The following is a 144179-nucleotide window of genomic DNA, read 5'->3' as shown; positions in this document are numbered from 1 at the left end:
AAGCTAATATTGTCCTTTTTTAATAGTGATAAGTATATGATTAATTTGTTAATAGTAAAACTAATATATCTGGGTACTTGGTTTATGTATATAATATATTTTTAATATTCTGTCGATATTGTAAGCTGCACGATATATCATAATAATATATGAAAGTCGATTTTGTCCAATACTGTTTCTTAATTAATTTTTGTATTAATTTTAAAGTTTTGAAACAGAACATTTTCCGCGAGTAATTGTATTATATTTTATCTGGAATTGTTGTATATTTCTAGTACATATAGCTTGACAACATGTTGTGTGGGCGAGTTTAAATTACAAGTAGATATAAATACGCAAAATCAAACTTGTTTAATTGATTGTTTTTGATAAATTATGACTATAAATCAATTGTCATTAGTCACGGATAGAGCTGATGATAAGTAAAACAACTGTAGTACCTATCTAGTGATTTGCATTATGTCTGATTACAATCACAATTTTTTAACAAAATTATTATTTCATTATAAATTATTTTTTTCAATTTATTTATGTTATTACTATTACTATTACCTAACGGTTTGACAGCATTTATAAACAATTTATACTTTTAAAATGTTCATATTATATATTAAATAAGATACATTTTACAATGTACATTAAAATAAAATTATAAACAATTTCATAAGCATTATATATACATATTGTAGTCAAAGATGTTTTTAAGTTTCTATGAAATTATAGGATGGGAAATTGCAGATAACTTAAGAACTTTGTATTCATCTAGACGATGTAATGTTTTAATAAAGAAAAATTAGGTCATTTGTTCAAATGATAATAATTACCAACTCGTTAAAATTACATGACTTTTTTTTATAATTCACCCAAACGAAACTCTATTTCTCTGTCCAAGATAATATAACAGTTTTCGTACTGTTGTATTATGACGTGGATTTGCTGCATTATCTTACCTACCTAATGATAGTATTATGAGAGTAATATGTAAAATTGATATTCATTTGCATTGATAAATATTATAATATTATGCAGTTTTGTTATTTTTAATAGTGATAGATAGATAATACATATTTATACGTGAAAAAAACTTGCATTATGTCAAAAAACTTTTATCCATATTGAATAAAAAGATGTGTTTTCGTTAAGTGTGTACAATGACGATCCGTTTCGGGAAATGGACAGCAATGATCATCCCATATTGAGCAAAAAATGTATTATTCGCGTTATAGATAATAACTTTCAGTCGCGTCGTATTTGATAGGGTGTGCATTTGCTTTCCAAATATATTTGCTCTTAATATTGTCCATATTTGTTATTTAAAATAAATAATGTGTTTGATGCCAACATTTCAAGTATCTATAATAGTACTGTATAGGAACTTTATTAATTATATTTACTATGTACAATAAATTAACTTATGAATAATTATCATTTGCATAATATTCATTTAAGATTAAAAAAATATTAAAAATAATTTTTAATTATTTATAATACTACATAACTATTCGTTTTTATTAACTGTATTAACAATAGAACGATGAATTGTTAAAACGTCGAAATGTTTTATGATAGTTGATAAATCTAGGTACCTAGGTACCAAGATATACTCTAGCCTCTAGGTATAATACCTATAACTATTTTGCGATCGCCTCTCATCTAATTACGGATAACTAACGCCTATTGGTAGATAAATCGTTTCATGTTCCAATCAAAATTTTGAAACGACGCCCCTTCAGTTGGCACATCGTAATATTATAGTGGATGCGATGATATCAAATTCTCGGACTTGCACCTCTGAATGTCACCCGCTCTAGATTTTTTTTTTATATATATATACAGGCCCAGATTAATCGTAGGCATTAAGCCCAGTGCTTTTAGTGCCTATGCGATAATAACTTTCTGGCATATATCGTATATATGTTGCATTAGCGTGACCAAGAGGAGGGGGGGGGGGGTGTTTTTGGTGTTGAAACGTATTAATGAAAAAAAAAATATATATACTACATATTATATAATAATATGATTCTGCAGATTTCCACAAAATATGATGTCATATTATTAATACGAACACTGATGACAATATGCAGTGGAAAGTGTGTAAGGCCTTCCACATGTTATGTTTAAATATATAAAAATTATCCCAAGAAAAAATTCCGTCCACGCTCCTGATGTTATGTGATAGAAAATCGAATACTTTATTATTATAATATCGCATAAGTTACTTGCACGATAAACATGGCGAACATATATAATAATAATAATAATAATAATAATAATATATATTTTAATCATCTGCGGCGTTTCTGTCACGCAAACGAGCGAAAAAAAAACCTACGATTTTAGTGGCTCATTGGGAGGAGGAGGGGGGGAATAAACAGTCGTATTGAATGGTCTCGGGGCTAACAGACAGTGGCGAAAAACGTTTTATGACGAATGCGAAGACATTGTTACATTATGTACGCGAGCGATATTCGCGGTCGATGACCGTTTCGTCTTCGTCGTCGTCTCCTTCGCGCGATCTGTGTAACATTATTATCATGTTATATATATATACCTCGTACGCGTATTATATGCGGTATACGCTACATTATATATTTTATCATTTTGTTCGACCCCCTCGGTCTCCTCAGACTTTTTTTTTCTCCAAAAATGTATCATCATTAAATTTTATAGAATATTATGTCCGCATTCATCTTCGTCTCGTAACCATAGATAATATATTATATAATATATTAGCATCGCCCTTTTTTTTTGTCCTTACGTTTTTAGTTTTTTCGTATTTTTTACCGCCTTCTCCGCTGCGGCACGCGCAATAATTATATTAATATATATATATATATATATACACGCGTGACACACAATTATAGAGATATACGAAATCGGTTTTAAACAATAGCCTACAGTGCCGTATAATGCACATACATGATTCGCCAAGCACGATCATCCCCATTTTATTCTCGAATTTTTTATTTATTCTAATTCTGATTTTTGAAACTTGGTATACCTACTACTCAGAGGCACCGTATTTTAAATCCTTAAATATTTTTGCTATTACTATAGAGTACCCAGCCGCCGCCTTACACATTTTATTTTATTCAAATATAAAAACTTTATAACTCAAAGGGTTAAGCAGTCGATGATTTATTTTCAAATGTTGATGGAGGTATCATAATTCCAACGAGTATTTTCCGAGTTATGTAATAAGGATAATTATTACAGTACATATTTCAATAGGACCACAAAATATGGGCTAGGTGATTCTAAAATTATTGCAGTATTACTATACGAGATATAGTAAATATTCAATTCAGACATTTGAGGAATTGAAATGAGGTTTTAATATAATTTGAATTGTACCTATTATCAAACATTGATACCCACAAAAATACCGGAAAGGAGGCCGATAAATACAAATATTTGGACATAGTTAAAATACGATTATATAAGCAAGTATACATATCCCTGGCTTTTAGATCTAACTCATGAAATAAATACGTTGAGTCACTGTTATGGAATTCAATGTTCCAACCACCTAATATAATGTATTGGTATTTATTACCTAGTTTAAACAGTTTTATAGCTTATTTTGGAAAAAAAGGGCACATATTTCCTCAATTTCACATATTATATATAAACATATTTAGTTTTTCTATAAAAAAATTATTTTATGGGTGCACTATGTATACTATACCCAGTGTTTGGATTAGATAAGTATTTTTTTATCTAGATAAAGATAAAGATAACTTAACTCATATTTATCTAGATAAAAAAGATACAATTTTTTTTTAGATGTGTTTTAAATTTAGGTATATTTTAGTTGGGCACTAGGAACATAATAATAATAATGATATAAATAAAAATAATTACATTATTTATAAACCATAAACTTGGTTTGAAATTGTTATAAATATTTAAAATGCGTTTGTACAATTTCGTGATTTTTATCAATAAAAAATGTATCTAGATGAATTTATTTAGATTAGTAAAAAAATTATCTAAGATGAACGTTTAGATACCTTATAACTATTTATCTGGATAAGATAAAATATGAACAAATAATTATCTAGATAAGTCCGAACACTGACTATACCCAATTATTTAACTTGGGTATTTATTTTTTTTTTAAATTTTATAAAATGTTTCCACTACATGACTAAACTTTTTGATAACATTATAAATTATAATATAGGCATTTAGGTGCTTAAATAGCTGAAAATGTTATTTGAAAAGGTATATAAACATTTAAAAATAAATCATCTTACAGTTAAAGTTAGTAATAATGCTAATTTGAACATAATAAATCTATTTCACCACAGAACTCTCCATGTAAATAGAATTAAAAAACCCAATTATTCGAAAATATGGTCTTACATTGTTTTGTAATAAAATTCCAAAAAAAGATTATAGTAATTGAGTGGTGACATTCATCATCTATTCCATGAAAAAAATCGGTTTATAAATGTATAAATCATCCAAAACGTACTCATTTACACAGTATCACTATAGGAGATAATATTTAACAAAAACAAAACTGTTCTTCCTGGAAAATCAAATTTATGGCAATAGTACGTTTTGGAATGTCACCCCTCAATTTAAGAATACAATTGAATTGATTATACTAAATATGGGCACCCTAGAGTAAATCAATACAGGAATAGGTATGCAGCCTGCAGTGCCGGAATGCGAACGGTGCACTTCCGGAATGCAAACTATGCATTGCACATACACAGATGGCATATATGGCTCAGTTATATATAGTATTTGTGGCAATTTCACCGAAAATGGATACCGTTTACTAGGTATTTTATATTATAAACAAAATAAATGTTTTGTTGTTCGTGCTTGTCTATAACACCTGAAGTTTGATGCGTTAACATGTTTAATTTGTTTTGCTTACCAATGTTACAGAATGAAATATATAAGTTTTAGGGTATATTTTTGCATAATATTTAGAGATTTTTTTTAATTTACTATTGTTGATAGATACAGTTAAGTCTTTTCAACTTTTTTATTATGTATGTAGGTATAGGTATTTATTAATTTTTAACATTTTTTCTTTTGAAATATTATTTTATGTGGAATACCTCGATAATTTGGGATATTTGAAACGCTAATTTTTTTCCAATTAAAAATTTCCATCGATACTATGCAGAGTTTGACAGAATTGCGCGTAAATACAAACAAAATACTCGATCCAAAGAATATATAATTTCTTATCACTTTTTCTGTTTTTCACCTTGATTCATAATTCTGTTATAATAATGACGTATTCCACTAAATTTCCTTTGCCATCATTGTCCAATGAGAATTTAAAATCTATGATTTTAATTAGAATATTTTTCACAGTCGTTTGGATTGATTTGAACTTGTTTCTACTGATGAAACACCGCCACTATTTAAACGTGTCTTGGCGACACGAACGTATTTTCTTAAACATTTAAATAAAGTATTTTTTGATGTTCATTAAATTGTTGATTTTTCGTTATTCTTATTTTTCCGTGCTCGACTGCAGCAGGGTTGCTGGGGGGGGGGGGGGACCACTGAGCCGAAAAGGACCAGTCCTTGAACGGCTTGAACTGTAGAAATGTAAAAAATATCCGTGTATTATTATTAAATGTATTGAAATATGCATTTTTATATTATTATCATACATTACAATAACATGTAATGGTACAGCAGCGTGATGAATAAAATGTATTATTAGGACTATAAACAATTCGATGGACAATGTTGTTGGACACAGCCAGTGGTGTAGTGGGGCGTATACGCGGGTATACGGCGTATAACGACTTCTCCAGTTTTTGGTTGATGCGTATACTTATAATATAATTTGTGATACGCAGGTATACGGGTATACACTGTATAGCTATAAATCAATAATATAAATAGTATTAACGAATAATCAATAATACCAAACATGTTTCCTTGTTATCATGTTCATTAGGAACTGTTATTATTTTTTACATTTTACACATCTATTTTTAACTTCATTGCATGGATTTCTATTTATTATATATATATATTATACGTCTAAAATTATAAGTTTATCTATAACGATAACCGACGCTGAGATTCACGGTCACATGCATTATTGAAAATAATTTTTTCAAAAAATATTATTTTATGTACCTACACTGTGTCACACAATAATTACATAAATATAACAATTGATCTACAAAAAATGATGTTTTCATTTATTTTTAATCATTCAAAGTTGTGATACCTAATTTATATACTACCGAGTATACATTTAAGACTATAAATATTAATAAATATTTAGGTTTTTTGACTTAAAAAGAAGTGGGGATAGGGGGTTAAGAAATTAACATAGGTAATCATAAACAATTTAAATGTATAATCATATATTTTAGGAGTATGATTGTAAACTATAGAGACTCAATTGCGGTAAGGTAGTAGTAAAGTGTATGTAATTATAAATATATCATTAGTAATAGCGTAGTATATATAGTGGTTGGGGGGGAGGGGAGAAGCCCCCACGTTTACATATCAAGCACATTAAAACGTATACTCAGTAAAAAAATTACGACTACATCACTGGACACAGCTATTAAGCAACAATTGATTTGAATTATACACACTGTAGATCGTAATTATAATAATACATTTGTTTTTTTAATATGAAAATAACTAAGTGCTTACCTTATAGAATGGTATTTTTTTTTTGCTAAGGAGTCACAATTTTTTTTTCTTTTTGCACCGGGGCCACCAGAGTTCAAGATCCTGCGCTGGCCCGCAACGCGCAGCCCGTGGGTGTTATAATTGCATTGTGACCATTATAATATTATTATTATATTATTATTATGTTTCGCATCGAGTGCGTTAATCTCATGATAGGTACGATTTGTCGCCGTAACCGCGCCGACATTAATGGTTTTAATCACGAGAATGGTAACGCGTGTGTGCGTAGTTTAAATGACTTGTCCGTTGCCGGGTAGTACACATTATAATTCGAGTGCAGTTACACAACATAGTATAATAATACAATTTAATATGATACGTGGGTATTAATAATCGTCCCAAAATTCCAGAACGGTCGTCCTCGCGTGGTTCAAAATAATTATCGACGGACTTTTGGTGATTAACATAACGGTGTGCGGAGGCGTGTATGAGATCATCGTCGACGAGCGTGAATTCGTAGAAACCATAAGGACAATTTCATTCTGGGCGATTCACTTATCGTCGTTTTCTCGGTAGATTTATGTGATTTTGAAAACATTTTCAAGTCATTACCGCAATACACGATTTTTTACTGTAATGATAGACTTTACAGTTATTTAAAATCTGTTTATGCAACATCACACCATACTTAATTTCATAATCCTAAGCAATATTTTTTCCTGAGAATTAGGTACCTTCCAATATATTATATAGTTCTTAGGATTATAAAGTAAAATAATATAATATAATATGTTAAAAAAACGTTTTATAATAAATATACCTTTAAAAAAGTAAAAATCTAAAAATTATACCAATAAAAAAAAACCTATAGTAAGAATATACATATTTCTAAATGTTCTGTTATAACCACTTCAAATTATGAAAAAATACATTTCACAAAATAATAAATTAAAACACTTTTAAAATTAGGCCCACTGACAGTTTAAAAAAGTCAATATTCTGTACAATTTGTACTAAATGTAAACGCATTGTATATTATTATAATATTTTAAGTATATTACCTATGTAGGGTTCTGAAAGGTTGAAAATTTCATTCTTCTTGAAATATTTCAATTAAATTATAAAAATATTTTTTTTTTCATTAAGGTGCATTCAGAGCAACGTTTGTGTCGCATTGTGTCGTTCAAATCGCATTGTGATTGGACTTTACCTTTTCGTGCCATGTAATAACCGAGTTTTAACCAAGTATAGTAAGAATTGACTACAGCTCAACTTTTAAACCAATATTGTTACCAGCTGTAATCATATAGCTACCACACCCTCGCAGGATATGACACACGATATTTTCTCAAGATAAGTGCACAAATAGTAAAGAGCAAATTTGTCCAGCAGAGTACAATAATATAACAACTGACAATATTAAGACCTACCTAAACTATATTATGGCATCAGGTGCAGATGCGTCTGTATCGTGTTCGTACGAATTTACCTATAGAAACTGTAAAAATGGTCATAGGTATTATAGGTTAGGTTAGGTTAGGTTATATATTAACATACTATATATATGTATGTATACAGTGAAACCACTAAATACCAATAAACCGTACACTCTCGATCCTTGAAATGTTGTCCTTTGTTCGGAGGGGTCCACTGTTTAGAGGTGTACGTTAGCGGAGGTTTCACTGTACAAATATCTAAAGAAACGACAAAAAAACATTTTCTCGGAATTCACCCTTTGATCCTTCATAATTTATAAATGATAATATTATAATCGTTATAATATACCGGCAGACAGACTGCAGACAGACAACTCGGGCGTCCAAAAACGGAACACAATAACTTACTACACCTCTTCTCAAAATGGACTTTTTTTTACATACACATATCCCTTGTTAAATTGCTGATTTTTTTTATTCCAACCTCTTTGCAATATCACCATTAGTTTATGATTTAGTAACTACCATATTATTTGTACGACAAGGTTTTTTCAAAACCAAAATCCAAAACACAGTATCTACATTATTACATGCAAAATTCCTATACCTCGTTATCAACAATTATAAGCAAAAATCATCTGTTTAGTAAACTCGCTCTCCTGCTAAATATTAAAAGTGGCAGTTACTGTGTTCCGTTTTTGGACAGCCGAACTATTCATACGCACTTTAGATCGGAGCTTTACATCGCCATCACAACCCTATACGTGGTATAGGAATATATATACACATATTTCAATACATCATACGTTACGATATTATAATACAATGCCTACACGTATTGCCACTAACAAAATATAATATATACATATATATATATACATACATATTGTATCAAAATAATATCGTTTAGGTAATATGTATATGCCTCGATTGTTCATGCATCCGTGTGTATATTATAATAGATATATATATATTTCGGACGAAGGGAGCCGCGTACACATTACGATCGAGTAACTTAAATAAGAGTTATTAAAACCACGCGGTATCCAGCATAGTATTATTATTACTATTATAATTATTATTGATTGGTCGTGCATATACATTTAGGTATGTGAGCTCTCGCGGTAACGGTTACGGGTGGTACAATATTTATGATAATATGCCGAATGTCGGGAGATAGATAATACTAATAATATAATCATATTATTATTACTCGTACGCGGAACGTCGATATTACATACGATTTAAGATATTGTTATACAGGTTATACATCTAACGCTTAAGCGGAAATTAATGTATTATTTGTATATTTTCGTGGTATATAATACATCTTTTTTTTTATTTCGATACACATTAGTCATATTCTATAATTGTATACACTGAGAGCTCTAGTTGCGATACTTCCTATGCCGAACAGCTGAATTTTGGCGATAAACCGCGCGCCTCACTCTGGACTTTGCAGGAGACCAATAATTTCTTTTCGGTGTTGGGCAAACCAGCTGTACCTATATCTTAAATCCTGATATTAATGATATTATACTATCATGCCGAACAGCTGAATTTTGGCGATAAACCGCGCGCCTCACTCTGGACTTTGCAGGAGACCAATAATTTCTTTTCGGTGTTGGGCAAACCAGCTGTACCTATATCTTAAATCCTGATATTAATGATATTATACTATCACTACAGCACAATCGTCGTACATCGATGGCATATTATTATATCATGGATATTATTAATGAACACTCGTCGTCGTATCAATTACGGACGAATTATTATTGCCATTATATTATTTTTTGGTACCTGTGTATTAGTATCGGACGACAGCAACTGTGGCAGCAGTTGTAGGTAACAAGCAGGGACACGGATGTGATTAATTATTATCAACACCGTACTTTAGGTTATCTTTATCAACCATACGATGTATTATTGTAACGCATATACGCATGAATTTACGTAATTAATGTTTTGATAATTGTTTTGAAAAATGTTCGTGGAAAAACGGCCAAGTACGCATTAGAAATATATTATATAAAAATAATATACCGCACCTTTGCGGGATTATAATTAATGTAAACTGTTATTACCGTTGTATTACTGTTCTATGTTGGATAATATACGAGTGACGAGTTTTTATGTATTATACAGGTAGATCATACTAGTGAGCATTTTTTGTGAAAATTAAATATCGTTTAGAATATTACATAGGGTAGAAAATTCAGTTTTTCAAAATTGGACTATTTTTTCTTTGGCCATTACTTAACTTCTGACTAAATTTCCAAGGTCTAGTACTTCTTGTCGTCATAAGATATAGCAAAATAAATCAGTTTTAAAGAAATTTATACTTAATTAAATAATTAACAATACTTATTTAATTTTTAAATAATTTTATATTAAATTAAAAATAAAAATATTTGTAAATTTAATACAATTTAGTTAGACGGCAGAGAAAAAAATATATAACTAGAAAATCTACTAAATTTGTTTGAAAAAGCTCGAACTAAAACCCTAATATTAATATGTACCTATGTTATAAAAAGTTGCTCACCTTTTGGCTTTTACGTGTGTAGACGCACGGAAAATAAAACTATAGTCACACGGTACTCTTACACACACACACACACACACACACACACACACTCTGGGTTGTTTCCACCCGAATCACTAACAAATTATCCTAGGTACTTGTGGTCTCCGGAAAAAGTGTTTCTCTGCCTGCTGGAAGAGGGCAAAACTGGTGCTGCTCCACAAGGGCCCAGGGAAATCCATGGGTGCCCCATCTAGTTACCGGCCGATATGCCTCTTGGACACTCCAGGCAAGTTGCTGGTCCAAAGACTGGAGAGTCGTTTCTACGCTCAAGCAACGAGGAGAGCCCAGCTTGGCAAACCAGCTTGGCTCCAGGAATGGTATGTCGCGTTCGTCAGTAAGTATATGTAATAGGAAAAAGCAACAGGCGATTGTACGGCGAGGTACCACAGACCGAACTCGGTGGTTCATACAATCATACGTGAGCGTACGGTAAAATACAGATAGGGGCCGGTCGAGTACCGGCTGCTGGTTGGACGCTGCTTAAACTGGTGCCGCATGCCATGGACTGATGGTTGGTAAGAAGAAGATACGTGGTGGGAATGACCACGTTAGAATTCAGATGTCGTTTGCCAAAGTCCATGCGATCTGTTTATTTTAATCCGAAAGTTGCCTTACCAGCAAGGGACTTGTGTAAGATAAATGTAAAAACCAGAAAACTCCATGTAAGCTCAACTTCAATATATTTTAGAAATGCTCAGTAATAAGTGATAACTGATAACAAATCAAATGCAACTATCAGGTATCACATAAAACATTTAAAACACAATGAGTAATATTATTTAATGTCAAATCCAAAAAATAAAACGTTTTTTATTGCTCTTGAACAATTTCAAAAATTTGAATTATCTGCTTGTTGCATCAATCTCTTAATTTATGCTACGAAAGCCCATATATTTTATTTTATCATGCGTGTAGATATTATTATCTATTTTAATTATTATTGTAAGCCAAATTTATAAAGTAGATAATTTAGTTTTAAATACATCGCACTGACTGTGTCGTAGAAATTGGGAAAACAACTTAGAGAATGTTTTTTTTTTTAAAGTGTTACGTGATACATAAACAACAATTGTTTGTCAACATTTCAGATGAGCAATCTTAAAATCAATTTAAAAAAATTCAAATGTAGTTTTTTACGATTTCCGTTACTAAAAACCGTTTAAGTACCTGCAATAAATAAAATAGGTAACTATACAATTCATTGTTTTGCAAAGAAATAGATACATTTTATAGTTGAAAAATCCTTTGCTGCAGTATAATATGTATATTTCTTTTCTGAGAAGACCTCAATCATTGTGGCAGATGTACCTTCAACGAGTGGACACACTCGAATTTCCTCCATTGTTTTTAAATTATTTTTATTTGAAATATTGCTCCCTGATTTCCAAAATATCATTAACCCGAATTGCTTCCCACATTAAGCATTTGGTTATATATATTAACTATACATAATAATATGTACTCTATCTACTTATATATTATATGTAAACAAGTTAGCAAAGGTGGGCATTAACTATAGTTAAAAATTAATTGAGATGTGTAGGTATTATAGTTTATGTATTTAATTATCATGTAAAGTAAAATAAGTATATAATACACTGTACATTACGATAAAAGTTCAATACAATTGCTTATTATCATTGGCGCAAATAAGGGGGGGAGGGCTTTAGGGTACTTAGTCCCCACAAATGTCGGTCAAGTCCCTCCAATTCAAAATCTAGTAATTAGTACTAATTTTTATACTCTGTGGTACTAAGCAATATGGCCTATGGGGAGGGGGGCTTGTGTCCCTCTAAAAAATTTAGTCAATTTGCGCCTATGTTTATTATATCATTTAGGAAATTAGAAAGAGCGCAGTCCTTTTTTATGTGATCCACACACTAATTACAAGTTAATATTTTTTCACATTAACTTTCAACTTATTGAGTTAAATTTCTGTTTTGTTAACTGTTAACATCTAACTTATTGATCTTGCGTTCTCTTAACTTCACTCCCCCCCTTCCCCCCATCAAAATTAGCAAGTTAGAATAGGTCACTCCGTGAGCGTACTAAATTTCCGGTTTCTAAGTGTATTTTAATATTATACAATGCAATAAACTACAATTCCATACACAATTTGACAACCTTTTTATTTTTGTACCTATTTTTTTGTATTGTCTAGTATGAATCTATATTATTACTCATATTTAGATATTATTTTTAGAACTAGCCAGTACCTATATGAATTTACTTTGAATTATTAGTATAGTTATGATTAGAACCGTTATGATCAACTGTAGTAAAAATATTTTAGTTTTTTTTTTTTTAGTAGCATCAGCTACTATGGTCATTAGCATTTTGTAGGGTGATTAAAGTTTTTTGAGGAACAAGTGTATTGTAAGTCGCAATCGGATTACCATTGATCACTATTGTTATTTTTATTTATACCATCGCACACTTTTATTTCACTGTAATCATAACAATTATACGGTTTGGTCCATTTCGTCTTACAGTGAAATAAAAGTGTGTAATGGTAAAAATAAAAATTACAACGAAATGGATCAAATCGTGCAATTGTAATGATACTTGCGGGATAAACAGAGATAAAATGTTATTTGTTTAAAAAAAAAAAACAGCGCCACGATCGACCAACTTGCTACCCCCCACTGAATATAGGTATTATATTAAAATATAAAATCGTATTATTAATTAATTTATTTATATCGTATGATACACAACAAATTATAATTTTTTTTTCACCGTTCACTTTGTTTTATATCCAGCGCGACGGTAGTGGCGCGAAGCTAAGCAAAATAAAAAAAGCAAAGAGCCACTAACGTATAGAACCATTGAAAAATTGTGCTTATCCATCGGCCCGCTCTACAGGGCAAACAGTTTAACATATAAGTTAATATAAGGTACCTAACAATCGATCAGAAATATTGTGTTGATGGGAACACGGGGAAACTCGCAAGCAGGCTCAAAAGTTACAACCATAGTATAATGATAGTTCATAATAATAATATTGTCTACAATCATTGAAATATGTAGTGCATTATTAATAATCAAGTAATTAAAAGTCGCCAAGCTAAGTTCAATTATTTAGCAGACTATTTTAACATAAAATAATATGAAATCTATAATAGTTCAAAGACTTAGCTATAAAACGATATCATAACTTTTAGAGCCGTATTTTTTTTTATACTTAGCGGTTTTCTTACACGGAGTAAATTTGTTGGGATATTATATGTATATAGTTCCTACGCTGTGCGCACATGCGGTAAATAAAAAACACACATACACAGAGGTATGTTTAGTTCGTTATTTTTATTTATCATTATGATATACGTACAATACTACCTATACACAGCCGTCGTCGTTGTCGTCCGAACCGCTGTACGTGTATGACGTATAATAATAATATTATTTTTGTACGTAGTGTGCCTAAATTAATGTCTGTCCGTGACCGTGCGACCGTTATGCAACGCGTATTACAGTACACACTCAGTACACATATGTATAATAATAATAATAATAAAACACAACTCGATAACATGTTATATGAACAGGATACGTGCGTGTTTATTTGTCAGACGCCTCTCGCGCGCGCGTCTTCTATCGCACGATCATCGTCCACTACATATAAATATATAATAATAATATAATGACAACATACCGTAAGTATAATATTTAGTGTGTGTGTGTGTGTGTGTGTGCAAGAGAGAGAGCTGCGATTACAATGTGTTGTATTAAGCGTTTAATACAAGTAGAAGTTGAAAGGATGGAGTAATAAGAAATGTTAGTATGTAAAAACTAGGTTAAGACAACAATAATGTAATATAATAACAATTAAGTATAATCGATATTTTTCGATAGTTATTCGATTTTAAGTTTAAGATATAAGGAACATGTCAGAACAGAAAAGGTGATCGTGTGAATCGATTACCACTGGGCATCCGAGTATAATAAAATGCTTATATTACTATTCGTTTGTTTATTTGTGTACGTCCGTTTGTGTGATCGACATATACGACAAATGATAATATAATAATAATATAATACACGGTTGACGTTGTATACTTACAACTTACTCAATAATCGCATTCTCCGCCGTCCGAGTGTCTAACTTAAGAGGCCGCGTAAATATACTAATAAAATACCTAAAATATATTATATACTTATTATACCTACAAAGAAAGTAATAATAAATAAAAATAACAACGATGATAATGTAGGGTATGGGTAGTCTAAAAAAACCCACGTAAATGAGTCTATGCTAGTGTCATATTATTATTATAACACCCAATATTGTACTATAATAATATAATACTTAGTTAATATACTGTTTTACTGTTTGGTACTTGGGTAAGTGTGCAATAATACCGGTATCTGGGTTCATATCCTATATCGTATTATCATAGCGCGTTGGGCAACCATACTATCTTAAATCGTGTAGTAGTAATGAAAATAAAGTGAATGTCGAACGTAATATTATAAACGATTTATTTTTGATTTCCCTCTGATTCCAATGTGACCACTGACCATCCCCCTTCACAACAGTGTAAAATATTTAATTAATACATACATATTATATATTGGCTGATCCCGTGCACTTCGCTGTCCGTTAAATGTACCAACTCTATGATTCAAACGTAGTTCAATTCGTCATTTAATATTCGGTGTATAGTGTTCAAAACTTAAACATTTTCATCGATCATCTTGAATCTCGAAATACTTATGCAAGCACTGAGTTAAGCACCACTTTATAAAATGTGAATTTTCGAAGATGCTTTCATAGTGCACACTTACATGGTGGTACGAAGGCACCATGACAATTGCAAGCCTCAAACCATCATTATTTAGTCTCTACGTTGATCAGTCAGTCAGTCGGGACACGTTCGATAATATTATAAGTATTATAGCCATCCCGACCGGCGTTGCCAGTGAAACACGCTTGTGATGATGCGAGCAATATATTTTCGGATAGGCAAACCACCTGCAGTGGATTACAGACCCCTCGAGTGGAATACGTTATCAATCTATCTTACTATCTACATATATAATATATATATTTAATTCTACAATAATATACACAATCTATACCAATTTTGCACAATAAGCATATAGGTTAAGGGCTATACTATATTATTGATTATAATATCAAAGTTTCAATTTAACAACCCATTTATATAAATTAAAAATAAAACTGGCCCTAAAACTGTACTTTGTGGAACGCCAAAAATGTTCTTCTTTACTAAAACTGTTATCTATTCCGTCCACTTTAGTTCAAAAGAAAATTTCGATTTGAACAAATCCAGTGATACTCCTCGAATACCACAATAATCAAGATTTTTATTATTATATTTTGATCGATGGAATCAAACGACTTTTTAATATCAATAAAAATTTTTAATACTTTATTTTTAATTTTAATATTTTCATATTATATATAATATGTAGTTAAATTAAAAAAAGTATGATTAGTTGAACGTCCTTTTCTAAAACCATATTGGTTATGATTTAAAAAGTGACTATTATCTAAGAATTCCATTAATCTGTTTTAATACACTTTTCAAACACCTAGTTTACTTAATGCTAATGTCAAAGCAATAGGTCTATAGTTTCAACAAATTAGTGCATCATGATTTTTATGTTAGGGAATTATATAATTGCTTTTTTAAAGACTTCTGGAAATACTCCAAGTGATAACCATTTTTTAAAGGTAATTGATAAAGAAAGTGTAATAACGATTCAGAATCAATTAAATGGACAAATTTTATGCAAATAGGTATCTAGGAATTAACACTTACGCAGCCGTTACAGTCGGTATGTCGTCGACCATTTGTGAGTTTTGAAAATAAAAAAAATCATGAAATTCTTTGTAGGCTGTTGTTTTTAATATTAAGGTAACCTAATCAGGGAAGGGAAGGTAATGCCTATTTTTTAATGAACTAGTGGTCATAAAACGATAACCAAATTTAACATCTGTAAATACAGAGTGAAGGACATATAATTATTTCTAATATCTGCCCTTATGTCCCTCCGGTAGATCGCGGACACCATGCTGTTTACACGTAAGTGTAAGATTTAACTCTACATTATAAAAGTTATACCAGGTTTGTCATATTCTACCTATGATGGATTTATATAATCAATTACTACAAAATCCTAACCTAACCATACTAAAATCAGATTAATAAAAAAAACCAAATTTAACCATTTTTAAATTAACCTATCTTCTTCCCAGGGATCTAATCTACACACAAACATTCGATTATATATACAATTGTATATATGAACAAAAAATAATAATACAAATCAACAGACATGCCCAATTAACCAATAGAAACCAATATATTATAATACTCTATTATTATTTGAATCTGCAACAATAGACTACATTTTTTATTATTTAGTTTATTTTTTTCTGGACAGATGACGTTACTGTTGTATTTTTGACATCCAAATTTCCTACTTTTCCGGTGGATTTTCCTAAAATTTTCTTTCATTGAAACCTTCTCCGTGATATACTCTTTCGTTTAAAAAGAAAAATCATGAAGATCTGATAAGTAGTTCCAGAGTTACCCTGTACAAAGATTTTCATTTCACATTTATATAGTTAGAATATATACCTATATATATATTGACAAAAAATAATAATACAAATCAACAAACATGCCTATCGTAACCAATATCAAGCAATATACAATACACTATTATTATTTTAATCTGCAACTAAATTATTTATTATTTAGTTTATTTTTTTTCTGGACAGATGGCGCCACTATTGTTGTTTTTTCATCCTTATTTCCTACTTTTCCGGTTAAGTTTCCTAAAATGTTATTACATAAGAACCTTTTCCTGACAATTACGAAAACAACTAAAAAAATAATTAGCAAAATCGGTTCAGCCGTTCACGCGTGATGCGATGACCAAGGAATAGACGTTATTGTTGTTTTTGGCCATGCCGCCAGGTGTGCACTTAAGAGGTCATAACTCCGGGACCACTTATATCACAGCGTGCAAACTTCACAGAAACAATCTACATATCAATCTTAATATGCCCTGACATTTTTATCTAAATCGGTTTGGTGAATCTTGAGTTATAAAATTTATTCAAAATGTACACTTATTTTTATATATATAGATTAGGATAATCTAAATCCATAATAATGAAATTTTGATTTAAACAAATTTAAAAATAAAAATATTGTATTTTATATTAAATAGTTAATCTTTGATAATATTTAATATAGTGTGTAATGCATTATGTACCTATTTTTATTACCCTTTATAATTTTTCTTATTTCAAAAATGCTGTTATCTTGTTATAATATGTATAACCTCTGTATTTGAACTTACTTACTCTATATATGCAATCTACGCTTCTTAGAAAGGTATCAAATATCTTATTATTTGTACATATGAAATAAATATATTGTGACATAGTTTTATTATTATTATATCTTCATTTGTTTCATACATATTTGTATGTAGTTTAAATTATTATAATTACTTCAGGGTTTACACTATTAAAGTCGTCAAATTATTACTTAAGCATCACTTATATATACGTTTCTTATTATTTGCGCATAAAGTGACCTTAGTTAGAATCTTGAAGATAATTAAGATAATGAAGTGGACTGTATAAATTATAAAAAGTAAAGGAAGAACTTCAAAATATGCTGAAAAGAAAATAACATCACTTACATCAATTGTAAAAACCAATTTAAACAATAATACACATCATAGGACAAAAAATAATAATTATCAACGAAACCAGTGGATTACAACAGGTATCATCTGCGCCATAAAAAAACGGATAAGTTACGTGTTTTAACTAGAAAGCAACCTTTTAACACTCTCCTAACTAATAAATATAAAGCATATAGAAATAAACTATCTAATATTATAATTATACAGAAACAGAATTTCTATGGTACCAAAATCAAAAATGTTTGCAACAACCCTAAACAAATGTGGTCAACAATAAAGGAAATAACAATGCGAACACAGCCTAACCAAAAAAAATCTAATTTCAATATTGATAACAATAACTATGAATCTGATTATGACCCACTTTTAATAGTCAATACATTTAATAGATTTTTTACTTCAATGGGTAACCAAAATAATACTACAAAAAATCATTTTTTCCAATCAAATTCATCGACAGACAAACATGACTCTAATCAATCCTTGTATTTAAGAAAAATAAATACATTAGAAGTAAATAATATTATCTCAAATATGAAAGGTGACTCGGCCCCCGGTAATAATGGAATAACAATTAACGTAGTTAAACAGATTAAATAATCAATATCAAAGATCTTAGCACATATTTTAATACGATACTATGGGAAGGTATCATACCAGATTCTTTTAAAAGTGCCATAGTAACTCCAATTTATAAAAACGGTGATAAAAAATGAATAAATAATTACAGACCAATTAGCTTACTAAATAATTTTTCAAAAATTTTTGAGCGGGCCATAAAAACAAGACTTTTAGATTACTTAGAAAAAAATAATATCTTACCTAAATCTCAATATGGATTAAGGAAAAACCTAGGAACAGAAGATGCCTTAGCACGGCTTTCCATGGAAATATATAGTAACCTAAACAATAATAAAAATACATTAGGAATTTTCCTAGACCTCAGTAAAGCTTTTGACAGCATTTCTCATAAATCGTTGATTCTCATACTTCAATCTATAGCCCATAGGTATAGTTAATAAACCACTAAAATTATTAGAATCTTATTTAGACAATAGAAAACAACAAGTAAGAATTAATAACACACTCAGTAATGAAATTACAATCACAACGGGAGTTCCTCAAGGGACAGCATTATCACCTATTCTTTATATTATATATGTCTCCTTACTAGGTCATTTGAATATTCACGGTATACTATTTTCTTATGCAGACGATACAGCCATTCTTATATCAGGAGACAATTGGGACGAAGTTCATCTAAAAGCAGAAACAGACCTGCACTTGATAAATGCATGGTTTCTTAAACATAATTTAATAATAAATTACACTAAATCAAACTACATTAATTTCACTCTAGACAAGAGAACTTAACCCAATTCAAATACAATTAAAATCCATGATATAGATTGCAAATCTAATTACTGTTCGTGTAATCGTGTAATGTTATAAATAAAACGGAAATTATTAAATATTTAGGTATTACATTTGATCAACACCTAAAATAGGATACACACATACATAACACAATAATGAAACTACGGAAAATGCACTATCTGTTCATTAACGCAAGAAAATGCCTGTATAACCAGGCTCTGCGTTTAACATACTTTGCCATGATACAATCTATTATACAATACGGAATAACCGCCTGGGGTGGCTTAGGTATTATAGGAAGCAATAAAATATTCAGAGCTCAAAAAAGCATAATTAAAATAATTTTAAGTAAACGAAAAACATATCCCACTAAAGATCTATTTACTGAAACTAAAGTTTTTACGACGCAACAATTACTCTACAGAAATTCCCTATATTACACGTCATACAAATTTAATTTAATAAAATTTAAACCTAGATACTGTAACACACGTCAAAATAACAACTTAGAAATAACTACTGTTCGTATATTGAAATCTAGTCGATGTTTTTCGCAAGTGGGTCTGAAATTATTAAACAATATTCCGCTGCAAATTATTAGTAGCACGTCTTACAAAATATATAAGCAATCTATTAAATTATGGTTGTTAATTAATAATACTAGTGACCTATACCCTATGTAATAAATATACCAGTGTACCTATATAATGTAGTCTGTTTATTTATCTATTCTATTTTTGATGTACTTTTTTATATTATATTTATTGCAATTTATGCTTTAATTACTATAGCTCTAATTAAAAATTAGTTCTACATGTATGTCTATTTATGTTTTTGAATTATAGTCAGATATGACGCAATTTTTTACGAAATATCTAAAATACTACAAAATTTATAAATGTCATCAACTTAGCTCTTAATAGTACTCCATCTTAACCGATAAGAGGTTATCCTCAGTAGTGAGATGGGCCATCTAACCATGTTATACATATAATCATTGATTACTTATTTAAACTGTAATAAATAAAATTAAAGTTATCAGTTTGAGAACATTTGGATTTTTTTTTGTTTTTTTTCATTTAATTATTAAAACTTATTGGTAAATACTATAGAAAAAATAAAAACACTATGACACAGATAAAGTTGTTCCTTACGCGTTGTAGAATTTTGGTAATTCTACTATAAAAACCAAGGGAGTGGTTCTATCCCACGCAGAACAGTTCTTTATTATGTTGTATATTTGTAAGACGGAGACAACGCATACGGATATCACGACCTCTTAAGTTGTGCCTCTGATGGACGTACCAGGAGTAGGCCCGAAGGCCTAGTTCGGACGCATTTTTGGCAGAATTATTTCCATTTGGGCACCCGTAGGTTTCTGCCATGCCCGGTTGGGGTATGGCAGCCTCACCGTCTAGACCAGTAGTTCTCAACCGGGGTGACATGTCACCTTAGGGTGTCGTGGACCTAGCTTAGGGGTGACGCAGAATTTTAACAAGAAAAGAAAAAATTTAAAAATAAATTTTTCGATAATAGTAAAAATATAATAATAATAATAAAATTTCGAAAACAATCATATTATTTCTTACACCTATACCACCACCATTTCACATTAAATTTAAATAAATCATTATTTTTTTTTTAACTTTAATTTTTTTCTGTACTGTAATTTTTTTTTTTTTAATAAAAGAATAATTTTAATATATACAGCTAAGATTGTTTATTATTTTGATTTTAGGTTTTTTTTTTTTTTACATTACACAGTTAGGGTGACGCGATGTTTGATTCTAGTGGCTAAAGGTGACATGAATCAAAAAAGGTTGAGAACTACTGGTCTAGACAGTTGCCTGCCCAGAGAGCGATGCCGCCCGTGACCAGGATTCGAACCGGCGACGGTGCGCGTTACAACCGACGCCGTAGTTCGCTCGGGCACTCCATCCCCCTTTTTGACTAATGGCTAATGAGTAATAAGTAATAATAATATATTATAATAGAAATCGGTATCGACTGGTTGTTGTCGTCGAAAATAGTACACAATTTTACTAGAAACATAAATAATAATATTACAATTATATCTACAACATAAAAACATATCTAGATAAACTTCAGTATATGACTGATATTTTAATCCAAGATATTTTCATCTAACATTTAGATTTATATCTAGATAAGACAATAGGTAATTAATATTTGTATCTTTACTCTGTCCAAAGATAATAAACGCGTCGGTCCTGTACCGCGCATCCCCTCGCGTACCCAGCCTAGTATTTCAATCTCGATCGTCCGAGGACGATGAAATGGACAATTATTACTATAGTAATATTATGTTATAATTCGTAATTTTTTTATTGAGAGCTTTTTTCAGTGGGTAAATATACCCAGTGTATTTTCCGCGATTTGTACGATCGCAACTACGCTGCAACTTAATTATACCTACATAACATGCCAACGTCAATGCCACGCACTAGTGAACCACGATGTAGTCTATAACATAATAATATAAACAGCCGTTATTATAAATTATAATAATTTATAACAATTACTAATGAGCTATACTCACTGCAGGTATACAACTTGCGGTATGTGTTTATTATTGTATAATATATAGGCGATCGCCATATTATTATGTCAACACATCATCAAATACACAATTGTAATATTATTAACATGTGCAATCCTTAAATGCGACTTTATGGAGATCAAGGCTAACTGTTTATTTGTCCATCTCAAACTAGCACGTCCGGTACATTATTGCACCTACACGTAATGAATGAGCGAGCAAAGAACAAATGCAAATCCACTCACAGCAACATCACGTCAGGTTTTCTCGGTCGGCTTCTCGATGTCGTAAGAATTATTATTATTCCAAACTCGCAAAATCGTGTTATCTGGCCCCGAACTATTGTTTAACGTTTTATATACTTAGGTAATATTACTATCATTGGAGGTGTTATTAATAAGTCGGGTTTCTATACGACCGAGCACCGTGTCCCGTTACACGACTTTACAAATTAAATACGATCTTCTGGTGCATAATAATATAATATTAACCATTAGTACCTTACCATTTATAATAACCACACAGTGTAAAGCTTCATACAACCCAATGGTTATCAATCTTTGGTATCATTGCAGGTATGCTCATTACACGGATTACTAAAAATTTAAACCAGGTTATATATGGTATCAAACAAATGTTTCGGCCAATTATTAGTAGGGCCACATTTATACACTGGGAATGTTGTACTACGCGGTTTATCCGGGTTTTCCCTAATATACTCTGCGGGAATAACGATACCGCCTTGTAGAATCAACCAAATTCCATAATTTTTTTTTTTAATTGCTAGAAGGAAATATTTTACAGCCCACATCGATCTCTGTTTTTCAATATTTTATTCTCAAACTTTATAATATGTCTAAGAAAATGCAAGATAAAAAGCATTTTTTTACAAATTTTTTAATACAATTATTTAAAATAAAATAAAATAAAATACAAAATCAGTGATCGATGCAAGCTGTAGGAGTCTTCTTCTTTCAGATAAAAAAAATAGTCATCAAAATCTGACGATTCTACAAAGCTTGAGAGTTATTCCCTTAAAGTCATTTTTTTCGATATAATACGCCCTATCAACCTCCCCTAAATAGATATCGGGTAGTAGATTAGTGGAAAAGTCTTATAATTGAGGTGGCGACTAAAATATAAAATTTAATTTTTAAATTTTATAGAATTGTGGAAAATTTGAAAAACTGGCACCGGGGCCCTTAAATAATATTATTTAGGTAAAGGGTAAAAAATATATTGAATTTATGGCCAGCACAAAAATATCCAATATTAGCTGCCTAGGCTCCACAAAATAATAAATATATAAAATGTTATGACATTATTCTATTATGACAAATGTATAATACAATTTTACAGCCACTCAGTCAATGTAACTTCTACCATTAATTTTTATATTCCAAGAACAAGCTTTACTCTAAATTTTTTTTAATTCATTATTATGAATATGTGCTTTAAATACAAAGGATATATGTTATATACATTTAGGCAGAAGGTTCTTGCTAATTAATAGTAATAATTGTCAAATATCTAAATTAACATTAATAATGTTCAAAATCACAATTTATTATTGAGCAACTACTTAATGAAAATGAACATATTACATATAAAAAATATAATTAATAGGTACGATAACGAATATTATAGTTTTTAAATACATGTCATAGATCAAATTTCTAAGATCTTGCCTTATGTTTTAGCTGGTGTGTTGCGAGTTGCGCGGTTGTGTTGAATGACTTGTTGCACTGGTATGGTTTTTCTCCAGTGTGCATCCGCTGGTGATTCGTTAAACTGTCAAGTTTTAAAGTTTCAGCACCGTAGTTCTTTTATTGTCTGTAGTGTTTGTGCATGTCTTAAGGTTATGTTCATTTGATTTAAATTATAACACAATACAATTTTTTTCACAAAGTACAGTCTACTAATACCGTATGAAGCAAAAGCACATTTTTATACAAAAAAATCAGTTCGTTTTTTCAACATGAAATTGCTCAAAAACAGCGACCAGTGTGAAGGGAAATCAAATATTTTTAACTGGACTATATTTTTAAATTGGATTGTATACAAAACGCGTATATCTAATAGTTAAAATAGAAAATTTTAAACAACGCCATCACGGTGTCAAGGACATTCAAAAATCAATTGATAGTTATTATTGAGAAACAACAAAATGAAAAATTGATCATGTGATATTACTAACTTACGATAACGTAATTTAACATATGTGAATCCAGCCCAAACTTAGAAATCCCTTATTTTTATCAATTAGCTCTTATGCCTCAGCCGATGTAATTTTATTGGGCAACTTTGAATGAATGACTTGTTGCATAAGTCACACGATTACCTATGGTTTCTCTCCTCAATGAACAAATCATTGATGCATTATATTTCATAAGTTATGTGCCTATATATTTTGATGAGCATTCATACGTTATGGGGCTCTGTAGGATTGTCTTAACAAACACAAGGACTCCACCTCTCAGAACAAAAAAGTTTGAGGACTGCTGCACTAGGAGATGGCAAACATTTGAAACACATAGCATTCAAAAATTAGCCATTGGGGGGTTTACTAGTATCACTTCCAACATGATTGCTTATTTTTTCTAATATCCACTAATACAAAAAAAAATAAAAATTAGCTCACACATTCCATTTATTTGCATCAGATTCAATTAAATGAACAAATTTTATATAAATAGGTATTGGGTATCAAGGAAATAACTCGTACGCACCCTTCAAAGTAGTCGGTATGTCGTCGACCATTTGTAGGTTTTGAAAATAAAAAAATCACGAAATTCTTTAAGGCTGTTGTTTTTAATATTAAAGTGACCTAACCAGCGAAGGGAAAGTAATGCTTATTTTTTAATGAACTAGTGATCATGATACAATAACAAAATTTAACATCTGTAAATACAGAGCGAAGGACATATTATTATTTCTAATATCTGGCTCTCATGTCTCTCATGCAGTCATGAATGCGTTCGTAGGTGATTCGTTAGTTAGATAGTTTAACCGAACGACATGTTGCAAACATCACACAGACACGGTTTCTCTCCAGTGTGTATCCGCCGATGCATCGCCAAACTCCCACTATCGCTGAATGACTTTTCGCATATATCACATGGAAAAGGTTTCTCTCCAGTGTGCGCCCGCCGGTGTTTCGTCAGATTGGCACTTTGACTAAACGATTTCTCACATACATCGCATGCGTAAGGTTTCTCCCCAGTATGAATTCGACGGTGCTGAATTAAATTGCTACTAACACTAAACGACTCGTCACATACGTCGCAAGCGTAAGGTTTCTCTCCAGTGTGTGTCCGATGGTGTGACGTCAGATTTGTACTTTGACTAAACGATTTCTCACATACATAGCATGCGTACGGTTTCTCTCCAGTGTGCGCCCGCCGGCGTTTCGTCAGATTGGCACTTTGACTAAACGATTTCTCACATACATCGCATGTGTAAGGTTTCTCCCCAGTATGAATTCGACGGTGCTGAATTAAATTGCTACTGACACTAAACGACTCGTCACATATGTCGCAAGCGTAAGGTTTCTCTCCAGTGTGCGTCCGTCGATGCTTCGTTAAACCTCCATTCTCGCTGAATGACTTTTCGCATATGTCACATGGAAACGGTTTCTCTCCAGTGTGCGTCCGCCGGTGTAACATCAGATGTGCACTTTGACTAAACGACTTTTCACATATGTCGCAAGGGTAAGGTTTCTCTCCGGTGTGCGTCCGCCGATGCATCGCCAAACTCCCACTATCGCTGAATGACTTTTCGCATATATCACATGGAAAAGGTTTCTCTCCAGTGTGCGCCCGCCGATGTTTCGTCAGATTGGCACTTTGACTAAACGATTTCTCACATACATCGCATGCGTAAGGTTTCTCCCCAGTATGAATTCGACGGTGCTGAATTAAATTGCTACTAACACTAAACGACTCGTCACATACGTCGCAAGCATAAGGTTTCTCTCCAGTGTGCGTCCGTTGATGCTTCGTCAAACCTCCATTATCGCTGAATGACTTTTCGCATATGTCACACGGAAACGGTTTCTCTCCAGTGTGTGTCCGATGGTGTGACGTCAGATTTGTACTTTGACTAAACGATTTCTCACATACATAGCATGCGTACGGTTTCTCTCCAGTGTGCGCCCGCCGGTGTTTCGTCAGATTGGCACTTTGACTAAACGATTTCTCACATACATCGCATGCGTAAGGTTTCTCCCCAGTATGAATTCGACGGTGCTGAATTAAATTGCTACTGACACTAAACGACTCGTCACATATGTCGCAAGCGTAAGGTTTCTCTCCAGTGTGCGTCCGTCGATGCTTCGTCAAACCTCCATTCTCGCTGAATGACTTTTTGCATATGTCGCAAGGGTAAGGTTTCTCTCCAGTGTGTGTCCGTCGATGCTTCGTCAAACCTCCATTATTGCTGAATGACTTTTCGCATATGTCACATGGAAACGGTTTCTCTCCAGTGTGCGTCCGCCGGTGTAACATCAGATGTGCACTTTGACTAAACGACTTTTCACATATGTCGCAAGGGTAAGGTTTCTCTCCGGTGTGCGTCCGCCGATGCATCGCCAAACTCCCACTATCGCTGAATGACTTTTCGCATATATCACATGGAAAAGGTTTCTCTCCAGTGTGCGCCCGCCGATGTTTCGTCAGATTGGCACTTTGACTAAACGATTTCTCACATACATCGCATGCGTACGGTTTCTCTCCAGTATGAATTCGACGGTGCTGAATTAAACTGCTACTAAAACTAAACGACTGGTCGCATATGTCACAAGAGTAAGGTTTCCCCTTAGTGTGCGTCCGTCGATGCTTCGTCAAATTTTCATTATTGCTGAATGACTTGTCGCACACGTCACATGAGTAATTTTTTTTTCCCACGTGCGTCCTACAGCTACATGTGAGATTTTCCATTTAAATACTTTATTATCAATTATTATCATTAATTGGAAATGTCACTGTTATTTCCGTTGCTCCGATTAAATATTATTATAGTCTGGCATTATTGATTTATGCATATCTACAACTAATTATTTGTTGTTGCCAACGTGGTTATATATATATTTATCTACTATGGTTGTTGCTAGACTCTTCTGTTATTAAGGTCAATTTGAATGTATATTGTTATATCCGGGTTTTCAGGCCAGTATTTAGTGATCTACCATTTAAAGGTGTTTTACTATCAAGATTGAATAAGAAAGTGGAGAAATGAATGATATTGTATGACTGTGATCGGAATTTCAGTGTAACTCTAAATTTTAAATAATATAATATTATGTTTAATAGAAGTTTATCATAATTTACAATTATAATTTATTGGTAAAATGCTTTTATTCTGGTATTTTTCTTAAATATTGATGATAACATTTTATTTGAGTTAGCAGTTTTTCCAAAAAAACTTGGAAAAAGGTGGTACTTTTAGTGACCACCGCCAAAATAATAGGCCTTTTTGAATACAAAGTTATCAAATCCAAACTTATACTAACTAACTTCAATAACAAATTATATTAGTACCATAAGAAGGAAACAAATATTTGAATCCTCCAACTTACAGGTAACTAGAATATTGTATACCATTTAAAAATTGATAAATGATATAAAAACAAAATAACATTAGGTATATAAAGTCCAGATAATTCTGAAAAACAAATATAAAACCTTTTTTATATACCTAAATAATAATAAAAACACAATATAAAATTATATAAGCAATTAAGATAACTTATAGTGAAATAAATGGATACCCTTTTGCAATAGATAAATAATAAAAAAACAATTTAATATCATATAAATAATCCAGATAATGCAGGAAAAACAAATTTAAACCCTTTTTATATAAATAAGAAAATATTTTTATAAAATTGTATAAGCAACGTAGATAACTCTAAATAAAATACACGTTTACCCTTTTGAAATAAATTGATAATAATAAAAATTATTGATAATTTAATTATATGATAATCTTTAAGCAAGTTTTGTCTGTCTTGATACACAAAGGAACTTTACAAGTAGAACAAATCCATTTTGTTCTTTGTGGTTTTTTTTAGTGGAACACATTCACACCGTTTACTACTATACTGAATTGGTTGATGTTTAGATTCAGTAAGTCTCAAATGTTTTGAGACATGTGGCTTGTGGTTGCTGATTTCAGTATTTGATTTAGATCTTCTTTTCACTATGGATGGGGATTGCACATCAACTAATTTTATAGATAATAAACCTTGGTAAACCTCTCTACGAAAATCTTTATTAGTTATTTGTTACCGTCTGTATCCAATATTATTTGTAAATTAATTGATAATACACCAATCAACAAAATGAAAAAAAAACAGTCTCATGTACCACTTATGGCTCTTTCTGTCACACTGGTAATCTTTTTTTAGATGGTCATAATTGTCAACAAAGTTCACATTTGAATTATAATCCTTCAATGCTAAGGAACATTGAACTTTAGAAGTACTCCCATCTTAGTCTTTCCTGTTGACAAATATTTTGTCATCTGGTGAGTGAAGAGAAGATAATAATATAATATATGAACTGCTTTTCGATCTTTCCATTTATAAAAAGCCATCCCCTTATTGCTTGTTGTCCAATCATAATCGCCTCTTTGCAGCTGGTTGTCTCTTGTAAGTGTTGGAAGACATTTTCGATTAGATCTAACAGTTCCACATGCATATATTTTTTTAGTCAATGTGACAGATATTATGTGTTTACAGTTGCAGTGAAATATTACTTATTATTACAGTAACTAAAATTGTGTTGTTTATTTAATCTTTTGTCGACCTACATTATAATCCTTTTTCAAAATGTATGCAAAATGATCTATGTTATGCATTATCTATGGTAAGACGGAGGCAACAAATGCGGGTATAACGTCATTATGGTTCAATGTCACATACCTAGTACTTTTCTGCATTGAACGTCTGACCTCATACTGTTTTAATATTATATATTTTTATATCTACTTTAAAAGTTTAGATCAATGTTGTTTCACGTCGTTTTCATTTAATTTTTAGATTTTTAGATTCTGAGTGGAGCGAGGGATCTAGTCGTTTTACAATTGTGTTTATTTTTATTTTTATTTAATTTTTTATTTTTATCCTATATACAAAAGTTCTACCTGAAGGAGTGCTTCGATTTCAACATATAGTATCTAACGTTTTAGCAAATTGGATCAAGATGGTACTTTAAAAATGTCATTTTTCGATTTTCTCTATAGTTATTTAATGCCACGGGAAAAACCACCCACAAATTACCAAAAAACCGCTAAAAATGGGTTTTAATTTCTAACGCTTTGTTTATCACCATAGAAACAATAAAAATAAAAATAACAATTTTAGTTATTTTGTTGTAATTATAATAATAATAATTCAACTTACAGGATATAATAAAATATAATAACAATATAAAATATCCAAACTGACAAACCGTCTCCACTCAAAATCGCTGTTCATATACAATGATATAATATTATCGAATTCAAATTTAATACAATCCGTTATACAGTGACCCACTTGTAACCAACTGTACAGCAGAGCGACATCCACTTATCTGCTTTTTTCGATATATTAAATGTAAATTTCTTTTTTTTATCTTCACTTTGATAATATTTGGCATACCAAAACCAAATGATATCTTCGACGTAACACTATTTATCATTGGTCCACCGTCTTTATTTATGTTTATTTTAATATTATCTTGCAATATTATTACATAGTTTCATAATATAAGTAATTAATTATTTAATTTTAATTAGGTACATAGCTGGTCCATTTGAGAGGTCAAAATTGATAGTTCCAGGTAGTTTTTAAAAGCGTGGAGAAAAACAAAAAAAATTAAGAGAAAACAAGAGTTCTTACGCAATAGTATATTATGTGGCAAGGGCGGGAAGTGAGCTACTTCAGTCACGGGTGACGTGTGCGGGACGAGCCTCAGGCATTTAGCCCCAACACTGAAATTGCCTTCCCGCACGAGCCACAGATACTAATTTTTGTCACGCCTCTGCGTTCACCGATCAAGGCATAGGTATTGCAAGGATATATGCAAAAACCAAACTATTCTATGAAAACAATATGTCATGAAAGAAATGAATTGGTTTTATTTATTTTATGCGTCATGCAAGGAGATTATAATATGAATATAAGATGTAACCTAAAGTTTATGTTTTGTAAGGACCGTGGTATAGATTTTTTAGTGTCTGGTTATGCAGAGGATATGCGTGATATGTGCGCTCAGTAATTTTGGGGATTTCCATTTTACCACCCGGCACTTTTGGGGATTTCTACTTTACCACCAGATGGAAGGAAAAAAAGTCGCTTTCCAACGCTAAACTAAACTTTCGGTGCAGGTGTGACAAAAAGTCAGTTAATAAATACATGAAACCTAATTGCAAAATTTTCGAAATATTCTAACGGAATCAAAATATAAATTTATTTGACGACCGACAGCATTGGGTCATAGATAAAGAACACTCGATCGGGTAAGAAACACACGGTCGGTCGCCGACGTCGAATTAATTCAATAGAATAAAATAATTAAGGGGGAGGGGAAAGCACGTATTACGCGTTGTTGTAAACCACGCTAATAATATGACGAAAGAAAAAGGGAATATAACTATTTATATTAATATACCTACCGCATAATCATAATATGCGTGAGTAGAATAAACAGCATTAACTCTGAAACGTGGGCATGAATAACTATTAAAACGAGTCAAAATACTTTTGAAAATTTTATAATGTTTAAAAAATGATAAAATATAAATTTAGTAAAAATGTTATGCATTTAAATTAGTTTGTTTTTAAATTAAAACATAATAAAAAAAAGTTGGATGAGAATTCGTTAATTTACGTGTAAATATCCAATGTCTAACTTCAAACGCTCATAAAAATTGAATTTGACTTTTCAGTAAACTTTTTTTTTTAATAATAGAAATACTTTTGGGGAATTTTGTATTACATTTTCAAATCCTAGATATGAATAGACATTTTTTATGAATTTCTAACTCAAAATAATTTAGAAATGTGATTTTGTTGAATTATTTCAAAATTCTTACTTAAAACGCAGGGCTTAAAACCGATTGAAAAAATTTTGGTTTCAGTTTCGATTTTGTATACAGGTTTTTAATTTTTTCGATTTTCGTTTCATTTCTTCAATACCGGTACTAGGAAATTTAGATTTTGGTTCCGATTTTGTATACTGGTTTCCAGTTTTTTCAGGCTCGGTTTTGGATTTTGTTTTCGGTTTCAGTTTTTAAACGGTTTATACCAGTTTCTAAAACCTAACCGGACTATTTACGTTCATTCTTAGTTTATTTATTTATTTGAATCACCGGATCGCGCATTCAAATCGCCTTTTGTGTAAAGTAAACTGTTCAAAATGTTCAAGATACGAAGATTTTCAAAAAAATTGTCTTTAATAAGTTAGGTTAGTTGTCTTTCGTACTTATAACATATTTTTAGTGCCTATATTATACTTTTTGGTTATTTTTATACAGTACCAGTTTTTTCCATTTTCAGTGATTAAGCGTGAGAAACAAGAATCGATTGTTACAGTGATGAATGATCGTAATAGTTCATGACAATCGATTATTATTGTTTAGGTGCAATGGTTATCAATCGTTATTACTTATTATCTATGCTTGGGACGATCGATATCGAACTTATTACTTATAAGTTTTTACTCCCAGTCTTGAAAAACGTATAATATAGAAGCACCTACAATACCACATAACTTTGAAGTGCTTTATTTCGGAAATAGATTCCTAAAATACATATTTTAACATAAAAGTATATATAGAAGAAAGTTTTATTAATTTTTTATTATATATTATATAGACAATAGACATATAGTCACTATTTAATAATATAGTGTCGATAGTAATTTAACCAATAAATAATATATAAGTGTGACAAAAATAAAAACTTAAATTTTTTAAGCAAAACATAATTCCACAATTTTGAAAATAGTTATTACGTGTCGAAATACCTAATGAGTTTTCTTCGATATCGGAATCGCCCTTATATATTATTGTATTGAAGAAATCGTCATTGGTCTAAGAGTCAACGTGGTGCAGTGAGCCGCACATCTGTAGTCTGAGTACAACTTTTCAAAAACTGTTTCCTAGAAAAATCGATAGTTATAATATTTTGCAGTACAATGTATATAAGTACATGTATATATCATTGTTGTAAGTACATGAACCGTGAGCTATACGCTTAACAGTATATAGGTATTTAACCTATAATCTATCTATAGGCTATAAGTTATGTTTGAAACTTTCGATGAGAGGAAACTTTACATTAACTAAACAGCGCTTTACCTATAGGTATTACAAGTGATGACTGATAACTAATAATAATTTATGTACCATAGTATTATGCAAGCTTGTTGAGCTTGCATTTGTAAATACGAAAATAAAATTTAAACGAAATCATCTAGGTATTGTGTTTTTCGCGATCATTGTCCAACGAGTAACGACAAAATCTAATGATAAGGTTTTCAATTTAAACAAAATTCATAAAAACTATAAATGTGTTTACATATAGTTTTAACGAATATTTAAAGAATAAAATATTTTTCCAATTTATTCAACAAAAACTATAATCATATTTTTGTGTATTGTATTCAAAAGTAATGTCAAACCATCACACAAATTGCAGCTACACAGTTGTATATTGTAATGAACCTGTTAGTACAACTATATATTTTGAACGTTTAATCGGTGCCCGTGCCCGGACGATTAGTCTTTGCAATTAATTTTCACTAAGTCCAATTATTACAGCTTATTATAGTCTACACAAATAGGTGTTCTACACGGCAGTATCTGCTAGGTACTTAATGTATTTATCTACATTTTTATCTACGCCAAAATTAAAACTAACAATTTATTAAGTCTATAAAAGCTAAATTAAATTGTTATTAACTAAACTATTAAATAACTATTTAATACCTAACAACATTATTTGCTATGCAATTAAAATATTATACTTAAGTAAGAACATGCATATTATAATTGAATGTGCAGGTTTGTTTAATCAGCTTGCTGCATAATTATATAATTTATAATATTTGAATTTGTTGTGCATCTCTTATTACATTGTTGTCAATCAACCGTCTTATAACAACGCATTTCCGTTATAATTTAGACAGATTGTTACTTTTTGTAGATGATGATAATTATGTAGGTATTATACTCTACAGTCGTCCTGTACCAGAATTTGATTACCTTCGAAATTAAGATTGAAGCCACATAACTTTTTTTTAATTTATTTAATAACAAAATCTACATTCTGTTTTTTTTTTTTAACACACTAGATCAATGGTTTTCAAACTTTTATTAAACATGGCACACTGACCTTTTTTTTTGCACTAAATAATAAGATGAACAAAATGTTTTTGATCTATAATTAGGGCGATGATCATTTCGGAACAAAATTTGTTAATTAAATCTGTTCTTCGGTATTTTAGGAGGTCTTTGGAGGTGGCGGTGGGGATTTTCAGGAATAGTGAGTGATAATAATTGAGAGACTAGAGGTAAAGGTTGGTGTTGGAGTTTGGAGTTAAACCAATTGTAATGAATTTCAGATAGTTGCTCCACTGATTCTATTTTTAAGTCTTTGTGTAGGGATTCATTGGTTACGTGAGTACCTGGGGGCCTAGGCTTTTAGACGAAGAGTGACGGACTAAAAGGCTTTGGATGGTATGGGTTTGAAAAGGTTCAGAGTATCCCTAAATTTGCATATCGTAAGGCCAAATGGGTCTCTGTAGAGATTTGTAAAGTGTGGATTTTGTGTGAATTTATAGTTTGGATATAAAGGAAGGAACTATTAGGAATATTTCGTTTGGACTTTAGGTACCAGATACCTTCCTCGAAGTTAAAATTGACGGCACACAACTTCGATTCAAATATTTTGATGTGTGTACATTTGATCAACAATTTAAATGATTTGGTAAATATCACAAACAATACCAACAGACCACTACAAAAAACTTATTTTATCAACTGCAGTTTATTGTGGATTTTCGGAGGCGGCATCGTATCGTTAAAAAAAACGTCACATTGTATACCTCGGGATAAACGTAATACCCAGTCACTAGTAACTATATGACGTAAGTACGGTCGTGAGAGTTGCGGTCGATGTCGTATGACGCGATATAAAACGATGATGAGACATTGAATCGCGTGCGTGGATCTACAGATATACTCAATAATAATAATAATAATAATAATAATGTAATTTAACGAAACCAATGAACCCAAAAGTATATTATATATCATGATGTATATAATGCCTCTTCCCATTGTGACACATTAGGCGCGGAATTGGCAAAAACAATTGTCTATCGCCTACCGAATTTGGCGATTTAGCCAATGGCCAGTCAACCTTGAAATTGCCTTCACGATTTTCAAAACCGTATTTTATAGACGTAGAGCCGGTCCCGGGTCACATGTACACGTAGTCTGTATATTCTGCAGATCGCACTGTACGCGATTTGATACGGAAGAAATACCTGCGGAGAGCGTATTCTGAAAAATATCTTCGGGTTATAGGTAAATACCCCCGAGACTCGTCGCACGTATATAATATTATATACCTAGATATAGTCAGCCTATGCAGTATGATATATAATATTATTATATTATTAGATATAGTTGTGTGTTACAAGTGCACACTCGTCACCGGTTTTCCCCCTCCGCCGCCCCCCGGACATCATGGATCGCAATATAATAGTATTGTGCAGTGAACCTAATATAATTATTTAATTCGTTTGCGGATTATGCGTAATAAATGAGTTTGGGACATTTTTAGATTCGACAGTCTGCCGGATTGACCAAACAGACGATTATATTAATAGCCATGACATAATCCCGAGGGGTGAAAAGCCTTAAGCCTTGAGTTGAGGATAAAACGCTACTATACGTGTGCCCCTATATTATGTTAGTACGACACGTAGTAGGTGTGGGTACCTATATATACAAGGCTGTAGTCAATTTGCACGAAAATTGACCCAAAACATATAAGTACAACGTAATGTGTAATTTGCACCGACATTTTGGAATTGCGTTTATTATACATTTTGCACTATCTCAGATAATAAATAAAATATAAATTGTAATTTGCACCAAAGTTCATACCAATTATTCTGTCGTTAGTACGAAATACGAATACTATACACGTTTCAATACCTAGTAAAGTATAATAAAATTATGAAAAAATATAAATATACGAGAAGCTAATATCACAGAATATTCCATTTTAAATACAATTCTGAGTGGTTATTTCATGCCATTCTACGGTACCTATATATTTACTTTAAAGCACCTAATAACAATAACATAATATTATGAAAAACATGTATAATAATATAATTATTATTATTATTATTAATAGTATAATAAATGCAGTATTTTTGCCAAACATTAATAAATGTAATACTGTGTGATAACGCGATTGCGACGGATGTCGAAGGATCTCGAACTTTGTAATCATTACCAGATAAGACGAAAAGTATAGTAAGAGATTCCGAATAATAATAATTGTCGTTTGAGTCTATTGTAGTCTCGATTTCAACGCGAGCGTGCCGATGAAATAATCGATTAAATAAATACTTATTTTGGTGGAAATTATACAAACTCACATAATATATACACTATACAGTGCTCTAATTGGAGAAATAACTTATGGGGGTGAGGGGGGGGGGGGCTCTTAAAGCCAATGAAAGCTTAAAGCTAGACTATTTTAGGTACCAAAAAAAAAATGTGTATATTCCTTGAAATTATTGAACTCGACCTTCATCCATAGTAATATTGTGGTTACCGTCACCTACAACCCCGACCATCGATGATCAAAGAAATAATTACAATAATATACCTTATACAAGTATATGCTTGCAGTAGTTATCGCCTGCCAAATAAATATTTTTGGTTAATATAGCCATTTACTAATTCACAATAAAACATTTTAATTTATTCAAATATATTATATATTTAATTACAATTAAATTATACTCCAAAGCTAATATTACACTACATAATAATATTGCATGATCCATCAAAATTAAGTTGAATATCTTATTTAGTAGAGCTTTTCTAAATATAGGTTTAAACAAGTTAGGAAAGCTCACCCTGCGAGCGTGCTGAATTACCGGTTTCTAAACGTATTTTAATACAACGCAATACACTTTAATTCCATAAACAATTTGTTTACAGTAACTACAACAATAAATAAATGAAAATCAACAATATTTAACAATAATCGTAACTATGAACTGTAGGTAACTAACAGGCTAACACAACGGGGATATAAATTATAAGGTGTTCTAAACATAAATGTTTAGATACCTAAAAAGTATTTTGTAAAAAATAACGTATAGCTCTACTGTCTCAACTCTCAATGTTCTAATAAAAATTATAAGTAACAGTGCCCTGAATATATATATATAAAAAAAAGTAGAGGAGCTCCTAAATGTAAGAATTTATTATGTAAGCTTGGTAGTATACTAGTATGTATATATAGGTTGATTCTTATAAAAGTTAACAGTACAAAATAATCAATTTTTTTGAAAAACAACGTTTTTAAAGTTATATTTTTTATTATTATACATAGTTATAATATTTTACACAAAGTACAGATTTTTAATTTCATGAACTAGAATGTTTAAATAGTAGGTATAGGTAGGTACCGATGTATACACATCGAATATCTCCCGAGAATACTTAGTTTTTTATAAGAATTTCAAGATTAGTTAAACCACTATTGTGTGGGGTAAATCAGCTATATAAAACTATATATTATATTTAACTAGGTACTATAATAGTTCAACATTTGATTTTTTTACGTATAGGCGTCGTCGGAAAATGTTGGGAGTATAAAATAAAAACTAAAATAAAATAATAGGTAACAATAATAATAACTTTTTCAAAAATAATGTTTTAGAATACATCAAATAATTTTTTTTAAAAATGTGATTAGTACTTATAAAACGTTTACACTTTTTTGAGATAATGAATGTTTACTGTTAAAAAAAAACGCCTAAGATACGTTCCATTTATATGTATCTATTATACATATACAGTATTAAATATTTGTACATTAAGTCCCTACAATATAATTATATGTTGTGCAAATTATTATGACAAAGGCACTAAAATATGTATTCGATAATAGTTTACAAAATTAGCGTGGAAAATAGTACCTATGCGAGTATTTAATTTGAAGAAAAAAAAAATTTTCGGCACAATTAATTTCAAAATTGGTTGAGACGAATCGCAGATGTACACATTGTCTGTTAGAACTAATAGCGTGTCAAAATAGTATAATATACAGTACACACCTAATAAGAATAAACGATTTCTGTATTTTGATCATATAAAATTAATTTTCAACACACAATAGTTATGCCGTGTAATATATTATTATAGGTATATATAAAAGGAAAATAGTGATACAAAATATTTTTTATTGTGATAGCTACGGCAGGCATCATTAAGAATAATCTATAAAGGTAAATGTGTTGATGTGAATGACAAATTCCATAGATCTTGGAATAGAATACCGTTATATTATGCCATTATTATATTGTACCTACATTTTCGTTTACTCAGCTGCAATCGGTGAAGACAAAAATACCTATGGAATGGAAAACAATATATATTATACTTTTTTTTTTTTTTAATTTACCTTTATTCGATAATAATATGCATTACTGTATATTACTGAATGCAATCAATTAATTGGATAAAATAATCATATACAGACTCGAGTGGTCGCCGTATAGGCACGGTAAAGTAATATTAATACATATTACAAAATAAATATAAAATGTATAGTAAATATATGAAATAATATTATATTATACCATGAATTTATAAAATGCGCTATTACTTTAAAATAATTATAGTTGATCTGTTAACGTATAGAATTTGAGTACATTTGAGTACATTTGAGTTTCTTAGCTTTGTTCAGTTAATTTAAAATATAATAGGTGCCTATACGTGTTAAGTTAAAGTCGTGCGTGTTCATACGAATTTATAACTGTGGTTAAAATTTAAACACTGCGTAGATAATTATATTAACAAATAAATAAATATTGCTTCATTCAATAACTAAGTAGGATTCATTTTAACAAAATTGTTTGTTATTTAAAAACATTTTAAGTGACACAATCACTAATTAGTAGCCCGGGTGGTTGTTAAAAAAAATTAATTAACTTTGTGCATGTGTAAAATACAACGTGGTTAAAATCAGCGTTTTGTTAAACCACTGTAGACAGACCGACGTAGCAATTTTTCTTTTAAATTCGAACGTTTTTCATCGATTGTTTACTAACAAAATACATCCTAGAGCTGCGGTGTGTTTTTTTTTACATTATGGCATTACAAGTAGAGGTATGTAAGTTTGGAAATCAATGGAATATCCATCACATCTATTCATCACAATATTAAATATAAATATACATTTATGTGGACAATATTAATAATAACATCGCATCGACCGGGAAATATCATGATAATAATTTCCCTAAAAATTGAGACTACATTGATGTCAATGACCAGTTGAGTTGGACAATGAATTTAATAAGTACATTATCATTTCATATTATTATAAATCAAACGGCGGAAACATTTTTATATTTTTATATAGTATATTAATATACATCGAACTCGTATATATAAGTATTATCATTTATTAAACCTAAATTATCTAATCCATTAAAATATTATAAAAGCATTGATGATTGATTTTCGATCAGTTTTCTGTTTGAACACTATACTTTCTGTGGTAATAATATGAATTCCTTTCTCAATAAGTAACTCGTATCTATGGGTGTATAAAGGTATCTCGTGCCCAGTGGTAAAGTTATGGGGGAAGGACGATGGGGATAGATCCCCCCCCCCAAAAAAAAAACTTTTAAATTCTGAATAATGGAGCAATGAATGCGTTGTTATAATGATTTGTTTTTTTCACCAGGCTTTCCGTTATACCCTACACACATATATATATGTATTATAATATATAGTAGATAAGTCAACTACCAGCCGTATAATATACATACATACAAATGCACAGTTACTGTGGTATTGGTAACCTGCAGCTAACATGCACCTACACACGAAAAATAAAATACAATATAAGTACTAAAGTACCTATAATTATATTTATTATCGTCGACGATGAACGTTCAAACGTGCATTATTATGCAGAAACATACTATGATAAACGTATAATCTATTCAAGTTGACGTGCAATGCAAGACGGTCGACGGCCGCGATGGCCGATTCCGAAAAATCGCACACAGATAAATACCGACAAAATAACCATCATATTATACAGGAGTATGTAGTAGGTACCTATAATAATAATAATAATATAGTACATTACAATGTATCATGACCATTAAAATATTATTATGTACGTATAAATAGTATAATACAGAAAATAGTGACCTCACAGGACGCAACGAAAAAAAAAAAAAAAACCATTTAATATATTTTATGGCCACGATGATGGAAGGTTGTGTCGTATAATACTCGTGCAACTCTCGCCTCACGCGCCATTAAAAAATAAAATTATTCGAAAAATACAAAAAAAAATACTGAAAATACAAAATATTTAAACGAATTATATTTTTTAACCTGTAAGCGTATTATCTGAAAATCATATACATATACATAATACATATTTATAAAGCGAGAGAGAGAACTATTCATGTTTTATCGGTCGAGTCTTATTGTGAATTGTCATTCACATCTAAAATATTGTCACGATATATTGATACATGCATACAGCAGGGGTATCAACCGAGAATATGCCACACCCATTTTTAAAAAAAATAATAAATGTATTAAAATTCTGATTCTTGTAATTTTGAAATATACTTAATATTTTGCATCCTGTGGCGATATTAACTACTTTTTTTCAAATGAGAATCACCCTTAGTTTTGGAAAAATTATGAAGCTAATTACTTTTTTTTTAAATACTATAATGTAAGTATCTAAATTGAAATTAGCATTTAACTTTGTCTACTTATAGTGTACTTTGTAAAAATGAAGTCCAGTAAGAGAATTTTAGCAGATAAGGGGCTATGATGATTTTTGAAAATTATCAAGTAATTAATGCTTATGTTATCTATTAACATTTAAGAATTTGTAAAAATTGTATGGATCTCATAAGTACTATTGTAGATACTTAGTTAAAATATTAAATATATTTTATACTTTTCAAAATGACTTTTAAGCACTTTTATTAGATTGTTTACTATCTTTAGTATACCGGCCACCAGTATTCCTACACATTTTAATAACTTAAAACTACTCCTTCGAATTTTGAGCCAGATTTTACATAATATACATTTATAACAATTCAAAAAATTCATCTGCTTAACAATTTAAAGTACTTAAAATTAGTAAAAATGGTTGGGTCATATTATATTTAAAAAAAAAGAAGTTTGTACCACCACGGGACATTCCTTAAATGGTATAAAAAATCTAAGTAATTGAGAATATGGTGCTAATTAGATATATTTAAAAATTCATTGAGTACGCATATTATTAAATTAAGAAATGTTGTGAGTGTGATTTGGAAATCACCCTGTATAGTATACTCCTATACTGTCCTACGATATTAGGTAGTATATTTTTACGCCACCACTACTACAGGTGTAGTTATTAGGTAGGTATATTAACCGTAATGTGTCGCCCACTATGAACATTTTTGGGATTTGATATTATACATTAGCTGAAGTTGGAACGCTTTCTAGAAAAATTAAGTATCATAAAGTTAAACGATTCTTACAATTGTAAGTAACCACAGTTGCGAGGGCATAGTGTAGATTAAGTTTAAATGGACACTTATATACCTACTATGGCCCGTAGCGATGAAAATAAAATTATGAGCAAATAGCGATGCGCCCACTGCAAAAGGGGTCAGATTTTCGATTTGACATTGTGGATAGGGGGGGGGAGGGGTAGCCGAGTAGACATTAATAAACATTTTTCTTTACACATGTTAAAAACACCACTCACCGTAAAACTACTGCGCAACTGTCAATGACTCTATATTCTATGGCATACTATATTATAATAGGTATCTCGAAAAATGTTCCCAGAGATAAAGCACAGTACAACACTTACTTATGAATTATTATTTATTATAATACATAATAGTGCGTAATTTATATCATAAATTACAATAGGTCATTATATCGTTAATTAATTTTTACTGAAAAACTGTAAGCTTAAAATATGTAATTTTGTTTAAGTAGATGTGTTTTTTTCTATTATTATTATTGCATTGTAGAATAAATTAAAGTTAGATAAACATTTTTTTTTTTTAAGTTACCTTTTATTATACTTATTTTAGACCTATAGTGCAGGAAATTCAATGTTTCATATATTTTATGTATTTTAATAAGAACCTCATACTACCAATTATTAATAGTATAGGTATGTATTATTTTAATTATAAAAATTGAATCTATTTTTAATTATTTTTAATACTATTTGGTTTTCTTAATATATTTGTTTATATTATAATATAACATGTATAATATAAGTACCTACATAGTAGTAATATGTAAGATGTTTTGCAAAATATTTTGCCTTTTTAAAATTTTATCTTACTGAATAATTTTTCATGTTGATACGATTTCGAGTGAAGTGATGAATGCATTGATTTTACAAAGATGTATGTTTTTTATATTTTTGGCTGTCATCACCTTTTCGTCTGGAAGGAGAGTGAATTTAGTTGGTACTTTGAAGAGGAGGGGTGAGTGGTCAAAATAATATATTTCCATTAGTTTAAGTGTCAGGAAAAACAAACGAAACAACTTGGGAAACACTGACATTTTGCCGGTAACCCAGTTTTTGAATAAAATAGATTTTTTTTTAGTGTAAAAATAAACGTTGGTAGGTATAAGTTTATTCTATCCATTTTTTCACACTGTTAAATTTTCAAAATATTTTGGTTCTTTTTGAGCATTTATAGGCATAAGAAAGTTTAGATATTTATCGGTTATTTTAAACTATTATCGATAAAAAAACTTGAACATTTGATACAAGGTACCTTGTTATTAGTGGAAATTAAAAAAAAATCGAACGTAAATCCAAAATAATTTATGTGAGTGTCTGAACCTACTGTAGCACACGTGTATGTATAACATAATATCTAGTAAAATAAATTATTTTAATATCTATAAAATATACTTAGTAATATAGGCTGACAGACCATGTCTTCGCTCAGAATCGTTATTCGTATACAATGTAATAAGTATGATTGAGTTAAAATTTTACACGTCTATTACAGTGACTTCTCTAGGCCCCTTATGTACAGCAGAGCGTTACCCACTTGCCCACTCTTTATCAATTTAAAATGTCAAGAACTGTTTTTACCAAAAACAACTGTAAATAATTAAAATAAAATAGCTGTATTATGTACATTGTTGGAGGTACACATACGACTCGACACGTGTCCGTTCATAAGTAATAATTATTGTCACTGGAGCATAACCAACTTAGGGTATATCTGCAACGACTTAAATAAATAAATTGTTACGTGTGCACGTGTAATTAAATAATCTTCGAATAACTGTGGCCATTTAAGAATTATGTATTATTAAATGTTATAACATTTCAAATAACGGCAGAAATTAACCATCACGACAATCATAAGAGGATTCAGAACACTTATACAATGTAGGATTATTATATCATTAGCTTTGTGTTTTATAATAACTGCACCTGTCAAAATGCATAGTAGAGAAACTGAACAACTCACAGAAATTGTATTTTTTTTCGTCCAGACAGCAAACTCAAACAACGCATGAAATAGGTGTTGTTCAACTCATACACGACTACCTATAATATACAATACGAGTCATTTCAAAAACTTTATTGTTTCCAATAAAACCCAATGGACGCGGGCGGAGAACCCTATGTCCATGAAGTTGACCCACCCACTTTCTATGATAAGACCCAAACCAATACCAAAAGTTAGCAAATAGTTAGCAAATAATAGCAAATTTACTATAGAAGTTAGCAAATCATTATTGAGGCAGTTATAAGCATTATTTATTTGGGTGGGCCAAGTTCAGGTAACCCACCCACTTTGTCCGATCGTCTCCAAACAAACACCGGTAGTTAGCAAACAGTTAGCAAATAATAGCAAATCAATTTTTGAAGTTAGCAAATCAAAATTCTATTTTTGGCAGATTTTAGAAAAAAAAATTCCAGCCCACCCACTTTGTCCGATCGTCTCCAAACAAACGCCGGTAGTTAGCAAACAGTTAGCAAATAATAGCAAATCAATTTTTGAAATTAGCAAATCAAAATTCTATTTTTGGCAGATTTTAGAAAAAAAAATTCCAGCCCACCCACTTTGTCCGATCGTCTCCAAACAAACGCCGTTAGTTAGCAAACAGTTAGCAAATAATAGCAAATCAATTTTTGAAGTTAGCAAATCAAAATTCTATTTTTGGCCGATTTTAGAAAAAAAAATTCCAGCCCACCCACTTTGTCCGATCGTCTCCAAACAAACGCCGGTAGTTAGCAAACAGTTAGCAAATAATAGCAAATCAATTTTTGAAGTTAGCAAATCAAAATTCTATTTTTGGCCGATTTTAGAAAAAAAAATTCCAGCCCACCCACTTTGTCCGATCGTCTCCAAACAAACGCCGGTAGTTAGCAAACAGTTAGCAAATAATAGCAAATCAATTTTTGAAGTTAGCAAATCAAAATTCTATTTTTGGCCGATTTTAGAAAAAAAAATTCCAGCCCACCCACTTTGTCCGATCGTCTCCAAACAAACGCCGGTAGTTAGCAAACAGTTAGCAAATAATAGCAAATCAATTTTTGAAGTTAGCAAATCAAAATTTTATTTTTGGCCGATTTTATAATAGTTAGCGAAATAATAGCAAATTATTAATTATTATTTTTGCATTACTCTTTTATATTATTTTTAGATTATGAATTACGATAGTATCCATAATAAAACTCATATACTCATATACGATATTAGTTATTACTTATTAGGTGTAATTGTTAGTGTTTTATAAAATAGATACGTGTATGAGTATGAGTATGAGTAAACGTGTTGTGTTATTTTACCACCTCAATCCAAACTAGTGGTGAAGTGCTGAAGTCCCCAACAAATATTATTTGTGTTCCATAGTCCTGTTTAATATTAATATCTTAGTCCGTTAATAGATTAACATTTGTCGTGTTCATCTTATTAGCAGTAACCACGATATGTGATGATACCAGAAGACATTAATCGTGTGAAAAAAACACAGACTACAGAGTGTGATGCATACACGATGATTGAACACTGGTTGATCATGATCCGGTCGTAGTGTTAGTTTGGATTGAGGTGGTAAAATAACACAACACGTTTATTTGCTTTATGTCACTAATTAGTATATAATATTATTACAGCCAAATAATACACAGGCATGAAGTTCGTGAAAGTGATGTAGGTATTAACTATACTATTTATAACATGGTCAAATCCCATATAATGTAGATATGAAAATATTTTTGTAACCCCCCACCCATAAAAAAGGCTTATGTACGCTACTCAAGCAGATTGAGAATATTTTAGAAGTTGTCATATCACCAAGGATACGAAAAATCATACTCATACACGTATATATTTTATAAGACACTAAAAATTACACCTAATAAGTAATAACTAATATCGTATATGAGTATATGAGTTTTATTATGGATATTATCGTAATTCATAATCTAAAAATAATATAAAAGAGTAATGCAAAAATAATAATTAATAATTTGCTATTATTTGCTAACTGTTTGCTAACTAACGGCGTTTGTTTGGAGACGATCGGACAAAGTGGGTGGGCTGGAATTTTTTTTTCTAAAATCTGCCAAAAATAGAATTTTGATTTGCTAACTTCAAAAATTGATTTGCTATTATTTGCTAACTGTTTGCTAACTACCGGCGTTTGTTTGGAGACGATCGGACAAAGTGGGTGGGCTGGAATTTTTTTTTCTAAAATCGGCCAAAAATAGAATTTTGATTTTCTAACTTCAAAAATTGATTTGCTATTATTTGCTAACTGTTTGCTAACTACCGGCGTTTGTTTGGAGACGATCGGACAAAGTGGGTGGGCTGGAATTTTTTTTTCTAAAATCGGCCAAAAATAGAATTTTGATTTGCTAACTTCAAAAATTGATTTGCTATTATTTGCTAACTGTTTGCTAACTACCGGCGTTTGTTTGGAGACGATCGGACAAAGTGGGTGGGCTGGAATTTTTTTTTCTAAAATCGGCCAAAGTGGGTGGGCTGGAATTTTTTTTTCTAAAATCGGCCAAAAATAGAATTTTGATTTGCTAACTTCAAAAATTGATTTGCTATTATTTGCTAACTGTTTGCTAACTACCGGCGTTTGTTTGGAGACGATCGGACAAAGTGGGTGGGCTGGAATTTTTTTTTCTAAAATCTGCCAAAAATAGAATTTTGATTTGCTAAATTCAAAAATTGATTTGCTATTATTTGCTAACTGTTTGCTAACTACCGGCGTTTGTTTGGAGACGATCGGACAAAGTGGGTGGGCTGGAATTTTTTTTTCTAAAATCGGCCAAAAATAGAATTTTGATTTGCTAACTTCAAAAATTGATTTGCTATTATTTGCTAACTGTTTGCTAACTACCGGCGTTTGTTTGGAGACGATCGGACAAAGTGGGTGGGCTGGAATTTTTTTTTCTAAAATCGGCCAAAGTGGGTGGGCTGGAATTTTTTTTTCTAAAATCGGCCAAAAATAGAATTTTGATTTGCTAACTTCAAAAATTGATTTGCTATTATTTGCTAACTGTTTGCTAACTACCGGCGTTTGTTTGGAGACGATCGGACAAAGTGGGTGGGCTGGAATTTTTTTTTCTAAAATCGGCCAAAAATAGAATTTTGATTTGCTAACTTCAAAAATTGATTTGCTATTATTTGCTAACTGTTTGCTAACTACCGGCGTTTGTTTGGAGACGATCGGACAAAGTGGGTGGGCTGGAATTTTTTTTTCTAAAATCGGCCAAAGTGGGTGGGCTGGAATTTTTTTTTCTAAAATCGGCCAAAAATAGAATTTTGATTTGCTAACTTCAAAAATTGATTTGCTATTATTTGCTAACTGTTTGCTAACTACCGGCGTTTGTTTGGAGACGATCGGACAAAGTGGGTGGGCTGGAATTTTTTTTTCTAAAATCGGCCAAAAATAGAATTTTGATTTGCTAACTTCAAAAATTGATTTGCTATTATTTGCTAACTGTTTGCTAACTACCGGCGTTTGTTTGGAGACGATCGGACAAAGTGGGTGGGCTGGAATTTTTTTTTCTAAAATCGGCCAAAGTGGGTGGGCTGGAATTTTTTTTTCTAAAATCGGCCAAAAATAGAATTTTGATTTGCTAACTTCAAAAATTGATTTGCTATTATTTGCTAACTGTTTGCTAACTACCGGCGTTTGTTTGGAGACGATCGGACAAAGTGGGTGGGCTGGAATTTTTTTTTCTAAAATCGGCCAAAAATAGAATTTTGATTTGCTAACTTCAAAAATTGATTTGCTATTATTTGCTAACTGTTTGCTAACTACCGGCGTTTGTTTGGAGACGATCGGACAAAGTGGGTGGGCTGGAATTTTTTTTTCTAAAATCGGCCAAAAATAGAATTTTGATTTGCTAACTTCAAAAATTGATTTGCTATTATTTGCTAACTGTTTGCTAACTACCGGCGTTTGTTTGGAGACGATCGGACAAAGTGGGTGGGCTGGAATTTTTTTTTCTAAAATCGGCCAAAGTGGGTGGGCTGGAATTTTTTTTTCTAAAATCGGCCAAAAATAGAATTTTGATTTGCTAACTTCAAAAATTGATTTGCTATTATTTGCTAACTGTTTGCTAACTACCGGCGTTTGTTTGGAGACGATCGGACAAAGTGGGTGGGCTGGAATTTTTTTTTCTAAAATCGGCCAAAAATAGAATTTTGATTTTCTAACTTCAAAAATTGATTTGCTATTATTTGCTAACTGTTTGCTAACTACCGGCGTTTGTTTGGAGACGATCGGACAAAGTGGGTGGGCTGGAATTTTTTTTTCTAAAATCGGCCAAAAATAGAATTTTGATTTGCTAACTTCAAAAATTGATTTGCTATTATTTGCTAACTGTTTGCTAACTACCGGCGTTTGTTTGGAGACGATCGGACAAAGTGGGTGGGCTGGAATTTTTTTTTCTAAAATCGGCCAAAAATAGAATTTTGATTTGCTAACTTCAAAAATTGATTTGCTATTATTTGCTAACTGTTTGCTAACTAACGGCGTTTGTTTGGAGACGATCGGACAAAGTGGGTGGGCTGGAATTTTTTTTTCTAAAATCTGCCAAAAATAGAATTTTGATTTGCTAACTTCAAAAATTGATTTGCTATTATTTGCTAACTGTTTGCTAACTACCGGCGTTTGTTTGGAGACGATCGGACAAAGTGGGTGGGTTACCTGAACTTGGCCCACCCAAATAAATAATGCTTATAACTGCCTCAATAATGATTTGCTAACTTCTATAGTAAATTTGCTATTATTTGCTAACTATTTGCTAACTTTTGGTATTGGTTTGGGTCTTATCATAGAAAGTGGGTGGGTCAAATTCATGGACATGAGAACCCTCCGTGTATAATAATATAATATGCAGCTGCAAGAAGCGCTTCGCTATCGAACCATTGACGGTGTATTGGGGTGGTTGCCTAAACATAGTACGCGTCGAGTAGACTTCTACCGTAAAATATGTATTATTATGATAATAGTTAAACTTGGCTCGTCAAAACGGCAAAGTTATTCGGCGTTCGACTTGCGGAGGTATTTCCGTGTCGTTATACGCCGAGAAGTTATCTGCCTATACCTACGGGTATTTTCCTCGCGATCGGCTTTAATAATATTTATTTTTATTATTATTGGCTTGCATTCCACCGGGCGCGACACTATAATATACAACGATGCAATCGCCGAGGTGTCAAAGGTAAACGAAGGTATTTTATTTTATTTTATTTTTTAATTCGTCGCGGCCCGCTGCGATGTGCAGCGAGAATCCACGAATAGTATAATAATAATGGAATACGTTGTTATCGCACAAAAGCGAATACTATTTCGTTTTGCCCGCATAGGAATGCCACTCATCTGCAGTACAGTTCAGTGAAATATATTATTAGGTATTATAATATATACAATATTATATTGCGAAGAGGAAATACATGCAGCCAACACCGCTGCAGAACGATTCGGCAAATAGTTATTTTGCAATGGCGTCGAACGTTCGGCGGAACACGCGGCCAGCGATGCAAGTGACTGTATTTTTTTTAGTTTTTAATTTTTATATTTGTGTTTCCAGATGTACATGAAATGCAGCCGGTTTCGATACGATATCAATGAACTTGATAACAGACAATAATCGTAATAATAGCGTCAGTAAAGAAACGAAGTAAAACATTGTTTACAGTGAGAAAAGACGCACATTATATTCGTTTTGGAGATGAGTGACATAATAAAATATACATATAGGTAGGTAACGATTTACGATATTAATGTTATTGTATGTGGCCATATAGGCGTATAAAAATACATTGTTATATCTTTTGTTTTTTTTTCCAAGCGCTTCGATAAACGCCTACATTTTAGCAGTATTGTGTAAATATGAGGTGGTCCACATACATCACGCAAAATAGTTATTTCCTCGGTAAATTTAAGTGTTTTTGTGAACATTAAACATTTTTACAACGTAACATTTTGTAAATCGTGAATTTTTTCATCGTTACCTATCAATGTACAGCATGCCCTTTTCATGATCTATATATTTTTGAATAATATACAATTGTTTTCATATAAAATGCAATACTAATTTTTACTATTTTTGGTATTGATCAATTATACATTATAACTACGACACTAGATTCTTGATAATTTGACTCATCAAAAATTAAAATTAACTATGATGACTGCTAAAAACAATTTATAAAATTATATCATATATTAATGATTTTAGAATATACATAAGATGTTAAGCTCAAATCAAATACTATTTTTCATTAAAAATTAAAAAACTAATGATTTGTTTTTTGTATTCATTAAGTTAAGTTTGAACTTTGAACTCGTATATTGTCAACAATTTTGATGTACACTCGTTGAAGTAATTTTTAATCTAGAGTTTGTAGGAATCTATGTGGCTACGTGTGTTGTATATTTCTAAAAACTTAAACATGATTATTATTTATTTTATTTTTATTTATTCTTCAAGAAGATAATGGGCCCCACTGAACTGAATTATACTTATAGAAATAGAATTAACAGAATTTATCGAGGGCCACATAAAAATCAAAAATTGTACGAGCTAGAGCATACATAATATAATAGTATATACATTTACAATTTTTAGTCTCGGCCCTCGGGTTTAATAAGTCCAGATGTTTAACGGTCGTTAAGGCACACCGTGTGTAAAGAGATATTCTGGCATTTAAATTCAATGTCATGTATTTTCCTCTTACTTAAAAAAAATGTAGATACTGTAGTAATGTTTAATGTTGAATTGAACCAAAATATGCAAGTAGGTAAGAACCTCACATTTAAAAAAAAAAAATGTCACTCCATAGCGACCAACGTTCTATTTTAACACCATCATATTATCTAAATTGGCCACACTCGTAATTAAAACTAATTAAATGTCATGATCTACTTGAACGGTTTCCACGAAAAAATGAAATAAAATCAAAGGTATATATAGTTTCATCAACAGGTGGTTTTTTTTCATCAAGTAATACACTGCCATATTTATAGTTACTCAGTTATCACATAGATACCTATACTCTTACTGTGCCCTATATAGGACAGGTACATTTACAGAAAGATACATTCAAGTGTATATACACTAATATATATGAAAACTTTTAACTTTTTTTTTGAAATATTACATTGTCTGGCAAATGTTGGAAGTGAGATGGCTTAGTCAATGTGACGTTTGAAGCACGAGCCGCTGTTAATGACAGCTATTTTCCCAAGACTGAAATTTCCCGCACGAGGCACATTCACGTTACTATTTGTTGTCACACCTCTGCCTCCTTCGAAAATGCCCTTATCATCTATAATGAACGGTTCTTGCTGTTCTCGGTATCTAGATTCGTCATGTAGAACAGCACGGGAGTGACCCACTTATAAATAGCTAATATTTGACTTAAACGATTCGTTCGTTATGTATATTAATTTGATTTGGACAGTACATTTTCAAATGCTGTGTAGCGGGCATTCCCAATTTTTCGCAGTCGGTCGGAAAAAATAACATTTACTATCAGCTGTACGGAAAAATGTCATCTTAGAACGCTTTAGCCGGAAATTAAGCTTTCGGTTCAGGCGTGACAAAACTATTTATTTACATAAGTGATATGTTGATGTCATTGCGAAACAACATTCTTTAAATACATTATTAATTATCATTATCGATTTTTAAGTTTTTACTTTTTGATCGACGGTATAATATAAGATAATATATACATTTTTAATTTCATATTCCGTCCGTAAAAGATGTAATTAAACACGTTGTTTTGCGATGACTGCACTCCGCAAAATGGATCAACTTGTATATAATATTACACGACGTGTCGACACACTCGCCGCCGGCTGCCACACCGAAGTCTTGCACGAACTGTATCGCTCGGTTTTCAATTTTTTTTTTTTTATTTTTTTTCAGTATTCACCAGCAGTCCCGCGTTGTAACAATATAACATTATATATAGTATTATATTATTATTGTGACTGCGCCGCGGACAGCCAGCGAATACGGTGAAAATGAACCGAAAGATAGAGAATTGCATTGTCGGGGAGACGTGTAGTATAACAGTATATCGTATAATAGTGTGCTATTGGCCGCAACGTTCCCGTCGTATATAATAACAATATAATATACCCATAGGAATACCGTGTTTTCAATTGAGCGTTCGAAATTAGATTACGGCTCGAAAAATGCCTCTTACACTCAAATATTATCAACACTGCACGCCACGACGACTCCCCTCCGCGAATATTACGTATTATTAATAATAATAACGACCACCGATGGATGCCTCTATAGCTGCGCATGCGAACGACGGGTAGGAGATGCACGATCGGGATGCTGCACATCGCATAGGATATTATGCCACAAACGCGATGATTTAATAATTACATTTTTTCCGAGTCGACCATAATATTATAATTATTATAGACGACGAGGCGGTGTGGCACGCTCGCGATACAAATCGACGGCGTTGAAAACTTGAAAACCACAATTTTTTTGTTTACTTAAACGTTTTTGGCCACACAATATATTTTGCGATCCAATATATTAGCGCAAAACGCACTATTCAGACTACAGTAATTTGTGTATTGTTGCGTGTTATCGAGTTATCGTAGTATAGGTAATCTTACGAACGACTATAACATAGTATTAATATTATCCATTCATAGAACTATATTTATTTTTGCCAATTATTTCAATTATAATAGTATATATAAGTACCTACATAGCATAATATTATATAGTATAATGTAGAGTATCTATTAGCCTATTACCATCATGATTTATCATTTATGGACCAGGCGCACTGCAGCTATACAGGAAATGGTAGAAATAAATTTAATTTTGACCATAATATTACATTGAGGCTTTATTTCTATGAATTATTATTGAATGGTATATTAGTTTGAATTTTGAGTATATTTGGATTTTAAATGACGATGGTGCCGTAGATTGGTGAAATAAATAATAATAATAATAATAATAATAATAATAATATTTTTTTCACAAAAAAAAAAAAAAAATAATGTGTGGTGTTTGTTGTATGCTTATAACATCTCGAAATATTAATATCAAACAAGTTCAAATATTATTAAGTTCAGATTTTTTTTTTAAGTAGAAACACTTATGAATTATGAGAAAACTTGTACTTAATTTTTAAATCTTAAATATACAAAGAAAACTGTTATTGAATTTCCTCAAAATTCTAACTTTTAAAGATCACAAAAAAAAAGTCATTAAGTTTTCTCAATATTTTTAAGCTGATATTATATTATGAACTATTTAAGAGGAACCTCGCATTAAAATTTCAAACTTTTGACAGATTATAAAATCTTTTATTCTTTTATTTACTTTTTTATTTTAGTTGGTTTTTTTATTGAACTGTCAAAAGTACCAACTATATACTTACAATTTTCTATCAGAAACCCCCCTCAAAGTTGAAAATCGGAGCATCGCTTCAACTAATTTGCGTGTATAAAATAGGTAGGTACACACACAAAATTATCGCATTATATTATAAAATCGATACATTAATTGATTTATCTGAACGTAGATACAATATTTTCCATGTATAAGTACAACGGAGATTACACAATATATGTGAATACAACGTGAAGATGATTCGCTGATGTTAGAAGTATATATCCAACACGAATAGTATTAAAATTTAAAGTGTACTTAAAACTCATCGAAAATAAACTTCCGTTTTTTGGGTATTATTTATTTTTTACATACCTAATAAGTTATAATTGTTCACTCAGTTTCTTCCTGGATTATAGTAGAAGCGCACACAAATAGATATATTTTAATATAATGAAATTTATCCAGAAGTACCTATACGAAATTTCCAATATTTATTTATATACCTATTTACATTTTAAAGGTATTATGTAAGAGCAGACGGGGACGTCGGACGTGAAAAAATTTAATAAAGTCGTATATGAGCTATTATAGGCTGTATAATATTATAGTACCCATCGGCCATCTGCAGCAGTGTTCAAAAATAGTTTAATGAGGTTTCAAAGTTTGACGGAAACCATATTAACGATGGAAACGGCTTTGCGTACAACGTCGCGGAAACTAATAAATTACGAAACAATATAAAAGTATGTTGTAAATTTGTAATACACCTTTGGTAGGAACTTTGGCAGAAGATGACCGCGAAATGTGAAACGAGATAAAACGTTTATACATTATTGTTATTAAGTATTTTATGTTCGTTTAACATCAGCTCGGCAAGGAGAACGCGTACACTGGGCGTATATTTTAGTGTATTTTGTGATCTAGGAAACGTATATAACGACTAAGTCAATTTATGATGGTTTTATATAGTTGAAACGTTTTTTAACTACATTTTTACGGGATAAAATATATTATATGTTCATCATTTCTCTAAATAACTCTATAGCTAAAATCGTTATTATTCGTTTAAATATTATCAAAACATTAATTTTAAATAACTAAAAAAAAAAATGTGCATATTTTTTTTTTACATTTATATAGGAATCTGTAGGAATAACTACTCATTAATAACACTGTATTTAATTTATCACAAAGCCTTAAGCTTTATACATAAGCCATAACAAATTTTATGAATTTTAACAACAAAATAATTTAGGTAGATACATATTTTGTGGTTTTCATGAATTTTGTCGACAATATATTTTTAAAATTGAAGAATCACTTGTAAAGTTATGACTTATGAGTTATGACAGACAAAAAATAAACAAAAACACACATTGTATCACACTAAAATCAATAGATAATAACGGATATTAAAACAAAGATACCTTTTTATTTATTATAAGCGGTTTAAAACAAAATAAACATTAAATATTATCATAATTATTTTCTCTTGTATCAATGTAACGTGAATACATTTTGTTTCTTAATCAAGACTGATGTAGCTTTTAACTTAGTTTTTTTTCAGGTGATATCATTTTTTTGTATAATCTCGTAATATTACCAACAACGGCGCTTACATGCGACCACTCTCAAAGTGTCTTCGAATTGGCGTTTAATATAATAATTTATTGGTTTTGATTTGAAATCGAAACGAAATTGCCTATACCAAACCCCTTAAAAAGCGGTTGTCCGCGTCATACTGCTGATTGCGGGGCATCCGAGTCAAGTGGCGATTTCTTTTTTTCTCGCACTCGGTGGTCGTGTAGTCGTTTATAATCCCATCACGGACACCACACGTACGTCGATGATGAATGATTTATGACCGAGGCGGCGCTTTACCTATACAACAACTACAACATCATATATCACAATCGTGTTTGATAATATGATTACGAGCTGTAGTAGCAAACGGCCGACGACGTCGTATTGTCTGGTATTAGAGTGTGGATTGTGTTATTTTTATATTTTTCAAACGAGCGCCAGAACCACGCGTGCTCTCGCTCCAGCTCCCAAAAACGAAATTACATATTTTATTTGTCTAAGCCTGCAGTGATTAAAATCTATCGAAGATTAAAGATGTTCGTCATAATTAATACTAATAGGAAACACCTATATTACGAATGGGTTGAACAAATAAAAGATATTATGTAACTCGACAATATTAATTGTGTTGCCACGGTTTCCAGGACGACGGACATTGTCTCGCATAATATGGAACGCATCGGTGGCATATTTGAGGAACTGTTTTGAGGGGGCGGTTACGTTGGGCCAAGTTAAAATTTGGTATCCAGGCGTGTGTCTTTTGAATCAGTAGTTGTTAAAAGAATCTAGAATTACCATAATATAGTGTAATAAGTGTATTCTATAATAGTTGAGAATAGTTCATCGTGGCCGTGATTTTAGAATATTATGATATTTAAAACTTAAATATTAAACCCTGTGACACACCACACACAAATAAATTGCGCGTCATCGAAAATCTTCTCTCAAATTCCGTGGGGTTATAGTGTTATAGTGGTTATACACGCATGCAACATTATATTATTATTATTATTATACTGTTTCGCTTTCGTCACTGTAATATATTATATTATATTGTTATTACTAATCAAGTTGTGTTACCGACGATTTGGTTAAAAAAGCATTTCGAGGCGCACTGCAGATGATGATGACGTCCATGATTTTAGATCCGAGATAATATTATATTATCGTATCCCAGAACACTGATATAATTATAAAAAACAATTATTTTCTGTACATACCGACGCAGGTTAACCTAACATTTGAGAAGTAGGCCGGAGGTTCGTTTTATTACCAACGATATCGTCTATTGTTCGCGCGTATGTATTACCCGAGTGTAATGCGGTGTGCATATATTGGGTAAATGAATTAATGGCGGGTAACGAAGACCATGGTGAATAATATTCCTATAACATACTTGCAGAGTACAATATATTTTTATTATATTATATTATAATCTGTAATTCCCCATTTTGTAATAATAATCCAACTATAACAACGAGACGAGAATTTGATGTCGTATACTGTGTTGTTAACTCAATTAGTCCGCAAACCTAACTTCACTGTAAAAATTACAATGTAGTTTTGGTGTCAACGCTTTAGTGTAATAATAATAATAATTATTATTACTATGGGCAAGCAAACTTACGCAATTCGTGGGTCTAGAATGAAAAGGTTCTAAACCGTTTTTATGAAATTGTCCAGGAGTGCAATTTTAAGGTTTGAGTTCAAATATTTTACTCCTTGAACAAAATTTTTTAAAAATTTAAGTTCTAAAGCATGCAGAAACTTGTATAGTTTAATTCACAACATTATAATAATAATTTGGTGTATTGGTTGATATAAAAATTATAAAATGTTTAGTATGAAAAGGTTCTATAATATTAGAATATTTAGAACCTTTTCATCCTAAAATAAAAAAAAATATATTCAATTAGAACTTTTTCATTCTTATTTATTATTTTTATTATTGTTAGCTGAAACCTTTTCAGAATAATGCTTTCTCATTGCTACCAATCTTCGATCACGAAACAATGTAATAATTATGAAACATCGAAATCCATATCTCGATCGTAAAATTCTGTTGAATATGAATAAATGTAATAATTATTAGGCTTATTATTGGTAGTGATTAATTTAATTAAAACTTTTTCATACTAACGTATTGTTAATAATTTGGTTCCATTAACCGAGCGTTTTCAATTTGATTAAATTGTGTTTATAATTAAATTTTTGGCGATTTAGAACCTTTTACTTTTAAAAAAAATGTCAATAATAATCGTATAATCATAAATGTTAGGTTAAAAGATGCACCTCTGCATTCTAAAACCATTTAAGTTAAAAAGTGACTTTTGAAAAAAATGCGATTTAGAACCTTTTTATTCTAGACCCACGAATTATTAAAATAGAGTAAATGCTTTACCTATATACAGCCACCTTGCTACATAATATGGAAATCTATGCGATGAATTAATATATAATATTTAATTTCATCAAAAAATATTCATGAAAATATTATATTCATAATATCATATCATTATGTGTACCAAAGCATATTATTATAATCAAAAAGGATTTTCTTTTATAATATCGCTGCTTAACATTAATATTAGCATACTAGATATTATCATCATGCGTCTTGTCGAACGATTTGAGTTTTAGAATATAGTAGATTGAAGAATATAGATGGGTACTTGAAATGCTCTATACATTTGCCAAATAAATCAATTATCTATACATTTTTAATACACCTATATATATATTGAATACGTGGTTGGATAATTTATTTTGCAAATCCAATTAAATGACATACCATTGTTTACTGTCGTTTGTGTTATCCGCCCTTATCCTCAAAAGCTATCGTATTACGTATAATTGATAGAGTATATTTTGTATAGTAGTGCCTATGACCTATTATACGCGTTTGGGTTTCACCGATGTTACAACAACGTGCGTTCATTCAATTGTATCAAACTTTTGAATGTTTACCCATTATTGAAGGTTTGAAATCGATAACCTATCACATATGATGTCATGATCATTATTTAGTGATGTCATTCGTGTCTTTAGCGAAATAAATAGAGCATCGACTGATTTGAACACAGTATACTTGTGCGTCATGATAATAATATGAACAGGTAGGTATCAGTAATTATCAGCAAATTAGAAATCAGTATAGATAATTACTATAATTTATGTTTAATTAGATTTGAAAAAAAATATTGACTTCATAAGGTTTATTGGTATAATAAATAGAAAATTAAAATCTTATTAAATAACAAATCATGTAAACAGAGCAAAAAAAATTACAGACTACATAAAATTAAATTTAGATAGGTAACAAAAGAATAATTTTATCATACATAATATGTTATCTTAAGCTTTAATGTTTGTTGTCATAAAATATTTTTACAAGTTTAATACAATAATTTTATTAGCTCAAACGTATACCCAGCCTATACTTTATAATAAATTCATAAAACAGAAAGTTTTATTTTCCAAGGTATCTATCATATACATTTTAAAACTCCACCAATTAACATAATATAAATTATGCAATATTAATGAGATTTTAGCGAAACAAGAAAGTTGTTGGTTTTATAATGGAGTAGATATTTTAACTTTAGAAAAAACATCTATAGGTTCAAAATTTCATAAAGTTTTGTCTATCGAATATCGTACACGGTCACAAGGACTGTTGTTTCTAAAAATAAATAACAAAATTGGTTCTATAAGAAACACAAACACTGACTGTCGTAATTGTATAGTATTATAATTTATAACAAATACAAATTACAATAATAATTGAATTTGTTATCATCACCGTGTTTTAATATAATAATAATAAATAAATAAATAAATGTATAAACAATGTGAAAATAGGATTAGACTTCTAAGCATATAAAATAAATAATAATTAATGATAGTAGTTAATTTCACAGGTATTGAACAAACTGCAGGTAAATAATTCTTGTATAGTATAAAATATTTTTTTACTTGTTTTTTTTTTCATTGAGAATAAAGGATTCAACAGCCAGGTAATTAGCTTGCCTTTTACTTGTTCTGTTGACCCTTTTTCACCTTATTTCCTGTTGGTCAAATGTCGTTCATAATGCATTAACGCTCTTTTAAGCACCTGTGTTTGTCAGAACTCGGAGATAGTCAATTAAAGACAATCTAAGTAGGATTCTCTCACGACCTAGTTGAAATAATATTTGTTTTATTTTAACTGCCATAATCCAATCAAGATTAGATAGAAATATTAATGAGTCCGTGGTCTGAACATAACGAAATATTATTTTTCCAAACTAAAGAAAGTACTTGCCAACTTTGAACGCTGTAGTTCGCGCGTGATCGCATCCGTAAATAATTAGGATTAAGAAGGTAAGTAGGTATTAGGAGAACCATTTTAAGACATATTTATGACACAGGAAATCACAAAAGAAATAAGTAAATTTAATATTATAATATCACCTTACTTAAGCAATTATTATCTGTTTATATGTACCAGGTACCTACTATAATAGGAATGACACCTAAGTCTCGGTTTTTCCATTGCATAAAATTATTTCCCGTGCGCATATGGACATCACCGGTTTCCTCCAAAGGTGACCTTTCCGTTTTCCACGAAATCCCTTTTCCGCCATTATAAATTTTAGGTTTTTTTCATTTAGGGAATTTGCGTTGAAATATTATTATATATTTTTATTTGTTAATCTTGCAGTTGATTTTTTTCGGTATTTTAGGTGTTTGAGTTCTTTTATAACCTTCGATTCTATCGTAGGCGTTGGTGTAAGTTTCTGATAGCATAACATTAGATCTTTTTCATTTTATATATTGTAAGTATGTGAAAGAAGTTTGCTTTGAATTGTTATTTATTATTGATTTTCGCTATTTTCTTTTGTAGTATAAATTCAAAATTGTATAGTTTGGTGATATTGTGGATCGCTATGTAGAATTCATGATTTTTAATTTGTATTAGGAGTGTGTACTTTACGTAATATTTTGTCAGTTGGCACTTTATTGTTATGGTTATAATTAATGTGGTGCAGGGGTATGAAAGTAGGGAGTGTTGCAGTCATGGATTGTTTGACTAATGAGGTTTGCGTGCTTGTTATCGAAATTGATTGCGATCAGATGGACTCGTCGTTGGGCATTCCGTGTGTAGAGAGACATTATATAAGCTACTTACAAAATTTTCGTTTTCAATAAAGGGATCTGTAGTTGGTCGAGACATATTATTGTGGGTAGGCAATTAAAAGAGTAAAAACATTTTTTCGTTCAAACGGTATAAAATACCAAAAAAAAGTACGTGGGAAATCTCCGAAAATCTAAGAATTATATCACGTGCACGTGATCGGAATCGAATGAAGTAAAAACTTAAAATGTTATATTATACACAGCAGTAAGTGATATCAAAGCTAATTCACTTTATATAATAACGACATAAATTTAAGAGCAAACACGAGAAACATCATAAATCATCTAATTCAGTTGGCCATAGGTACTAATATTAGGATTACATAGGTACCTATATAAGACATATTAGTAGGTTTAACACATAAATATAAATTATCTAATCAATACAGACCAGTAACTAGATATCACTTACTATAATTAAATTTTAGACGCCGTTTGCACCATTAGTGATACATATCATATTATTATTTTATATAAATACAATTTAATCTCTCTATGGTAAATAAAAATGTTTTAAAATATTATTCAGTGTTCTACATAATATTTTATGGTATATAGTTTCTTATTATTTTTATTTTAATACCCAACCAAAAAAATTAATTAAAATATTACAATCATGGGTAGGTATTGAAAATGTATATAAAAAAATGCATTTTGTGTAAAAAATGTTTTGGGTTTGGTAAGATCTAGGGGTAAGGAAATGGATAATCGAGGGGTTAAACTTCCCTCTCATTAATATATATTATTAAATATGTTTTATATATTATATGCAAACCAACCCACAATATTAAGCGTGTAATATTATGATTATTTCGTGTGGAGGTATTTTCGTTAAAACGAGTTTTGTTATAGAGGTTTTACTGTGGAGTGTATACACAAACATGTTTGATTTCGATGAGTAGAGAGTGCCCGAGGGGTTGTAAAGGGGCATATCCCACAACCACCTGTTTTTTTGCTTGTCAATTGTATGTGGGCCTTCAGTTCCCTGAAACAATTTTTCGTTATCATCACTATAACTGTGAGAAAACATATTTTGCTCGACCCGCTAATATTGTCCGTCGTGACGACTTTCTCAGGATACGTAATAGACAACCAAAGAAAACCAATTACAGACATTCGCGCAAAAGCCTCGACCGCGGAGTTGATCAACGAATGTGTGCAGCGTGAACTCGCGTGGCAATATCTGGGGTAGTGACTAGGGGGGGAGGGTGTACTGAGAGCTGAAATTTGGCAGAAAATGTACGACCCGTATACGTGCGTATTACAGTAAATGATGATATGCTAATAATATATTAAAATATTATGTGTATCACGTGTATAGTTGCGCTGTCGCCGCGCCGGGGCGATTGAACTCCGAGGTCGTCGTCGTCGTCTTCGTCGCACGTCCTGCGCGTCCGCTATACCAGCACATACACGCAATGCAGAAATATAAAAATATAGGTATATAATATATAATAATATTACGTTATATGCCTAGGCCGCGACGAAATTATTATTACGTTTTTTTTTTTTACATCGTCTAGTCGCCACCGCCGCCGTTCTTCTGTAGCTCCGATGGCAGTGCGCGGTGTGCGGCGCTCGTGTGCGTGGTGAGCTTGATGGTGAAGGGCGGGGGGGTCGGGTTCGGCGATGCGTTGAAACGACGCGCGCGAAAACTCCGGCACACTATAATGGGAAAAATAGACGAAAAGAAAGAGAGGTGTATTATAACTGCAACGAGTGAGACAAAAAAAAAAAAAAAAAGCAAAAACAGCGACCGCCGCCGCCGCCGTCCCCACTAAAAATCTTTCGCCTCGGAAAACTCGACTCGGCCCCCGCGTTTATTGGCCGAAATCCGCGGGCGAAAAAAAACAGGTGGGAAAAACCGTACCGGTCCTCCTCGTCGCCACCGCCACCGCCGAATAATTTGCGCCAGCCACCACCAGAAACGCGTCTCGTAAGACGCCCGCCGACGAAGACGACGATCGCACGCCACAAGACGTCCAGTCCACCGGCGCCATCGAAACCTCACCGACGTCTCTGTCCGTCCAGAAGAGAGTCGTTGTCGCACCACCCGAGTCCCGAGCGAGCTAACGTCCGCAGCAGTCGACACGGTTTCGGTCAGACGCGAAAAACCTAACCATATCCGATCTTGCTGATCAGCCGCACCGCGTATTCCGTACCCTCGACCACAATCGCCGAACAGGGATAGCCCTCTGCAACGTCTCCGCGTGTACTCCGTGCCACGAAGAATAATATTATATTATACACTTGCGAATCGGAGGCTGACCCGCAAACGGAACTCGTCATCGCAACCAGGTCGTCCTTCTGCGTAGGGTCGTCGACGATCCTGCAGTAGCAGCAGCAGCAGCAGCAGCAGCATCTCCGGTCGTAACCACAAAAACGCGGCCCGACAGCCATACGATGATATTTTCGAAGTGAGTACACCTCTGCGATAATATTGTTTTATACATCCATCATCCACCTATACGTCGTCCCGCTCTATATTTTATATTCTTCGACGTCTCGCCTAGAAAATTTGACGAAAAAAAAATTTTGCGATTTTATCACGATGATAAAAATATTATGCAGATTTCAATGTTACCGTCGCTATAAATCGCGAAATTTTTTTAGTATCTATATTAACATTATTATAATATGTGTCATTATTGCCTATATATAATATCTGCGTTTTTCTCGTCCCACGCGCTCCCGATTCCCGGACCTGGTAAAATATACGATATAGTCTTGCGATAAATCGGAGAGGGTTTTTTCATCTTTCGTTCTCTTGTCTTACAATAATATACATAATAAAATACATATATATATATATATTTATTATTTGCTTCATTGTTCACGCCCGAAATTGTGTACGGTCGATCTGTATAATAAGACTCCGTGAGTAATTACTCCGGAACGGATGCACCACTTATCTAACCGACCGGGTGGCGAGGAGGGGAAGTCGTACTGCAGACTCGACTACGTACCTATATATAATAATATTATATATAGGTAAGTACATCGGTTAATGTCTGCAGTTGGTATGTACATTTAGCACTTCAAAACGACCCCTCTCCCGTCCCATTGTTAGAGTCGGACCGATTGATCGTTTATTGTAATATATAAATAGTATATATAACATATTGCATAAATAATAATAATATTGTCGTCATCGTTAACACATATTATATTATTATTGTGTATAATACACCGTTTCGGTTTGGGTGACATTGACCGGATCTCGCCAAAACGGGACCCGCCGCCGCCGCCGCCGATTCCGAATGACGGCGACGCGGAAAATCGCGAAATTATAATATAATAATAATAATATCATAGTACGATGTTAAAATATTTTTCATTAAATTATTTCGTACGACTTTTATCGTTTCGAGCGTATATATGAGATATACTTCCAGTATCGAACGGAAATAACGGTCCAGCCCGTTCGTATACATGGAAATATATTATATACATAATAATATACTTGTATATACGCATAAAAAATGACACGATAACAATGTGATTTGTACGTAAACCGTACGTGTATTATAATCGTATGAATGTGATGTAGGTGTGTGATGTAAATATGTATAATGTTAGATTGGTGCACACATATAAACTGTAAGTCCACTTTTTTCCGAGCTATGAGAGTCTTTGAGTGGACGTGTCACTGGCGTTTTTATAGTGGTTATTAAATTACATACAATTTCGATTAAATTCTTCAAAGAAATGTAAATTTAAACTTTAATCAACTAAGATTTAGTGATTACAAAACTTTATAAGAAATCCATGTTCTTATTTAATATTTACGTAGTTGTGGTGTTGAAAAAACTCGACTATTACTGAATCTATAGAACAAGTTTAAAGTTAAAACATGAAATATAACTAATAATTACATTTTTTAAGGCATCTTTCGGGCTGCGTTTAGAATATTTTGGGATATTTTATTTCAATCAAATTTAAATTTTTTGTTTAAATAATATTTAAAAACAACACAAAGAGAGATGTCTTTCAAAATTTATTATTTTCACGGTATTTATAGTAGGTATGTTTTGTTGCTCTAAAATCAGTGACAGCCGACCTTCTTCAACGTGTTTATGTGCCCAACATTTTCGGTGAAACGTCTTCTTAAGTCCATTAGATAAAGTTTAAAAATTCAATATTATGCATATTGTACTGCACGTAGATTTACATATTTTAATTATAATTATAATAATTGATATAATAAAAAAGCTTTGTTTACGTTGTAATAACAATGAAACTTCACTTGAAATCCTCCTAACTTTATACTTGTGACTTATACAATATGTGTGTGCTAAGCCATCAATACAATTATACTATATTGATTTATTATACGCGGGTATGGTACACATTTCTGACACCCATTTGGCCGACAGACTTTTGGCAGATACTCAATAAGTTGAAATGGCTGACAAATTAAAAAGCAAAATAACATTAAAATATCCATGCGTACAAAAAAAGTGATTTTATATTGTGATAAGAATATAGAATTATAATATAATTTTAAAAATTAAATCATATTAGATACATTTTTAAAAATAAAAAACAATAGGCACATTATACTCAGAAACATTTTGCACAGTACATAGTTTTTAAAAATTTAAAAATAATAGTAAATACCTAATGTAATGCGATAGACAAGTTAAAATAAAAACCAATGATGTAAATTATAATATGCAATAGGTACCTCGTAATATGTTATTAAAGTGCAATTTATATAACGGGGGACCTATATAATATGGTATGCCCACTTGACAACCCAGCGGGTCAGTTACAGTCAAGTCACATAAAATAAATTTCCTAGCGGATAATATGTTATCGAATTGTTCATTTATACTAACTCTATTGCCGGCTTATTTTCGTCTCGTCGCGAATACCCTTTCGGCCATTCGACTGTCGGCCTATTAGTATGTCCGTCGGCCGGTTGGATTCCGCCAAATGTCTCTATGCATCCCACATGTACACATTAATAAATAATTATACCTATCCCGTAGTGATATACGACGCATACTCTGTTTGACGCACATCGAGTGCATCGGGATAAAAAGGCGACGGACGGACGTTACGTAAACACTTTGCCCGGGTGAGTTGAACGCGCGTAGTGTATATAATAATATTATTAAACATAAAAGAGATGCACCGATGACCGTTGGCCGGAGAAAGCCGGACTATACTCTCGTAAACAATATAATATCGTTATATGTGCGGACGAAATTATTTCCCGTTGCAGTGCCGATGCCGTAATCTCCATATAATATAATAATATATATTGCACACGCGCACCTGACGTGTAAACAATATAATTTTATAAATATATATCATTAGATAACACATGAGCTCATTATCGTTGGCGTTGTGTATAAATTATATTATATTATATTGTTTCGCAATCGGAACCGTTTCGTATGTACCTATAGTGTTGTACGCCATCATCGATAGTATTATTATATTATAGTCCGTATAATATACTATTATAATGATGATGGTCAAACGACGAAGCCGACACGATCTCCGTAGAAATTATTTTTCTCGTCCGACCCCGTACCTACGCCATATTTGGTGTTTTCCGACGTCCGTCGATAGAATATCAATTATATAGGTAATCAAATTGTCATGGGACATGTTTTGATTTTTCATATTCGCGTTGTACCGAAATATCCCAATAACGCCAATCATTCTACCGTATTAATATTTTTTACGCATTCGTAAATAGGTAGTAATATTATAATAATATATTATATTGAAAATGTATTATTTTTTTTTTAAAAAAAATTTTACTGTATAATAATATAACGTCTACTAGACACGGATTTTTATCATAGAAACGGCACCTATGTTATATATACTCCAAATATCCGGTCGACTCTGTCGGTAAAAAAAAAAAAAAATATGTAAAAATATTCCGTACAACCGCCGACTACGTTACCAGCAAAATCGTGAACTATATCAAATATTACACGTCGTGTATACTTACCCAAACGTAGGTACAATCCGTAACGGTATTTTCCATAAAAAAAAAAACACGCGTTCGTACAATATGAAAAAAAAGCAACGGCTTAGATAAATAATTGACTAGATATGGTGTTGTGGATGACAAAGCGTTCACATGTGTCATTTTTTGAAGTGCCCACTGTGAAGGTCTATTGATTTTTTTCTTAATTTTCGTCGGTCGCGAAATATATATATTATAATAATTAGACACTATATAAAGCAGACACCTGTAACCAGTCACCCAAATAAAAATGGGTCGCCATACAGGCTCATGATGTGCAGGCTTAATTAATAATAATATTATTACAAACACGATTTGCGTGAAAGTGCTAAAGACTGCGACGGAAAAAAAAGACGTCTACGCCGCAGGATGATAAGTGAATTATTTGACGCGTTTTCCAATTAAAATCGTTCCGCAAATATCCGAGTTTTTTCCTGCGTCTAAATCGCGACCATAAAATATTTTAAATCACATCATAATAATATTATATTGTGCTGTAAGATTAATGCACAATATTATGGCAATATTATTATCATAGGTTAGGTAGGTTAGGTACTAATAAAAACCAATCAACTATCGGTCATTTTTCATAATATGATATTATTAGCGGGACGACGTGTATACTTGTAGGTCGACGTGCGAATTCGGCGAAGAGCTGCACTGCAGCGGTGTTACACTGTTTAGCCAAATTTCGCGAGGATAAGGGATGTCACCATAATAAGATGTAAAATACATTATCTTTTAACTTAATATATATGTATGGTCGGACATCGGAGGGGTCGTCCACATTTGCATTGCATTCATACGGTGTGGCTCCACATCGAAACACACGATATAAGTAGTATAACAATATTATATTGTTGTAGACGATTGGTATAGGTGGTAGGTGATACATAATATTGTGGCAAGACCACGGTATAAGATATTATACGGGACTCTACGGGCCGACGCGCGTACCTATTATACGCATTATAATGTACCACATTACAGGTATAAAACTGACGTATTACATGTGCATACGTACGTAATACACACGCACTCACATACCGCGAAATAAGTGCATTCACCCTAGTCGGGCCGAGACGTGCGGCAGTCCATCGAGTTCGTTTAATGTCAAGTCGTTTCCGCTTCACAAATCATCTGATTGTCCATTTAGAAGACGTGTATATATAATATATTTATTGCAACCGACACAACGCTCGATCACGGTCTTGCTTTGGATTTTTTTCCCAACGATGTGTATATATATTTGGCGATTTTTTTACGAACCGTCCATCCAGAAATCGAAAAACCATTGCGACGAAAATTGAGTAGGATTCGAACGTGATTCTTTTGATTGGGTTTTTTTTTTTGTCGTTAATACTGTACGTTTCCGGTGCGCGACGACCGGCCATATGACCGATACCACAACGTCGTCGTGCACAGGTTACCTCCACCCTTCCGTCCAACGATTCTGATTCTGTCCATTATCGAATTCTTTTTTTTCGCTAGTTTTTGCTCGAAACAATAAGCCATCGGCGATCGAATAACCACTGTTTTTTTTTTAATCTTTTTGTTACATTTTTATTGTTTTATGTTAGACACCATGCAAACGATAGTCAATTATTGTCGTCGTGGGTGCGCACCTGCCACCGGTGTCGAATACGTGCGGCGTCCACGGTACGCGCCATCGTAATAATAGCACAATGGCATCGCGACATTGTCTTTTTGCGCGTTAAGACGACTATTTTTTTCTGTAAAAAATCGGAAACGATCTTATTGAATCCTATATAATATTATTATATCGTATTGCGTATTATAATATAATAATATTACAATCCGATCGTCACACACGCGCGCGCCCGAAGGGTGCAGAGACCCCCGAGCGTTTCGTGAATGGTTTGACGTTCGCATTGTTTCAGATGCGCGTTGGTCATCGTCGATAGGTAATAGGTGTATGATATATATTACGCTGGTGCATGCCGACGACGATAATTGACGTGATAATTGAAAACCATTTAAACGCTACGAGTTGTAGGTACCTAGATAATACAATAAATTACAAATATATACACGATGATTCGATATCATAATATATTATAACTGCAATATTATGATAAAGATACTTATAATATAGTATAATATTATGTATCTATATGTATATATTTTTTATTTTTTTACGCCGTATTTACTAGCGTTGAAGTCTCTAAGAGTAAATAGTTTTTTTTTTTTTAAAATCATGTTTCCTAATAAATTTACTTAACTTCGGAAAATATCTGCTACTATAGGTACTAAACTTAAACGGTTTTCCGCGGTACTGGTGGAAATAGTTGTCAAATAACCGTTAACTCTCATCCACCGGTGTCATAATATCAAAGTAGAAAAAACACAAAAAAATAGCAACAAAAGCTGCTGAAATAACAGCTATACCTAATAGTAAAAATCAATAAAAAAAATACCACTTGTTACAACTAATAAGTAAAAATATCAGTTTGAAATCGTACCAATATAATATGACACACCTAAACGTCCGGAACAACTACCAACGAAGCAAATGCTTTACGTCCCAAAGTTGTAAGACATAATTTTATATCATACCATAATTGTTTAATATTATATTATGAAGCCAAATATTATATTTATCGCACAATATATTATAATATTATATTGTACGTCGCGCGTGTGCTTTCGACGAGTGCAGCTGTTCTCGCATCATCACACACACACACACGTGTAGGAAGTTATTATATTATTATTATTATCATATACATATATACATCGTTGTATATTACTGTTGTTATATTATTCGTATCGCGTAACGGTGTTTGTGCGCAGAATATTTTTTCATTATTGTTATCATTGCGTATTATATTCATTTGTATACGTCCGAATCTTTTTATTTCCCTGCGCGGCCGCGCGTACCTGTATCGTCGTCGTGGAATCGGTTGGAAAACTGACTATACACGCGTGATGTGTATACAACAATGACAACGGTGATAATAATAAGAACATACAGCTATTATGTTCCGGTCGAATCGCATAACAAATAAACGCGGTCCTGACGAATTTTGTCATTTCCCTCGTGCATTTCGTATCATATTAGGCGCACGCTCGTGTGTGTGTGTGCACAGATATTGTGTGGGTACATCATTGTCGTGTACCTACATGAATGTTATTATATTATATCGCTGGCTGTTACGCAGACGTCACGTTTTTCGTACCTACCATGTATTCTTCAATTATCAGTGCGATAGCAATTCGTATTGTGCCCGGCGCGGAATTTTTGTTGCTCTAAACGGTACATGTACCCATGTCCTACACCGACGACGACGTCGATAACGATGATAATAATAATAATAATAATTTGTGGATACACAAGTTCTATTGCAGCCACCTGTTCCGTCACACTATGGCATATACGTGAGAGACCGCTCGAGTACACATACGTATTATTACCATTCCTACAATTATTGCATAGTATAATAAAGCGATATCACTGTACACAATATATTATATTATACGTTAGTTGTATAGGTTCTATAATATTATATCATTTGATGTTTTGACACTTGAAAGAGGTTATAGGCTTCTTATGAGTGAAACAATTTGTGATCCAGATGCATACTCGGTCTGTTGGCGAACGGGAATTAATATTATATAGATTAATATGTAACGTTATTTCGCAGATAAACTTAAATAAAGGACAGGGCTTGAGGATGGAAAGAGCACGGGGAAACTCCGCAGAGGGAATTTAATAGCCTATGGCAGCCTAGGAAGAGAGATAATACGAGTCGAGAACTATTTAAATTAGAAAATCGGAAAGATATTGGACATACATAATACTATATTATATAGGTACCTGCTGTAAATACGAGCCTGATTTTTCAGTGGTCACGTGGCTCGCTCAGAGCCACAATATAATATGTTTTATAAGTATAATATTGTTGGTTATTTTTTTACTGTTTTTGCAACGCAGTCTTCGTTCGAGGACCGCGACGAGGTGTTACAATATTTCATATTATTTAGAAGTCGTCGTCATAATGACGAGCACGTTGTAGGTACTCGGAAATTCTCAAACGTCCGATCCTGCTCGATTTTCTGGACATCGGTTGGTGTGAACAACAGTTGTAATGTTATTATTATAATAAAACGTCGTCGTGACAACACGATGACCTGTTGCATTCGCGATATAAATCGGGACGGACATATTGTTATATAAAATACGGTACAACGCGATATCATCTTATCGTAAGAAATCTTTGGTCGTGTATAGTATAGTTATGGCCTGCGTAGGTACATCGAATAATATAGTAATCATATCATCATCATTGTTGCTGTTATCTGCAGCAGCACCGGCGACAGTCAGACACTCAGACGCAACGCGCCCAAGTTGTATTGCTCGCGCCGTTTCGGACGGACAAAAAACCGCGGAAAAAAAAAATAGGAAAATCATCTCGCGGATTTCGTCCGGCCCCGTCACGTTCACACGGCGTTACGGCCGTTTCGGATTAGACCTGTTCCGTTCGTATTATAGTACTACATGTCATTCCACCATTATATTATTATATACTCGAACGGATATCCCGGAGAGTTAATAATAATGCATGATATAATATGACACACATAATAATGAAGAATATAGAACGGTGTACGCGCACTATAATAATATAAACGCGCGATCATCGTTCGGTATCTATATTATATTCCGGTATACTTCACTTTTTTTTTTTCATGACTTTGTCGAAACGACTTACCTCATTATGCCGACAGCCAAAAGTCGTATGTCTATTATATGTGTACCGCGCACTTTTGTACTTCGCGAATTCCGCCTGCAGTACGCGCACTTGTAATAAACGACGCCTTCGTGTTTACGTCCAGGTGCATACATTTTTTTCGAAAAACATACATCTGATGTCCCAATGTATTGTTTAGGACTTATTGTTTTTTTCCACATAAAAGACACGACCGTTGTTAAAATATTGTGACGTGATCGTTGTAGTTATAATGTTATGTAGCAGTTATCTGCAATCCATGTGTACAGGTAGGTTTAAAAATGCATTTACATTGGCCAATATTCAACGTTTTCTTTTTTTTTTTTTATAATATAATATTCTTATCGTCGCAGTATAATATCCGTCCCCTATAAAATTATAATAATATGTTCATCCAAACGGCCGTCGTCTCGCATTCATCAGAATATCCGATTCGTCGATCGGTCATAAATCTACACGTCAATGCCTACCTACTTAATATAATAATATTTAAAAAAACAATGCTAACAATGCTGCGATGGACCTCCATAAGTTAATATGCAACCGTTATTATTGTATCAGCGGTTTCCCACTGCAGGTACCCTGCAGCACATATCGCTCGGTATCACGTGTCATAATACTATTGTGTGGTGCGCGGGGAGACATGAAAATGTGAGACGGTTTGGCTGCAAAAATAAAAAATAAAAATTACATTATAATATTTTCGATTTGATTTGCGCGGCGAAGACGATAACGTAGAATAATAATAATAATAATAATATAATAATATTATCATAGACACGTGTTATTATTTTATCACATTGTATTGATGCACCGCCATCCGTGACGCCGCGGATTTCCTAAGACTGTGTAATAATTGTAATTATTATACGCTGCATAACAGTAAAACGATTTACACCCCGTCGGTCGTGTGCCCGTGCACATTATAACTATGTACATAATAATAATAATATGTAGATCAAACGAATATCGTGTTTGCGCGCACATAATATTATTACGTTCGCTCTGGTGTTCCGTTCGTTGGAGAATGGATGCGGGGGGGGGAAAAAAAATACACAACTCTCGCATCTTCTCCGGCCATTATCGCACACACACACACACACACACACACACACACACATGTAGTAGTTATTATAATATTATGGTAGGTACGTATTTGTTTGTTAATACATCGACTCGTGAGCGCAAACCGCGTGGTTACGGTCGACGTCTGTGACGAATCGGAATCACGCGGCAAACACGCGGTACCCATCAATAATATTATAATAATAATGTGTATTATAGGTATATAGATATGTATTACTATTATATTATTATCGTATTAAGGTAGGTAGGTAGGTAGGTAGGTGTAGGTTCGTCATGATCGATATTATTATATCTACTAAAACGTAGCGATGATACACAGCGTGTGTGCCTGTTTACATCACAGGACATCGCAATATGATTATGACTGCAGCTATATAATATGTCATAAATGCATTATAATATTTTCTACGAGGTGTTTCACCTCCGTGCAGTTTGTCCCACACCAATATTACTAAAATAGCAGCAACAACGTAGGTCAACTATGATTTTCGAAAATCCCGTCGAATATATTATAGAATGATAATATAATATTGACATCTACAATTTATTATTATTATAACTATTATTAATTATAAAATTGCTTGTCTCGTGGCCGAAATAAAAATGCTGTGATTCGTGTTCACAGATAGACGCCTGCCTGTCCAATGTTTATCTTGTTCGAGTATTTTGTTTTAAGAATCGAGTTGTGGTATTATTTTCAACAAGTTTTGTACTTTTCAAAAACTAGTCGGGAGGTGTCGCGGGTACTATATATTATCTTGGTAAGGTCACTGTTACCATACGTTTACGAGAAGATCAAAAATCAAAATTATGCCCGTGATGCTATATCTTATCAATAATAATAATTGTACGTTTGGTTTTTCGAGCGTACAGAAGTTAATTTTCGATTAAAGGATATTATAAAAGCCATTAAACCCGTACGGAAGATTTGTCGTTTTTGACGGCGTATAGGAAATATTAAAATATTATGTAATTTCAGTGCCTTTTCATTGAACGCCCCCGGGGTATTGTATATGGATATGATCGATAATATTATAATATACAAAGCAACTATCATCAGTGTTCAGTCTCACGATGTAATACAAATAAATAATAATGACGTGCACGCATTGTGCCGATCAGCCGCCGTGTCGTTTGGATTATCGGTGACAAATTGTTTGTCGCGCATGCGAATTATAATATTATAATAATAGCTCGATAAATCACACACACACACACGACAATATCATATCATTATAACTACATCATTAGATGTAGATAAATCAATAATAATAATAATAATAGGTAATAGCAGCAGTGATCGCGTACGACGATGACGAGGCTGATTCGGCGGGCTTTTGATGAAGGGTCGTACTATTTTATACGAGGCGATGGCGCACGATGAAGGGGAACGACCGACTACTGTATAAATAAATAATAATAATAATAATAATGACAATATTGCAAATAAAGTGCTCTGGTCGTGTTACAATAAAATAACAATAATAATAACGAGATTATAATAATATTATTATACTCCATCGTCGAATACAAAACGCGTAATATCGTATTAAATAATAATACTATGCATAATAATATTATGCTCGACGATAATTATGTTTATTTTATAATATATTATGCCATTATACCTATATGTAAATGATGCGCAGGTAGACGTGCGCATGTCTACAACGACAACTGCGATGATGATATTGGTATGTAAGTCACAGAGTCACCGTAACGGATTATTAAAATAATAATAATAAATTACGAAACGCGTTGTTCGGTTGATGTAATGATAATAATAATAATAATAATAATAATATTATAACGACCGCGGCGCTACTCAAATTATACGATCCATCTATCCGATGTTAATTATTTTCTATCATAACGCCACTTCATGTTATGCAGTACTTATGATTTGTGTTATGTTCAGTATAAACGCACGTCGTTATTACGAGCCAGGACTGATCTATATCGATAAAATTCATAGCGAAACAATACCAGAAGTAGGTTATAGAGCAAGTCCATTTTTAAAAAAAAACGACGAGCTATTTTATCAAAATGTTCCCGTTGTAATGGTTTCAATTGCATTAATAATACTCAAGGCTCACTCATTCATATATTATAATATAGCGAGACTCCTGTTGTAGTACACTTAAGGATTTCCAGTCTTCTTCTGGGCGAGAATAGTGTATTGATATAGTCATACGAACTAATAGAATTAAAGTATAATATACAATCATAAGTCAATGTTCTATGATATTTTACCTCTGGAAAAGATGTACAAATGGCACACCGAAAACAGCATGCGTTTTACATAATATTATGATAGGTAATGGTCGTACGGTATTATGAGTTATTAAATTCACTGGCCATATCACTATAGATATTCTTATTACCCTGTTTATCATATTATTTTGGGCGAATAGGCTGTGGCCTAATATTATAGTTATACTATACCGTTTGGGTGAATAAATGGGAATAGGTTTATAGCGAAATTGAATTTGTATACTGTACAGTAATGCACTATAATGTCTATTGTACATTGCCAATTGAAAAAATGAAAACCATAAAATCGAATCACATACGATATAAGTACATGATTAACAATGGACTATAATAACTTAAAAAATACATTGATTTAGTAAAATTCTAGTTACGTACGTTCGAAAGTTAATAAAATAAAAGCACATGTGCATGTCCAAGTACATGTGACTCACATAGAAAAAATAATTTCACTCACACAAACGGAATAGCTGGGTAGGTCGGTGGGTAAACGATAGTCGTCCAAACCGAATATTAATTTTTTGGCCAAAATTATTACACTCACCCAAATACCATTACCTATTATTTTTAAGTTGATGCTATGCTTTTAATTCCTTTTTCGAAAGTTTTCAAGTCTTCATTTCAAATATATTAAGTCTTTTTACTAGTCGAATAAGATTCAAAACCAAACATTTGATCGAAAAACCATGTACTTAATAAGTAATAATATTTGTTTTTAACATAAATTATAAACTTCTGTGAAATTGACTCTGGCGTTACTTTATACTTTTGTGAGTATCTACATAATGCACTATGATACGATATATCGCATGATGTTGAAATAATATAAGTTTATGCAGGTACAATCGGCATACATATTATAACATAACTTTTTAATATTATTATAATATTGGCTACCTAAAATATAATATAATATGTTTGTGGTGGCAAACACGAAAAAATAAATAAAATATAATGTACAGTTAACGCTTTTCCGACCATAATGTAACCGAATAATGAATCGACTGAAATAAAGTGTTGAAACGGTTTTAAATATAAATCGCTGCGGGTCTCGATGTATTGTTGAAAAAAAAAACCCATCGTAGGTACATCAATTTGAAGAGTAATTATATAGCTAGTGATCGCTCTAATTACATTATAGATCATTTTTCGCGTTTTATTTTTCCCATCCCATTGTTTAATTGTATATTATACGATTTTATTGTTCCACGTTTGGAAAATACATTTTATGCGGTTGTGCGCAGTTTTCTAGGTTAAGGTAATTTGTTCGGATTTTTTTATGACAACAGTTTTATATTATTTCATTGCCGCGTTCGGTTATTAATTCCGTACACTTTTTGTCTGCTTTCGTTCGATGTCACGACTGCAAATATAATATAAACCGACAACAGTATTTCGTTCATATATTATAATATTATATAGGTAATGGCGTGCTTATATTAAATCTCGAAGGGACTTAAAATGTTTGTTTAAACGTATTAGGGTAAAGTATGCAGTTGTTGGCACCTTAAGAATTCGTTTTTGGTAGTTATTGGCACCTAGCCTGTTCCATTACGAAATCGAATAGAAAATTATAAAACAAATAGTATGAAAATATCAAGATTGATAATAAAACAGTATCAGTATGACCGCATAATCGAACAAAATATACTTAAAATTCATAGTCAAACATTTTATTTACGAAAGACAAAATTACTTGGTGCCAATAAAGCCATGCTTTACCCTATTATATGATTATACAGTAAGAAATATGTTCAGTTTAAAAAGTCTTAATTTCTTATTTTTAATTTGCCATAGGGCAATATGTTTTTTAGTGCATACCTAATAAGCATATTTTGCAATTTTCTTAAACATTTCGACAACTATGGGAGACAAATTGCTCATCACTCATCAGCGACACTATATCGTCTGTGAAGAGTTTATGCCATAAAACTAAATGCGTAGGAATTTACAACGAACGTGTTAAAAATGCAATAAAATATAATACTATTACCTACCATACTGAATTTGTGTAACAATATTATTATTTAGTACCTACCTTTAATACAAACTGTTCTATGCCTACACACAGAGGTATCCAAATTATTTTTTCGTTTTTATTTTCGTTATAATATATACCTCTCGCGTCTCGCTATCACCAGAGATTTTGGTATGTATTATATTTTATTTAATTTTTTTAATATTTGCGTGCTGTCAATGTACTGCGAGTTGTAATCTAAAACAGAAAACCGCAAGAGAAAAGAAAAAATCGTAAATAGTTATTATACCTAAAAAAAAAAAAAATTACCGCAGTGTACATTTATTTTTATAGTATATGGAGGTACGTATACCTCCTACATATCGTTTCGAACGGAATACAGTAGAGCAAGCGAAAGGAGAAAAAAATGTCACAAAACAGAAAAACGACTTGTCTCCGCCGTTATTCTGTGGTATACACATAATATCTTCTATACATATATTATAATATACGTCGTCCACTTATGTCGGACGGTCGTTTCGAGGCTGATCGGTTTTACACCTTGTAAACCCATTTCTTTTTTTCTCACCTCGGCGAGTTCCACGATTACTGCACGTTTTCCGCGAGTACATAAACAAAACCATCAACTCGCGATGTGCCAGATTACAATATTTTGTAGGCCATGACTTTTATCGGGAAAAACGCATCTATTGGTAGGTAGTAGGCGCGTTCTACTTATTATCGAGCCGCGAACAAACCAGCATTGTTTTTATGGCTGATTTGTCAGACCTTGTCGGCGGCGGCGAACTGTAATTTGTATAGCGGTGAAGAGGGCGATGATGATGGTAGAATAGTTGTATTAGGCAAATATATAATATATATATATATATCTATTATTAGATAGAGATACATAATATAATATTATATATACGAACCGATCTAGGGCGGAATTTCAGATTGTGTTTAGATTCATGTAGGACTATATGTGTGCACAATTTGAAGAACGACTTATATAACCGTTAGAAGAATTAAAAACTTTTGATTTTCAGTTATATTTTTTAAACCGAGTCGACCCAACTCTTCAAAAAAAAAAAAATGTTTCCGCGGTGAATTTTCTTACGTGTCGACAGCGAGATAGGTTGTACACGGGAGACGGCTGCAGCCGGTTTTCGAAAATCGAAATAAATAAATGTTTTAACTTGAATATTAACGACGCATACGTCGTTTCTCAGCAGTTCTCAAAATCATCGCTTCACGGATCATCTTGATCGCGTTTCGTATTAATATAACAGACTACTTCGCAACGCAATAGTAGGTATATAGTCGTAGAAGTAGTGCGAGTTTGGTAATAATAATACTATCGAGGACGACGACGACGACGACGACGATGATGATGATAATTATGACGTAGATGATGATGACGATGTTGATGATAACAATAACAATGAAAACAGACTATTTTCCAGTCCGTTGGGTACGCATCTCGGCGATGGCCTGAACCAGTGGCGGGAACATTACCGTTACCGCAAAGTTAGGCTAGTGGCACGTCGGCGGCGAAGAGTGTTTTCCGAGTGTACCGTTCGTCAAAATAACACACAGTCGTCTGCGAATTATAATAATTTGACGTACAAATATAATGTATAAAATACGTGGCGTTCGGCGATATCTGTCGAATTGTTAAACACGCGTAGCAATAACGTATATAACACGAATATTATTCATATTTGACGGTGTTTTGCCGCTCGCAGATCCTGCCAACCCGATTCTGTTCCTCATACCGTGGTATAAACCATCTATATAATATTATTACATTTACCTTGCCTATTGCGAGTATACGCCGTGTTTCGCAGAAGCTACTCCGGACCGACATTATATAGTATCACTATTATAATATAAGGGCTGAATCGGACTTCAAAGGCAAAAAGTGTTTAAAATCTCCAGAGACCGAAATCTTGCAAAAAACTTTCGGATGTAAATGGTCTTACGCGTTGCAATACGTTCGTACAAAGTCACAGAGAGGAGAGAGACAGGGAGAGAGAGAGAGAGAGAGAGAGAGAGATATCGCTGGGGATAAATTTTCCCTGCATAACCTTAATAATATATTTCTTTTATCTGAAATAGATTACATATTATTAACATTTTTCACATTCTATCATGGTGGTGCTTTATGTTATGGCGTTGTTTTGTATATCTACCTTACCTAATATCACCGCCAGAGGCGCTGAACACTATGTTTAGGTCAGACAATATTGTTTGTATATGATTTTCAATATTCACAGTAGAATATGTACCTATGTATGGGTACTTAATCAAAATATATGGGATAAATATATTATAATTCTGCTGCATAGCTATAGGTATACTCAAATTAAACTACGTTAATAAATATAAAAAATCATTATCATTTTCATTGCATTGCGTTATCAACATTTACTTTGGAAGTAAGATGAAGAGACAGAGCGATAGAGTGTAACCTCCAATACTTTTGAGATCATATTATTATCTTAAACTTACGAGTTGTGAACATAATGATAGTATATAATAACATGTTCGTGCTAGAGAAATAATTGTAAAAATTAAAAAACACGACACTGGATAATAAAAACGTTGTTAACACAATATCAAAAGTTGTAATAATAATAATCATATTAGTCGGCGCGACGGTTAGTAAAGACATTTAACGGATCCATTAAATCACAGTTTTCCGTCGAAACACGAAACGTTATTACTATGATTATTATTATTACGGGTAAACAATGGTCGGTGTGTTTATAGATAATAATATAATAAACACGTCATATACGTAAAATATAAACGACGACGTCGTGACACATTATACTCGTTTTGGGCGCGTCGTTTTCCGTAATATCGTATTTTTTTGTTTTTTTTTTACGCCCATCCGTCAGCGACGATAATTAATCGCACTATAATAACGCGACCCACGCAAATTTGATAATCATATTACATTCAATTATTATCATTTATCATTATTATTTTTACGCACCGCAAAACGGAGGTTTACCGTTGTGGCGCCCGTTCTCCGCGTATTAACCCTCGCGCCACCCGCGACGCACAATACCTATATAGACGTGGTGATGAGCAAACCAATCATCGTATATATATTATGTATGTTATTATTAGCGTATGACAGCAAACTGAAACCACGGAAGTCTTGGCTCTGGTCTTGCACGCTAAATCTTGGACTATAATTTTGTTTGCAAAATGCATGATGAAAAAAAATTCCCACGACAATGCTACAGTTTTGTACATTTTTTTTTTTTTATGATTTCTAACGACCGTACTAGGATATAAACCATACATTATACAAGTACAACACATATTATACAAGATATATTTATAAATTAATTATAAACAAGTCGAATAAAAATTATATTTTTATTTTTCGAAAATTATAATGAAATTATTCATTTCAAAATAGTCATTGAATTTAATTTTTATTTCCTGATTCTGTAACACGTTTGGTACTAATGTTTACAGTCACTGCTCCCTATCACTCTGATTATTCACCAAATCTAAGTAATTTTATAATATTATTCTGTTACCCGGAGGCTGGAAATAATAATGATGCAATAATACAGTATTGTACCAATACAATATGGCAATATCAGATGAAAAACGAACGAAATAAAAACGTATACTCAAATTATACCTAACAAATACCAGTTACAATAATTCCTAGTTATAATAAATAAATAAATAGACTGAATCTATTTTGTAGGGAAAAATTGAGAAAAAATAATCAGCAACACTGCTGAAAGACCTGCAATTTGCTTATCACTTCCGCTACCGACGTTGTTTTATGATATTAGTATATTATAATAATATGTATTTACTGTTCAGTATTCTAAGCTATTATCAATATCGTACAGATATTGTATTGGAGATCACTATGAATTGATTTAAATTGTATTATGTTTAGGTAATATTGCTAATATTGAATATTTAATAGTTTTCTACTTTCATATTCACAAGTTATGGTTTTTATATTTTTATAATTATTAATGTTTGTGCTTATACACAATACATGTTATAGTATGGAGCACTTCCTATAATAATGCTACAAATATTTAATTCGATTTTTTTGTCTTCTTACAGATGCCAGTACGCGGCGTTCACGTTATTACTGATTCAGGTAAGTCAACTGTTTTATTAATAGTTTGTAAAATATGAGCTCAATGTGTCCTTACAGTTCGACCTTATGTGCGGCCTTTAGTGAATGAATCAGTGCTCGGAAGTTATAACACGCATAATAAGTATTGGACGTACGCATTGTCGTTTTAAACAATAGTTTTCACTTTTGATTTACAAATAATTGTTTCTAAATTTTTCTACTTGTTTTTAAATGCCTATTTGACTCAAATAAAACATTTTCGTAGATTTTATCGATTATTAAACGTAATAATTGTATGTATGAATTGAACATTTTAAATAATTGTATTTACCTATAACTTATATCTATTCAGAATTCTCTATATACATTTTATTTACAATATTATAACGCTAATAAATTTAGTTTTGAAAATGATCAAAATATGTCAAAGAACCCTAAATTAGAAAATTAACATTCAAAGCCGTACAAAAAAAAAAATTCTGTATTTCGACTAGATGCACAAAGTATAATATAATAAATAATAATAAAAACAAAAACTATAAAATATAAATAGTAATTAATTGTGAATATTATATACTGATTGGAATGTTCTATATAATCTCCGAAAAATGTATTATGTTACGATTTCCGAGCACTGAATTTGGTTTACTATAATACTATATTATTTTATAGTTTTGCTTATATCGTATACGATAATGTTCTACAATCATTAATAGCTGAACTAGACATATTGAGTGGATATAACATTGCTGTGTGTTTTAATCACCGTTAAATATTGCGGCCATGCACCGCGACCACATTTTAAAAATTATACTCTTTTTTTATTGTTATTTCATTTCGCCAATGCCGTTATCCGATAGGCTATTCGAGGGGGTTTGGTATAGGCAATCTCAGTTACATTTTAAGGAAAATGAAAACTCAAAAAATGTTAAATGTAAGACACATTACCAACTTATTCAGAGTAACTTTATGATGATCAATAGCATTGGTCGGGTACTCAAGAAATTTTGTAGAAACCCTTTTTCTTAGGCTGATCATAAGACAACTGTTTTTGGCGAAAAAATAAGAATCCTTATAAATATAGGAGATATTTTTAATGTGCGCAAATGCATTTCTATTTTTTGGTATTTCACTGTCAAAGATTTTCCATCTATTAACGTTGAGAATTTGATTTTTTCACTCTGGATCAAAGCCCTTTAGTGGTCCTTCTCCTAACAAAACTGTTTTTTTTTTTCTATAAATTAACGACACGGACGTGTTGGCGACCTTCTTATTAATATTATGCACTTACTGATTTAATTTTTTTCCGACAACAGAGCCAGAGTGGTGAATACAATAATACAGTGGGCGGTACATATTTTTTTCCTCGAATCGTCTTTTTTTGCGACCAGAAATAATTACCACGTTTTGTATTATATGAGAATAACAAAAAATTCGGACCCAATTACATTTTGTTTTCCATGGGTGCGTTTATTTTTGATTTAAACGGCTCTCATTGTATTCCGAAGATAATGACAATAAGCGAGATGGCTCATTGTGAACGGGGTAATAATAAATGCGACGAATTACAAATTTGTCTCGTTTTATTAATAGCGAGATAATTGCACAGCATCGTAACGAGAAACCACGCACCAAACAACAGCAATAATAATAAATAATAATAATAATAATAATATTACAATCATACTTATATATTACACATTATTACGAATTCGGATGAAAATCAATATAACCTACTCACGACTCACCCGATGGACGTGATTAATAATAATATTATAATATCCGCAATGCTCTCTCGCGATACAATTTATTCAATTTATGCTCCCGCCGAATTTAATCCATCGTGTCGGACAATTATATTGATATTATTTGTATTAATTGGTTTTTTTCCTTCTTGTATATACCTACAATAACAATACACTATTATTATAATTTATGCGGCTTATTTCGTCTGGAAAAGGTGTACAAATATAAATATAAAATAATATAGAGGACGTTCGCCTGCGTTGACTGTAAGTGAATGACTCCCCCCGAGTGTATTCAAGACGTGTTATTATATCGAATTCGAAACCATTACCATTGTTATCGTATTTCAAAAACTGAAATCGCGACCGTCGAACAGTGTTGTTTTGCTCTTTTTTCTTTTTTTTTCGCCGAGAAATTAATTACATGAATATTGAACAACCACAAACTACACTATACATATTTTTTTTCATACTTTTCAATTTAAAACGTAATGTAAGTGTATAACTTAAACAAGGGACGTTCGATATTAGAATTCCACATTTCAAAGTTATTTTATTTTATACCATAACAGCCCAAAATATATACAACTACAGCCACCGACGAACGAAAACAGCTATCGAATTCGTACCTATATGACGTGATAATATTGCATTAAACTGCAGCAGTGGTACGTTTGCAGAATGTTTTCCGATGCACTTTTGTTGTTCTGTACTGTACATAAGTAAATATTATGCAGTAAAGCGTAATCTTGAACCGATTTCCGAATTGATTTGGCAATTCCACTGAATAACCTATATTATATTATAATAATACCCTTTAAGATGCCGATAAAAAATAAATAAACAAATACTTATTGTATAAAATGGCAATGATAGTGCCATTCTTCCGGTCAGAATCTGAAATAGTACCGTTCCGACGGTGAAAAGGGTAGTGGTGTGTGATGTATTATATACTACGACTGGCATTGTAATAGTACCTACCTATCTTATTGTAACGTTTTTGCGATTTGAAACCATGACATTGTAGAAATGATACATTTGAATAAATGCATATAGGTGTATTTAGCACGAATGATTTACATAATATATTTCGCACTCGAACCGTAAAAATAATGTCCGTAACACACATACATAAATTACACACTCACTAGATCTCACACACACACGCGCAGGAGACGGCAGTAATAATATAACATAGTATTAGGATATTTTGTTAGTAGCTATTATATATTGTTACATGTTTAATATGTAATGATATAATATAGGTGTAATGTTTCGAATGAAGCGATCGTGACCGGGATGAAAATTTACTGAAAAACGTAATCAAGTAGTGGTTCCCGCGCCACAATATATTTCAAAGAACGTAAATCGAATTAAAATAACATACATGCCCATACCGAGGGCGTTCAATCGTTCGTATAGAAAATTTATATTAAATGATACGACGGTGCACGCGTGTAATTCGGTGTCGTATACACATCTCGCGAGAGATTTGATTAGAGGGCCTTTATATTTTACGGCTGTACTATTATTCGGTCGGCCACTCGAAAGTCCTGTAAACTCATCGATTTGGTCTCGGGGTAGTCTGCTCCCGTATATTATTATCACGACATTGGACGGCGACCCTGGCAAATTATAGGGTTCTGGTATATATAACCATAGGCCACATGGAAATTTGAAACTCTTCAATGAGTATAAAAAATATTTGAGGGAAACCGGTTGCAGTAGTCGATCGTAAATGAAACATAACATAGGCAATAATAATATTGTACTAACTTGGATGTTGTCACACGTCATAGACCATAGTTGAGCCAATAACAATTACAACATAATATTACAATGAATATTAATGGGGACTGCAAGCCAAACAAACGTGCAAGTTCACCAAGTTCCTTATAGCCTAATATCTGTTATTTATTATGAGCTGTATATCATTATTATTATTATGCAAATATCTGGGGTAATGGCCCGAAACATATATTATAATCAGTCATCGCATTTACAATTTTCAGTCGTAGACAATAGGAATGCAATGAACACAATAAAGAAGTGCAAGTTCTTAACGGTTGTTACGGCACATCGCGAGTTATCAAAAAAAGGTACGAAATAGTACGCAATTTAAATCAAGTGTAGGTAGTGTATTTACCTCAAAATTAAAAAAAAAAAGTGTACCGTAGTTTTATTATAATGTTATAGTGGATTTATTGATAAATTCAATAATTTCAATAAATTTGAAACGTTGACGAATTAAAATTTTTACCGTTGGATATTAATATAATACCTAAGCATTAAGAACTTAGTTCGGCATTAGTTAAATCATTTGTATGGAAATATATTATTACTAACGTTTTCCAACGTGGTGAAAAAAAATAACGCTAATAATAATTTTCTTAGAGAAATAATAATAATATGGTACGCAAGTCGATAGCCGACGATCGCTCGTAATAATGTTGCGGTATCTATACCGTAGTCCTATTAAAATATTATTATTTTTGTCACCATAGTGGTCTGTCGGTGGTCAATTGATATATTATTATTGTTGCATACTATTATAGTCTTACAGGACACAATATGCTAATGACGCGTGACTGGCCGGTGCGACGTCGCAGTGACCCGATCGAAGACGAATATAATAATATATATTTTCTACAAATCCGTTTTCAAATGCGTTTCTTCCCGTTTTCGGCGATTACCGCGGGCTGCGGTAAACTTGACTGGTTATATAGTATCATATTATACACGTTTTGTATAGCATAAAAGGACCCTCTTTTTGGTGGTTTGTAAAAATAATGACGATATTATTCGTCATCGATATTCGTATAATATTATAAGGTATATTGCCCGACGACGTCCAACTGCGGTCGGATGGACCGCCGCGCGTAAAGTTTTTCGATTAATAATAATATACTATTTATACCGGTACCTAGGTATGCGATTCTTCTTTTCCATTCCGGTAAACGAATTACCGGCATCAGACCATTATTATTGCACCCGTCTTATACCGCAACCGTTGTCGCTGTCGTCCTATATAATATTATATAATGATATGTGCCGACGAAAAAAACGTAGGTATTTTAAGTCACCCGGTGCCGATGTAATTTTGTACCCTCTACGGGAGTAGTGATCCTGTTCTGTAGAATCAACCAAATTTGATATTTTTAACTAATAGAGGATATTATAATATTCTACAGGTTGCATCAAACTTGGTTTTTCAATATTTTAAGTCATTTTCTCGATACAATATACCCTATCAACCTCCTCTAAATAGTTATCGGGCAGTAGATTATTGGAAAACTATTGTAATAAAGGCGGCAACTAAAATATAAAATTTAATTTTCAAATTTTATAGAATTGATTGCTGAAAATTTGAAGACCGGCACTTATGTCTTAATGCATTTTTCCGATGCAAATATTGTGTCATTATATTATGTAGTCTATTTGCATATCATAATATTATTATAATTCTCAACACTCAGTGACGGCATCTGATGTTGTATTGTTATATGCTTGACAACGTCCACACCTTTTGTTTCAATATAGCTATATACAATATATACTCAGTAGCGTAACTGGATAAAAATCTAAGGGGGGGGGGGCAAAAAAATTGACCTCCCGTTCGGCCGTTCCTGTAGTCATCGCGATATCAAGATAATAACGTGTTCACAAATTCACGGATAGTAATAGTCACGAATAATGCGATTATTGCAATAACAGTAACACTGACAATACCTACGTCAACATAATATTATTCAACAAGTGAAACCTAAAATAAATGTAAACTCTTATAAAGTAATTTGAGGAAAAAAATATTTTAATATTATGTTAACAGTCTTGTTAAGAATACTTTTTAAATGTGGATTATTTGGAGGGGCAAAATGATACTATTACAAGTGCCCCCCCCCTCCCGCAATTACGCCACTGTATATACCTATGACTCATGAGAGGATTATTAGGATTTGACTTTTGGAGAGGCCTATCTAGTTTCATAGAATTTTTAAACATTATTATAGTGATATATATGTCAGTAAAAGTCCCTCACGTTTTCCGTGTCTGATCTCTATCTGTATATCTCTTAAAACAAATCGTCGCTGTTCGTATCATAGTAGGTATCTATATTTTTTTATTTCGTCGCAGTTTACCCATCGACTTTTAGAAAAGGGTAAATTTGGTCGTAGCAGCTTTATACATTAAGTACGTTGCCTACGGGCCATGATAACAATATATCCATATTATGCACTCCTCGTACGGCCGGAATTCTTCTCCACCGTCTGACCGCGAGTCACAGCTGGTTTCTCTGACACATTGTGTATGATTTACTGTTAGGTCCGTTCTTTCCGTAAGGACCGGTCCAGTTATAGAAAACGATTCTTTCACTGGGATTAGATACGTACGGTACATAAATTGTCATGTGGTGATAGGTATATACACCATATATAGTTATTATTTGTCCGGAGTCGTATTATACACGATGGCGACACTTCGGAATTGGTTTTTTTTGCTACCGAAATGTTCGTATATATAATAATAAACATTATGATAGATCCTGTACGCTGTCGTATATTCTATCTGCCAATAACCGATCTTAGATGTACATCGGTGACAAACATATAATAGCAAATACGTTCCGTCTCGGTGTGAAAATTTACAGTAGAGCACCGCGTTCCATCCAGTCCCGAAATCTCAATGTTTTAGAACGTCGGGCACTTAAGTTTTGTATTCCTGATATCTGCAGCCGATTCTTCTGCAGTAGTTATATGATATGCCATAATGGAGACGATTTCTCTCTCTTTCGTCAACTTCACTTCATAATAACATTATGTGGTTGGCACGATAATACGAGGAAGGTCAAAACGAACGATCAATGATGCCAATGACTTTTTTTTTTTTAAACTATCGATGACGGGCTTTTGACCGGAAGGCACTGAAACTAATTAGTTGTCTATATATAATGTTACGTGACACGTCGTCGCCACCGTCACCTCTTAATAACCGGATGTGATTACAATATAATATACAAGATACAACACTATAAATTACATTATTATTATTATTATACGGATTGTAAAACGGTCCCATGGGAATAAAACGACCAAAAGTCGTTGTGGCTCGATCCGCCGCCGCCGTGACACACCACAGTACCACACAATGGACACTGTTATACAGGTTTTAATTCCAAAACCTATGTGCGTTACAATACGTATCTCGTTTGGCAAAAAAATAAAAATCTAAAAAAAAAAACCCATTTACTGCATCCGCTGCGATGAAAATATATAATAATATACATTATATACGTATATCATAGTTTCGGATATACCTACGTGACTTGTAGTTTTCCCGAAGTACCTATCAAACGTTCCGATTTTTTGTCGATCGCGAAATTCCTTCAGTGTCCGCGCGCAACTCTATACAATATAATATGTATTAACCCTTTGTGGCAGTGATCGTCAAAATCATCTGCAGCACAGTGCACCGACCATATTGCGATAGATATTTTACAACACAACTCAAGTGCATTATAACAGTGATGAAACACACCCACCGCTTGATAATCCTACGATACGATCGTCGTGAATATATTGGAATAAAATATGATAATCACCCACCCCACCGTTATCGACCCCGACTGAGGAGACATAATATTTTAATTATAATACTCCAAGTGTAACAGTGTACGACCTCTGCTCACCGAAGTGTCCGTACTGAAAACTCTGCAGAGAATACAACGATTTGAGTGTTAAAGACATTTTGGTGTACAAAGTGCAGTTACTTCAAGGCCTCGAGCGCAGAGTTCGTTTCCTATAGTGTTTTTTAATTGATTTAAATAATATACAGAAAATTCGGTGAATATGAACAAAATCATATTAAGTATGTTATTTGTTTAAAAACTTTTTCGCAACGTATATGTATTTGATTTTGTAGTAAGGAAGAATGACGGGGTTAAGCCAAAAAAAAAATACAGCTAGAATCGCCACTGGTTTCGAGGTATATGAAAAAATTACCGACTGTCGTAATTTTTATTAAAAAAAAATTGGATTTTTTCGCGACGTCGTTAGCAGGTATACGTGCGCGTTAAATCGGTATTCATTAATAACGCGTGATGGTACTAGATATTATATATATTATATACCGCGTGTGATGGAGAGAACAAGAGTGGGAGGGGGGGAGAGGAGAGAGGCGGAAAGAGATAAATAACTATTTGACGGTAAACAATATTATTACGTGAATGGAACGAGAATTTAACTGTATTATAATTATTATTTTCTTATGACAATAATTTTATTGGATGATTGATAGTGATAATGAGAAGGAATGGATGGCGAACAGACAGTTAAATGGAAACGTACGGGATGGTGGTGGTGGTGGTGGTGTTGAAAATGTACACAGCTAGACGAAGACTCGGCGGGAAGAGGAGACGACTTGACGAGAAACGGGAGGTGGAATGGCGTGTAACAATAATATTATATACTTATATATATATTTTTTTATACAGCCAAGTCGTCGCGGCCGGAGCGACGGATGAGGGAGGGAACAACCGGTGGCGGCGAGCGATATATAATAATAATAATGATAATAACAGAAATAATATAAAATGTGTTTTGCGGCTTGTATTTGCTGCCGGCGTACACAATGCCGAGCGAATTCGTCACGTTATCGATTGTTATAACAATGGAGCACTTTTATTTGGTTCGTGAGATTTCGATGGGAAACAGGTGCTGCACACGGCCGCGTTGCACTATATTGTCGTTTGTCATTGACATCTTCCACGACCGCGGTGTGTACCTATACACACACACACACACACACACACGTACATAATAACATCGCATTGTGTTGTATTATATAGTCGTTCTTCTCCTCTTATCGTCATCTCGCCGGGCCCGTTCCGCGCGCGCACTTGTTTGCTCTCTTTTATATTATTATTATTATTATTATTGTACATTCGCACTCGGCGCGAGCGATCGCGATCTCTGTCGATCGGTAAATTCCGTTGGCGGACGCGCGTCAATGGCCTATCGTGTCTCTCTCTCTCTCTCCCCCGTCATATAAATAGTACACATCGTATCATCGCAAATTGCATTGTACACCGCGATAATGCGTACTACACTCGAAGACTTAACACGATGTGTGTGTGTGTGTGTGTCGAAGAACGAGACGAAAAATGACAACCACACGCGTAGTAAAAACACTAAATTGGCACGGACAACGCTATTATAATATATTATTATGATTCGCGATAATATTATTATACCGTGTACGTCGACGACTGTCGCGCAGTGTGCAAATACGGTTATTCCTACGTGTTGTATAATATTACTATTGTCATTCCTACCTGCCTATGCGATATCATGTTTTATTGTATCATGCACACGCGACATGTACACAGCTACAATAATAACGAACGAACGATTTTTGGCGTCGCGATCACTCCGCGTGTGTCGTCCGATTTTGCGCAAACACGACCGCCGAGTGTTAATGACGATGACGATATAATATAAGCACGTACGTTTCATGTTGTAATAATATAATATTATTCCTATACGACAGTAATAATAATAATAATAATAATATATTTTGTACACTATCGTAACTGTACCCACACCGAAATGAACAAAACGACATTGTGTTCTCGTCATTTACTCGCGCGCGCGCGCGCGTGTATTTACAATGATGATATAACATATATATATATATATATATATTATATTATACAAATCGCAAATGCACAATAATGTCCAACGTTATAATATAATATCATTGTGTGCGTAGAGGTATGAAACCGTCGTCGTCGTCGTCGTCGTTTTATTGTTGCTTTTCCTTTGCATTTTTTATTTTTTTTTTAATATTGCTCGTGACAACACGGAACTTTGCCCACGGTACCTATGTATTCAGCGTGTACCTATCTATTATATTATTAAGCATGTGCGTGTATTATACGGATGTGTTCGCACATTGTTCTCGTTCCACTGCAGAAATACCGTTCGATGGACAAACGAATAAAAACGCCTTCCGTCCGTCTCGGGCCCGGACTATGGTCACATCTATATAATGGTATATCCTGCTGTGTGATCGGATAAAGTCGTAAAGTCATAAACTTCGAGTATTTAAAGCACCGTATATTATACATGTTTATATTATGTTGTATTTTTTCCAACTGTTTTTAGTCCCAACCGTATTGGTGACATATATATATTATACTTTACACGATAAGGATCCGTTGGGTTTGCGGAATCGTTTTTTGAACTGCATATGTGTTCTGTCCTAAGCGTAATCCCTCAATCTCTATAACCGATATAGATAATATACCCTGCAAGTCGCAAACAAATTAAATATTTAATATACAATATAACATTGAGCGTAACTATTCATATTCCCTGATTCAAACCAAAGTCAATGTTCCCGGTCCCCCCACGTATCGTTAATAGCCTAAAGTTTTTGCTCAGAAGAGTTAATGATCGATCTCTATTTTTTAGAAACCGACCCGTGTACAAAGTATAATATGAATCTGTAAATAATATTGAATCTGATTTGTTTAGATAATTGCATCACTACTAATTTGCGAAATATTAACTATAAAATATGTACACACCTAAAAATATAAATATTATTACGAATATTATAATACATGAAAATGTTCAATCCGATCTCCTGGCTCAACCCGGGCCCAGGGGTTAAATTGGGGGGGGGGGGGGGGGCGCAGGAAGACTCATACTCATAGTCCCCCTACCTCTGGCGGTAGTTAAAAAACGTCCCGTTTAACAAATTAGGATTTTATACATTGGACATTATAGGTACATAAAATTATATATGGAACTCTTAAAACTATAATATGAAGACATTAGTCCCCCCTGGAATTTTTTCCCAATTTAACCCTTGCCCGGGCCTATTAGTATATTATAATATATTGCAAGGACCAAGGGACACGCTGAAGTCACTCCTGCGTAGAATTTATATCGATCGTGTACCTTAGACGCCGTTCGGAAATCCATAAGCAGAGCATCGTTCGTGTAAAGTTCAAATAATTATACACTACGACGATTCGCGTGATAGTATGACCAAAATCAATTTATACACATTGTATTTCTTTGTTAACAAAATGCGTAAAACAATTAATACCGTCCTTTTATATATTCAGTATTTTGTAGGATTGTTTTATGATATTTTGTATACAAAATTACAAGTTCGATATATAGGTAAAATATTTATAATTCAAACATAAACAAGTCCAATAATATTTAATTTCGGCTTGAAATTAAAATAAAATAAAATAAAATCAACTACCTAGCTGTATGTGGTGCCCAACAAATAGGTACCTACTAATGAAGGTGTAGTACTATTGTATATGTAATTCAGTAATTGTAAATGAAATGTATTCTATTGGCCTGTACAAGGTAATCCACAAGTGTCTACACTCATTATTTTGAAAAAATTTGAACTTTTTTGAAAATATTATTTTTAAATAATTTGGTATTATTACTAAACATAAATTTGGTTGTAATTTGTTTCAACTAAAACACTGCACCACGAATACAAATTATTACTTGTTCCTTATAATATAAAATACTATATCCCATATTAGACCTATATAATAATACTGTAATAGTTATTATGAACTCAGAAACTAACTGGTTTGAATTTCAGTTGAGGTACATTACAATATTTAAAAATCATCTGCCTATCAATTTACGGTAAAAAGGATGTTTTAATTTAAACAGTAAACGCGCGAGTTAATGGTATCGGCACAGGACACCGTGGGCCATAATCCAATTAAAGGATAAAATGGTGGTGACCACGATGATTGGCTATAATCGTCCTGTATATTTCTCATCGGTGCCGCCGACAAACGAATTATCTATAATATACACATAATAACAATATTTTATGCTATGATAATGGCATGCGATGTATACACCTATATACAATATATAGCCACCAATCGCCAAAATCAATAGGACACGCGCCAGTTATGACGGAAAACGGTTTTCCGGGCAAATCCAATTTTTTTTTTTATTTCATTTACCGCACAGCTATATAATATATATAAATATATTCAAGACCAATCACTCAGGTCGGCCGTGAATAACGGTCTGAGAAAACCAGAGCATGTAAATTTTACGGCTGGCCCCGGCGCGTTGTTGTTGCGCATATATTCACGTGTACCTACTTGTCTCTATATTATAATATTTTGTATATATAATATTGTACGAATAGGTGGGCAAGTTAATGTAAGACGTTAAGTCAAGTCAAAGTTATAGGCAATAAGACAATAGTAATCATTTAACTCGAAAAGTTTTGAGTGCTGAGAAAAATACTAACCGAATGCACAGTTGAAAATAAGTAAATTATAATTTTTTTTTTTTAAAACCATTTCTATCACACAGTGCTTGTGCAACTTTCAACTTTTTCGAATAATCACTAAAATTTTTTTCAAAAATACATTCCGCCCATTACTTTTTAAATCTGTCTAATTGCACGCAACTATAGTTGTAGTGGTGTATAGGTCATTACGTTTGTGTCAACTAAATTATTACAATTTTTTTTTTCTATACATAACCATATTGCAGTATACATTTTATGGAAACAATTGGAAAAAAAAAAACATTCAAATAATAATAATAAGATAATTTTCCTGTGCCGCTCACATGGGGAAAGACGGGTCGGAAAAATCATTCGATTCACCTGCAGCTGCTGTGGCACTCGCGCCTCACATATTATTATTATTATTATTATTACGGTTCATGGGTTGGCGGAGGTGCTCGTGTCACGAGTCATTTTCCAGGAAAATCGCAATTTACTTGACGGAAAACCGTTACGATTGGTTCTGTATGAACCGAACGAATTATGGAAAAAAACCGCGTTCTCCGAGAAACATACTCCGGATGCCACTGATGCGTTATTCGATCCGTGATTTTCTTCTTTAATCAAACATTTAGATCGCACCAAGGCCCATCGTAAACTCGCTGAACACACATACACGAGTATTTGGACCGTGACTCGAGGTCGCATAATATAATATTTTATATTATTATTATTATTATTATTATTGTATACAATCGTTTGAGTATAATATATTGCGTTGTGCAACATCGTCGGACATCGCGCGGTCAATGCGACGGACGATGACGACGAGGAGACGATACGTATCGTCAAGGGTGTCGGTATTGTACGCATATTCATTAATTATATCATATTATGTTGCTGTACACATTATAACATACATTACTAGAGTTGAGAGTGAATCATAATATTATGTATACGATATATAGGCAGGTGGCACGGCTCCTTCTAATTATCAAGCCATTGTCTCGAAACACGATATTATTATTATTATTATTGTAACAAACGATCAATTTGCATACACAGTCCCTGTGCCCACTGTCCGATGACCCGTAGACGACTCGGCGCGTAAGGTAATAATTAATTACCATTGTGACCTGTAATTTGCCGCGCGTGCGCACTGCACCTCATAATATATCATACTAAAATGTATATTATATAAATCGCCAACGGATTACGTTTTGTTTTTATTTTATTACGATTTTTGCGTAATTTTACACGTCCGTCAAACGAACAATAAGACGTTTGTGACGCGTTCAAACATAATGATATCTATATACCAAATAACAATCTCGTCGTCAATATATTATAATATTGTAATATTGCGCGAGTAAAATATATGCACTACACCGTTGCAGTTGCGAAACTCCGTTGTGTCCGATGACGAGTCTGCACTATTTTATTGCACCTTTTTATAGTAAATAATATGTTCCGAGGCTAATAGAACGCGTTTGATAATAGTTTCTATAGTTTTTCCAACACCGCATTTTCGTCATCGTGCAAAACAGCAGCGCAACGATATCGCGCAGAGTTATTCAAAACGATTCGTTCGATTCCAAACGCTTTTATATGTTTAGTTTTTAGGTTCAAATTACTATACATTGAATGAAATAACATTATTTTGAATCAATTTGTTAATGGCTTCCTTGGCCACACGAACAACATCTATTATAGTCGGAGCTCAGATTCATTCAATTGTAATTGAATCAGTTCATTTTTTAGCTCTTCCGAGGTAGATCATAATGGTATTGCCTACACAGCATTTTAAACATATCCCCAAATGTCACATGGCGTTTGATCAGGTGACCTAGGAAAAGACAGAGGTGCAGAACATTGGACAATCATTTTTAATAATCCTGCAGGTTAGGTTATAGGTTGTCATTATAATTTATAGTATATGTACTTATTAATAAATAAAATATATTAATTGATATTAATCAACTGTATTGTTGATTTTAACTTTTTATTTTATTTAATATCTAACCCCTTCCCCCCTCAAAGTCGGCGTGGGACTAATTTGTTTATTTTTTAATCATGATCTCGGATTTTTTGATGAAAAATAAAATTATAGTCTATCGGTTAAAGATTAACTCGTCCCACCATACGAATCCGTTACACTATAGCTGTACAAGTTATTATATTCCCATTAGGTGATAGTAAAAATGTCAAATTACAAGAAAAACGCTTTAGAAATTATTAAAAAAAACATCAAATTGAAACATAATGTACCTAGGTAAATAAAATATTTTTTTTATCGCAGTACAATAAAGTTTTATTGGTGGTCTATGGATTAACCATCTGTCACGCTGAAAAATATTTCGTCAACTTAACGAGCACCGACTTATATGGCTATATTATATAGTGGTAGAAAATAATATACAACTACTATAATAAAATTATTCCTTAGCACTTCTTACAAGTATCCAAAGTCAAATCCAAAAGTTGGGCACCAACTGTACACTGCAGATGCATTAGACTCGTCGTATTAAAGTCGTCTGTACGGTTGTCCGTTCAAAGTAATTATACCATGGTATCATAGGAACCTACCTTACTATATATACACGCCGAATTAATCATATTATTGATAACGGAATGAGACAGACGCGTTTGTGAGTTTGTGACGGCATGTATGTTATAATATATTATTATTATTAAATATCTGTAGAGACGGTTTGCGATAATAATATTATACCGAACGTTCCGAAAATTATGATTAGATACTGTTATGTTTCAACGAACATATTGTTATTATTATTATATATTTTAACGTGTGCGTTTTGCACGAGTTGACCGGCAAATCGAAGACTGCGAAAAAAAAGTCTTATTCTCGTATATTATTTTTTCTTCATATACGTCGCGCGCGAATAATAATTCTCGATCGGAGGAGAAAAAAAATACCTAAAACGCGTGTTTTTGTGTAGCTATAGAATTTCATAATATTTTAATATAATAAGTAAACGTATTATTTTTTCGGCGGTTACCAAACGAGCGATTATAATTTATACCCACCTATAATGCTAAATACCCGACGTCAATGCGCTTATAAATCATAATAATATACGAGAACACTACGGCCGGTAATTATTATTACTGTATTTAGCAAATAATAACAATATTAGCATACAGTTTATTAAACGCCGTGTTTAGAAACGCACGAAGTTCGACCAAAATTATTGCCGGCAACGCGTGAACACGCAGTAATCTCATCGGTCGTCACTATTATAATACACTTTAGTTATATACCTAACATGTGCGTGTCACTATAGACGGTGCTAATTGTACTATCGCTTTCAACGTCATCAAATCGTGATATCCGACCAAGAAAATATAGTTACCATATACCAATATAGGTGCCATTGGACATTTCAATTTCTAAGATTATCATCAGCTTATATATTATATATATATGTGATTTTTTTGAAAATGTGGTTGTACATTGAAATTCGATTGAAACGATTGAGTTATTAAAACGTATTTTTAATGAGGATAAAATTTAATTCTTTCATAATATAATATTACGGTCTTGAGTACATACAATCGCATTAAACAGATGTAATATGCCAACTATACTTATCCTTAGTCTAGTATAGGTTCTTGTTATGTTCAGACAGTGTTATTTTCACAAATGTTATAAAATACTGTATAATAATACTATAAATAATATACTCGTACACCGTGGTTATAATATTATTATAATCAATGGTTATGGCCTATGAGTGTTTAAAAACAAGGTAACGAAATAATAATATTTTTATCGTCGTTTAACATTTTATTGTAGGAATCGTTTGTAGACTATAATATGATGCGTATGTCATATAGATCGTATTTATTTTGTTATAATTTTAGATGAATCGTGTGCCCACTCGAATAGAATTATTAACATAATATAGTAATAGTATTTTTAATTAACATTTACATTTCATTTAACACGTTTCAACCGTTCATAACGTTCGTTCGTGTTGATTATTATTTATTACTATGCAGTGGTTAAAGGTTATAACTTATATAAACTATAAGTCGCTAAGTATTTACAAATTTGTTACATATTTTGAAGTCCGATTCGTTTAGGGTTATTGGCCACGGCAATTCATCTCGTGTTGGCAGTTACGATTGTAAAAAAAAATTTAAAAAAATGAGTAGGTACCTCTTTCGTAATATATTTATATATATAATAATAATAGTTATAATAATTGTAACTATCACAATAATAATGAAAAAAAAAACACACAAATCGCCTTGTCTTCAGTCGAAGTTTTCTTTTTATGACCTCTGTTCACCTTTATATCTTTGATCCGAGTACCTATACATAGGTAGACATAATAATGTTGCAACACAATAAAATTATTGTATTTAGTGTGAAATGATATGCGTCGTCGGCTTAGTTACAAATGGATTCACCTTAAAAAAAAAAAATGAAAATTAATATCCATCAAGACCACCCGTCAGGGTTATTTATAATATCTTTCGGCTTAAAGATCAGTAGTTGAGAACGTTTTCGAAAAAAAAATACATAGGTACTTATAATTCGTTGTAGATTGTGGCTATTTAAACCTATTTTTTTGTCTGTAACGAATTTTTTAAAAAATTCTTATCCCAAACAGACAATAAACAATAATAATAACAATCCGTAGAAGAAAAAGACAAATTACATAATATAATTGGTACCCATACAATGCAATATTATTATGGCTATAGTATGCAAAAAAAGTTTATCCACCAACCCGTTTGTGGTAATTATTTAGAGCAGATAGTTGGTCCAGGATTATACACAAAATTAAGTTTTTGTACAGTTCATTATATTGACAATATAATACAATACGATTATGGAATACGGTTCGGTGTTTACGGTCAAACAGTATTTAAGGTACCTATAATATATTATATTATATAATTGTATACAATATTATGATAATATATCACTGATAACTATAATAACTAATAAAACATAAATAATAAGGGTTGTTAATTTAAAACCCGTACACATTGAAAATCCCAAAAATTGAACAGCCATTCAAAACGTTATAAAAACAAGTAAGGAAGAACATCACTAGTAGGTAACAGATATATTATTATACAAATAATTAGAAAATAATTTATTCTGATTTTAAATATTTTATCGTTGAGATTTGAAATAAACCGTTAATTTTACCATTTGTGGTTTTGATCATCAGTAATATTTTTTTTGTCAAATTAGTACCTATAGGTATGCTTGTGAAATATTTTAAAATCTAATTAACAACCGTCAACAAATGTTATAAAATCTGAAACGTTTTTTATAAATTATAAATTAAAACAAAAAAATTTAAAATATTTTAAGACTTGAATAGGAGCTATGGACGTCACGATGTACTATAGAGTAATATATTATATACCTAATACTCCGAATGCTTGTAGACTTGCTGATGCCCGTGCTTTTCCAAGTGTAAGAATAACTCAAACTATTGGAATCTATATGGAAACGTCATGGGGTGCTGTAGGCAGTACCATGAAAAGTATACCTAGCCCAGTTAGACATTAATGGAAGTTATCCACGAGGAGGTGAATAATATTATGCTTCTTGTCTGGCAGTTCCTGGTGGGAATCGGTTGAACTTTTATGGGATTTATCCGGGAAAGATTATTCTCCGGGTACACTAAAGTAAACACTAAAAACTTTTATCGAGCTTGGAAACGGTCATGTTGGTTACACATGAGTCAACCATATGGTTGGATGCTGACCATGGTTGTCCTCGCTCTGTCGACATAAATTCTTTTCGTTTCTCTGACTGGCCTCAGACATATAGTCGCCCTTGACTTCTCGTGTTCTATTGACCGTCTTGTAGCCTTCGCTATAGCGTATAGTTTTCACCATAGCACCACCTCTCATCTTCCCAATTTTCTGGAACTATTGTTTCTACAATTTTAGGTAATGCTAACTGGTCCTTTGACGCTTGCTCCATAATCATTTTTCTGCTATCTTTGTTGTTGGGTAGCTCATCTTTATTCGGTCCACGTAGTTAGTGAGTTGCTATAGTATCTAATTATTGTTGAAACTTTTCTGTTTGTATTTGAAAATTCCAAATGAACAATATTAAATATTAAAATAAAATAATATATATAATAATATGCATAAATATTAGTTATTGTATAATATATATATATATATATATATAATTATATTATAACTAGCTGTATACTTGGTTAGAGAGAAAAATTAATAAACATAAAATATGGCTTATTGTTTTATTAAAATAGTTCAGAGTAGTAGTAGAGTAATATTTAAAGAAATAAACATTTTAATGAAAAATTAATGACATCGGTGAATATTCGACTAAAACTGAGTGTTATAAATAATTGCTATACTAAGCAAAAACAAATCTCATCGTCGAAGCTTAAATTCATTGCTCAAGTTAAAGAACTACGACGCTTTCGGCACTTTAAAAAGCATCGAAACAGGTTGGCGTGTGAATTATAGGTATCAACATCGTGAACGAAAAGCGCTATAGAGTAGTGAGGGTGAGGGGGGGGAGAAATCTTTAATGATGTCAAACCATCGCCGAGGATCGAGATTTTATCGAAAACCATTGCTCGGTTGTTTACTATATCGTTTTTTCGCAGTTTTGTTTGCGTATGGTTCTCAGAGAAACCCTCGAAATAGTTCGCATACATGTATAACAGTACATTCTGTGACCAGTTTTTCAATCTCCAGAAGTGCTATGCGCGCGCCAAGCTTTTTACGACTTTCCATTCCACAACTATACTACTGCCCGGCTCGAGAAAGTGTCTAGATCGGATAAACAAAAAATAAAAACACAGATTATCGTAAAAACCAATAGCACCCTCGCTGTATATTACACGGAACGAAAAAATCTCAAAGCGTACCGACGACAGCGGGATTATAATAATATATAATATTATTATATTATAATAAATCGAACGACGACAATGTCCCATGTCCGCCAATTATAATCATATTATATACCTGCGTTTAATATTTGGATAGCGAAATTATGCAAAATTTTTTTCATATTCATATTTGCAATTATTTATAATAATGACACCTGCAACACAATATTTTAAATTGTATTAAATTATATTATTATAGTGTATACATTAATTTGTGTATACAGTGTAGACATTTCGGAAATGATTACTCAAGTTAGAAAAATAAAATAAATTCAATCCTCCGATCAGAATCTAAAATTCACATAATCGTCATACAGTATATCCAAAATATAATAATAATTATTATTGGGTAATAATCTAGAAAATAATAAATCCGGAATGTCCAAACATTAAAATAAAAATATAATCAATAATAATCAATATAATATAATAAAATATAAACAATAATACAATATGTTTTATCTTGATTGTAATAAATTATTCTTTTAAAGAAGATGTTGTTGAATTATAATAATTGCATTATCTGTTATCTCCAAACATATACAATATTGTAATAATTCTGTCAAAGCTGAAATGGAAATATCAATTTTAGTCGATTATCTATTTAAACTTTATAACCAATAAATAATGTACTTTTTTTTTTTTTCCTAAACTTTTTGTACTCTCGTAGTCTATTACACTTTCCTATAATTTAATTAGAAATAATAATATACTTAATAAATTAGTTGATTTAAAACACAAAACATTTTTTTTTTACATAATTAAGATCAGGCTGGACTGAATTATATTCAAATGCGGTACATTTCAAATCCATCTCAATAGGAAATATCGGTGGTTCATTATCACCGCTATCTCCTCCATTTATCATCCAACTTATTTCATGGTTGTAACTAGTGATTTGTGAAGCAATTATTTGAAACTGATCTACAACATCATGCACGTGTTTACTTTCAAGCAGTTCGATTTTGGTCAAAACATCTTTTCTTAGAGCAAAAAATCGTTTTCTTGCTATCTGTCGGCATCTCAATAGAAGCCTACACAAAACAAAAATAATGATTATAATATGGTGTGTTAATATAACATTAATCTTGCTTCAATGTACTTAGTGTTTAGTCTCTATTTATAGGTACACTCAAACTGATATTATTTTTTATTTTTTTTGCTGTATCGGTATTACTACCTGTATTCATAATTTCCTGTTTCAATACGATACACAGGATCATATGTCGATGAAGTATTTTGTTGTGTTGTATCCAACTCTTTGATTTTTAAACAGTAAGATAAAAATTCAAATTTAACATCGGCATACTTGCGTATTGTTTCCTTGGTGTCTGGAATAGCTTTATTCAGGTATGTGCCTAATGACCTAGATATCTAATCCGCAATTATAAATTATATTTAATATAACAATGTAAGATTTTTTATACTTACTGGTTTAATAACATCGATTAGCATAAGACCTTGGCGCTCCATTCGTCTGTGATATTCAGAAAAACGCGTTAAAGATTCACTTGCTCTAGGTTGTGGCTCTCGGACAGCTATGTCTGCAAAAGTCTCCCCAAATTCTACAGGAAATGAATACAGGCAAGACAGTTTATAGAATATTGGTAAATATTCAAATCACTTTAATACTATCATACAAAATTCTGTTACTTAAGACTTTATAGGTACCTTTATAACATTGGGTCAGTTCATAAAACGCATCAAGAACATGTTTTAAGTGATCGACCAAGTAACGATATGCTTCTTCCAAGTTCTCCAGCTGTTGTAAACGTTTAACAAGACTGTCATCCACAATAATTGCACGAGACATACACAAATAATCAGCAACAGTTTCAGAAATATTTTCAACTAGCCTCTGTTTAAATTTTTTTAATACAATATCCAAAGTTTTTCCTTGTTTGATATCAGCGTGTAATTTGTTAAATTTCAAAATTACAGGATTCTTAGATACAAATAAACGAACATACATTAAATATTATAAAAATAATTTAGTTCTATGTGAATAAGCAGAAAGATTAAACTCACACTACTCGATTTTATCATTTTTGATACTTGCAATTTGTGACGTCCTCTTACGCGTTCATTATTAATAGCTAGGATCTCATCGCCACTTTCTAATGTGCCATCTAATGCAGCTGGTGAATCTTCCCAAACCTAAGATAATATTATTCACTTAGTACAATGAATATATGACTAAAGTCATAGATTATACATAGACATACTAAAAATCGATATTTGTTGGAAAATATATAAAAAAATATTCATACCTGTGTAATATATATACAAGGGCAGTGAGGTGGTCCTCCATCTATTGTTAAACCTATACAATTGCTTTTCGTGTCCTTATTAATTTTTACAATTCCAGAGGATACTTTCATACCTCTAAACACATTGTATTGAAATAAAAATGACACGATGGATCAAATATTTAAACTTACTTTTTATCACCATTCAAATGTAAATAATGATCATTGTACATAGTCTTAGATGGGTTAACGTTGCTCATCGTGAAAAAATATTAGAATAGAAGTACAATTTAATAACATTATTTTTAATTAGAATATATATATATATAAATATATACTGTATTTATGAAACGTACCTATAATATTAAACAAATAACCATGGAAATGGAAATTAATAGTATTAATTGTGACATATTATTATTTGAATTTAATAAATTATGAATCCTATTCTGGAAATAAGATAGCATGAAAGTTACAACTTGAAAATATTATATTATATTATACGGTTATGAAATAATATTATAAAAATATTTATATTATATTCAATCATATTGGATCTAATACAGTATTTTGATTTGCCCGCAACTAAATGAACAAATTTTAGAAAATAAATTATAATTCTCTGTATATTCAGTTGAAATAAAAACACAGACGCAGTAACTAAATCAATTTTTTTAGATTTCTTACCAAAAAGAGTAGTGACAATGCAAAAATATTCCATATACAATCTTATATACATTAAAAATACGTTTGGATAGGGCTTATAGACTTGTAAATTACTGAAATCTGATTAGCACTAAATTTTGCACACGTAATGACTTTGAGAGTGTTTATAATTTCGTTTACAACCATTATAGGTTAGTTGAGAGCGGTATACGGTCACACAGTGACACAAGAATTTCTTTTTAGTTCACAAAAATCAAATATTTTTATTTGTTTATAGTGTTGCCATTGGTTTCAGATCAAAAAAATTGTTATGATTTAACCAATGGTAACTAGAAATAAACATACGAAATACCTGAAAGTAGAATTTACTATGATCTATTCTTATTACAATAATTATTTAAAGGGCAATGTCCGTATGTTTATCGCTTGTAGACTCAATAAATATTCGATCTCTGCAGAGGTTTAGGATAATAGCTACAAAGTTTCGAGTATGACTTGAACCACGTTTGAAAATATACCGAGTTTCATCCGACACGGGCGAATTGCTCTTTTCGATCGATTTATTTCACAAAACGAATTACACCGACGCCGATTAATTGTCCGTGAACTGAGGTACCTATCTACATTATACAAAACCGAAATAAGCAGATGTAGTGTCATATTATTTTATATTTGTTAAATTTTTCCCGCCAAAATCAGGTTGTTTACGGCTAGTTAATGAATGAAAATAACACCAAGTAAACTTTGCACAGCGGGGAAAGTTACGACATAAAGTTGTACACTTCTATACCAATACTAAAACTAGAACCAGAAGACGGTTCTGGTTCTAGTCACTGTGATTTTCAGAACTAAAACCTAAACAGTAATCAAAACCGTCGAAAACCGATACCGGAAGAGTTGTAAGAGTTCCAATCCCTGAAGTACAACGATTTAATATTAATACATACTATAGTGAGTGTCATTAGTGGATGTCTGTTAATATTTAATTATTTTAACTGTGTAAATGATTATCAAAATTAATTTATATGTATACTCTAACCTCATAAGCCCGTTGTGCCCCTAAGATATAGACTGTTTATTAAAAAAAAAATTTCAATAAAAAATATCATCATACAAGACCGTCGGGTAGAAAACGGCGACACGGTGGTGTTTGTGAAACGGCGCAAAAATGGAATTCTGCTTCGACTTTACTACTTCAACTAAAATACGAATGGACACGAACAAAGTTTTCCGAGACGACTGTACAGTATAATGCACGTCTGTATATATTATAATGTATGAGCTATTATTATCATTGTTTTTTGTTGCTGTTTGTGCACGCGGCATTATAATGCATTGTAATAGCGGCGAGTCGGCGGCGGTGATTGTAATTCGTAATAATTATAATAACAATAATTGTTTACCCGCGGGGGCACTGCAACCATACAACAACACTCGAACGAAATAATAATATTCTCACAGACGTTTTATTTTAATTATTATTACGACGGCCGTGGCGGTGCGTACTACGCGATATTGCTCGCACGTGTGTAGAATAAACGATTAAACGAAACCAATTATTATATCATATTTTATTATTATTGTAATATGTTAAGCGCACCGCAACTCTCTCACACGCGCCGCAGAAACGGTAGTTGTTCGGATCGTAACTGTATGTTTGTTTTCCGCCGTCCGGTTGTCCGACACAACACTATAATTGTACGTTTTATTTTATGCCATAATTGTTATCATTATAAATGCCGACTTTGTTGGCAGGGTACGCCTCTGCAAAAAATAAGGCCCACGACTGCGCTCTTTCGTCTGAAAAAATGAAAACCAAAAAAAAATTGCGGTAACAAATTGATCGCTATTTATGTTTTGCTGTCGATAAAAATAAATAATAATGTGTCAAATGGTTCCCTATACGGTCTCTGCGCTCCGAATGATCTTCGATATCCCTAAAAAATCACCAATGTGCATCTCAACTACAACAGTCGTAGACAATTTATCGACATTCGAAGACACAATAATAAGTCATAAGTTGTACCTAGCCGACGATTACTCAGCACCGGAATAATTTTCTAATTGGCGACGATTTACGACGACGGTGGTTGATGTGTCTGCAGATCAGAAGACGACCTAACCGGACGTCGGGTTTATTGCGAACGTCCGGCCGTGGAACAATATAAGTACCGTTCCGGAAGACCACATTATTATTGTTTCGCATACGTAATATCATCATCTACGACTTCCGTCCAGTCGTATAATACGCGTTTATACTTTATACGCCTATAATTCCTATTAGCGTCAGATCTTAATCATTTCTGTGCCCTTGCGATGAGATATATTTATATTATAATTTTAATTTAATTTTTTTTTTGAATATTTTCTTTGAATAAATATCAAAACATGTACATTACTTGTCGATGGTACCCGAAAACTTCTTAAATTCCTAAAGTGGCCCCCCGAAAAATTATAATTTGTAATCCCGGGTATAATATAATCGTTGGATCGTTTTATTTTCTTTCGTATGCATAATAAGGTATAAAGTCCGTAATGTGATCAAAATATTTTTTTAAATATATAATCAGTGACTATTAATCATATTATGTTACAATTTACAACCTACTCCGTAGATTGTTGCAAGTAAAAATCATGAAACTTTGTTTACGGCACCGCTGTAAGCTCCTTGCGGGCAGTAAATCACAATTCACAGCACACAATACTGTTAATAAAAGTATAATACGAGCGTCGAGCACCTATACTTGCCTAATATTCGTACAGCGACTTATAAATACTTGTTATGTATTATTAAGTCCGAATTACCTTATTGCTTGAATAGTATTTATGTAATACATATTATAGTGATTGTTAAACGCAACAATAATAATTATCTAAGTACTTCAATATTGTATAGCAATTTATATAAATCGCGTCCGTTATTCCATCTCAGCTGTAGGTAATAATTGTGATAATATTATTTATAATATTATCGTTTATCGTGTACAATAAACACTTGTGATCGCCGCTCGGCACTGCTGCAATATAATATTATTATATTATGCTCGCGATTTATGATAATTTATTTGGAGAAGTGTTGAGGATCCACCGATGAGAAAGACTTGTTCTTAATATGCAACCCACGCGCGTTGCATAATAATAATTATAATATTATAAACAATAAAACTGTAAACAACTGTAACAATAAAACGGTATCAAATGTATACGTACGCGAAACCGGTCCCTATAAAACACTGATAACAATAATTAGAATATTATGTAGATCGAGATCACAGACGCACATCGTATAGTTACGATAAAAATTTAATAAAAACTTACGTCGTATCATTGTTACGAATAAAAAATGTAAGACATAACCATATTATTATTGTTACGGTGTTTGAAAATTTTGTCTACGTCGATCGGATGGACTAGAATTTTGTCCTCGGCTCACCGATGTGTTAAAACGCGAATCGCATCATCATCGTTATTCGTATACCTACGACGATACCCGCCGTGTCGTGCCGTGCGTACCTAATGTTTTTATATTATTATTAAGACAGAATACTATACACATAATTTAGTTCAGCGGGGCTTGATAGTTGGAAAATATATTTTACTCGGCTTGAACAATATATAAAGCGCTTAAAAACGCCAAGAGCCGGCGCGCGCGCGGCGATACCAAAGTAAAAGCATCGACATTTTATGACACAATTATGCGAAATTTTAGTTTTTCGACGCACGTGTCTCTCTTTAACTCGTCGATGAATACAAAATCATTAACATTATAACAACAATAATGTATAAAGGAATGATGTTAGACGAAATCGTCGAGATGTGTACCTCCTAATATTAAAAGTCCTAAACGTGTGAAAAAAAAACTTTCGATCGACGTCATTATATTCCCAGACAGCATTTTGTAATGATAATATTATTATAGTATTATAATAACGTTATGCTAATATTATTCGTTGTTACAATGTTATAATAATATTATTAATCATAAAATTGCTGTCTGGGTTATAATCTCCATGCATATTATTATAAATAATGATGCACAATGTATATGAAATAGATAAATTCGATTTTCCAAGAATAATATATACAAAATATAGCAATAACGATCCGAGTCTTGATTGCATAGGATGCGTATAGGTTCATCTCATATGTTTAGTGAAATTGGGCTGAATGGTAAACTCTTATATTATATTAAACCATTCCAGAGTGTATTGGATACTCTGAAAATATTTAACCTTATCGAGTTCTAAAGTTTTGACAGTTGACGTTGACAAATTTTAATTCCAAAAAAATATATTTTAGATCCAATGAAATATGAATAGTAGTACGATAAATATATATGATAAATCGTACTATGAAATATTATTTTTCAAAATATAGTTTGATATTTTTATAACCTTTCAAAGTGTTTTTCTTATAAAATATATCACTTTGAACGATATCAAAATTAAATGTATTTACTAATTTAAAAATAATTTTTAGTTTCTATTGGTTTTCAAAAAAACTGATCTGTGTAGTTTGATAATATTAATATAATAATATTGTTAAGTACGCAAAACTCAAACGTATAGTATGCAATATAATAAACAACATGGGGAGATCGTAAACTATGATTTTCCGGTCGGACTTTATGGGTGGTAAAAGGGAATACGATAATAACTCTGACGGAAATAAAGCAATTCGAACGAAGTTTCAAGTTTGCCAATAAAATAACGGAAAGGTCGAATATTTAGTTCCTATATTATATTATTATAACATTTGAACAACAGTAATCGAGCAAAGTCTCGCGTAAAGTTCACCTGAAATATAATATTATAGTATAGGTACCTATTATTATATAAAAGCGAAATACTCTTCTAAACACTTTGATGTATATAATATGACGATGAATACTCAGTAAAAGTTGTACTACGCTGCACTCCATTCAGGTAAACTTTAAATACTTAGTAATTTCGTTCAATATCCGACATTATTCAACATCAGTATTTTTTGGCAAAGTATAATTCTGCTTCCATCGCGAAATTAAAAATTTAGTATGAAAAAACCCTAAAAAAACTCACCATAAACACGATACGAAATACGAAATTTGTTCGTAAGTATTTGAAATACCCTTCCAATTATATAAAAATGTGTTCATTATGCACAGTTATTAGCGCATAACCTCTTGACACGTATATAATAATTTTATAAAGATATTATAATATATTATTATATATTTATATCAAACGGTTTCCAGAGGGTAAGGCGCAGGCCGTGCTTAGCTCCATCCTCTCTCCCCTCTGATAATGGTAAAAAATACTTATATATTTGATTTGATATACAATTAAAGTACCCTTCCTAAAAATAATGAAAATCTCCGAAAATACTACGCTATTGTTGATAATCGTTATACATAATCCAACTGCAGAAAGCGACTGCATACAATAATATATAGCTGCAGCGGTTCGTTGATCGTGTCGGATCATCTATTCCGGCCTGCCAAGACCGTGGTGTTTAAGATTCTTGATATATATAGCTTGTCCAATCAAATTAATATGTTTCAATACATATTGTATTATGTATATACATAATATTATATACACATTGATAATATAACGACCCATGTCGGCGGCGGGGCCAAAGCCCTTTTCTCGTCATCGCGACAAGTCATCCGGAGGATTAACACGATTTTCGGTCGCTACCACTATTATCACTTTGCAGTTTCGCTCTCTCTCTTCCTCTCTCTCTCACTCTCTCTCTCTCTCTCGTCACCGTCTCCGTCCGAATGCCCTTTTTAATCTTATGCGCGTGATAATAATTGGGTATGTAGATCGTTTGTTTGCGAAAAGTATGGGAGTGAAAAAAAATTAAATCTTTGGAAAACCAAACACCCATTATATATGATAATATAACAGATAGCTATTATAGATAAATAATAACGCTAACACTGCAGCAATATTATTATATTGACTCGTTTAAGAAATTTACCAAACGCATTATTATTTTTAACAGCGACTTTACTGTAGTATAGGTGGACGATCTTTTTTTTTTATATATAATAAACATCCGATTTGTTTATTAACAATTATTTTTTGTCTCGTTACAGATGAGAGTGCTGTGCCAGGAGTCGATCACCACGGAAGGAGGCGTGGTGGTGGGCAGCGGCGCCGGGCCAACGGAGCTCTATCCGAACGGCGAGGAAAGTGCCGACGACGTGGGCAGGGAGAACGTGTTCGTACTCAACGATACCAGGGAAGCTCTGTCTCACGACGGTAGCGAACACAATTCCGTAAGTGGACATATTGGATAACTGCACCTAAAAGATATGATAATAATTAATAATATTATGTGAGGCACGTACACAATAATATATTATTGTACAGTGCAAAATTATAACCCGGAACAAAAAATCAATTCTGTTGTTTTTAAAATATATCCATTATCGATTGAAATTTGTCTATAATATTTTGTGACCAAATGATGGTCCAGCTTAAAAAAATTGTCTGCCATAATATAATGCGGTAGCACATGATTTAGTTTGGCATCGCTGGCGTGAAATTAATTTATTTCGCTGGAGTCACCAAAATAAAATTTCCCTGAAATGACACAGTTTTTGGGGTTGATGTGCGTTCCGGTGCTATATAACATGATATAATATAATCGAATATAAAAATACCTCGGCTCAATTTGAACCTGTGGAAAAATTGTTTGGGATAATGGCTGGACAGACGGGGAAAGGACTCAAACAAATTTTCGGTTGTGGGACAAAGCTCATAAGATTTCATAAGATTGCGACATCATTTCTATAATAATATTATCATCATCTATTATAGGTACACCGCAATCATATTACTGTTTTTTTAGTGGAAATAATTTATAACAAAGTAGGTCATAAGAATTTTTTTGTTTTTCTATATAATTTTTACGGCTAAATTATACTTCCTTTTTTCATATCATATAATATTTTAAACATTTTTTTTTCGTACGAAAAATATAGAAAAATAGCTTGTAACAAATTATCGCAAACATCCAACAAAAATACATTTTCTTTATTATAGTAATATATTAATTCCACTGCGCATTGTTCACCCGACCAGCCGTTAATTTACAATATACAATATATTACACCTAGTAATATCGTTGCAGGTAATTAATTAATTTGTAAATCCTAGGGACGGACTTGGTAGCGTCCGAACTTTAGTTTACTGTTAATAAAAACACAATCGTTTTCGGGTTGCCGAGGGGGCGAAAATCAAGCCGAAATATAAAATAATATTATAATCATACACCACGCGGTGGATCGACGCGATATTTACGGTAATATTATAATAATAGTATACCCATATTTTACCTTTAGACAGTTTAATGTTTACGACCACTGTACGACAACTTGGATAATACTAATTTTATAAGGGCTACATTTTTTCGCTATCGTAATTTACTGTAAGCGTTAATTACATCGATTTGTGTTTTTTTTCCCGAGCCAAACAACGGTAAAATAATAATATTATTATACTCGGGACTCTGCAGCCGTTAGCCATTAGGTGGTATACACGGTACGTCTGATAAGTATTATATACACTAGATTTATATACTTATCATGACTGGGTACATACCTAATATCTATTTGCTTCTGAATATTGTTTCACGGAGCACTATTACAGTATAATGGTAAATCATAGAAGGATATAAGTATCATATATAATATCATATAACCTTTTTCTAAATTGTGCCTAGTAAATAAAATTGAAAAAAATAAAGACGTGCAATGTAAAATTATTACAATAATTATAAATTGTTTTAATGTATACTATTATTATTTTCGTGAAATAAACACATTTTTAAAACATTTAGTCATTTGTCCTTTTTACACTTAATTAAAAACAAAGTTCATAATAATAATTAATATTACGAATCATTTTTTATTAGTGTTTAAAATTACTATAAATTGCACTCCTCAAATTGTTGTTTATATCATAAATGGGATTTTCAACTATTTATTTAAAAATATATTTTTATATATTTCATTTAATTCATTTGAATTTTTGGTTTTTTGTATTTTTTGTATTAATTTATCTGATATCAATATTATTCGATTGTTGCTTCAGTTTCATGTTGTCCCTATTGTGTTTTTGTTGAGTGTTTTTGAATAGTGGATGTGACAAAAAGGCGACGAATTTCAAAATTTATTTTTGGCCCCTTCCAGCGAGGGCCGCTGTCTTAGAACATCGTTTACTAAAACGTTCGTATTCTAAAACATAAATTTAATTTTTTCTAAAACTCGATTTTCCAAAACATGTCCACGAATACAATAGTACGAATATACATAGTGGTACAGCCGTTCAGGTAAACTCGGCTTGAGATAATTATAAAATAATATATAACTCCGACTAACCTATAATAATTAATAATATAATAATATTAATTTAAATAATCAATTATTAAGGTGATACAATTATATCGTTTAAAGACGTTAATGCTACAAAATATAATAACAAATAGGTACCACAAGAATAAAATATAATAATATATTATTACGTTATATTATAACGTGTGCAGTTTGCTTATTAATTAGTTATTATTTTTTGGAGCGACCTTTTACGGACTAAGCTGAAAATGCGCTCAGTCCTTAATACTTGGGTAGGTACTTATCATTTTTTCCCCCATAGTCATTGGTCGATATCATAGTATAGATAATACTTTTATCACGGTTATATTACTATATAGTTCCTTCGTATCCAATTTGCAAATAATAAGTGGGCAATAATAATAAACTCAAGTAATTTTTTCAGCCGCTCATTCGTGTTTTGGTTCTCTAATGTATATTAAATATTATGCGTAAACTCGGTAGGTAATCCTCTTTTATAGAACCGTGTACCCGGGGGCAAATTTTTTTTTGTTGTCGAGTGACGACACGAATCCCTCGTATTTATTATTTACAACAACCCGCACACAGAGCACTGATAATTTTTTCCCTGCGTATCAGACGTATAATACGTAGGTACAATAATGTGTATAAACCGTTGCGACGCGATTCCCGGAAAACGGATGGCAAAAAGGTCGACCATTGTATTATAACGACTCGGAAGAGTTTTAATAACGCGCTAATAGTTGTTTTGACAACGTATAACAAACAGTCAGTATTAGTTAATGAGAAAAAAGAAAATTGTTAACGTACAACGCAGTGTGTTATAATATTCATTCACAAGCTGGTGTTGCACACGATGATAAATTATGCCGCGCGTTACGGAATATCTGAATAATATTTATCGTTATTAGTTGTATTGTGCACGTCATCTAAAATCCATCGTTTTAAAATGTTTTTTTTTTTTTTTTAAATTAATGTGCAAACTCCATCCTTGAGATTGATATTATATGATGTAGAACGGCCAAAAACAGTCAGGTAATTCGTATATAAACTTTATCGTTCGTAATCGTGAGCGCGTGTAACCACGTATAATTAATAATATTAATATGTAACCATGTAAAAGACTCAGTTGCAGCGTGATAGGGGTCCAAGAGTGAGTGCCGCAAAAATCAAAGTCAAAAATAAGCCACGGGGCAAATTCAACCCCCCCCCCCCGCACCACTTGATATTAACAAACAAATCTGCTTTTCATAAAACGAGGGTTGGAAACGCGCCTTTTCTGAGGAGTATTCGATAGGCAATTGTTATAACGTGAGATGTCACGTACCTATTATACCTATCTGTAGCTGTTGTCTGAGTGCACAATGCACTATATGCATATTAAGTGATTGCATCCGATAAAATACAATATTTTCTTCTCACAAGAAACCAATTTAGACAAATGTACATCTAAAAACTTGAGAAATTAACGCCCATAGTTTGAATGATCTCTACTTTTTCTCTAGGCCATTGTGCAAATCAACTTTTGAACATAATACCTGTGTTTTATTTTACAAATAAAAAATACCGTAGTAAATACGGACTCCAAAATCGGAGAAATATTAGGAATAAAAATAGGATTTTAACACAATATTAATAGTTGAAATATTCATATTAAATTCTCATGAAACAAGACAACTCATAATATTGACGATTAAAACAAATCTTTTTATTGAATTAAATGAATTGATCCAAGAAGGAGTAATTTTTTTAGGCTCTTAGATTTAAATCATAAATACATTGCTTCAACTACTAGTTAAAGGACGTATAGATATTAATTATATATTTGATGTATAATACTAGGGGGCTCTACCCAATGGTCGCTTCGCTCCAACCTCCCTCCTCTCCCCCATTCAATCTTTTTTTTGCCAGATGAGAATTTAAAACTTTAATATAAAAAATCTGAACGAAAAATAATACAAACATTATAAATATTATTATATTGGTTGCCACATGATAATAAATTATTGAAACTATTTTATAGTAAAACGTATACCTACTATAAAGTGTAAAATATATTATGTTTAACATAATATACTAATAAAAATTATTATCTAGTATCTATAATACATAATATTATTGATAGGACTAAGGTATAAATTACTAGGGAGTTGGAAACATCTTTAGGAATGGTTGAGTCTATGTCATCATAATAATAGTAATAATATTGCCTTATACTATTATATTATACTTGCCGGATTCGAGAAGCAAGTAGCATGTAAGCTCAATTAGCCGAAGCTAATATTGTTACGATTGTCGGTACAAATTATAATAGTTTACGCACATAATCAATAATAAGTCTTATCGTACGTTCGCTTAAAGCTCTCTATCGCAGTCCACACGAACTGTATAACCGCTAAGATATTATAAGACCGCGGTTAATATTACCGTTTCATATTATTGTTACCGTACACAGTTTGAACATCATCATCACATCTAAAAGTCAACAACAGACAATGACCAATTCAATGATGACCATTGTCTCAAATCTCAATCGTCGCTTGTTATTTATTTATTTTTTCATATATTTCTCCGTCCCGAATCCAATTGCAAGTGCGTTTTTTTCACCGGACACTTACACGTTATTATTACACTAATATAGCAACAGCGGCGACGACAGCAACTATAATAGTAATTATTATTGTTATAGCTGATAGGTACTATATTTTCTGTTTAATAATATTACCACCCATCATCAAGTTGTTGAACTCTAATTCTCATACATATTATATATATAAATATATTATGTATTTGTGTCTAATCATCTCGGTGTTTTGGTGTTATCTATATTATATACACGCTTTGGCTTCGCCATTTGATCTGTGTCTGCAGAACAACGTTGTAGGTTCATTAAAAACTATACCACATTAAGACGAATAACCACGATTTACACCTAGGTAAAGCATTTCACATCGTACGGGATTACAATTATAGCACGCAAGTACCTATATAGTAATTTGCAGTTGATAATTAATTAAAACAATAATATTAGGTGCAAAATATTTTTGATACTGTCAATTTAAACTTTATGTTTGAGGACTGACAGTCATCTAATAGGTACTTTTAATCAGTCAGTGAAAGTTTAAGCTATTTCGTGTTTGACAATATAATTATCAACGAGGGTTATGCATGGTAAAGTTCACAGTAAATGTGAATCATCGTTAAATATATCTTTAAAACACTTGACAACATTGTAAGTATATTCGTTATTTTTAAATTAATGGTAAACGATTACCTAATAAACTTTAAATTGTATAACATGCCAATAATTCTGAATTCAGTATAACATATTATTAACTCTAAGAACAAATGGATTCTTCTGAACGCAAATTTGGTATGGTCTATGGGTAGGTAATTTCTAAGTCGTTTGGAGACAACACTTTATAATAATAATATTTAAGCATCGAAAAACAGAATATCTTATAATGTTTTAAATGTCCGAAAAATAATATTTCTCACACGTCATAATAATATTAATATATTTAAGGGTTACAAAAAGTTCAAAGAGAATGAAAAATGTTCCACAACCACGTTCTGTTTCTGACTGTATATATATATAGTTAAAACGTATAGTTTTCCGAATAGGTGGCTGCAGATATGCATAATTCATACGGCCATTCAAAGTCCAAGTGTGATATAATGATCAAGGCGGCTGAAAAGAATAATAATATATAAGTATACCTACGGTGATCATAATATATTATCTAGAGCAGTTCCGAGTTTCGAGGGTCATGGAAAAAATATTAAATGCGATACGAAATCTATTGAGTTGTTCTGAACTCGTTTGAATTTCGAAAGACTTCAACGGTTATACCGAACACAGAAGAATAATATTATACGAAAACATTCCGAAAAAATAATATTATAAAATATACATTGTTGTCCCTTGGAGGCGGGTTTGTTTTGGCCGATTTACGCTCGCAGTCTCCCTCATAAGATTATGGACAAAACGTTTCGGGACGTGTATGAATCGTATATAATATAATAACGGATAAAGTCGACTACAGCCGAGATGCATTTCACGAGTATAGTCTGAATGTCGGGTAATTGGTAACGTCTTACACACGGTGTGGTGCAGTGAATAAAGCGATGTAGGGACACACGTAGTCATGTTATATTATTGCAAAGTCTAAACGAATCGGACAAATTTGTTTTTATATTATATTATGTAGACACGCGTGACAAAAAAACATCTTCAAGAAAATGCCCGGACTGTGACGTGAATAAAAAAAAAATCTATATAATAAAATAATATCGTCGCACTTCACATAATAATAATAATAATAATGCAATATTTTATACGCAGCCGTCAACGATGGAGATAATAAAACGGTCGGTCGGGACGAAAAGCATAAACACGTAAAAAAAAATGTGGTCGAAAGCTATATCGGACATAAAGCTGCTCTATATACTTTTATATCCTATTTATTAAACTGTCATTTTTTGTGTTTTTAAGTCTAGCTTGGTATATAGTGCATATAATCGAACGTCAGCACTATAAGCCACAGTATATCGTATAATAATAATAATAATAATTATTGGTCTAATGGTCTCCAATGTTGTGCCCTTCGTTTATTTTGTCATCGTTTATCGGCATGGAAACGGATCCATTCGGCCGAGTAATAACCTAACCAAACGACAGTGATAACACTGCACGATCGCCCAATTCGCGCAGTCCTGTCGTAAGTTATGATCCGAATGTTTCTGACGAACTCGTAAAATATTGTGCCTTTTTCCACTGTTATTTATAGGGATAGGCGCATTGATCGAGATGGGAAATCGATATTGACAGTTCGTTTACGCGATTTCTATAGTCTATAGGTACCTATACGAAACGAGACGTGTAAATGGGTACGGTCGTCAAACGAATTATTATTGATTTTTTTTTTACGGGTCTTACATTTGAATCTCTTTGAAATTGAAACAATTAGCATATTATTATAATATGACGTGATGTGTGAATAAAAAATCATGTCGGGAAAAAACTCAGAACTCAGAGATGAAAGATGCCACCCATCGATGGCACTCTTCAATCTTCATATTATATTATAATTGTTGAACGATTCCCCCTGTGGTAAAAGGCATAGCTATACCGATAACCACATTGATCGGATGTAATATATAGAAGAGAATAATAGGTAAAATTAACACCGTAGGTACGTTTAATAATTATGAGCTTTTATAGCGTATTTATTCATATGTTTGAGTTAAATTTTGTTGAAAAAGAAGTGAATTTCCGAAAAAATAATTGCATGAATTTGGAAATATTGTTAATTTTACATAATTTTTAATCAGGAGAAAATAAAATAATAATTCGATGAAAAAAATTAATAATATTCTCGAATGTTTTCGAGAATATTTTAACACTTCAGTAGGCTGTATAACTGCCGCGGAATACTTTTTGTTGTTTTTTCCGCCGTTTATTAGGTTCCTATATATATATTTAATACGGACAATAAAATATTCGTCTGACGTGTGAGCCGCTGCAAATGTTCGATCAACCGTCAAAGTGTTAAGTCAGCGTCTCGCACGCCGAATGAACGAGATCTAGTGGTTTTTTTTTTTGGGATAAAAAAAACCCCCAAGGCACGTTAATAATATTAGAATGTGTTAAGTCAGATAAATTTGTTCATGATAATAATTTAAACCCAATAACGGAAGACTCATACCGAGGCGGATGTGTGCATAATATTTTGTTAGTTCCGGTGAAAATAATATACCTATGCGATATCAACTATACTAACGCCTACGTACATTTTTTTGGTATACTTGGCTTTCAGTATAAAACTATTAAATTCAACAGTTAAAATAATTAGATAAATCTAAGTATAGCTAGCCAATATTACATAAGAGTTCCAATTGGATGTATTACATGACTGAATAAACGATAATGACAACATTTTATAACGAGCTGGTTCGTAAATGTGATGAGGTTGCTGTAGTTATTACGAGCAAATATAGGGAATTTGTTGTGACCTCATTTAATCGAATGGTGAATAAGGGTTCAATTTAGAGTTTTAAATTTGTTCAGAAATCTGGATATTGGTTAAACGGCTGTTATGACGAGGACTCTTGCAGCGTTTGAAGTTGAAGTTTTCTATACATTGTTTGGTTTTTTTACCTAAATATTACAGCGCTCTTGTATCGAATGTAAAGTTATAAGGAGCTAAAATTTTTATCTGAGTGAAAAAGTATCCACGCCGCAGGTTCCGTCGTCACTAGACTGTCCGAACAAACGAAATACAGACGATAATATAATATTATATAGGTACAATATTCAAAGAGTTCAGGATTTCAAAAAAAAACTATTTTCTTTGTTCTAACTAAAAATTCAGTTTTCTAATAATTTTGTAAAGCGGGACTTGTACGTTTTTTGTACAACAATAGTACCTATACGGTCTTCCACTGCAATATGATTCTATACCTATCATATTATTATATGGTACCTGTTGGAATATATTGCACTGATCGATATATGAAACCGGTAGAGTTGGTAGGTCACATATAGAAACCATTCAATATAATATTATTATGATATTATTGCTGCCTCGAGGATCGTACAAAGATGATATTATTATGAGCGATAATCTGCAAAGTGTGTGCGCAAGTTAATGAAAAAAAAAAATAATACGATTGAGTCAAGTCGAGCCATCATTAAGAATAACGTAAAGTTATGAGTTAATGGTAAACAAACTTCACACGATATAATATTTAGCTCTGAAAGTTTAAAGTTATAATAATATGGATATATATATATATTTACTCGTCTGAGTTAAAAATATGTTAATTATATTTTTAATTGGCATCTGGGTAGATCCTGGAAGTGGGTCATAAATAATATTGTGATTGTGTAACTTTAAATAATTTTAAAATAAAAACTTAACATTTTGTTAAAAATGCACCCTAAATATTTACTTATCTTATTGTGCACACGGGCAATTAAACGTTTGTGTCAACTAAATTATTAAATAAAGGAATGTTTGTTTATTTTGGTTACAAATCATTGTGTTTACTGTGCAATTAAAATTAATATAATTAAATATTAATAAATACAATTAGTGCAGTCTACTGTAATAGATATTGTGTCGGAACATGATTTTAACTCGACGTATTGTATTTCAAATTAATTGGAAAAAGCTAAATTGTTACAGCCTGTAATGGACACTTAAACTATACTTAGTTAAGCTAAAAAGTTAAAAATAAACTAGCTTTTTAACCTTTTAACCTTACGTCATTTAATTTTTTAACTATATTAATGCCCACATTTGACATTACCTAGTGTGTATATATATATATATATATATATAATATACTAATTATAGCCTTATAGATGCTAAGTGTACTGATGATAAGCACATAATCTTCAATCAATACATATTACGATCATTACGATATATCATTCATACAACCATCACAATAATAACGGTCATATATTATAAGGAAAATGATAGATAGGTTAAATCATATTATTATACACGTTACCTTACCATATTTCGTCGAATATTATTGTTTTTGTACACACATATTATCATTATTTTTTATTTAAAACATATTTCACAAAGTGGTGCGTGTGCAGTGCATACGCGAGTTTCAGTTTCAAGACACGTACGCTATTCGATGGAAGTTCGCGTAAATATGGACCTGTATAATATTATTCTACGTCATTATCATGAACATCACGATTTCGCGACATAATAATAGTATAATATATATTGCACTTTTGTGTGTACACCGTCGGTGTTGCACTCGGTGCGGTCGAGGTGCGATCCACTATATATAGCTCCGATGAAAATGTATATAAGCCGATATAGAGAGTTTAGCGGAATTATGGGTATTATTCTAGAGCTTTTCACTATTTCACTCGTGCTTTTCCGTCGTATTTCCCACTTTTGAAACCGATCGTTTTATCGCTAGGCAGCCAGGTAGCCGTGTACTTTTGTAGGATAATAATATGATCGGGGCCGGATTTAGGGGGTGCCGGGCCACCACAAGATTCAATTAATATATGAGGCCCCTGCAAAATAAGTACCTTTTGCAGTATGAACCCTAAATCCGGCTCTGGATATAATATGTCATTATAGTTAGGTAGGCCTACCCTACGTATCCATAACAAATTATTATTATTATTATTATTATACGCACAGGCCCAAATGTGCATCTCCGGTGCATCTGAAATCCGAATTGCACATGCGTCAAAATGTGTAAAAAAAAATTGAAATATGCAATTGTTCACGGATAATAATAAAACATAATATCACGCAATCATTATTTCTGCAGTATACCATATAGCAATAATATGGGAAGATCGATTATTTTCATCGGTTCGAATCACCCACCCACGTCCTATAGTAATAATTACCAAGTTGTACCTAGACGGTTTGAAATAATATACAATCTATGATTTTCGAGCAAAACCATTGTATTTACTTGTGTGTTATAACCATATTGTATACACTACGCTATATTGTGCTCGTTTGTTAGTATGTTTCTATTATTTTTTCGGCTTTTATATTCGAAAATCGGAATAATACCACACGCACACACTGCAGCGACGTCGGTATGAGCACATGTGAGTATAATATTATATAATATATATATATGGTATCGATCGAAGCTGCAGTGTTTTCGAAAATGAAATGTGTGAGCGCGCTGTGTATATAGTTTTGTCTAGATAACAATATCGTTTAGAATCCCCGGCAAAAGTATATTATACGCCAGCTTGTTATTTTTTACGACTTTCGTCGGCGACTTGATTCGATGCAATTTAAATGATGTCTCCACCGCCGAACCAACGAATATTGTCTGACAACGTGAAATCGAAAACGTTCCCGAGAATATTATTTTTCGTTTCCTTACATTATATTATCATAACATTATTTACGAAAATCCAAAAATACGTCACAGCGTTCGATCGTTATGTCGCGTGATAAACCGAGCAGGAAAAAATAACAACAGGAAATTGGAACGACAATCGTTCAGCGTGATACTATATTGTATTATTACAAGATGACATTATGATTTCGGGTCGATCTGACCATAATACGTACGTCGAAACACTGAGGCCACTATACTCCAGAATAGCGAATAAGGGTGCTCAACCCCATGTTTTCTCAACGACCCGGTTATTAAAGTTATCATTTTTGGATTTTTTAAAATATATACTCAAAAATCATATTTTAAAATAATATGGTCTTATAAAGAATATTTAAAAAGTCCAAAAAATCATATCTTTATAATAACAACTGCCACATCCAATGGAAAAATCGGAGTGGAGCATGGTTCATGAATCACTCTGTATATCACCAGTGTATAAATATATTATTATATTGCGATGCGGATGGCATAATGATATTTATACATTTTGAGACTACAAATGAAACAAGAGAAAAAAACATACTACCAGGTCGTCCAATAAATTGGGAAGGTAAAAAAAAAAAACATCTAAGTAGGTTTTTTTTCACGTCCCAATTAGGTATCTACCTATATATTATACGAAAGAATCCCGCCGTCGATAAAATGTCACGTTCAGTGCCGAAATAATAAACGTGCTAAACACCGTATCGAACTTAAACACACTGATACGTCATCAGCTATTGTATTATTATTATTATTATTATTACCTATTTATTACATTTTCTTCATTTTGATATCATTGCCGTCCGTGGTTTGAACGGCATCCGCCGCGGGTAATAACGGAAGTCTTCTGTCAAAAATAACAAAAAATCTTAAAAATTCACTCAATTCACATAGCTCTCGACACAAACACTCGGGCACGCAATCGTTTTTGATACTATTGATCATTACAGTTTTTGAAAGCTGCTGCAGGACCTTAGGTATATACCGAATTCGGTGGATATATGATCGATCTTATATATTCTAAAGTCTTCTGACGGTTCGATGGGGCTTCTCCCTTGGAGGGCTAGGGTGCAGGCCTTTGTCGTTTGAAAAATGTAATATTAATTAATATTATAATATATATTTACTAAACCTGTGACACGGTAAAACAGTATAAGTAAAATGCTCGGTGTGCATAAGTTTCTGGCAGACTTATTCGGCACGGTTTAATCGTTACCTCGACGTGCTACAGGCTATACCTATACTACAGACATTGAGCGATCCCCTTAAAAGGTTGTTATGTCAAACTGTGACAGTAAAATGCATGATGAATATTGTGTATGTTTCACTACATTTGAGCGTTTTGAAACTCTTCATTGCATTTTTAAATGCTAATAATTTGCGGAAAAATAGTGTAAGTCCTGTCGTAGATATAAGTGTCTGATCGTTTTCCCTACGCAGTTGTCACCTACCTGATGTATAGTAATATATATATACATACATAGGTAAATTCAATATTTCATGATTTCGATAAGGCACGAAGTCGAATTACAATTATATTATGTGTAGTAACTATTATACCTACGAGCTGGGTAAGTCGATCGTCCCGGATTCGAACGTACCCGTTCAAGGCGGTCACTGGGCACAGGATGCTAATTAGGACGTGATGTATGTAATTGGTAAGATGAAGCGTGTAATATTAATAATATTAATAAAACTATGTAAGAACATCGTCGCGAGTTCAATATTTTTTTCCCCGCGACAAATTTAAATCTAAATATATATATTTTTGCCGCGGCGTTGAAAAAAATAATTTGTCACGGTTCGGATGAGATAAGTCGCGGCGGTTACCGCGGGTACCAGGCAGGGGGGGGGGGGTATCAGGGTATAAAAACGGACACTTTATTACGGGTATACGTTTCTTTTTACTTCTTTTTTTTTTGCAGTGGGTATCACATATTTTGACACACTTAAAACGTTACAGTTATGTCGGCAGCCGCCTCCGATCTAACCTTGATAAATTAATTCGTTAACCGCGCGTGTTAAGTGCGTTTCTTACGGCCCGAGAGTACGTGAGCCGCGCGGTTTCCATTTTTTTATTTTTTTAGTTTAACGTTTCTTGTTTGTTATTTTTTTTTCGCCGCACGTCATAAAAATATAATTCAATCATCGTCGTCGTCATATCTGTCGAAAACGCGTGTATAAGTATCGTTTTTTTCACCAACTTATATTAATAAATCGTAACACGATATTACTATTAAGTATATGTTATATTATATTATATAGAACGCACCTACAACATTTATATTAATATGTATTATTAAATATCGATCGATTATTCTTGGGAGACCTAGATAAAGAGAGTGGCAGGCCATCACGTACTCGATGTATTGTGCAGTTATTATTACCTGTCATTATTACAGTATATAACAGGGCCCCCGCAAACGCGTAATTTTTAAGAGGACTCAACACACCCGATTTGTAGGGCGTTCGACATAGGTAATTTAATGGAGCTTTCCGAAAAATGGGGAAAAAAATAATTCAAATAATATAATATATTCGAACACTGGTTCGACAATCATTTGAAAGTGGAGACAATCAATCAAAAGTAAAGCCTTTCCCGGAACCTCACGTGACTGCAGGACAAAATGAGATACATGGAAAGAAATAATTAGGTACTAAAATCGAAACTCTTTCAGCATGTTGAAATAAACCGAAGACGCATGCTGCAAAACGCAAGACATCTATTGAAATAGGATTTAGTAGCGAGACCCTTTTTTAACCGAACAAATTATTGAAAAAACATATAGATATAATATCTGCTGTTATAACCAAATACGTGATATAATAATAAAATATTAAAATACAAATATAATTATTTTGAATAAGTTGTATTCAAATAAAAATTAAGTCTCCAGAAAAGTCACTGAAAAAATTTATAAAATATATCAATAAACAATTATATACCTAACAAAAAAAATTATAATTCTCCAAATATTTTCAAATTTTAATTAAATAATAATTTAAGGAAATACAATTATTTATTTATTCAATTTTAAAATATTTCGTTAGTTTATTTTGACATATTTGTTTTGAGAAATGATTAATATATGATTTGCCTAAATATCCAATATTCAATTGATTTTCCACTGTTAGTTTTTTAAATTTCCTAAATGTATTATAGGTAAGAACCTATATTAAAATGTATTAAATTTGTGTGTTTTTCACACAATTGTTAACAAATATCTATCTATATCACCCTCCCCCTAAAAAAAAAGAAAAAAAACGTTTCAGTGACGCATTGAGCAAGTATGTGCACAATGTGTCTTTAAGGTCTGATGAAAGACCGCCTCTACCCCTATCACACCTCTGCCACTGTGATAACGGAAATTAAAAACTTACAAGTGGGTCCTACATCAGTAGGTACCATCTCCTACCATTGCGTTGGTATTGTTGCCGGTATTACGAAAATTTCAGTAAATTGGTTTTGCGTTGGAAAGAACTGAGAAGGGGATACAGCTGTTCGTAGATAAGAAACAACATTTTCACCGTAAATAAAAGTTCGTTTGTTAATATCATTTTTGCGAAAAAAGTGTTTGGCGTTCGAAAAGAATAAAGATAACGGATCCTATAGATGATATAAATACCAATTCGTATGACGTGTATATTAATAACATTTCTATAAAAATATTCGGCGGTGGGCGGAAAGTTGAGCGTACTCCACCGCGGTGTCTATAACATTCAGAGGGTGGTTAACCGTATATACCTATAAAGTATTATTATCTACCTTCGCCGCTAGACTTTCTTAAACGATCGTACACCCGTCGTATATGACACGATTTTATTAATTGTGCCAATACAATATAAAATAGGTACATAACACGAATTCGAAAATAGAAACCGTTCGAACGACGGACAGGCGCGCGCACATCGCAGTCGCTCGTGAAGTATATTTTACACGGAGCGACGCGCTCTGTTATTATCATAAAATATTGTTTAATGACACTGTAAATTATGCCATTAGCCGATTGTCGTGTACTACTGAGAGTATATTATTATTATATCATAGGCGTCCGCGGTAATCGTTTGGGTGTTTAGACGACCGAGCTGTCCGAGAAATCCTAAGGGTAATTGCGATCGACGTTAATGAAACATGTCCGGATTCCGCGGCGGTGGTCATCTTCCCACCAACCGCATATTATCTATGGGCGTACAACACGACATGCATTATATATTACAATATTATGTACGCCGCCGCCGAGTACGGGTGTATATATTACCTAACCCGGTTTCCGGTATAACGGCGACGCGTACATTTATTATACACATTAATATTGTAATCTGTGGCAATAACAATAATACCTAATAATTGTATAATGGTCGTTAAGACCATCATCTGCGCCGAGTGTTTGGCTGGCCACCGCCTGAGCTCCAACGATATACCTACGCGATTGCACCAGCACAAGTCCGCACCCCGCGCGGTGCTGTGAACAATTAATTAACGCGTTTGCGTGCGGTTTCTTTGTTTGTTTGTGTTACCCATATACCTGTACTCTGTAGAGGGGATTGAAAATGTGTTTCACGTGATTACTATAATAAATGATAATGATATACAAAATGCCGTTTTAAATAGACCGTATGCAATATAAAATATTATGGTGCAACATTGACAGCTGCAATAATAAAATTGTGCTAAATTTTGTATTTTTTTTTTTTATTATTATTTAAATATAATAATATGTTATAGGTTATTATCAAAACGCATGTAGATACATTTTGCACTTTTTATCTTAAATGTCATTGATGTGTATGTGTGTGCCAATTATTATGTGTGCATCAAACTTACATTATCACTATTATACTACCACATGCTTACTTACCCACTTGCTTAATTAATCCGAAAACTTTTTTCGTCGTTTCACAGGTGTTGTTCGTCGGAGACAGCTATGTGCCAGTCACCACTCAGCTCCGGTCCAGACCCATATCGCCGGCCGACTCGACCGTGCTCGACTGGAGACTGCAAACCGTGGAGAGTTGGGACGGACGGCGGCACGGCAACAACAAGACGCGAGTGCAACGTACGTATTACATTTTTCTCATGTACGATAAAATTACCTATAACGTATGCATATGGACGCTTATATGGTGCCACGATGTGTGCTATCATCGCAGCAATATGCAGACTTACGAAACGGTCTTGCTGCATCCCTCGGTTTTCGTTTTAATTCCGACCGCAGGACGTGCCTATAACTACTCCGCTTTAGGCTTTTTACTTTCTTTTTTTTTAAATTATACCTAACTTTTAAATGGTGCAAATTACAAATCAAATTCTCACTCTTCATCGCAAATTATACGCGTAATACACAGCGTTTTTGGTTCAAGCAAACAACTCTCGTAGCTCCATCAGCTAAACCAATTTTGGGGATATCAACGGTTGGACTTTTAAGTAAATAATATATTATATTAATAATATACTCCAACCCTGCAATCAAACCGAGAAAACCACATGTACGATGTACTAATAATAACTACTAATTCGGGTAGATAATGGCCCGGATACGGAATATAATAATATAATCAATTCTAATATCATGAAATAAATATTTCAACGAAACCATTATAATTTTTGAACAAATGGATTTAAAATTATTTCGTTTTGCATTATTTTCTGTTTAATGATGTTCTGTAAATTACGCTTAGCGTTATGTTTTCTTTAGTGATATATTATATTATAATATTTTGTTAATCATTACCTATGTTTTGTTTTGCGGTATTTTTGATTATTTTTGATTACCGCTTTCCGTTATAATTACGTTTACAAATTTCAATCGTTTTTTTTGTCAAATACAACGTTATTATAGCGTTTGCAAGCCCTGCTCTCGAGACTGTTTTCGCGGACGGGGTTCGATATTCGGTACCATACGATAGGTATGTCCCTGTTCAAAACGGGATAACCACGTGTATTGGCCATGTTATTATAGAAAATAAATATAGGTGGGTATACCATAACCGCGGTACACGAGGCGACCGGACGTCCATAACCAGCGCCGTGCAGCTTTTGTTACAGCCACTGGAGCAGTGGCGAAACGGCTTGCGATTAGGATTTATCCCAATTAGCGCACAGCGCAGACCAAAGCCACTTCACGACCATAATATTAATATCTGTTTTCGTTTGAGCTCTGTTGCGATTACTATCGTTATTATTATTCATCATATTATTACGTCTTGCAGTATATAGGCAAATCTCGGCACGGGTTTTGTTTCTTCCCGCTTTCCGCGTTATTATGATAATACAATATAATATTATTGTTATGTTATTATAAAGAGGCCATCGCGATAAACGCGCGTAACATTGAAGCTGACGTCCGTTCCTTAGACTTTATGGCCACTGAACCGACTCAGATAATAATATTATTAATTATTATTATTATATTATAAATAGTTATTAATTATTACTATCGCCGGTGCCGCAGCAGCTGTTGCTGACGCATAATCTCAATAACATAAAGATATAATCACGATAGGTACTCCGAGCTTTCACTTGTTTTCAAACGAGGCGTTTGATTATATTATGATTATTATTATGTATTATCGTTATGCGAAGTGATGGCCACGCAACGTGTATATTCTGTTCGTCTTCATATTTCTTCTACAGAAAAAAATAAACATTGTCGGGAGAAGACACTTACGAGTACCATGTGACCCATATGATACAATAAGGGATCGATTGAGCGGGGTGGAAAATATTTTAGGTCGATAACATTTTTTAAAGAAGGTTTCGAGTAGGTAATGCTTTTCTATACTATTATATTTGTACATTAAAACAATTAGAAAACAGCTGTAGGTAAGTAGGTTCATAAAAAATGTTATAAGCTACAACTATAATGCTGTAAACAAATTCTCATTCGTATCATTATTATTCCCTGTTAATTTGCTTGAAATGAAAAATAAATTAAGACTTTTTTGTTTTGAAAAAAATTAGTATCCCTTGAAATTATTTAACTCAACCCAATAAGTGTTGAAGGTGAAGCCCACTCCCTAAACACCGATCTTAAAATAAATAACAATAATATATACCTGTATGCCAATAACGACTACTATTGTGAGCAATTAATTCAAATATTTTTTAACGTGATTTATTCCCGTGACATATAATTTTTATTTATTAAAATATGTAGGTACTTCTTATGTATTAATTAATATATTTTTCAATTACAATTAAATTATATATTCCATAGCTGCTATGCTGTTATTTTGTATATAATAATACGTTGTACACCTAATTCATCAAATTAATTTAATAGGTATTGGTATCTATATAATGTTGTTCAATTCAATTTTGCGAAATAAAAAATGTATTTTCTACAAATCACGTGCTGTCCTTCTCATTTCCCCCGCCTATTTCGGAAATAATAGTACCTACCTATAATATAGAACAACCAGCACTCGAAGTATAAAAAAAATATACTAGAAGAGCTCCATCAGCCCCGTGACCTCCGTCAACTCCAATTCGAACACTTATAGTATCAATATGGACGCGTCATAATGTCTATGATGATAGCGTGTAGTGCATATTATATTGTGTATTGTGTGTCGTTTTCCGTGTACGGTGATTATAATATTATTATGTTATGAGTGATTAGTACGATATAACTATATAATATGGTGTACGTACACGCATTATGCGGCCATTCAATTTTCCCGAATATAACAATAAATTATATTATTGTGCTGTGGAGGTCGAACCGTAAAATTTGTCGTGTCGGCACGCTTAAACGCTTTGGCGGTTTTAAATATTTTCGTCATCCGAACCAAACACCGCTCCGCCCGACCGTTTGCCAAAAGGAAACAAAAGAACCCCTACGGGCCGACTACCGCATTAGACGATCATTATACAACGACGTTGACGACTTAATGCCCGAGTCACGTGCATTAAAAAATAACAACAGCAATATAATAATATGATGAAAAAAAAACAACCGACTTTTTGCCCGCCACAATCGTACACGCGGTGGATGATAATAGGCTTATTGTAAGCACGCGTTTAGCTGTGAGGTCGTACGCGAGATGCGATTCCGCAGGAACGGACAACAATTTTAAAAGAATAGAAGATTCGTGTTTATATTGTATATTAACATTATGTGCGGATGGAAAAAAAAAAGCGTTCTTGTACTCGTCATTAGCCAATTCCGTGATTTTTTCCACGACCAGTACTATATACAGGGGGATTTTTATCGTTTTATCGTGAACTCAGAATTTGTATTTTTGTTTTTACTTTTTGACGACAAATTTCCTAATGTTTTGCATTCGTATAGTATATTATAACCTACCTATCAATTATCGCAGATATTTGTTAGCATTTGTTCTTTTGAATTGTAATTTAAAATGTTATTTCAAACTTCCTTATACAGGTAGGTACTGGTATCTCCCGAGATATTGCAAGCTGGTGTAGGTTCGATAATATAATATAATCACCTCATGTTTAGGCACATAGAGCAAAGATGTTCATGCATTTCCATATTTTCTGGTGATGGTTTTCGTACGATGCTTATTAGTAAGTAAAATACAAAATATAATTCACAAAGTCTGTGATCAAACGATTGTTCGGGTTTGAAAGAAATGTTTTTTGATTTTAGTGTTTATTTTGAATGCTTATCCAAAATCAAGCCCTTCGCACTTCGGTAAATATTTTTCGTAAATCAAAGTCATCAGTTATTTAATTAAACTGTGAATTTGTCATAAATACCTAAATATTATAGGGAATCCATTTTTATCATAATGGTCAGTGGGTAGAATTTAGATTACAACATAGTGCAGTACAAAGTTTATCGAATCATTTATTACTTTTGTTTTTGATTAATATTACGGAATATAGTACGTGGCAATGGTACATTAATTATTTAGTTGCGGTATTTTTAGCGAATATTTTATATTTGTTTGTGCATAATAAGTGCATATATTTGACGATTTTTTAGTGCATTAAAGTCCTTGCTCTATACATTATAATATTAATTATTTTACCAACGACAAGCCTAACAACTGTGCTGTCCCTATAGGGACTTTGCGTAGCAGGGTTTGGTTCATAAAAGTACATCATAATTTATGAACTTGCCAACATTCGTAAGCGGTAAGCCATTAACTATATTACAATATAATGGATGGAGACGGTTTTTAAAATTGACAACATTAACTTCCACCACCATAAGCAATGGGTGGTCTACTAGGGTGGGGGTGAAGGGTCCGTCGACCCTTGAGCCGTGTGCATATTATTCTGTGCACACACGACACATTGACAATACACACGTAAATACTGCAATACTGTGTATATCATGTATGATAAACGTGCAGATGGTGTGAAATTAATAACGAAAATTGTGAGTGCACCACTATTATTATTATTATTTTTTTTATAATGCACAATATTATGTTGTAATATAATATTATTGTAGTATTGTATTAATACAATACAACGACGGTGACGATGATATAATATCATGTGGCCGAGATGAATATATTATTTAATTTTCGTGTAAAATTTTCACGGGTCCGTGTTTAAATATTTGTGAACTGATTTAAAAATCGTTCGCGGCGGAGGTGGCGTAGTCGACGTATACCTATATAGACGTATATAAATAATAAATACACACACACACACACACACACACACACACCTCCCGAGTTGGTGGGGACGCGGCGGGCAAACCGTGAAATTCGTACTCGTTATTAAATAGCCCTATTGAAAGAAATTAATGGACCATAAAGCATTATTTTTAAGTCTCCCACGGGGTCCACAACCGCAAATTATTCGTTGTCGTCGTCGTCGTCGTCGTCGTCGTCCTGTATAAGCGCGTAATAATAGGCAGAGGTACTGTACAAGACACAAGTGTTGTACCTGTATAGGACCATTATGATGATATTATACTATTATTATAGACGAACGGACATGTGTATCCGAATCGACGCGAGGATCGGACGATTTTACGTCTAAAGCGGCCTCGGGACATTTGCATAAAGATTCGCACGACAGTAAAATTATATTGATATGACGTGGTGATAAGGACCTAACGAGCTCGTCCTGAATTTGATCACAAGTCAGAATACCGCGATTGTACAGTAACCTCGGTCGTAGAAACACGTTGACACAGATTGCCTATATAATACTATTCCTGCAGGTTCAATTTAGAACCAATTAACCTCTCGAAAAATGATAATATTTTGAAGAATAATATGACTTATTATATCCGTTTTTGGATATATATTTTAGTACCTGTTTGCTTTAAAATTTCAAATGCTCAGAAATATTTTTTTATTTTTTTGGCATGTATTGTTTTGAAAAACAAAAAAAAAACGAAATAATATGTTTTTTTGAAGCGCAGCGTGTTTCCCAACCTGAGGAGAGGCTTTATTGGTGGGGTCCAAGATTTAAGACATTTAATAAATGCAATCACCTCCTGCAGTTAAATTGTACTAACAGCGTGGTTCACAAGGTAATTTAGCTTAATTACGCCTGTGTGGGTTTTTAAATTCGATTTTTGAAAAACTCACAGACAGACGTGCGGTTGGTTCGATTGTTACACGGGATTCTCGATTACCACTTAACTGTAACGGGAGATGATATGAAACGACGCTGTTACACAGCTATATAATATTATTGTTATATAGTAAACAGCTGGAGATCCGTTAGGAGTTGACATTTTATTTCGGTGAAAAAAACCAATATATCAATGGCAAGTGGGAACAGCTTGATCGGCGATGACGATGATAACCGATCGACAATTTTCTAGCAATTTAATTTAGTTGTGCATCGAAGAAGGCTATCATCGGAACTACTTCATAATAGCACACTATAATATCATATCATTATAATATGATATTTACGGTCTGGTTTTTTTCGTCATCGTTTTGTTTCGTCCGAAAGCCCGCTGATAAGACAGGCAGTTGAGATTATGGATTTAATTTGCGCGAAAATGTGCCACGGATTTCCTTGAAACCTTCACAGCTTCAGAATTAAAAATCGAGGATCTGCTCTTAAAAAAACGCTTAATAACAGTTGTAAACATCGGTGACGTTGAAACTATAACAATATCATAATAGTGCTAGGTATATTTAAATAACGTGTTATTATCGCCCGTTACCGTTACGGTATATTATTATTACTTGTGGTATACCTACTGTGCATTCCACGACGATGACGAAAGAAGAAAAACGCTATACACATATTATAGGCATCTCCTGGAAAAAAATTTATAAAAAATAAGACATACATAGTACACCGGTAGTTTTGTTGGTGGACAGTTTAGTGGGAGGGTTGGACTCGCGCTGGACAGACGATAGAAATTAACAGTCATATTATTATACGTTTGTATACAGTGTGTTTCAAAATGATTTTAAGTTATATTTTGTTGTATATCTACACGTCCGGTAAATAATTCAATGTATATCACTTTAGGACTGTAAATGTAATAAGCTAAAAGAACTGGAAATCAAAGGACAAACATGCACAGACCTTTAGTAAAAATATCAAAATAATATTTAATACTTACAATTTGACATAAAAAGAAGTGGCTAAATGATTTTTTTATGTTTTCAATAAATCTTTTTAGTATTTATTTAAATATAATATAAATGCGATTTTTACACAAATAATTTATTATGATAATATATTAGATTTTATCAATCTTGAATTAAAGCTATTGAAATATGAAAAATATAATACATCGTTCGTACACCTCATTATACATGTAGCATGTCGAGTATTACATTTCGATCAAACTTATAAGATAGGTTTATAGTTGCTTCTCGAATTTAAAAAAAAAACCCGCCGTTCTTAAGATGAGAGTTTTATATCAGCAATTGTTAATCTTAAATATATATTTAAATAGAAATTCAGAGCAACTAACAAGTGGCAGGCCCCGTTTTAGTAATTACGAGATTGTATAGAAAAAAGGTTTCGCGCAATTTAAGACCACCAACAATCATTTAAACATCACCTGTTCGCGATAGATCTCGCAGTCTATAGATCATTTCACTTCATTTACTCTCGCGCAATCGGTATCCATCATCTATTCCGGATGGCCCCGGTCAATTGCACCTCAAAGAGCAAGATTTCCGCACAAATGGAACTCTGGTCGAGCTCGTCGGCATATCGGTGTTGTCACTGGCAACAATGATGACAAATTCAGGAAATAACTACATATTTTCCAAGCAAATGTTCTAAGATGCCTCTGGAGGAGTTGCAGTTAGCCAATGATATATATGTATATCGTTCATCACACAGCTTTGCCATCATAATATTAATTTAGTTTATTAGGATTTCTTATAACTTATACATTGCCTAAAAATTATATAAATTATCCAAGTGCTTAAGCATTATTGCTATACAGTATAATTTATTTTTCTGAACGTTTCTATTTCTAATTTTTACACTACTGTTGAAACTGGCTCGAATCGTGCTAACGCGCTTATTCATAAACTCGTTACTAAATATAGACCCTCATCGCGTACCGTACAATTTGTATGGGACCTAAATGTATGGCCGGCAAAAGAATATTATAACTCTACGCAGGAAGCATCGGGGTTCAAAAAATGTAATTCCAAAATTAAATGTAATAGACTAAATAAGTATGATAAAAGCTGTGCACCTGTCGTAGAAGTAATAATATATTTAATCAAAAATTCCATTATCATAGTAGTGTGCCATGTGTTCATAAATTTAAATGATAATTAATTTTGTTGTATAAAAATCTGTATAGAAAAAATGTGGCCCTTTGAGGCCTAAAGATCATCAGCCATATTGATTATAATGCATCACTCATTATAAGGCGCCAATATTTATATTTATGAAATCTTAGCGTATACTTATATAATTTCTTAAATATTTTGTCTGGCATTGACAAAAATGTCCAGGAAACTATATACATTTTTTCATAAAAAACATATAATATGTAAAAAACACAATTATTTATAAGACACACATCGATTCTTTTTTTTTTTTTGATTATTACACCCTAAGAAAAAAGGTTGGGCCTGTATTTGTAGATTATACAAAGTGCGACTGCAGTAGCGAAACCAAATATTTCCTGATAGAGCTCCAAAAAATATATTATTATTTTGTACCTATAAACATAGTTATTGTTAAATAGGTATTATTATTATAAACCACATAAACGCCAAATAACATTTTTCACTTGATGTAAATACTCAAATACGTGTAAAAAATAAATAACATATTATGGTACATATTAAACGTATTATAATTTGAAATAATTTCAACTTCACAGACAACACGATATCTAAATATGATTTATTGTGTACGATAGAGCGAGAAAAAAATTCATTAAAAATGTAATCTCCCGAGACTGAATCTGGACGGTCGTAACGTAAGAGTATATTACACGGGGAAACCGTAAGTTATATCGAATAATCGTACTTACCGGTGGGTATTTGATGATAAACACAACTTGGTTGGATAAATCTGGAATTGTGTGCGAACCTCCGTCCCATTACGCCGTTGACGACGTAATAATAATAATAATAATAATAATAATAATAATATATTAATAGATTACAACGATGAGTGACCCGAGCACAAGATGGACTTTTCAGTTGCACGTTTTGAACGGTAAAAGTAATTATGGCGCGCCGGAGTGCAGATTCGTTGATGCGTTTATTTAAACGTTCAATTTCATCGTAAATAATATTATACGTATAATGAAAAAAGTCCTGAAATCATTATGAGTCCATGAAAATAAAACTGACGATAAAATAAAAGCCCGAGTCACTCGTTCGGCGGCAATAACAATATTATAATGACGTAAAACATTGTACACCTATATAGTCTAGTCTTGTCGTACACGGAACATGTGATATTATTTGAATAATACCATAAATCGTATTTTGTAGTGTTGGTATTTTCTAAATGAGTGATTTAAATATTGATGTTGTCCATTTCGGTCGCGCCGACGTATCAGACTATAAAATAATATTAATAATGACAAAATAAATTGTCAATTAATCCGTAATCGCTGGCCCTTGTCCGCACGTCCGTTTATTATTAGGCATTAAAGCGGTGATATATTAACATTATACATATTATGCGACAGCGAAACGGCTATCCTAAATATACAATAATAATAATAATAATATACCGTCGACTGGTCATGTCGAAATCCCTTTTTTAAAAGGACACCTTTTTTTTTTTTTTTTAATCCCGTCTGCGGCAGAAAAAAATTTCCGGAAGAGCGCATCGCTTCACTCAGATCTGCTGCATTAAAAATAAAACTGCACATTTCACTGAAAACTATTCCGACTGAGAACGTTGATTTTCACGTATAATAAATTGTCGGGGCCAACGGGAAAAAAACGAAAATTAATTTCGGAATGTTGTATTAAATTTGTTTCAGAGTGGTTTGGGTCATCGGAGATTTAGGTATATGTTTTCGAAGTCTGGCATTCACTAGATCCATATTATACTTACAGATTAGTTATTTTTTTTTTTGACTTTACTCATAAATTATAACCGTAAACTGTCAGTGTATCATTATACTCGGCTAAAATAATTTTACGTTCGGTTAAAATCGTGAATATAATAATATATTATAGCATATTAGGTGTCTAGTGGTCAAGGCTAAAAATAAATTTAATACATTTTTGTTTTGATTAACTTATTATAGTTTAGCCAAAAACATACAATTTGCGTAACTACTAAGTGGTTAGTAAAATGGTTAATTTATTATTATTACATTGAAAGTTGTATTAATCACTAAATTATGTACGACATAGATGGTAATAACTATTTATTTTATTTAACCAAGTCATGTAAATATTTTTTACACCATTCCATTAACTTTGAACTTGAATATTATTAAATACTTAATAGCCGATAAAGAATAATAATGTTGTGCTAGGTAACTCAATAACTAACCCAAGTTTATTCCATTAGTACTAGATATTTTCCCACTTTTGAACATAATCGCACACAATATAATATTATTACGATAGTCTACGATTTGAACTTTGCTGATATTCAAACATTTTAATGAAATATGTGCTAATTTATTTTTGGAACCATTATTTTACCTCCACCAAAATAGTACTACTATCGCCAATCATAATAAAATAAATATTATACTATTATTACTTTTATTTACGAGTTTTTTTTTTCAATATTTCTCGCAGACATCGAAGCCGAGTGCCAAGACGATTACATGAAAATCCGTATCGGTTTCAACGGCTCATTTGGCGGTCTGCTGTACTCGTCCGGATATTCGTACGATCCGGATTGCGTTTACATCAACGGCACTGGTCGGGATTACTACGAGTTTTACATACAGCTGAACCGTTGCGGTACCTTGGGAAAGAACTCCAGACAAGAGGACGCCAGGAAGAACCCAGCGGTGAGCTTCAGAGCCTATAATAATAATAATATCGCTCATAATATTATTATGCAATATAATATGCTTGTACCTATCCAATCTTCGTATAAAATTGATTTACTCACGCAAATAGAGTTAACTTCTATCGTTTCGGTTATCATACTTACTATCAATGTCAGCCGTGCTTTAAGAATAAAAATATAATCATAGGCAAGTGGATATTATGACGGTATTTCGGTGCGACATGTAGTCAGTGTGTCACGATTAGATACACTTTTGAGTGTGAGCGGGTCTGATTTGGATATTTTTAAGAACGAATCGTCGGTCAATATTATTGTTAATTTGTGTACGTGCAATATAATAAACATTAATACCTATATTACGGCCGTTTTTTTTATGAAACTACAAAACGTCATGATATAGTCTGACAAAATTGTGGTACTCCGTGTTGGTTTGATTTTAATTGTTGGAATTTTTTTCGGCATTTTATACTATCAACAATAGTGTATTATAATAATATTGAAATATATCTCTATGACGTGCCGTTTAACTGACGGACTTGGTTTTTGTTTCTAGAAAAATCTCATGTGGAACACCGTAACCGTACAATACAACCCATTGATCGAAGAGGAATGGGACGAACACTTCAAGGTGACCTGTGAATACGGCTACGACTTTTGGAAGACTGTGACATTTCCGTTTTTAGACGTTGAGTACGTGTACACGATATCCGTTTAATAATACTAATTATTGTACAGTTTATAGTCGTATATATTGTTTTATGAGAAAACGAAAATAATAATAACAGTCATAAAACAATGACAACTTTTGTTCACATCGATAAACATTGTATTAACATTGTCTGGTCTTCCGTTTTCGCAGGGTGGCCACTGGCAATCCGGTCGTCTTTACACTGTCGCCGCCCGAGTGTTACATGGAAATACGGTATGGATACGGCACCACCGGAAACAGGGTGGGCGGACCCGTACGCGTGGGAGACCCGCTGACTTTGATCATCTACATGAGAAGCAAATATGGTAATGATCGAATATTGCTAATAATAATAATAATATTATGGCCGAGCTGTGCAGTGGCGATTGCGCGTTGTTGATCAAAGTGACGTTCTCGGTACAACTCACTGAACCGTTGACGCGATGATGGATATAAACTGAGCGTATAGTGTATGCGATGGCGGCTCGTAAATTGCTATTATGACATTAATTGGGCAAAGCAAATTTTCGTTTTAAATTTTCACTATACTCTGGTTGAAAAAAATCAAAATTCCTTAAACTCGATTTGGTGATACATTTTAGTAATCGATTTTCACTTTGACAATTTTACCATATTATTATAAAAGTAATATGTACTAATGTGCTACAATTCAGTGAAACGTTATTATGGAAAAGATAACTTACATTCGACGGTACATCAATGATAATCGCCGTACACGACTAAACCACGGTGTCGACGATGAAAAGTTGTCCATGTTCATGACATATAATATCGTTATTGATGTTATCATAATAAGGAATTATGCGTGCCTGAGCCGTTTTACATTCGGCTCGCGTGCACATGGAATTGCATACACCTGTGCTCCATTCGGACAATTTTTTTTTTTAAATTCCTTTGGCTCAATGTCGATGCATACCATTTTTGCAACATGTTGCAGAAAAAAATTGCAAAAATGTGCATTGCAATCTCCGCCACAGCGAGGTGTAAAACGCGCGCACAGGTGTCCCCACCCCTGCTACCCTAACACGGGCACTCGAACGCCGTACTATTATTGTGTCGTTAAATATTATTAATATCGAACAAATTATTATTATTATTATTTTACAACGATATAACGTTAACGGTTTTTCCGGATGTGATTGCAGATGGTTTCGATATTGTGGTGAACGATTGTTACGCGCACAACGGAGCGCAGAAGAAGATTCAACTCATCGATCAATACGGGTGAGCGAATAATAATATTACAACAACGATTGACATTACCTATCACAATATCAGTGCAATAACAATACGTCAGTCGGGTTATAACCACGAATACCACGCTGTTTACGGCGTCCGACCGTCGTCAATAATTGTATCCGGTCGGGGGACCTTACCTCCGGGTATTTGATTTATCCGTTTGTGTGCCATATTATTATGGATAGCGAGAGTCAATAATGAATAAACAATAAAATATATTTAAGAGGACCTCCGAGTTTTTTAGTGTATAAACACGCGTATCAAAATATACACGGACGTCAAAATGTCAGTTTTTCAAAAAAGATCATGACAAATAGTTTTACCAATTTAGAAAATGGGAAAACGGGATTTTTTTTAAATATTGTTTTCTTTCGAATTTCAAACGTGGTTATAAAAAAGCAGTAAAATAACCGATCAGTGTCATTATTGTTTTATTTTATTGTCTACATTATGATTTTGAAATATTATGCAAACAGCGACGATACACCAGTAAAAATTGTGTGTTTGGAATTGGTGTTCGAATGGGTGTTTAAAATATTTTTATTGAGATGTCACTAGAATTTCCTATTTTATACCCCTCATAAACGACGGGTTTTTTCTAAATCGGTTGCAGTCTTGCGACGGTTGCGCTGAAAAGTGGCTAACAATACGTTTTTGAACTCTGACTTGACCAGCATATTTTTTCTATTCTTTGCAGGTGCCCCGTCGACGACAAACTGATCAGCAGATTTAGAGGATCGTGGAGCGAAAGCCAAGTGTTTGAGACCCAAGTATTCGCCTACATGAAAACGTTCAGGTTCACAGGGTCACCGGCGCTTTACATTGAATGCGACGTCAGAATGTGTCACGGCAGATGTCCGGTAAGTCACCACACCGAATTCGACCATTGAGTTGGTCGTTTGATCAAAATAGTATCTAATAAATGTGACCAGTAACTACTACACTATTATACAGCAATATTTATTATAATACATTTAGTAAAAACGGTTTCGCTTTAACTTTTAAACTTAACTAGTAAGTTCATTTTCTATCTATTAACTTGATGACTAATCTAGTTTAATTGGCTGTTGAACTTAGCTTTAGATTCAAAAATAATTTGTCAAGTTAAAATTGAAAATGTTTTGAAATTATCGGTTTTAATGGTTTTATATACTGCTGCGTGGTATACACGGTATCAAATAATATGTGTCACAATCTCATGTTTCCTGTTAAAAATATATAGGTAAATTAGCATAAAATACTTTTTATTTGATCCACATACCTACCTACGAATAGTAAAATTATATTACATTTTTAAACTGAATTTAGTTAATATTTTCTTAACATTTTATCTTTTAACTTAATGATATTGTGTTCACTTAACTTAACTCGAGTTAAATATTTTCCTTAACTTGCCCGCCTTTGTTTTGGTTGACATAAAACAAAATCCTATTAAATAAAACTGTGTCATATCACACGTGTGAGATGGTAATGAACAAAAAATATTAAAATAGTTAGTTGTACGACCACCTCCTCCTCCATTTTATTACTTGTAATTTATAAATAGTAAATAACACCGAAACCACCGGATTTTATTAAATATTATGATCGCCTACTGAAAGAAAAAACAGACTTGTGATCCGAAATCGCTCTAGACCGGTTTTTGACTACCCATACCACTTACCTAAACCATTTTTGACTACCACTTACCGTATTGCCTCTGGTATACTACGAAATCTGACCGTCTCGTTCCTTTTTTTTTTCTTTACGTGCAGAGTCAACCATGTCACTGGAGGAATGCCAAAAGCGTATCGAAACGGTCCACCGACGTGGAGGTGGCTACGACCCCATCGGCCCTTTCGCAAAACATCAACTTGTTCCAGTCGCTGAGAGTGCTCCAGGAGGGCGAGAACGGCGAAGACGCAAGTGCACTTAGTAACAGTGAGTATATAAATATTATTACCATTACAACTTATTATAATAATATAGTCGTCGGCATAATCACCTCCTCATAGTGTCCAGTGTCATTTAAGGCCTGACATATGTTATTTTATTCAATCCATTCGCCTTAACCATAATATTATGTTAGATTATTGTTGATCAACTCGGTGGTATTCCGTGATACCATCGATTCAAATATTATGACATTGATAAAGTTGCGTTTACGATGGTTATGCGAGGGCTGTGGGTAAATATCTCTCTTCATTATTTTTCTCAAAGACCTATTGTGTTCAAACCCTATATTATGCATTTTAGACCCAATTCGCATCTATGTCGGTACAGCGGTAACGACAAAATTTCAGGCCACATTAATAGTTGTTTCACGCCGCTTAAAAACTCTACACAATAATTATGCATTCCTCTTCCGGCCTAATTTGGTGCCAATCGCTGACATATTTCACACGGACACATAGTGTTTGGTGTCGTTAAACCTGCAACTAACGACAGCCAATATTTGAAACACAGTGTGCTCATTTCATATTAATATATTATATTATTGTTTCGAATATTTCCGCATTACACATCTGCGAAGTGATTGGAAAAACTGGAAACCATACTGTGATTGGCTCGAGTACAAAACAATATGTTCTAATATTATTACAATCACGCAACCCATTATAATTGTTCGTTATCCGACAACAATACAAAATAATATGTTTCATTGATCTCGCTTCAACTTTGAATAGACAGATCGTCTCATGCCGGTTTGACCAATTCCAACCCCGTCCCCCTCCAAACTCGCATCGTGGAATATAACATAATTTAATAAATTGTGCGATTTGCAGGGACCACCGGATACTACACGGACAACAGCCAAAATTCAGTGTGTGTCAGGTCCGGTTTGCTGGCTGGTCTGTTGGCGCTCGCCTCCACTGTGCTGTGCTTCTTGAGCTTGGCGCTGACCGTCATGTGCTACCGGTCCAAGCGACTGGTCAAGGGGTGCGCCGACGATCCTGCGCATCACGTGATCGCTGCCGCGCCGGCGAGATGTTTCCTCACGCACAAGGGCAGATTAAACTGACGGGGGTCGACGTAGGTCGGCTGACCACCGGGGAAGGGGGGGTACGGCAATAGCAGCCTGTATTTTTACAAAATATCGTCAGGTACAAAACACTTAACATAATATTATTATCATATCATACTATCGTGTATACAATACAACACTCTCTCATCACCACTCGCATCGAACATAATATAATATTTTCTATAATATAATATATATATATATTTTTTTTTTGTTTAAAAATCGTAATCTTAATTATTACTACTATTATTATTATTATTATTATTATTGTTGTTGTTGTCAATTTTTTATCGAGTTCGGTCGGAATATTAGAAGCCGTAGAAACACACTGTACTACCTTAGGTTTAACGGTATTGCGGTGCAGACATTCGTAGTGGATTATCCGTGACCAGATCGCGTACAGACAGAACGATTAGCATTTATTTTATATAAGTTTATTATCTTAATATTATGTTACGCATACGTGACGGTCGGACGGCCTTTTTCCCGAGTCACCAATCCGTTCTCCAGGACACGCCTGCAGGGACTTTCGGCACTCAAGACGACCCTGTGCCGTTTACATTTGTCATATATCTATAATAATATAACATCTAAACTCAACGGTTACCCACTACCAAGTGTCGACCCGTCGTCATTCGTCTGCTGTTGTTCGATTGAACATCTCTCGTCCTGTCTGTGTGCGAACGTCGGTCTGAAACACGTGATGATGATGATGATAATAATAATACTACTACTACTACTACTAATAATAATAATAATAATGATGATAATATATTGTCCTTCCGATCATGTCTCGCGCTGCAAGGCACATAATATTATATTTTAAGTCAGGTCTAATGCACTATTTATACGAAATCAACGACATCTTTATGTAATTTTTTAATCTTTTTCAATTATTATTATTAAGAAGAAGAAGAAGAGAATATTATACGAAAATGGGCCATACTAAGTAAAAAAAAAAAAAGTAATAAATAATATTGTATCAATTAATTCGTATACTTACTATAATATTATAGTAGTTGCTATTTGCCAATGCTGTAACAGGCGTGCAACAGATGCGTTCATACTACGTCATTAATTCTCAAAATACATAATTATTATAATACCTAATATTATTAAACTCGGTTTTCCGGTCGGTGGCTTTTCTATATTATTACACATTTTCGAATAGTATAAATAATTTTTCACGCCGTCGATGGACGATGATCGCACGTCGGGGCGGCGGCGTAGTTTTTCCGCACTCGGAAGACATTCGTGATAATATATTATTATTATTATCAGCTGTGTTATTTAGTTTCTGCGACGAATGACCAATAACACGGTCAGCGACCAACCGTTGGTAACGACGTCGTGACTTCCATATCATAATATTAATATACCTCCTTACATGCGAAATAATTACACACGTGGCGGACATGTTTTATCGAGATTTTCAGTACGGCGAGTGTGGGTACCATGTAGGTGGCAGTTTAGAGGGATGATTCACATGGATATCTCGGCACGGAATATTACCTATAAGTGTTATGCACGCTATAGTCAAGTAGTTAATGATATTATGCAATTATAGAAAAGGGCTCAAACTCCAAAACTGTTTCCGCCGCCGAACCGACAGGCTTTAATATTATGCTCGTTCGCCCCACGCGTCGCTCTATATCATTATTGCTCCCTCTCCATGATATGTTATATTTAGGTACAATCATTTCACTTGGCCACCGTGTCCAACTCCTCTCATCAAGTCTCTCCGTATTCTCTCACGTCGTATGTCATTTTAGATTCATTTCGGTTACACAAACGAGATGGAATCGTTTTAATAGTATATACCTACCTACCTGGTTAGACATTATATTATTATATAGTAATATTATACATATTAGTACCTAAAAATATATCTATAATAGTACCTAAAATCGTATCTTATATTATATAGTATACAATATTGTAACGTTCTACGATAATACTTTAAAACTGTAAAAGTAATAATCCGTTACGTCGTCGTTATAATATTATTATCATTCGTTTCAATAGCTGATGAATAACCTGAAAAAGAACAAGAATTTCTCTTTTCCCTTGTCGCTTGTAAATATTCATATAATATTATATTATTGTAGTAGAAACGTCTTCTTAAGTAAGTTAGATGTGTATCTTATATTATAAGTAGAGTTACATACACATATATATATTTTTTTTATTCAGTGTTTGCGAGTGCGTAAACACGATATGTTAGAACAACCTCTATCTAACGAGCAACTAATTGATGCGAGCGACTAGAACGTGAAAACGATTATAAGTGCGCGGAAAAATATTATTATTATTTTTCCGAAATCATTTTCCACGGCAGAAAAACTATTTTCGCGTGGTTAGGACGAGTGAATAAAATCTAATATCGAGTCGTGTGAAAATATTTCCGTCAGAAAATATTATGTTGTGCTCTTTATATAGGGGTTGTACTAACAGACCTATTAGTTCTTAAGCTCTGTACAGAGCATTTAGTGTTTTTGGTATAAAAACAAAATGCATTTTTTTTTTATATCATAATTCCATAATGTTTAATTTTAATATTTATTATAATTATTTTATCATAACATTAGTAATTATATAATATATATATTTATTTGATAAAATATATAATATATAAATATTTTTAGTAACCTAATATTATTATATTATGATACATTTATTTTAAATATAATTTTAGTATTGAAACTGTGCGTTTTTCGTTTATTTAGTAACCTTTTACGCGATGTACTAATGTACTGTCATCTTCTGGATATTATAATAATTTAATAATATAGACGTGAACTCGTTATCAATTTCAACAAGGTTTTATATAAACCATCTTTTACCATCACCCACACTGATTAATATTGGTTGATAATAAATAAATTTAAAATAGAATAAAATTGTTTTTCTAAAAATACAGCGAATATAAAGGCTTACATTCAATTAAGTAGGTACTTTTCACTCTTCACAAAATGTAAATATATTTTTAAATATACTATACCTATATAGTGGTTGATGTGATTATTAACGGAATAGTCTGAATATAGGGAAAATAATCATTGAAATTCGAAACTTTTTTAAAAATATTATTTATTATCCATGAAAACAAAAATTCTGAAAAACTACACATTAGGAATACTTAAAAAAGAACATAAATAAGTTATTCAAAAAATCAATAATACCTATACACATATGTAACTTTTAACGACATGGTAAATACAATAACGAAATTCATGAAATAGTTTCGTTATAAAGTTACTCGTCGCGTTTAATAATTAGCTACGTAATCGTGTTAAAATTGTGAAAAGAGGATAACAATGACTTAAAAATGAATTTTGACGCGTCATATTATATTTTAGTTCTTATTTTGGATTACTTGCAACCATAACAGTTTAATTAAAAATTATATTGTTATATTTTATTTGAATCCATTCGTGAAGTGTGCTCCCTCCACATTTTGAAACTTATAAGTTACTTGTAATCAATATGTTTTATAATTTGCAGCCTAATATTTTAGCTGTAATTTAAGTTTTAATAGATTGGTGAACCACTTTACGTGACTCTTCCCAAGGGTAATCGTTTTGGTTTTATTTGGGTGCGCAAAGTTATAGCAGGCCATTTTGAAATATTGATGTAGATTATCCTGTTTTTAATTTTTTTTTTCATAGATCATAGACTGAACAAAATAAATCGTAAAAAGTAATTGAAAAACTAAAGTATTATAAATAATTTAATAGTTAGCTGGGAAAATCAATAAGTAGGTAATATATTTAAAACTTAAAGAAGACAAATATAATGCAGCAAATAAAAATCACATAATATTTACTTTTATAAATTGTCAATAATTATATAAATATATAATATAAATAAATATTATATATTTATAATTTTTGTAAAAGCAAAATGCTTTAAAATATTTTAAAAGGCGGATACCAGAGATATTTAAGTTTAGCAAGTACATCTACAACAGCACAGCGCCTTCTAAATTTATATTGTTAACTAATCCTTTTACAACAATAAGAACCATGAGATTGTTCTGTCACACATGGCCATGGTAGTGCGTAAAGTATATGACTTTACATATTTTTCGAGAGATAAAAATACTTTTACCCAATTATTAAATGATAATACTTTCACCATTTCCTTATTTATTTCATCTGTTAATCTAAAAATAAAATTTAAATTTAATCATATAAATTATGGTGCTTTATGTCAGCAGGCCAATTGGGATTATTTATTTTAAAAGTACGGGGTGACACATTGTTTCCTTCCCCCAAACGATGACTCAACTTTCCCTACCCAGTCAATTTTACTTTCAGAACATAAGGTTGCAACATTTTGACTCAAATTTAGACCCGATATAACAATTTGGAGGATGGTTGAGTAACCGCATAAATTGAAACTTATATTGTTATAAAATATTATTCTGCGAATGATAAAACATTGGTTGCAAATAATTGCTAATATGTTACAAAATATTTCCACTAGTTTGACCTGTGATGGTTGTCCTCCCTACCCAGGGGGACTTCGTGGACGTTGTTTGAATAGAAATAATAATGGTTATCTATCATTAGTAAAAATGTATATCAAACTCTACTCTTTCAAATTCTCCGATAACAATATCAATGTCATAGGTTTATTCTATGGTCGTTATGTTCGCATGTCGAACGGGAACAATCGAATACGTAAGCCTTTGTAGGTATAATATTATGCGTAATATACTACCATATTTTACATGAAAACTTATGTTATACATATCGCGACCGTGATGATGGCAAAATATGATAAATGTCGCTGGGCAAATTTTGTGAACTCGACTCAATGACGGACATAAACGAACAACAATGGACTAATACTAGTAACTAATGAACGGACGTACTAGGGATCAAAGGAAATATTATGATAACAGACTGTATTCGAACATATTTTGTCAACGAAAAAAATAACAATAAAGAACAAAAAAAATTGAATTTTAAATATTAAATACGCGTTGATTAAAATGATTTGATGTAGGGAATCGTAGTGTACTAGTTACATCGAGCCTATTAGTATAATATTTTGATTTATTGAAAATTGAAATGAATTTACATTTTAATATTTTACCGAAATAACGCTTTCATCGTCAAACCACACTTAAGTTCACAGGGAACTTAGGTACAGCAGGTGGGTAATTCAGTTAACGTTAAAGTCAATTTAAATACATTTTATGGGGTCTAAAATCTTCTTACTGAAAATGAGCCTGTTATAACAAAAACAAATTATAGGGTTTTTTCAAAAAAAACTTTATAATTAACA

The 144179-nt window shown here is 32.5% G+C and overlaps 3 protein-coding genes across 3 annotated transcripts; 1 reads left to right on the top strand and 2 right to left on the bottom strand.

Moving 5' to 3' along the window:
* Positions 1-24120: 24120 nt before the first annotated feature.
* On the bottom strand, positions 24121-26880 carry LOC132934829 (zinc finger protein 271-like). The gene is made up of 2 exons (XM_061001210.1): positions 25377-26880; positions 24121-24146 (listed from the first exon to the last, which is right to left on the bottom strand). Exons 1-2 carry the CDS (start codon positions 26878-26880, stop codon positions 24121-24123), a joined length of 1530 nt encoding a protein of 509 aa, XP_060857193.1.
* Positions 26881-61189: 34309 nt separating this feature from the next.
* Positions 61190-141587, top strand: LOC132935781 (uncharacterized). The gene is made up of 11 exons (XM_061002393.1): positions 61190-61666; positions 79423-79459; positions 107400-107582; positions 123460-123613; positions 133713-133930; positions 134486-134622; positions 134792-134946; positions 135787-135865; positions 136578-136740; positions 137635-137800; positions 138646-141587. The coding sequence occupies exons 1-11, from the start codon at positions 61653-61655 to the stop codon at positions 138879-138881; spliced, it is 1542 nt and encodes a 513-aa protein (XP_060858376.1). The 5' UTR covers positions 61190-61652; the 3' UTR covers positions 138882-141587.
* LOC132936419 (PRKCA-binding protein-like) lies at positions 97201-100911 on the bottom strand. Its single transcript, XM_061003143.1, has 10 exons — positions 100844-100911; positions 100673-100787; positions 100431-100559; positions 100074-100347; positions 99834-99967; positions 99583-99776; positions 99160-99436; positions 99041-99086; positions 98921-98985; positions 97201-97395 (listed from the first exon to the last, which is right to left on the bottom strand). Exons 1-10 carry the CDS (start codon positions 100909-100911, stop codon positions 97201-97203), a joined length of 1497 nt encoding a protein of 498 aa, XP_060859126.1.
* Positions 141588-144179: the final 2592 nt, after the last annotated feature.

This window comes from Metopolophium dirhodum, chromosome 1 (assembly GCF_019925205.1).
Source record: "Metopolophium dirhodum isolate CAU chromosome 1, ASM1992520v1, whole genome shotgun sequence".
Taxonomy (NCBI): Eukaryota; Metazoa; Arthropoda; class Insecta; order Hemiptera; family Aphididae; genus Metopolophium; species Metopolophium dirhodum.
Note: the sequence above shows the minus strand (reverse complement) of the source record. Positions and strands in the feature narration are given on the sequence as shown.

Coding starts and splice junctions, on each gene's coding strand:
- LOC132935781 (XM_061002393.1), top strand. Junction 123,614..133,712: donor CAACAAGACGCGAGTGCAAC/GTACGTATTACA, acceptor TATTTCTCGCAG/ACATCGAAGCCGAGTGCCAA. Junction 135,866..136,577: donor CAACTCATCGATCAATACGG/GTGAGCGAATAA, acceptor TATTCTTTGCAG/GTGCCCCGTCGACGACAAAC.
- LOC132934829 (XM_061001210.1), bottom strand. CDS start 26,880: ATGCATCGGCGGACGCACACCGGAGAGAAACCTTACCCTTGCGACATA. Junction 24,147..25,376: donor GTCATTCAGCGATAGTGGGA/GTTTGGCGATGC, acceptor CATAACCTTAAG/ACATGCACAAACACTACAGA.
- LOC132936419 (XM_061003143.1), bottom strand. CDS start 100,911: ATGAGCAACGTTAACCCATCTAAGACTATGTACAATGATCATTATTTA. Junction 100,348..100,430: donor AAATGATAAAATCGAGTAGT/GTGAGTTTAATC, acceptor TTTGTATCTAAG/AATCCTGTAATTTTGAAATT. Junction 98,986..99,040: donor AAAAAGTTTAGGAAAAAAAA/AAAAAGTACATT, acceptor CGACTAAAATTG/ATATTTCCATTTCAGCTTTG.